At 46.5% G+C, this 117,484-nt stretch overlaps 3 protein-coding genes across 6 annotated transcripts; 1 reads left to right on the top strand and 2 right to left on the bottom strand.

Moving 5' to 3' along the window:
* Nucleotides 1-11,872: 11,872 nt before the first annotated feature.
* LOC137537755 (uncharacterized) lies at nt 11,873-46,470 on the bottom strand. The gene is made up of 3 exons (XM_068259707.1): nt 46,375-46,470; nt 24,096-24,780; nt 11,873-13,735 (listed from the first exon to the last, which is right to left on the bottom strand). The coding sequence occupies exons 2-3, from the start codon at nt 24,754-24,756 to the stop codon at nt 13,284-13,286; spliced, it is 1,113 nt and encodes a 370-aa protein (XP_068115808.1). The 5' UTR covers nt 24,757-24,780; nt 46,375-46,470; the 3' UTR covers nt 11,873-13,283.
* An 11,998-nt stretch (nt 46,471-58,468) lies between these two features.
* On the bottom strand, nt 58,469-75,350 carry LOC137537600 (uncharacterized). 2 transcript variants are annotated; one of them, XM_068259480.1, is made up of 4 exons: nt 75,129-75,350; nt 72,081-72,147; nt 63,303-63,903; nt 58,469-59,818 (listed from the first exon to the last, which is right to left on the bottom strand). In XM_068259480.1, exons 3-4 carry the CDS (start codon nt 63,898-63,900, stop codon nt 59,421-59,423), a joined length of 996 nt encoding a protein of 331 aa, XP_068115581.1. In that variant the 5' UTR covers nt 63,901-63,903; nt 72,081-72,147; nt 75,129-75,350; the 3' UTR covers nt 58,469-59,420. The 2 variants fall into 2 exon arrangements, with proteins under 2 accessions (XP_068115581.1, XP_068115582.1); XM_068259481.1 differs by having other exon boundaries at nt 75,134-75,350.
* LOC137537598 (uncharacterized) lies at nt 75,150-116,566 on the top strand. 3 transcript variants are annotated; one of them, XM_068259477.1, is made up of 4 exons: nt 75,150-75,354; nt 83,779-85,116; nt 109,563-110,537; nt 114,037-116,566. In XM_068259477.1, the coding sequence occupies exons 1-4, from the start codon at nt 75,153-75,155 to the stop codon at nt 114,465-114,467; spliced, it is 2,946 nt and encodes a 981-aa protein (XP_068115578.1). In that variant the 5' UTR covers nt 75,150-75,152; the 3' UTR covers nt 114,468-116,566. The 3 variants fall into 3 exon arrangements, with proteins under 3 accessions (XP_068115578.1, XP_068115579.1, XP_068115580.1); XM_068259478.1 differs by lacking the exon at nt 75,150-75,354 and adding an exon at nt 75,453-75,520; XM_068259479.1 differs by lacking the exon at nt 75,150-75,354 and adding an exon at nt 75,552-75,644.
* The last annotated feature ends 918 nt before the right edge of the window (nt 116,567-117,484 follow it).

Genomic DNA, 117,484 nt, shown 5'->3' with positions numbered 1-117,484 from the left:
ACTGGGCCTTAGGCTCAGTTCCAGTTGCAAAAACATACCCGGAAAGGAATATCACACACTATCCATGTCTGGTATAAATGTGATCCATATTCTTTGAAGTTGCAGATTTTGCTACTATTATGTGTGTGCAATGAATGTGGTTTGATTTATATAAACGTCACATATTTGGGATTCAAAGTTCCTTCCAAAATAAAGGGACGCCCCAGCCCGGGGGCTGACCCTGAGTTCTGCCCTCAAGAGCTGGGTCCTATATAAGCAAAAGACTGAAATCTGAAAGGAGTTCTCCATTTAACACCATGTATTGAAGCTAGGAAGACACTAGCTTCCCTGAGTTCTGAAACAAAGGAACTTTGAATTTCCTGGACTTCCACACAAAGGACAACTTTCTTTCAAAATCTCGTTTTTAGTATTCATTCTCTTTGTTTTGACTCTTTTATTTTATCTGTGGCTACTGTCTCTATAATTGTTACTTTTAATAATGTTCTGTATATATTATTTATATTGTATTTACAAAAAAAGACTTAAAGTGCACCTGAACTTAGAACATCCTCTCTACTCTAAAAGATACACAGCAGCATAATAACCTTTAAACAAAAAATATTTCTTTGTTACGGCTGATACAAATCCTAAAATAAATCTGCATAGTTTCTACTTCCTGATTCATGGGAGCAGAAATATTGTTTACAGTCAGTGCTTTCAAATGAGCTTATCTGCCGTAGGCAGTCATGTGACACAGCGGGGGGGGGGGGGGGGGGGGGGGGGGGGAGGTCATGTGACACAGCGGGGGGGGGGGAGGAGGTTGTAATTACATTACAAATGACACAAATGAGGGGGAATTAGACAGGCTAAACTCTTTAAATACATACAGGGTGCATTTCTGTTATGTTTTTCTTGTGTCCTGTGCAAGAGTTCAGGTCACCTTTAAGGTCATTCTTTTCGCCTACATACCTGCTTCAATTAACCCCCTTGCCGGTTATCCCGAGCTCAGCTCGGGGTAACCTGCGCAGGAGGATTTCTCAGGCCCCGCTGGGCCGATTTCTATCAAATAAAAAGCAGCACACGCAGCCGGCACTTTGCCAGCCGCGTGTGCTACCTGATCGAGGAAAGCGAAACAAGGAAGGCTGCTCATTGCGGCCTTCCTTGTTACTTCTGATCGCCGGAGGCGATCAGAAGTGCGCATACGGAGCGCCCTCTAGTGGGCTTTCATGCAGCCAACTTTCAGTTGGCTGCATGAAATAGTTGTTTTTTTTTTATTTAAAAAAAACCCTCCCGCAGCCGCCCTGGCGATCTTAATAGAACGCCAGGGAGGTTAAGCATCGCAGAATGAAAAAAAAGCCTTTCGCTTCCTGAAGTATTCTATTGTTAGAGCCAGACTAGAGTGTTTTAACAATTTTTATTCACATGTTTAGAATAGTCAAAAAGGTTTCCCATTTCCCAGATAAAAAGGATGGTGGCAGCCTTGTCATTAAAATATTGTGTAGTAAAGTGTTTGTGTTGCTCCCATGTTCCCTTCTGGCCTGTCTGTTTGCCCATTTTCTGTGGTTTCAGCACATCGATTGAATCCATGATATTGGATTGTCTGTGTGTTGAAATAGATGGGGAAGCATTCAGCAGTCCGGCCACTAGGGGGCGTGTGACATATGGGCCTTTACTCTTCTTCCTCATAGGTTTCCACCACGATCTGCTCACACTACAGGAACAAATAGTAAATGGCCATCTGGTTCAGGGGTAGGGAACCTATTGCTCAGGAGCCAGATGAGGCTCTTTTGATGGCTACATCTGGCTCACAGTTAGGGGTTGATTCACTACACTACTCTGCTCAAGCAGCGCAGCTTAGTGTGACAACGCAAGTAACATTTTTAAAGTAGGCACGCTACTGCTGTAGCATGCACTACTAACTTACTCACGCTCCCCCCAAACCTAACGGCTGCTCCAATTGTCCCACCCTGGACCCTGTTAGGTCCAGTGACTTTGTAGGACGAGATCCCCGCACTTTGTTTGGCCCAATATGCTGTCTGTCACTTGTCAGGCAGCCTACTGGGCCAAAGTGTGGGGATCTCATCCTACAAAGTGAATCAACCCCCAAGTCAGCTAGCTAATTGTACAAGCTGTTAGTCTGTATTTCTTCTGTCTGGCTTTCGGGGAAATTGCTGATGTTTCTGAAACCCAAGAGAAACTGAAGATGTGTCTGACACTTCCGCTGCTCAGCAGATCAACTGTCTACACATCACCATGGCAACAGGTACGTGAGCCCTCTGCTGCGCATGCGCACTGTCCCAGTTTGAAACATATTGTACGGCTCTCAGGGAAATACATTTTAAAATATGTGGCGTTTATCGCTCTCTCACCCAAAAAGGTTCCTGACCCCTGATCTGGCCGATACCTCCTTCAGACAGGCCTGGCAGTGTGAGACTGTGGTAGTAACGCTAGATTGTGAGCTCCTCTGGCGAGAGGGGCAGATGGGAATTGTGGTGATATATTGGAATGCTGATGATGTTAAGGATAATACAGGAACATATTCTTTCATTTTTCTGCCTAGGTCATGTGTACGTCTGAGCAAAGCCAGCTGGCTTCAGGGTAATTGGTGACCTGGCCAGAGGAAACTGAATGCTAATGTGATGGTCTGTATGACAATAGGAAGTACTTTAAATTTCTGTATGCAGTTCCTCTGAGAGTGGGTCACTGCTAATTGGATTGTCTGCATAGCTTTTGAACTCTGTGACATGTAGACACCCAATTGTCCCAAAGTACAATCGGACTAATTGAGTCTGCCAACTTCATAGGCTATCAGGAAACTCTGGAATTTACATATGACAGCCTGATGGAATGTTGAAAAGCTTTGCTCATAGTTGTCACCAATGTGTTTGTCACCTGTAACAGGGGGGCAGGAAAAGCCTTGACATTTGCATGTCACAGCTAGCCCAGATGTGACGGGGGCTCGGCAGACAGTGATGTCACACTTTGGGGAAATTGCATTAGATTGTGGGACTGAACATCCATTGCCCGGGGCAACACTTGGGACTATAAGAACCAGCCTGGGACAGTCACAGATCATCTTCTGCTGAGAGTAGCTCATCGCTAGAGATGATCCCGAGGGAATCTGAAAATTTGTGTCTCTCTACGGTTGGACATTTGCGCTGGTAAAAGTTAAATTAACGTTTATCCCATTTTATTTTTATGCAAACTTGTCTTGCTGTGTATCCTTGTAAACTTTTATTTTTGTAACTTTTTACTTTGTTTTTGTAAATCTTTTGTATATATTATTTTCTGCATTGTTCCACTTTTTTTCCTGGAATTTTAAATTGTTATTTAATAAGTTTGACTTCTGCTGTACTAAATTAACACTCATAGCCTAGTAGAGGAGACTGAAGTGTATGCCTGATTGTATGATTGAGCAACACTACCATATAAGATTGTAATTGCATTGTGTGTATGGGGCACTTCCGCGCTCAACAGCAGAGTGGGAAGTCTCGGCGTGGCTAACAGTATCGTTCGGAACGACTGTTAGTGGTTTTGCTTCACTACAGTGTAAGATTGCAACTCTGTGTGTGTGTGTGGCGTTCGCGTATTCGGCCTAAAGCGCAAAGCTGACCCGAATACGAAAACGCAGATTGCGTGCTGAGCACTCGACAGCAGAGTGGACGTGTCTAGCAACAGCTAGTGGTGGCAGTAAGAAGTGTTTGAGGAGTCACAGCCTTGTGGTAGCTCGACTAAGGCTGCTTCCCCTCTCGATCTGGTCAAAATCGCAGTCGGGAACCGTATACGCAGGCGTGCCGCGGGCCGGTTCCTGACAGGAATGTCTCTGTGTTCCCTCGAATACGCTGAATATATAGGCTCTATGTAAAATATATAAGCATCCGCTTTGTATCATACCAATATGTGACACAACATCATCTGATGGACATACATGTAAATAATCAGGACCACAAGAAAATACAGACAAGTCTCCTTTCTCCTACAAGAAGTTTAATTCTGGGAACAATAAACATACAGAGGTGACACACGAGTGTGAACGCCACACACTATAGTGCTACTCTGGCACTACTGCAGTCACAGCACACAAGCTGATATTATCAGTGAGGCACTTTTACACTGAGGGGATTTCTTGTAAGGCTGAGAGTGCAGAGACCTCACTAATGGATTTATAACCCGGACCCTGGATCTGCATGCAGTGCTGGATCCCGGCCTCTCTGTCATTGGGGGAACATAATTGTGGGTGGGCCCCATCCTGACCAATAGGATCCCGTAACGGAGGTCTGAGCCTGAACAGGAGGTATACATAATCACACAAATAACAGTAATGCTCCACATACATCAGGAACATAAACATCAGAATACACTTTGTTCTGGAGGAGGTCTCATTATACGGCTCCTATCTCACTACTGCTCCTTCCAAACAAGTGCTGAGCCCCATTCTGCATGGCGTACAGAGAGGGGTCACCCTGGCACCAATAATCCAGGTACTGAGCCCCATCCTGCCCGACGTACAGAGAGGGGTCACCCTGGCACCAATAATCCAGGTACTGAGCCCCATCCTGCCCGGCATACAGAGGGGTCACCCTGTAACCAATAATCCAGGTACTGAGCCCCATCCTGCCCGGCATACAGAAAGGAGTCACCCTGGCACCAATAATCCAGGTACTGAGCCCCATCCTGCCCGGCATACAGAAAGGAGTCACCCTGGAACCAATAATCCAGGTACTGAGCCCCATCCTGCCCGACGTACAGAGAGGGGTCACCCTGGAACCAATAATCCAGGTACTGAGCCCCATCCTGCCCGGCATACAGAGAGGGGTCACCCTGGCACCAATAATCCAGGTACTGAGCCCTATTCAGCTCGGCATACAGAGAGGGGTCACCCTGTAACCAATAATCCAGGTACTGAGCCCCATTCTGCCCGGCATACAGAGAGGGGTCACCCTGGCACCAATAAGCCAGGTACTGAGCCCCATCCTGCCCGGCATACAGAGAGGGGTCACCCTGGAACCAATAATCCAGGTACTGAGCCCCATTCTGTCCGGCGTACAGAGAGGGGTCACCCTGCAACCAATAATCCAGGTACTGAGCCCCATCCTGTCCGGCATAAAGAGAAGGGCCACCCTGGAACCAATAAGCCAGGTACTAAGCCCCATCCTGCCCGGCATACAGAGAGGAGTCACCCTGGCACCAATAATCCAGGTACTGAGCCCCATCCTGCCCGGCATACAGAGAGGGGTCACCCTGGAACCAATAATCCAGGTACTGAGCCCCATTCTGTCCGGCGTACAGAGAGGAGTCACCCTGTAACCAATAATCCAGGTACTGAGTCCCATCCTGCCCGGCATACAGAGAGGGGTCACCCTGGAACCAATAATCCAGGTACTGAGCCCCATCCTGTCCGGCATACAGAGAAGGGCCACCCTGGAACCAATAATCCAGGTAATGAGCCCCATCCTGCCCGGCATACAGAGAGGGGTCACCCTGTAACCAATAATCCAGGTACTGAGCCCCATCCTGTCCGGCGTACAGAGAGGGGTCACCCTGGCACCAATAATCCAGGTACTGAGCCCCATCCTGCCCGGCATACAGAGAGGGGTCACCCTGGAACCAATAATCCAGGTACTGAGCCCCATTCTGTCCGGCGTACAGAGAGGAGTCACCCTGTAACCAATAATCCAGGTACTGAGTCCCATCCTGCCCGGCATACAGAGAGGGGTCACCCTGGAACCAATAATCCAGGTACTGAGCCCCATCCTGTCCGGCATACAGAGAAGGGCCACCCTGGAACCAATAATCCAGGTAATGAGCCCCATCCTGCCCGGCATACAGAGAGGGGTCACCCTGTAACCAATAATCCAGGTACTGAGCCCCATTCTGTCCGGCGTACAGAGAGGGGTCACCCTGGCACTAGTAGCACCAATAATCCAGGTACTGAGCCCCATTCTACCCATCCTATGCAGAGAGGGTCACTAGTGAATCCCATCACCCGGGTACTAAGAATCTTGTATATGTTTACAGAAAGGCAGAGCTCATTTCAAGACTTCTCTGTATATAAAAGTGGGCATTTCAGGGTATCAAACCCAACCTATTCACACCCATTACTTCACAACATATTATTTCTACTTGAGACATTGCACTACTGGATGAAAGGGAAGGACAGATTCCAGGAAACAGCGGCCACTACAGATCAGATGAGGTAGTTCTGGTCAAATGTAAAATCTATCACTTTCAAATTGAATGTAAAAAATACAAAACAACCTATAAATATCCTTATTAATAAGTGCTGGGAGCAAATTGTATGCAGTTTGTAAACGGTCCAATCAGGCGAACTGCCTGTGGATTCTGAGTGGCCCAATTCCAAGTTGAAGTCACTTTTCATTAAAATAGCATGCAAGCTGGAATTATTTGCATCTTACTGACCAATCTGAGAGTTGATGCAAATATTATTGCAAATTGCATATAGCTTGGTACTGGGCCAATCAGGAGCAGATGCTGCAGATTAAAGTATACTTTTAAATCAATGTAATCAATGGTATCCTTATAGTACCTGAATGGAACTTTGGTGATTGAACAGGAATATAAATCACGTTCGCCAGGAAATGGACATTATTGGCCAAACACCTGAGGCCTGTCTGTTAAAGTCTGTAGCTCTGAGCCCCCTCCCCTCCTGTGTTGCCATGGCCCGCCCCCAGCTCAGCGGCCACCTATCAGGCCACAGCAGCTGAGCTTGGTTGGGGCAGACTATGGCAACAAAGGTGGGGGCCACAGAGTTCCAGACTTCTTAAAGATAACCTTTAGGCCCGGTTCACATTAGCGTTCGCTATCCGGATTTTCCGGATCTGATCCAGACCGCATACTGTACAAACGGAACGTACGTTCCGCATAGCAATGTAAAGTCTATGCGGACGTTCACACGCTTCCATTCCGTACGTACCGGAGCCGGATCGGATCCGGACTCTTTTCCAACATGCGCTATTTTTTGGGTCCGGATCTCCGGCCCACGCACCCGGACCGGAGCCGGACCTGAGCCTGACAGCACCATCCGGAACACAGAAACCAATGGGAAACGGAAGGCACAGAACACACTGCCTACAAAAACCTGACGTTCTACCCCACTTCCTATGCGTATCCAAGCGGCCATTTCGGATGGGGACACATGGGCCAAGCATGTCTGGAGTGGAGCAGCAGTGACAGACGTGCTGGAGCTGTTTGGCAGAATGTCGGAGGTGGAGGTGAGGCCTACAGTGGAGGAACCTGATTCTACAGATGCACCAGGTGCACCTTCTGCTGACCCCAATATTTTTTTCTTAAATTTCGCTATTTTTTGCCCACGGATCCGGATGGCAGCCTGATGCAAACGGACCGGATCCGGATCGGAACCGTACGTACAGGATCAGATCAGGATCTGGTCCGTTTACTTGCAAAAACGCAAGTGTGAATGGGGCCTAAGTCATAAAAAAAAATGAGATGAACTCACATGGGGCTTCCCTCAGCCCCCTACAGCCGATCGGTGCCCTCGCAGCTCCGCTCCGATGCCTCTGGACCCGCCGGCGACGACTTCCGGTTTCGCCGTCACCGGCCGACAGGCATGGGAACGCGAGTGATTGTTCGCGTTCCCAGCCTGTATATCGCCCCCTATGCTGCTATTGTGGCTCCAGGCCGCAATAGCAGCATAGGGGCGATATACAGGCTGCAGGGGGCTGAGGGAAGCCCCAGGTGAGTTCATCTCATTTTTTTTTTTATGACTTTAGGTTCACTTTAAGTGAGTCTCCAGACAAAAACTGCCATGGCAGTTTTGCCCACAGTGGTGCAGGGTTTAATAATAATGGCTATTTCCTGGCAAATGGGTGATTTACATTCCCGTTCAATTACTGAAGCTATATTCAGGTACTATAAGGATAACATTAATTACCTTTAAAGAGAGTCTGAAGCCAATTTAAAAACTTGTTTTTACCTGTTATTTAGGTTAAGGAATATGGCCAGTGCTAAAACGCCGCATTCCCACGGCAGAACGAGGGTTTTATACTCCCCAAATCCTGGGGCAAAAATCCACTACTTTCAAAGTCGTGGATTTTGCTGCCCGGGGAGGCAGAGCTTAGCACTGTAGCTCTGCCTCCATTAGCATCAATCCTCCGTTGATCGCCACATCCCCCCGCCCCCCCTCTCAGTGAAAGAAGACTGAGTGGGGCGGGGAGAGGCAGCGATCAGCGGGGATTGACGTGAGTAGGGGCAGAACTACAGCAGAAAGCTGTGCCTCTACTAGGAAGCGCTTCACGGTTTTTACCCGGGGATTTGGGGGGTATAAAACCCTTGTTCTGCCGCAGGAATGCGACGTTTTAGCACTGACCATATTCCTTAACCCAAATAACAGGTAAAAACAAGTTTTTAAATTGGCTTCAGACTCTCATTAAAAATACCTTGGAGGTGCTCTTAAAAGATACCTGTAACCACCCAGGGAAGCAAAAGTTACATACTCACCTAAGAAGAGGGATGGCTCTGGATCCACTAGAGCCTTCCCAATCCGCTCTCGGTCTCCTCATTCCTCCACCCGCACCCCCATTCCAATCTCCCATCAGATGGGTCTTCTAAGCTCCTCGGAAGTGCTCAGGTCTTCTGAAGCTTCCGTACGGCGCTCGCCTGTGTGCAGTAGGGAGCCGCTCGTTTGGGAGTACTTCTTCAACATTAAAGTCAGACATTGGAAAAGGTGGAAGCGGTGGTGGGACGAGGGGACACAGAGAGGACCTAGAAGGCTCCAAAAGATCAAAAGCCATCCCTCTGCTTAGGTGAGTATGTCACTTTTTCTTACCTCGGTGGTTACAGATATCCTTTAAGTCTGGCTCATTTCCAAGCTACATGCAGTTGGCAAAAGACGTAAAGAGAACCCGTGGTGGGTTTTAAGAATGCTATCAGCACAGAGGCTGGGTCTGCATATAATGCCCAGCCTCTGTTGCTATACCGATCCCCTCTAAGCCCCCCTGCACTTTGCTATGCCCCCATAAATCAAACACCGAGCTGTCGACACACAGCATGTCGCAGTGGGCTGTGTTTACCTCTGTAAGTGTCAGTCTCGGTTGCTCCCCCGCCTCCTCCATAGCTCCGGTCCCGGCCTGCGTTCCTTCCCTCCCCGCTGATTAGAGGGAAGAGACGCGGGCGGGGACCAGAGCTATAAACCCTAGAACCCACCTCGGGTTCTCTTTAACATAAACATGTAACATAAGCATCTCCCTGGGAACCTCTAGTAATGCAGCGCAATGATTGCATTGTACTGCTCCTCCTCTAAAGGTAGCCATACATCTAGCTATGTATGGGCATATTCGACCAAGAGACAAATCTATGTCATATCGAATCTGATAAGAGAGAGATCTGTCAGCTGCCCATACACCACAGGCCGATTCCAAATCAATTTTATGCTGAAATCGATCAGAATCGGCCCTGTGCGCCGCCTCGCCGCTGTGCCCCCCTAATGTCCGCTGTGCCAAAGTGTATACATTACCTGTCCGCTGCCTTCGCTTGTCCCCTCCTGCTCCGGGCGCATTCTCCTCCTCCACATACACGCATAACCTCCGTGTGATGTCACACATGCACCCTGACCAGGAAACCACGTGGGGCGTGCGTGTATGCGGAGGAGGAGACTGCGCCCGGAGCAGCGGGGGACAAGCGAAGGCCGCGGACAGGTAATGTATACACTTTGGCACGGCGGGCATTATGGGGGGACATAGCAGCAAATGGTTTCGTCAGTCGTCGGGAAATAGCACGCCGTTCCAGACGCACACCCGACCAATCAACTTTGGCCCGACATCTTGCAGCAAGCGCTATTGACAATACGACCCGAAATTTCCGTCCCGAAATTGGTCGCTTTGTCGGTCGGGCATACACTTGTTGGCACCGACTTTCATCCAATTCGATAATAATAATAATCGAATTGGATGGCCGATCGGATGTATGATGACCTTAAGTGTATGGGCCACACAATACACTCTGTCCAGCACATTCTGCAGATATGCTCAATTCCCCGATTCTCTTTCTGATACACAGATATCCACTGTAAGATAACCTCAATGAATTGCATTTGAATTACAATAATAAAAATGCCGCACAACAACCGTGTAACAAAGTGTGATTTACTTTGGCAACTTTGAACAAACTAAATTCAATCTGTAAAATACACATTACTTCCTGCAAAGCGACTGTCTGGAAAGAAATGCGGGAGATGCCATCACAGACTTGTTTTTAAAGTTGTAAGTTCCAGGCATCCTTTATTGTGAAGATAAGGAGAGAGCCCTTATGCTGGGAATACACAATGGCCTCAATTCACGGAGCATTATCAAACGTTTATCAAACACTTTATCAAACGTTTGATAATTTACCTCATGGGTAAAATCTCATTTTTAATTCACCAAGGTGTTATAGATTTGTTGAACGTTTTATCGGTAAAACATTCGATAAATATATAACACCTTGGTGAATTTAAAATGAGATTTTACCCATGAGGTAAATTATCAAACGTTTGATAAAGTGTTTGATAAACGTTTGATAATGCTCCGTGAATTGAGGCCAATGAGTTTTTCAGCAGATTTACTGTCCGATCGATTTCCCGATCATCTATCTGCCAAAAAGTCTCATGGTGTATTCAGGTCCGTACACACGCCGGACTGGAGGCAACGACGGGTCCGTCGTCACCTCCCGCTGGGTGGGCGTTCCAACGACAGTCCGGCGTGTGTACGCACTGTCGGTGGACTGATACGGCTGCTTCTGTCGTTGGAACGCCCACCCAGCAGGAGGTGACGACGGACCCGTCGTTGCCTCCAGTCCGGCGTGTGTACGGACCTTTCCCAGCACTAAGCCAAGTACACACAAGATAAAAGTCTTTGGATCACAGACCAATTTTACCACCTTCCATGTAGTAGGAGGGCAAACCTGCACAGTCTAGTCTATTAACCCTCCTGGCGGTTAGTTGTTTTTGCCAAAAAGGCAAAAATCCTTTTTTTTTAAATTTATTTTTTTTTGTTTCATGTAAAGCTACCAGAGTGGTAGCTACATGAAACACCACTAGAGGGCGCATGTGTCCCTCTAGTGCGATCGTCGCCGGCATCAATAGCAAACAGGGGAACGCGTATATAACGCGTTCCCCTGTTTGGCTTCTCCTGTCGCCATGGCGACGATCGGAATGACGTCATGGACGTCAGCCGACGTCCTGACGTCAGACGCCTCCGATCCAGCCCATAGCGCTGCCCGGAACTCATTGGTCCGGGCAGCGCAGGGCTCTGGCGCCGTTGGGCTCTGGGCCTGTTGCGCCGCTGCGTGCGGGCGATCGCCGCAGAGCGGCGGCGATCAAGCTGTACGCGCGGCTAGCAAAGTGCTAGCTGCGCGTACAGCATTTTAAATGAAGAAAATCGCCCCACCAGGGGCTGAGATATCTTCCTGCGCGGCATAGCCCGAGCTCAGCTCGGGCTTACCGCCAGGAAGGTTAAGCTGAGTATGAGAGCATACCTTTACAGTCTATTCTACTAAGCTAAGTACACCCATCAGATAAAACATCTTGGCAAACTGAGGAATTTATCTGTCACATAGGTTTGTCAGGGAGGTTTGAAAGACAGATCTTACTAAAGATACTGTACACATGCAAAAGGTCAGTTCCTGCAAAATGCATTCATAGTCTACGATATCTGGAGATCTCATACACACCTTGTTTAATGGACATTCATCTGCACAGTTGAAGATCCTGGTGGATCAGATATGTAGATGACTGATCCGAGATCTGAGATCTTCAGATATCATAGACTATGAAAGCATTTTGCAGGAACTGACCTTTTGGATGTGTACAGCATCTTTAGAAAGATCTGTCTTTCAAACCTCCCTGACAAACCTATGTGACAGATACATTTCTCAGTTTGCAAATATTTTTATCTGATGGGGGTATTCAGCTTAATAGCATAGAAACATATAAAGTGGCCAAATTGGTCTGTGATCTTTTTTTCAAAGACTTTTATCTCATGTGTATACTTAGTTTTACACCGGTAAAGACAAGTCAGCAGGGGTAGATCACTTATTTAAGTCCATGCAGGCTTCTTTTAAGGTGAAACTCCAGTCAAATATGATATACCTGTTTCAGACAGAGCAAGGATTAGAGCCCCTGTCTGACCCTTATTGCTGTCTTTGTCATTCCTGGAGAGTTTTTGTCCTAACTTCCTGTGATGTCACTAGAGACAGGAAGTAAGGTGAGTTCCTCCAACTAGGATACAGATAGCAATAAAATATTCTAGCCCTTCCTATATGATCCAATTCCTATACTACTCAAAACTGAAATTAAACAATTTGGATGACTTTGTAGATTTATCTCACAACAAATAAACTCCTTCGTCATAAGGAAAACAAAACGGTAAATTACAGGCAGTCATGGCTGCCGTACCATCTCTCCAACCTGCTCTATGGCCAACCTTCTAACACAAGACACGAGTGAGCGGAGCCTCATCCAGGCGCTTCCCAGGCGGCCGGCGTCAGGGGACAATGGATAGCTCACATCACACCATACTTCATCCTCCTAATTTGTATTCGGATGATAGTAAATTTGCACTAGTAAGTCTTGCATTACATGACTTCACTCTTTGCAAAAAGTATACTGGAAGTCCCTGCTTGGCTGGGTTCTGTAAATCCTCCTCCAAAGAAAAAAATAAAAAAGGGAGGAGCTCACTCCTATATATTGATGTAAAGGAAGAGCTCTATGTGCATAAGGTGTGCAATCTGTGATTGGATCAGCATCAGACTAGATTCTATGGAACAAAAAAAGAAGAATAGAGGCACTCCCTATACATCAAATATTTTGTAATAAAAAGGATAACCAGATGCTGAGCGCCTCAGCTGTGGGAGTGGCTGACAGTCATGTGACAGTGTACAGCTGCTAATACAGTTTGTGGAATCAATGTTCCATGTGTTGCAGCCTCTGATCTTGGTTCCAGGTCTCTATTATGCCAGGAATAGCTGATCAGTAAATGTGTAAACTGTCCAGTCAGTGTCACATGCATATACTGGATACATTACCCTCAGGGATCAGAATAAGTTTGGTTCAGTGCTTTCTGCCCTCTGAAAAGGGTGGTTAATGGACAGGAGCACGATATGACTGATAAGTTGTAGTGCTGAAAACAGAGAGGTGATCTCTCTCACTAAGGGGAGGAGAGAGGTGTCAATTTATCCTCTGTATACTAAGGAACCTCCCACTCTTCTGATAGCCAGCCAGAAAGGTACTTTCAGCATACTTATTGCACAAAGAACAGATGTGTGATGTATACTGCTTAGTGTATTGCTTATTAATGTGTCAAGCTCATATAGATGTTTTGCCGGTTGCTCTGATTTGCCAGTTGCCATTCTAATTCTCCAGCTTGTTTCTTCTCCAGCCTCCTCAACTCCTTCTGGAGGTGTTGGATGTAGCTAATAGCGCTATCCAGTATGAGACACTTTGGGGCCCTTTGCACCATGGCAAGAGTCGGTACAGTTTCTTTCAAGAGATCGTATCTTAGATTCAACTTCTGACGATAGACCCGAGCTCCTATTCTCCATTTCTCCCTTCTGACAAGCGTGGCAAGATATTCAATATTCACCAGCTGACTCTGCTCTGCTGATTGTGCTGCGTTACTGAGCTCCATAACAGAAGGATCTTCACCAACCGCACAGGCCGGCATAGTGGCTTCAGGGGCTGATGGGCTCATTGCTGGGCAGAGCTGTGAGCTGTTATCCCCACTACAAGAGTCAGCATTACTCCCTGAAATACACAAACAGATTCAACTGAGTCTATAAGTAAAGGAAAAACACAGGCTTATTCTACACACTGAAATGGTTCTATATAAGACTTGTGTCAGCTGTTGCTAGGGGTACCAGAGCAATCCATTTCCTACCCCCTGCTGCCATTTTTCAACATGAGGCAGATGTTAGTTCCAATATACAATTCACAGCCATTGTTCTGTCTGCGCCACTGCTCAATATACTGGAAACCCTTCACCCTCCCACTGTCAGCATTACCATTTACATTGCTCCTTCTCTGTTACCATCTTCCCTTCTCTCTAGCCAGAAATGATACCTATTTTTCAGCTCCCACATACCCTCCTCAGCTACCCATAAACAGAATCACATACAAAACCCATACTTACCTCTCTCACCTGTCTACTACTCCTAATTGTTGCTGGGGACATATCACCAAATCCAGGGCCCTCTCCCAGTCCTCTGTGCCCTCTGACAAACACCACACCCTGCACTCACCACCCTCACTCTCCAACCTGAGTAATAAGATCAATAGTTTGCTTCTTTCTAGCTGTCCCCCTCCTATATCTGGTGCTCTCTGGAATGCATGCTCAGTAGTTAACAAACTGTACCACATCTATTTTCTGTTCATCTCTAAGGACTTGTTGACACTATGGCCCGGTTCACACTTGCGGTTTTGCAAAAACCGCACCGGATGTCCGGACCGCACCGGAGCCGGATCGGACCTGAACCGTACGGTTCCTGTCCGGATCCGGTCCGGTTGCATACGGTTTCCGTGCGGTATGAACACGGTTGCGGTCCGGATCCGGATTCTTAAAGAGATAACAACCTGTATAAAAACAAAAAAAAATGTTGGGGTCTGGGAGGTCAGCAGAAGGGGGACCTGTGGAATCAGGCCCTCCGCTGTTTAGCACTCACCTCCACCTCCAACATGCTGCCAACATCTCCAGCTCGTGCTGCTCCACTCCAAAATGGTTGCCCATGTGTCCCCGATACAATATCGCCGCAACAATCCTCATAGGAAGTGGGGTAGAACATCCGGATTTTTTGCCAGTGTGTTGTGCGCTCTCCGGTTCTCATTGGTTTCCATTGGCCGGATGGTGCAGTCCGGCTCCGCCCCGGATACGGCTGCCGGAGGAGCGGGACCAAAAAATAGCGCATGTTGGAACGGACACCGGAGTCCGGATCCGGTCCGGCTCCGGTCCGGACGAAACGGACACATGTGAACCCTGGCATAGACTTACATTGCTATGCCGTGCGTCCGTTTCGTCCGGCCAGCATGCGGTGCGGCTCCGGCACGGCTATTCCGGATAGCCACCGCTAATGTGAACCGGGCCTATGGCCTTGCTTCACTAAACCGTGATAACTCAAATATTACACCTTATCAAAGATATCGCACCTTATCAAAGTTAACACGCCTTATCAGAGTAGCATAGCGAGCGATACAAACATATGCCTGCTAATTGGCAATGGCACTCGTCCTGCCCTGAGCCCCTGCTGGTTTGTAGCACTTGCTATGCTACTCTGATAAGGAGCTCGAATCACTGAAGCGTGCTAACACTTAGCACGACAGTGATAAGCTGCTTTGCACATGATATCATGTGCTAAGTATCATTATCCCGTGCTAAGTATCATTATCACGTGAAGTCACTGCAGATCACGCAAACGGAATGTAGATCATGAATTATTACTGTATACATGTGCTTACATTAGCATGTGAGTTAATGTAATACAGCGCATGCAAAGTTTAACGCGTGTCGCTTTATGTACTGTATACAGTAATAATTCATGATCTTTGTCTTATCACGGTTTAGTGAATAAAGCCACTTATCAAAGATATCACACCTTATCAAAGTTAACATGCCTTGGGCTTGATTCACAAAAGTGTGATAACTCAGTTATCACGTGTAAAAGCTTTGCATGTGCTAAGTATCATTATCACATGCTAAGTATCATTATCGCGTGAAGTCACTGCAGATCACGTGAACGCAATGTTATATCACACGTTATCAAAAGTTATCAAAGTTAACACACCTTATCAGAGTAGCATAGCGAGCGCTACAAACTTATGCCTGCTAACTGGCAATGGCATCCGTCCTGCCCTGAGCCTCTGCGGGTTCATGGCGTTCGCTATGCTACTCTCTGTGATATCTTTGATAAGGTGTGATATTTGTCTTATAACGGTTTAGTGAATCCAGCCCAAGGTGTGATATCTTTGATAAGGTGTGATATTTGAGTTATCAAGGTTTAGTGAATCAAGCCCTATGAGCGTTTTCATTTTTTTTTTTGAAGCACTGGCAAATTTAGAAATCGCTCTAAAAGCGCTTGTGCAATGATTTCCTATGACAGTGTTCACATGTGAGCGTTTCGATTTTATTAAAATCGCAAACGCGCTGCCTGTACCATTTTCTGAGCATTTTGGCTAAATGGAAGGTATAGGGAAATCGCAAAGCTCTTGAAAAAGCACTTTGTATTACGATTTCCACAGGGCTTTGATGAATAAATACATTGTATTTATTCATTTTCGGGTTATAGAGCTCATTTCCTGACTGACGCCAGGAAGTGAAAAAACAATCTCTCCGCAAAAGCGATTAAAAAACCCCACACTTTTCCAAGCTAAAATCGCTCTGAAAGCACTTGTAAAAGCGCTTTCAAAATCACCCCATAAATCGCCAGCGCTTGCGATGGGCCTTACTGAGACATGGATAACTCCATCTGCTACCATGTCTCTAGCTGTCCTCTCAAACGGTGGATTTAAAGTGGAACAGAAGGATTCCTAAAAACTAAGGGTTTCACTTACCTGGGACTTATGCCAGCCCCTTGCAGCCGTCCTGTCCTGCGCTGGTACTGCACGATCCTCCGTTCTCCGGCCGCGGTATAGTTTTGTTACCGCTGACCTGTAAGGCGACGCTGGAGAGATAAGCAAACAGCTTATCTCTTGCGCTAGCCTGGCTCCGACTGACGGAAGTGCAGGGACTCGGTTCTCATAGCTGCTGGCAGCGGAGGACAGCGGCGTGGGAGCGATTCAGGCGGATGTGGCTGGAGGAAGCTCCAGGTATGTATAAAATCTTTTACATTTTCAGCTCTGGTACACTTTAAGCGCTGGCCCCTCCGTTTGAATCCTCCATTGCAGGAGGCTTCGGCAATTTTCGGGAGCACTTGGGTTGCTCCATACTGCACATGCGTCAGTGCACGAGAGAGGGCACTTGCGCATGTACAGTATGGAGCCGCCCACCTTCAGGGGCATTCGGGCTCCCGAAGACTCCTACGGCAGCAGAGAGAGCAGTATTTGACTATTTGGTCGAATACTGCTACCGGGTGAGCCAGCGCTGCAACGGGGACCAGGAGAGGCGTGGGAAAGCCCTATAGGACCCAGAGCCTTCCCTCTCCTTAGGTAAGTATCTGAATTATTATTATTTTGTTTTTTGGGGGGGGGGGTGGGTGGTTCCCTTCACTTTAAGCAATACCAGTTGCCTGGCAGCCCTGCTGATCCTCTGTCTCTATGTACAGTAATACATTTAGCCATAGACCCTGCCTGAACAAGCATATGCAAATCAGGTGTCTCTGGTAAGTATTTATATAGCGCAAACATCTTCCGTAGCGCTGTACAGAGTGTATGGTCTTGTCACTTAACCTTCCTGGCGGTAAGCCCGAGCTGAGCTCGGGCTATGCCGCCGGAAGGCACCGCTCAGGCCCCGCTGGGCCGATTTGCATAATTTTTTTTTGCTGCACGCAGCTAGCACTTTGCTAGCTGCGTGCAGTGCCCGATTGCCGCCGCTACCCGCCGATCCGCCGCTATCCGTCGCGCCGCAGCCGCCCCCCCCCCAGACCCCGTGCGCTGCCTGGCCAATCAGTGCCAGGCAGCTCTATGGGGTGGATCGGAATCCCCTATGACGTCACGACGTCGGTGACGTCATCCCGCCCCGTCGCCATGGCGACGGGGGAAGCCCTCCAGGAGATCCCGTTCTTTGAACGGGATCTCCTGATCGCCGATCGCCGGCGGCGGTCGGAGGGGCTGGGGGATGCCGCTGAGCAAAAAAAAAAAAAAAAAAAATTAAAAAAAAAAGATTTGCTGCCCCCTGGCGATTTTTTAGCAAACCGCCAGGAGGGTTAACTGTCTCTCAGAGGGTCTGACATTATTGTCCGATCTGACAAGATTAGCTGCATGCTTGTTTCTAGTGATCTTCAGACACTGCTGCAGCCAAACTGACCAGCAGGGCTGCCAAGCAACTGGTATTGTTTTAAAAGAAAAATAAATATGGCAGCCTCCATAGTCTTCCCACTTCATGTGTCCTTTAGTATTGGCTTGCATGCTAATTATACGCAGCTTGTAAGCATTTCCAAGCAGCATACAGCTCGGAATTATTAGTATCTCACTGACCTTTGATGATGACTAGAGATGGAGCAAGATGTGGCCTTTACAAGGAATGAGTCTCACTGTTACAATAGACAGAGCAATGAATTGGGTTGTATTTATGATACAGAGGGGTCTGATGACCGCAGCTCTGGCTGAGGGCCTCTGCTGGAGCAGGAGGGGGACTGGATGTTCCCAGTGCACAACTTGCTTTAACAGTAGACTTAAAGTGAACCAGAGACGAAGCACCCTCATGTATTTTACCATATATATCAGTGGGAACATTAGAGAAAACACCTACCCTGCTCTCTGTTTCATTTTTCTCTGCTCAGCCTGCTTGTTATCAACCCTGATAAAATCCCCGACTGAGCATTCAGTCTGGCTTTGCTCAGGAGTCATTATAGCTGAGTCTGCCTTCTCTGATGTCTTTCAAGCCTAAGCTGGCCCCCTTCTGGCTCTGCTGTCTGCTATAATGACTCCGCTACAATGATGCCTGAGTAAAGCCAGACTGAATGCTCAGTCAGGGATTTTATCAGGGCTGCTAATAAACAGGCTCAGCAGTGAAGAATGCAACAGAGAGCAGGGTAGGTGTTCTCTGTAATGTTCACACTGATATATATGGTAAAATACATGAGGGTGTTTCTTCTCTGGTTCACTTAAAAGAGGATCTGTAGTGAAAATAACATAATGAATAAAATTGCTTATTTTTTGCAGTATTCATTTATAGATTACTAGCCAACCCGCGTCGTAGCATACGCCGCATCTATCTATCTAATACAGTACGTGCCTCAACCTTGAAGCAAGAAGAAGTAGGCTTTCCATGAGAAAATGTATGCGTGCTCAAACACCAAGTTTAACCCTAGCAAGTCTGGCTTTGCAAATCCGGCCTAATTGGCTATTCATGAGGCAATGCTCATGCAAATATGCATTTGCTTTCGCATGCCAAACTATGCAGGGTCAAAAAACCAATACTGCAAAGTGCTCTCTCGCTGCCTGGGAACCACAGCGGCACCCCGGAGTGGGAGGCTGGGTGGCGCAGCCGCCCCCCCCCCCCCCCAAGCGTGGCCAGCGCTGGGGAGAGCCGTCCGCACCCACCTCCTAATATTAAAAACAGCCACTTACCTTAACCTCTATTGGGTTCTGCTACATGCGCATTAATTTTCTCATGGAAAGCATTTTGTGCAGTTTGTATCCTTTGGAGGCAGGTGGTGGATGGCTTGCTCCGGTGGTGTGAACCCTGGAGTGAGTGCGCCTGTCCTCCCCCCCCTCTGGAGTGCTGTATGTGAGCCAGCTCGGGGTGACCCATGCTTCTCTCCTTTCTCATGTGGTGTCCCCAAATTAATGCGCATGTAGCAGAACGCAATGGACGTTAAGGTAAGTGCCTGTTTTTAATATTGGGAGGTGGGTGCAGACGGCTCTCCCCGTGGCTGGCCACACTTGGGGGGGGGGTCGTCTACGCCACCCAGCCTCCCCCTCCGGGGTGCCGCTGTGGTTTCCAGGCAGTGAGAGAGCCTGGGACCCTGCGGTCCCCATAGTTGTATAAAGAGGGGGCATTGGGAATCCTCCCCGTGGCGCTCCTGGAGGCCTGGAGCACACCAAAAACTGCTAGCAGATCCGCAAAATGCTAGCAGATTTTGAAACGCTTTTTCTTATTTTTCTGTAGCATTTCACCTAGCATTTTGCGGTTTTGTAAAGCATTTTTGGTGTAGTAGATTTTATATATAATGTTACAGTAAAGCTGTTACTGAACAGTTTCTGTAACAAAAACGCCTGCAAAACCGCTCTGAACTGCCGTTTTTCAGAGCGGTTTGTGTTTTTCCTATACTTTACATTGGAGGCAGAAACGCCTCCGCAATCCAAAAAATGCCTCACCTCGGGAGTATGCGTTTCAGCAAAACGCCTCCCGCTCTGGTGTGCACCAGCCCATTGAAATACATTACCCAAGCGTATCCGCAGCCGCAAGTGGATCGCAAAACGCTGCCGAACCGCTCTGGTGTGCACTAAGCCGGATAGTGCTAATGTAGCATGTAGCAGGGTGACTGCTTTGTGGTATTGGTTTGTGCATGCATTTGCATGAGCATTGCCTCATGAATAGCCAATTAGGCCAGATTTGCAATGTCAGACTTGCTAGGGTAAGGCCTCTTTTCCATGGACTGTGAATAGGCAGTGAAATGGCTCTCAAACTCTCACAACTGCTCACTGCTGCCTGGTAAATGCTCACTGCTGCCTGGTAACTGCTTGCTGCTGCCTGGTAACTGCTTGCTGCTGCCTGGTAACTGCTTGCTGCTGCCTGGTAACTGCTTGCTGCTGCCTGGTATCTGCTCGCTGATGCCTGGTAACTGCTTGTTGCTGCCTGGTAACTGCTTGTTGCTGCCTGGTAACTGCTTGTTGCTGCCTGGTATCTGCTCACTGCTGCCTGGTAACTGCTTGCTGCTGCCTGGTAACTGCTTGTTGCTGCCTGGTATCTGCTCACTGCTGCCTGGTAACTGCTCGCTGCTGCCTGGTAACTGCTCGCTGCTGCCTGGTAACTGCTTGTTGCTGCCTGGTATCTGCTCACTGCTGCCTGGTAACTGCTTGCTGAGCACACAGCTCAACAGTCCGTGGAAAAGAGACCTTAAACTTGGTGTTTGAGCATGCATAAATTTTCTCATGCAAAGTACTTCTTCTTCTTGTTTGAAGGTTGAGGCACTTAGTCTATTATATATATAGATTTAGTCAGAGTCTTTCCTCTCTATGATTTATATTCTGAAATGAATCATTGGTGGTGACATCTTTATTGATTTGTCATAGTGACATCTTTAGTCCTGTCAGGTGATCTGTACAGAATGTTTGTTACTGAGAGTTCTATGCACAGAGGGAGATATTGCTTGCTTGGCAGAAGCTGTTTGTGACGCCGGGCGACGCCCAGTCGGCCAAAACGCAATTGCGGTCGGTTAGCGACACAAATCGTTAAACCAAGATTTGATGTGTAGTATCCCTCTGCCTAGGAACAGCTGGGGGATTTGTCTTGGCTGAGTAAAAGCCTGGGGGGGAGGTGTTAATTAGCTTGGACATATTCCCTGTGGAAGGCAGAATAACATGGAGGCATTAATTCCCCTTTCTGTTCTGGGAACCAGGTGACACCTAGATGCTAATTAGCCAGAGGTGTAAAACACCAAAAGCTTGTTCAGCTAGAAGGAAGCTTCCCCCAGGAGCCAGCAAAGAGCTCACTCTGCCTTTTGGGAAAAGACAGGATGAGCTCACAGCAGGGGACCAGCCTACCCAGCCAAACCGTCTCCCTGGTTTAAAATGGTGATGCATGTGATGTATGGTTTCTGCTTATTAAAGAAAAAAACGAGTACCCCCCAGAGGTGGGAGGAATGTATTCGGATCCGTTAAAATTGGACCAACGTCTCGGTATACAAATCATAATCATACCTCGTTCGGTTAAGGAGTTATGGACCCCTCGGTAACCGTACGCCCTAACACCCGCATCCAAGGTATCATATTAATCGGTAGGTTCTGGGGATCGAGAATATGTAATTATTATTTGTGTGCCGGCCGTGTAGGTCGGCCTAGAGAACATGTCAGGTTTATGAGGCTGGTAAAAGCCCCTGCCCAGAGGTGATTACCATAATCCGGCCTGGGGGCCGACTCTGGAAGCCCGCCTCTGAACTCAGCTCCATTAAAAGTGAATGAGCTGCCCGGGCAAGGCTGTCCTCCACCCTGAAACATCGTGAACTCATCTGTGCCAGCTTGAGGATATGCTGGCATCCACCTGGTCTGAACTCTGAACTTTGATTGAAACCAAGAACTTTATGATGCTTCCCACAAAAAGGACATCTTTCCAGGAACTAAGTATTTTTTCTCCCTTCTTTTATTTTTCATACTGTCTATTACTGTTTTAATAATTGTTGATTTTAATAATTGTCTGTATATATTAATTATTTATATTGCCGTGAATAAACGACTTTATCAAAGTCATTCACTGTCCGCTACCCTGCTTATCAGCCGCACCACTGAACCAGACCTCTGGAGAGACGCTGTTTGTTGTTGGCTAGACAGAATAGAGTGTGTTTAACCGTTTTTATTCGCAGGACTAGTCAGTCAGCGGGCTCCTCGGGCCCATGGTAACCGAGGTGGTGGCAGTTATACCCTGAATCGTGTGTGAGTTGTAATTACCCGTATCTCACAGGCTCCCTTCTGGTTTGTCTGCGGCTAATTCCCAACGGTTCCTGCGCATTGACTGCGACCAGAGTTCGCACGATCCGTGCGCTGGCACCGTTTGGAAGGCCATTTGCAGTCAGCCACCAGGGCTCCTGTGACACTGTTATTTCCCACAAAGCAACGAGGTTCACAGACAGCAAACTGTCAAGACAATGGTCATGACATTACACTGTGGGAGGGGTTTCAACACAATATCAGCCATACAGACACCCCCCCCCCCCCCCCGATGATCTATTCGAGAAAAGGTATAGATTTCTCATGAGAAAGGGGGTATTAGCTACTGATTGGAATGAAGTTCAATTCTTGGTTAAAGGAAACATCCAGGTTTTGGTTTTGTAAAAAGCTCCACTCCCAGCCAGTGGCCCGGGGTCCCCTCCATCGCAGCAGCCGACCTGGAGAGGCACAGAGGCTGACGAGCTCGCTAGGTAGGCTGCTGCAATGGAGGGAACCCTGGGCCACCAGCTGGGAGCCGAGCTGAGGGGAGGGACACATAATATATATATACACAGTTTAACTTTAAAGTGTACCCGACCCAAAGCTTGGGTACAAAATCAGATACTTACCTTAAGAGAGGGAAGCCTGAGGATCCTATTGAGGTTTCCCTCACTACTCTGTTGTCCCCCATCGCTGAGCACGGCACCATGAAAAATAAGCGACAAGACATTGTCGCTAATCTCATCAGCAGGGCTGCTCAAGTCCGATCATGGAGACATCCGGATAGTTGCTATTCTGATATCTGGGGTGCGGTCAATCTTACCTGTCTGCCGTCTTCTTCGTCCGTCCCTCGGCGCCTCCCACGATGCGCTCCACGCACGTCACGTGATTACAAACACTTCCTCCTTCAACCCGGAAGGAGGAAGTGTTTGTAATCACGTAACCGCTGCTTGGACCGCATCGTGGGAGGCGCCGAGGGATGGACCGAAGAAGACGTCAGACAGGTAAGATTGACCCCCATGCACAGGTAACTGGGAGATATCCGGATAGAACTATCCGGATGTCTCCCGGATCGGATTTGAGCAGCCCTGCTCATCAGGCCCGCGCAGCTCCTCTTCCTGGATCATGGCTGACCGAGTCTGCCCAGTTTAGTTGCAAAGCTGTTCCCTCGAGTGGCTCACAATGTGATCCCCTCTTATAGGCTGATGCCTATGAGAGGTGATCACTGATTGGATCCCGGGGGAGGGGTGAAAATAATAAAAAAAATAGGGAAATTTATAAAAATAATAATAAAATTAATAAAAAAAATGTTACATCACAGCAGCAATCAGATGCCACCAACCAACAGAAAGCTCTGTTGGTGGCAAGAAAAGGAGGGCAGATTCATTTGTGTGCTAAGTTGTATGGCCATGCAGCACACTGTTAAAGCTGTAGAGTGCTGAATTGTAAACTATCGCCTGGCCACTAGGGGTGTGTAAGCCTGTGGTCCTGAACTGGTTAAGTGCTGGTTGGCCAGTCCCGGGGTAAATTGTTCTATACACAAGAGTGATGTAAAGTAAAAGGGGGCAGAGCCATGGTGCTCATGGCCATGTATTGCCCACTTCTATGCAGAATTATAATACAGGTAGGTCTATGGGGCCCCTGTAGAATAGCAGGATGAGCAAGAATGGAGCATTTTGGATTAGGGATGAATGGCCACTAATTCCGCAGCCCAATTGTGTTAGGGATCGTCATAGACATGGCCACTGATCATAATATTCAGCATTTGCAGTAATCACTGTGATTGCTTTCAGAATTGGCCTCGTTCACTTTTGGATTTAGTTGGGCAATGTCTGCCTTTCTGTAATAACTGAGTTCTGTAACCACCTACCTGACGGCATGGGTGACATAGCTGCTCGATGGTCGCTTTCAGTTGGGTGGCTTCTTGGCACAACGGCTGGAAAGATGGAAGGCTCAGTGGGTGCTTCCTGGAGACTCGTCACTCTTCTGCCACTCTGATTACTCCTGAAAAGACCTGGATCCTCTCCCCATGTGTTCACGAGAGGTCCACCCTGTGTGATCACGGGAGGTCTACCCTGTGTGTTCATGGGAGGTCCCCCCTGTGTGATCATGGGAAGTCCACCCTGCGTGACCATGGAAGGCCCACCCTGTGTGATTATGGGAGGTCCACCCTGTGTGATCATGGGAGGTCCACCCTGCATGTTCATGGGAGGCTCACCCTGCATGTTCGGCTCAATAAAGGTGGTGCGATTGGTGAGGTCAAGCAATGCACCATGCTGTACACGAGAGACAGTGTTCGACTGGATTCTGTAATCCTGATATCTGGATGGGCCGGCATTCGGATCAATCACAACACGGCTATGAGCGTGAAGGATGAAATGCTGATGGTAATCTCCTCTCTCTTCTTCTTTCTCTCTGGAAGGTCCACCCTGCATGTTGCTCCTATTTGGGAGGATTTTATTGGTGGGCTCAACCAACGCATTACACTCTTCTGGTGAGATTCCCTCCAGCAACTTCTGAAGGAGCATCATTGCTTATTTTACAGAAATAACCACCTGAAACAAATAAGAGAAAACTGATGGTTTAATTTACAGGACAAAAACTCCAGTTAATAGATCATTATGTATATACAGTTGTGCTCATAAGTTTACATACCCTGGCAGAATTTATGATTTTTCATAAATATGAATGATAACACAAAAACTTTTCTTTCCCTCATGGTTAGTGGTTGGCTGAAGCCAAGTATTGTCAAAAACTGTTTTTACTCATTTTAAACCATAATCACTACACAAACAATCCAAATGACCCTGATGAAACGTTGACATACCCAGGGCTGTGGAGCAATTTTGGGTGACTGGAGTTGGAGGTTTCAATAAACTGAGGCGTCAGAGTCGGATGATTTTTGTACCAAATCCATAGCCTTGGTAAAAATTAGAGTAAAGAATCGGAGTCGAGGAGTCGGAGCAATTTTGGATACCTGGAGTCGTAGGTTTCATAAACTGAGGAGTCGGAGTCGGATGATTTGTACCGACTCCACAGCCCTGGACATACCACAGTTCTTAATACCGTGCATTGGCCCCTTTAAAGGACAACTGTAGTGAAAGGTATATGGAGGCTGCCGTGTTTATTTCCTTTTAAGCAATACCAGTTGCCTGGCTGTCCTTCTGATCATGTGCCTCTAATACTTTTGGCCATAGACCCGGAACAAGCATGCAGCAGATTAGGTGTTTCTGACATTATTGTCAGATCTGACAAGATTAGCCGCATGCTTGTTTCTGGTGTGATTCAGATACTATTGCAGCCAAATATATCAGCAGGGCTGCCAGGGAACTGGTATTGCTTACAGGGAAATAAATATGGCAGCCTCCATATTCTCCTCACTACAGTTGTCATTTAACATCAATGACAGCTTGAATTATTTTGTGGGAATTGTGGATGAGACTCTTCATCTCCTCAGATGTTAAAGCTACCCATTCTTCCTGGCGAAAGCCTCTAGTTCCCGTAAATTATTGGGCTGTTTTTCATGAATGTGTGAGGTCTCCCCAGAGTGGCTCAATCATATTGAGATCAGGAGACTGAGATGGCCACACCAGAACCGTCACTTTTATGTTGCTGTAGCCAATGAGAGGTCAACTTGGCCTCGTGTTTTGCATCATTGTCATGTTGGAATGTTCAAACTGGAATTGGAGTCTCGGCCTTATCGCTACAAATGAATTTGTGCCAGGAAGTTTCAGGCTTGTCTCTGTGCTGTTTGGCATATTGTAAGCGGGATACTTTGTGGTATTTGCATATCAATGGCTTTCTTCTGGCAACTTGACCATGCAGCCCATCTTTCTTCAAGTGCCTCCTTATTGTTCATCTTGAAAACTGTGACACTACATTTTCTGTATTTTACCTGAAGTTATTTGTGGGATATTCCTTGAATCCTGAAATTTTTCTGGCATTTGAGGCAGAAATTTTAGTTGATCTTCCTGATTTACAAGCAAACGGCTATCAGGCAAAATGGTTACCTTTAAAAGCCATTAAGGGGAGGGGGGGGGGTGGAGTTAAGATGGTGCTATGAGCAGACACACCTAAAAGTGCTCTGCATCAGTATCTGCTTAAAATCCTAAAGTATTGCTCAAACCTTGCCTGAGTCTAAACAATATCGTGACACCACCTGCTATGGCCAGCTCGTGTCCCAAGATGTCTGAAGCAGACACACAGCAGGCTGACAACGATACCCTGCCGCTGGTTGAAAAGTTGCAAAAAAAATGGGAGTCAGAAGCACTCAGACGATGGACTCAACTCAACAGCTGACGTCCAAAGCCGACAAGATACAGGCGGACATTGGGCTGATCCGCCAGGATATGGACAAAATCTACTCATGAATCAATAACCTGGAGGAGCAGGGGAGTGGAGAGGAAGACACACTGCATCACCACAATGTCCAAACCTCAGAAGTGGCCGCATGGCTCTCCAAGCTTGAAGCCCGAAAATAATGCCGCCAAAATAATTTGAGAATAGTCGGTCTTCCTGAGGCAGCCAAGGGCTCTGACAAAGCTTTTTTCACAGAAGATACGATTAGCCAGCTGCTGCCAGAGGCGGCTCTCTCCCCACACTTAGTGGTAAAGAAGGCCCACCGCAGACCACCTCCTGCATGGTCACCACACATGGGCCTCAATTCACTAAGCTTTATCGAACGTTTGATAATTTACCTCATGAGTAAAATCTAATTTTGAATTCACTAAGGTGATATAGATTAATTGAACATTTTATTGATAAATGGAATGAAGAGATTGAACCATCCGGCACTGCATGTCCAGGTTTAGCATATTACCGTATATACTCGCAAGCAAGCTGAATTTTTGACCCCCCAAAAGTGGGCCAAAAGTTGGGGGGTCGGCTTGCTTGCGAGTCATGGGTGGGTGGATAGGTGCTGTCCCTCCCCGCTCCCCCCGCAGCCACCGCTGCTATTACCTTAGGCGGCGCCGCTGCCTCTATCCCCGTCCTCCTCCGGTAACTCATTCACAGCAGCGCGCCCCCCGCTGCTGTGATGACGCAGGAAACCATAGAGAGCGGTTCCCATAGTAACGGCATCGCGCTACAGGAAGCCGCTCTCTATGGTTTCCTCGTCATCACAGCAGCGAGGCGCGCTGCTGTGAATGAGTTACCGCCCGGAGGAGGACGGGGATAGAGGAAGCGGCGCCGCCTAAGGTAATAGCGGCGGCGGCCGCGGGGGGAGCGGGGAGGGACAGCACCTACCCGCCCATACTGGGGCACTATGCTAGCTATATGGGGCACTATGCTAGCTATATGGGGCACTATGCTAGCTATATGGGGCACTATGCTAGCTATATGGGGCACTATACTAGCTATAATGGGGCACTATACTAGCTATAATGGGGCACTATACTAGCTATAATGGGGCACTATACTAGCTATACTGGGGGCACTATACTAGCTATAATGGGGCACTATACTAGCTATACTGGGGGCACTATACTAGCTATAATGGGGCACTATACTAGCTATAATGGGGCACTATACTGAGCACTATACTAGCTATACTGGGGGCACTATACTAGCTATACTGGGGGCACTATACTAGCTATACTGGGGGCACTATACTAGCTATACTGGGGGCACTATACTAGCTATACTGGGGGCACTATACTAGCTATACTGGGGGCACTATACTGCACTATACTAGCTATACTGGGGGCACTATACTAGCTATAATGGGGCACTATACTGAGCACTATACTAGCTAAACTGGGGCACTTCACTAGCTATACTGAGCACTATACTAGCTATACTGAGCACTATACTAGCTATACTGAGCACTATACTAGCTATACTGGGGCATTTTACTTGCTATACTGAGCACTACCTACCTATACTGGGCACTATACTAGCTATACTGGGACATACTGGGGGGATCACGCGGCCAGCGTTTCCTACCCCCGGCTTACATGAGGGTCAATCATTTTTTCCTGTTTTTTGGGGTAAAAGTGGGGGGGTCGGCTTACATGCGGGTCGGCTTGCTTGCGAGTATATACGGTAATAATTTATTGTATCCATTAGTCCGATCACACAGACAAATCCATCAATAGTACATATGCATTGACATACCCTTCCTGTTCCTAGCTGTGGGGTAGTGTGGGAGCAGCGGTCCGCCTGACAGCTGTTTCGCTCTGAGCTGAGCTTCTTCTGAGGCTCCGCTAAACCTGGACATGCAGTGCCGGATGGTTCAATCTCTTCATTCCATGTATATTTGATGTTTGCTTCAGCATTCAGTGCACGCATAAGGTGAATACCCTGATTCCTCCTGGTTTAACTGTCACCTCCAAGTCAGTCCCATGACCGCAGTGCCAGTCTGCATTGTTTTTTCTTTGGTTTTTTGATTTTATTGATAAAACATTCGATAAATCTATAACACCTTAGTGAATTCAAAATTAGATTTTACTCAGGAGGTAAATTATCAAACGTTCGATAAAGTATTTGATAAAGCTTAGTGATTTTAAGGCCATGGTGTTTATTACTGGGGGCTTTAATATGGTAATCCATGATCATGACAGACTGATGCCCAACCTAAGGGAGCCTAAATCATTTAGAGACTGTGTAGACAGGCTCTGACGGATGTCTAGAAATGGAAACACCCAGATTCGCCAGGCTTTACTTGCCATTCAGCATCCCACAGGTCATTTTCTCGACTTGGTCCTGGCAAGTTAATGGGCACTGCCTGTCATCCTGAACATATAGAATGACTACCATGGGCTCTACCAGATCACGCTCCTCTTAAGACCACATTGGGTCGGAAAGAGAGACCTGGGCTGAGGCTAGGGAGACTATTAGGCTATTGGGTTAGTGATGAACAAGTTGAACCTAAAATTGCTGTAGCTACACTTGTTATGTGTGTGAAGATTACGATGCCCGCACTTGTTTTATGACCCTTGCAAGATGCCCACCCAGGCTGTGAGGGTCAGCAAAGGTAAGCAAGGGAGAGTGTGTAAACATGGGGGGGAGGGACCCCCAAAGTCTTGTTGGGGACCCCATGATTTATCTTTACACCACTGTACTGGGAGGTAAACTGAGGATCCACTAGTTTACAAATGGGGTGGATTTAAAGCATATCTGAGGGGCGAATATGTTACGGAAATTAAGTATTCCAAGCAGCTTAGTGAAAAAAAAGCGTAGAGAAGCTGAGCAGCTGGCTAACGACAGGGAGATCCTATATCTGTCCCAAGCCACAAGGGAAACTTATTCTGCATAGCAGCCAGCTTGCGGTGAATGATCTTAAGATACTATATGCATCCTACACTAAAAAATCTCTCCGTTCCCAGAAACAGTAGGTCCTTGAATACAGCGACAAATGTGGGAAGATGCTTGCATGGTTGTCTAAAGGGCGCACGATGCTGCCCAATATCTCCAGCATCATCTCCCCTACTGGAGAGATTCTGACATCCCCCTCTGAAATTAACTTCGCATTTGCAAATTATTATGAAGCATTATATACTACTCTAAAATGGACTGCTCTCCTGAGCAGCTTAATGATTATCTTTCTGACGTACACTTTCCATGCTTACTGCCTGAGCAGAATGAGCTTCTGGAGGCAGACTTTAAGGTCGAAAAGATTGCTGCTGCCATTGCCTTGTAATAGGTCTGGAGGGTTCCCGGGGTTTGATGTTATTCTGGGGGAATTCTATAAACAGTATTAGGACTTCCTATCACCTCAATTGTTGAGGGTTTTTAGGCTGAAAAGTCATGCACTTTACCTGCCTCAATGCAAGAGGTGCTCATTGTGGTCATACCCAAGAAGAAAAAGGATCTATTACTTTGCTCTTTCTACCACCCCATCTCTCTCATCAATATCGATGCATACATTTTAGCAAATCAGTTAAAACCAGTGTTGGAGTCCCTTATACACTCGGATCAAATTGGGATCATGCCAGGAAGGGGGACAGATGTCAATCTCAGGAGACTCTACACTACCTTATGTACTCGTCACCAGGCCTCATTAAAGAAGGCGTTTGATTCCATCAAGTGGGTATTTCTCTGTGCTGTGCTAGAACACTTTGGCTTTTGGCCTCACTTCATTCAATGGATCAAACTCCTATACACCTTTCCTAGTGCTAGAGCAGTATTCCTCAACCCTGTCCTCAAGGCCCACCAACAGTGCATGTTTTGTATAAAACCACAGAGGTAGTTATTCAGCTCTGCTGGGACACCAATTACCTCACCTGTGAACGTTTTTGGTTTCCTGCAAAACATGTACTGTTGGTGGGCCTTGAGGATAGGGTTGGGGAACTCTGTGCTAGAGTTTCTACAAACGGTGTCATCTCCCCCTCGTTTCCCCTCACCAGGGGGACTCGACAGGGATGTTGTCTGTCCCCCTTCTGTTTTGTTCCAGCAGTGGAGCCCTTGAGTTTCGCTTAGGTAATCTAATGAAAAAAAAATAGCTCTCTACTCGTATGATCTCCTTCTCGGGTGATGCAGATGGCTCTTTGAGGATGGCACTGTCCCTGGTGGATGTGTTTGGTCTTTGTGTCAACTGGGGGAAATCTCTCTTCCTGCTTGATGCTAAGGCTTCTCCATTACAGCTCCCTGTTAGTGCCAAATTTCAGACTCCACTTCTGGGTATTCACCCTTGTAACGATAGGCTGGTGGTTTGCCCAAGATGAACACAGCAGTGACTTAAAGAGAACCTGTACTGAGTAAAATTATTTAAAATAAACACATGAGGTAACTTCAAATGAACACTACATAGTTACCTTGCCATCAGTTCCTCTCAGGAGCTCACCATTTTCTTCTGACAATAATCCCTTCCAGTTCTGACAACATTTTGTCAGAACTGAAATATATCAGTTGCTGTCAGTTATATATCAGTTGCTGTCAGTTACATCTGAGAGGAGAACTGATGTGTCCATGTTTCCCTATGGCTCAAGTGGGTGATGTTACAGTTTAACAGTGTGCTGACCAGGAAGCTGTTATGGGGTAATAGCCATTTTCAAAATGGAGGACGGAGAATTCCATTGATCACAGTGGACAAACAGGACGCAGGAGAGGAAAAATAGATTGAGGAGTAGACTACATGGAAGGTAAGTATGACTTGTGTATGTTTATTTTGACTTTTAATTTACAGTTCAGGTTTTCTTTAAGAGTTACTACAGTCAGATACAGTATTATGAGGGCTTGACACTGATTCCCTTAGGACAGCCATTCCCAACCCATGTGCCGCGACACATTCATGTGTCACTGCAGCATCGGGTATGTGTCGCCGCTTGCTACCCGTTATGTTTCTCCCCTCTTCTCCCAGTCTCTGCTCTTTCTATAATTATAGTGGTGCTACAAGAAAATGGCCGGCCCCGTCTCCTTCGTCAAACACGCTCTTCACTCCCTGCTTCTCCTCGCCTCCTCTGTCCGTAGTTAGCTAGCTACAAGAAAATGGCTGCCGATGTCCGCATTTGTGGCCATCGGCTGCCATTTTCTTGTAGCTACCTAACTAAGAGGACAGAGGAGGCGGGGAGAAGCAGGGAGTGAAGAGCGTGTTTGACGGAGGAGACTGGGCCAGCCGGGTAAATGTATAGAGGAAGCGGCCGCCAGCTCAGGATACACGAGCGGCAGCCGCAGTGACGGAGGGGGAAGCCACCTACCTCCTAAACTATACTGGAGGCAACTATACTAGCTACCTATACTGGGGGCAACTATACTACCCATACTGGGGCAGCTATACTTCCTATACTGGGGCAGCTATACTACCTATACTGGGGCAGCTATACTACCTATACAGAGCAGCTATACTACCTATACGGGGCAGCTATACAACCTATACAGGGCAGCTATACTACCTATACTGGAGCAGCTATACTACCCGTACTGGGGTAGCTATACTACCCTTACTGGGGCAACTATATTATTTACCTATACTGGGGTAGCTATACTACCTATACTGGGGCAGCTATACTACCCATACTGGGGCAGCTATACTACCTATACAAATGTGATGTGTCACAGAGATCTGGGCATTTGGCGTGATGTGTCACAACTTGAAGAAAGGTTGGGAACCACTGCCTTAGGAGGTCTCCAAGTGTACTTTGACTTACCCTCTACCATGTGGATAACGGTTGAGATGTGGAACATTGCAAGGAAAAAGTTCTGCAAGCGTGATCATTATTCTCCCTTCAATCCCTTATGGGGAAACCCCAACCTACCTCATTTACTGGACATCCCTGACCAGGCCTTGTGGCAAGACAAGGTAGGCTGCATCTGATTGATTAACTGCATAAATGTGCAGAGCCGTAATATAAGCAGGTTACGCAATTTGCGTTGAAAACAGATGCAACAAATTGGTTTAGCTCCCCTCTCTCTCAACCCTGCGGGCCTCCGCTGATCTGGAGGTCTGACTGACTATACCGGCAGGCAGCGCAGCCGGAACTAGGGACAGCTATGCAAAGGTAGTCCCGCTCTGTGCAAGCGAGCGGACGGCAGTGCCTATCAGTGTGTGTGGGTGCCAGTGCAGCCATGTAAACTGTAAATGGGAAAGGCTGAACCAGGCTTCACTTCATACGAGTCCTACAGCCAGATGGTGTTTAAGCTGGCTAGTACACAACTATTTGCATTTGTGGTCATATCCATCTTTTCTTGAAGATCATTTCACCTGCCTCTTGCTGCTGGGGTCGTGGGGAATTGCAGATGGTGTACAGGGGCCAGCTCCATACTAATTTAGTATGATACTAACCCCTGTACACTATCTGCAATGCCCCTCAACCTCAGCAGCAAATAACATCCATACGAAATAGCATCTATGTAAAATTTATGAAATCCAACCCCACCTGACTGGAGAAAAAATCTTGGGAGACAACAGAAAACTTTTTGAAACTAAAAGGAACCTGAATTGAGAGGGATATGGGTGCTTTCCATATTTATTTCCTTTTAAACAATACCAGTTGCCTGGCAGTCTTGCTGATCTATTTGGCTGCATTGGTGTCTGAATCACACACCTGTGAAACAAGCATGTGGCTAATCTAGTCAGATTTCAGTCAGAGCAAAAGACAGAGAGGGAGGGAGCGCTCCAATGGTGCATTAACTTCTTTATTTTAAAAAATGCACCAGCTGGATCACCAGAAGAAGGCGTGGTTGAGCGCCAAAACGCGTAGTGACGTCAGCTGGCATCCGGTGACCAGCTCCCGCCCGCTGATCGTTCCTCCTGGCGTTCCATCGTACCCGTTAGCCCTGGCCAGGCTCAGGCACTGTGAGAGGACTCACTGGCGGCCTGTTTACACGCACATCGCTCCTGAAAGTTTGTAAGTGCAAATTTTACTGCGTTTTTTAAAATAAAGCAGTTAATGCACCATTGGAGTGCTCCGTCCCTCTTTGTCTTGCGCATGTAGAATACTGGCACTACCCAGCACTGGGAGCAGCTCCGGGAGAAGAGGACAATTTAAAGGGCCAGAGCAGTTTCAGCTAGCGCAAGTTTGTTTGCTGTTGCTTCAGTCAGCGCACCCGATCTGCATGCTTGCTCCGGGTCTATAGCTATAAGTACAAGTGCTCTATAAAAGTCGCCCCCATCAAACAACCAACGTCATGGTAACTACTTTTTTGATGACCAAACAGACATAGGTCTCAATTCACTAAGCTTATCTCCTGTCTTTAATAACGTTTCTAGAGTTATCACCATGGTGATAAGGCATGTAGTATTTAGGAAACATTTTACCCCAGGCAAACCTAAAGTTAACTCTTCTGTCTTTAAATTAACTCTTCAATCCATAAAATAACTCCTGAGTTAAAGACAGACTGTTAATTAACTGCATGTGAAAATAACTACAGAGGATGTAAATTAACTACAGAAGAGGTAAATTAACTACAGAAGAGGTAACTTAAGGAATGAAGAGATAAAATAACTCTCTCACTGTGTGGAGGTAAGTTTTCTCTTGCCTTATTATCTCCAGCATGATCTTAGTGAATTGAGGACATAGGCTTCAATTCATCAAAGGGTGTTCGATAACAAAACCCCAGTCCTTAAAATACCGCATTCGGTATTTTACACTTCACTGTGCTAATTCATCAATATTTTCCCATGTGTGGTAGAGGTTCGTTAAGTTACCGAAGTACTACGGCTTCAGTTCATCAAAGGCTGTTAGATAACAGCAGAGTGGTGCAGAGCAGCTTGGAATGTCTCTGTGTTGTTACAAGCTGATAACAATAGAAGGCATTCAGACATCCCTTTACATGTAAACGTGTTATATTTACTGTTACTTATACTGCCTCTGCTGCTCTGAATCTGTCCATCAGTGTTTCTTAACATTTTACTTATTTGCTACAACGTAGATAAACTTTGCATATTCAAACAGGGACTCAAAGGGTTACACCACCGTTCTCTCTGCTCACTGCCTGGGGGGTCTGGAAGCTTGTGTGGAGAAGCCTGTGACCTATCAGCACCTATCAGCGGCACTTGCAGGAGAACAGGGGCTGTTTCTATTGGCTGCCTGCTCCTGCTATCATGAAAACATTCACACAGAAGGCTTTGGAAGCCTGTAAGGACAGGGGAGAGCTGGAGATAAACACCGAATGTGCTAGCGAATGTGGTAACCTTGATGAATTAACATTTACTGACATTTGCTGACATGTGTTGAGCACAAGTCAGTAATTTATCTCATTGCTCTGTGATTTCAGCTTCTCATTCGGTAACAGCTTTGATGAATTAACATTTTCTTAAGTGCTCCGTTAACTCAGCTGTTTTCAGCATTACCGAATGCGGTAATGCTTGATGAATTGAAGCCATAGGCTTCAATTCATCAAAGGTTGTTCGATAACAAAATCCCAGTCCTTTAAATACCGCATTCGGTATTTTACACTTCACTGTGCTAATTCATCAATATTTTCCCATGTGTGGTAGAGGTTCGTTAAGTTACCGAAGTACTACTGCTTCAGTTCATCAAAGGCTGTTAAGGCCCGTACTCACGGGCTGCAAAACTCGCCTGTCGCCAGCACACGTGAGCGTGTGGGCGACAGGCCGGCGACAGCTTCTCGCCAGGTCCCTCCGCGTACACATGCGGAAGAGGGACCAGCGGCAAGGCGGAAGCTGTCGCTGACGTTCCTCCTCCCCCCGCCGGAAGCTCACCGGAAGGTCTGTGAACCTCAATGGAGGTTGCTGTCGCTAGTCCGCGTACTCACGCGGACTAGCGACAGTTGCGGCGGGGGGGCAGCGGCGACTGTCGCCATGCGATTGAAAGTTTCAATCGCATGGCGACATAGCGACGGGCGACAGTTCGGGGGCGCGCGCGCGTGCGACGGCCCATACTCACGGGCGACCTGTCGCCGCAACACGCGCGCGCCGCGTGTTGAGGCGACAAAAGTCCCTCGTGAGTATGGGCCATTAGATAACAGCAGAGTGGTGCAGAGCAGCTTGGAATGTCTCTGTGTTGTTACAAGCTGATAACAATAGAAGGCATCCAGACATCCCTTTACATGTAAAAATGTGTTATATTTACTGTTATTTATACTGCCTCTGCTGCTCTGAATCTGTCCATCAGTGTTTCTTAACATTTTACTTATTTGCCACAACGTAGATAAACTTCCTGGAGACATTACAAATGACATGCTTGGTGATTTCACCACTTGCATCTTTGCATATTCAAACAGGGACTCAAAGGGTTAAACGACCGAAGGACATCTGGGGATATCTTTTGTCCCGTTCTCTCTGCTCACTGCCTGGGGGGTTTGGAAGCTTGTGTGAAGAAGCCTGTGACCTATCAGCACCTATCAGCAGCACTTGCAGGAGAACAGGGGCTGTTTCTATTGGCTGCCTGCTCCTGTTAATCATGAAAACATTCACACAGAAGGCTTTGGAAGCCTGTAAGGAGAGGGGAGAGCTGGAGATAAACACCGAATGTGTTAGCGAATGTGGTAACCTTGATGAATTAACATTTACTGACATTTGCTGACATGTGTTGAGCACAAGTCGGTAATTTATCTCATTGCTCTGTCATTTCAGCTTCTCATTCGGTAACAGCTTTGATGAATTAACATTTTCTTAAGTCCTCCGTTAACTCAGCTGTTTTCAGCATTACCGAATGCGGTAATGCTTGATGAATTGAAGCCATAGTCTTTATGAAGACTTTTTTTGCACACAGGTAATCTTGGGGTATATGTTTAAGGACAACTGAAAGTAGAGGGGTATGAAGGCTGCCATATTTATACCAGTTGCCTGGCTGTCCTGTTGATCTTCTGCTTCTAATACTTTTAGCCATAGACCCTGAACAAGCATGCAGCAGATCAGGTGTTTCTGACTTCATTGTCAGATCTGACAAGATTAGCTGCATGCTTGTTTCTGGTGGTATTCAGACACTGCTGCAGCCAAATGGATCAGCAGGATAGCCAGGCAAATAAATATGGCATCCCTCTCCCTTCAGTTGTCCATTAAATATATTCCCCTACTGATTACCTAATTACTTCTTGTGGACGCGTAATATGGAGTATGGCTATTGCTGGCACCTGAATTACAGTAATTCTATCGCAATTCAGGCTGTGCAGCTATAGCCGTAACTAACATTATGGTCCATGGTGGCGCCTAAATCAGGCGCAGTGCAGGCAATGAAAAGACCTGATTCCCGACCCCTCATGTGTTCAGCTTCACCGTGAGCGCTTTTTCGACATGACAACAGCGTATGCTGAGATGTCACTATGCGCAATGTGTCACAAGGTACAGTTTCTCGCCATGACTCTGAACACTGGAGGAGGCGAGACTTTCACTGAGTACGGGCACAAGGGAGACCCATACACTTGGCGGGGGGGAGGGGACAGCGTGGCAGGCCGATTTCTAATAGCGTAATCTGTAGAGTAGATCAGAACCGGCACCAGATGTCTGAATGACAGTTTGAGGAGCAGTGGGTGCAAAAGGCTGTGCCTCCAGAAAACAGATCCAATCGTTACCAGAAGAGTAGAGAGATCAAGGCACCAGCCTGCTTTCCAAACGGCACCTTTAACCAACATTACTGGGCACAAGTAAAAGCCTAACAGCTGCAGCTGTTTCGCAGGGAGACCCTGCTTCCACAAAGGCAGTGAATTACATACAACTTGTCAAGTCACAAGGTATACACTTCAGTGTTCTCAGTGTTCTGTGCAAGAATTTTTTTCCAGCCAGGTGGCATGAAAAAGTAGCCAGGTGGGGTGAGATGAGAGAATGCAGGACCAGCGCTTCTCTGCACAACTCTGCTTACAGCATAAGAGGAGAAGATGACAGCCGGGTGCTCACCAAAAGTAGCCGGGTGGAGCACCCAGCTAAAAGAGCCTGGGGAGAACACTGCACTTATATAACCTAAAAGATATACAGAGAACCTCCCGTTAGTACTTACCGCTTCTGCAGACCACCTCCCCCTGCCAAACGTGCACCGAGACCAGGCGCCGCCCCAAGCCGCTCGTCCGCCTCAGGCGTAAGCACGCCCACCTTGGATGCGTGTAAAGGGGATCCCCACTTCCGCCTATGTCGCATGTGACATCAGGCTACTCTACCCGCCGGCCAAACAGCTGCAAAACAGCCATTAGGCTTTAACTTGTGCCTTGCAATGCCGGTTGATGTGAGGAACGAAAAAAGGCGACATTTGGAAAGCAGGCTGGTGCCCGGATCTCTTTACTCTTTTAGAACCGATTTCTAATGCTGGGCATACACGGCTCAATTTTGCAGCTCGATTCTGAAGGTGATTATCTTCTGCTTGTTTTTCTTATCGTTTTCCATTGTCCTCAATGCAGAATCGATTGGGCGGGAAATCGGACGTGTCAGAAAATTATCAGGCCATCGAAATGACCCAGAATCGAGCCGTATATTCCCACCATTACAGATTTGAAAAGGTTGGACAAAGGAGCGATGGCACTCAAATGATGTATTAAATATATATATATATATATATATATATACTGTATATATATATATATACAGTATGTATATATATATATATATATATATATATATTAATTATTGTGTAACGCTTCAATACACTTCATACATAGGGCTGGATTCACTAAAGGGTGATAACTGCTTGCACAGCAGTCATCACACGATTCCCCGCGCGAGTAAATCTTTACTCCACGTGATAAGCGGAGCTTTGCGCGCGATCGATTGCTTGCTTCACACGGCCGGTTGCGCGCAAAGCTCCGCTTATCACGCGGAGTAATGGTTTACGCGCGCAAAGCGCCGCGCGTGGGGAATCGCGTGATAACTGCTGTGCAAGCAGTCATCACCCTTTAGCGAATCAAACCCACAGTATGCATCGATTTGCAACAAAAGATCACTCACACTTCGATGTCAAACCTCCCAGGCGCATGATAATTGTCATATAGATTTGATCTAGGCTTTTAGCTGGGAAAGCGGCACTAATACTGGTCTGTGTAATATACTGTACACAGGGAGTGCAGAATTATTAGGCAAATGAGTATTTTGACCACATCATCCTCTTTATGCATGTTGTCTTACTCCAAGCTGTATAGGCTCGAAAAACCAATTAAGCATATTAGGTGATGTGCATCTCTAATGAGAAGGTGTGTGGTCTAATGACATCAACACCTTATATCAGGTGTGCATAATTATTAGGCAACTTCCTTTCCTTTGGCAAAATGGGTCAAAAGAAGGACTTGACAGGCTCAGAAGTCAAAAATAGTGAGATATCTTGCAGAGGGATGCAGCACTCTTAAAATTGCAAAGCTTCTGAAGCGTGATCATCGAACAATCAATCGTTTCATTCAAAATAGTCAACAGGGTCGCAAGAAGCATGTGGAAAAACAAAGGCGCAAAATAACTGCCCATGAACTGAGAAAAGTCAAGTGTGCAGCTGCCAAGATGCCACTTGCCACCAGTTTGGCCATATTTCAGAGCTGCAACATCACTGGAGTGCCCAAAAGCACAAGGTGTGCAATACTCAGAGACATGGCCAAGGTAAGAAAGGCTGAAAGACGACCACCACTGAACAAGACACACAAGCTGAAACGTCAACACTGGGCCAAGAAATATCTCAAGACTGATTTTTCTAAGGTTTTATGGACTGATGAAATGAGAGTGAGTCTTGATGGGCCAGTGGCTGGATTGGTAAAGGGCAGAGATCTCCAGTCCGACTCAGACGCCAGCAAGGTGGAGGTGAAGTACTATTTTGGGCTGGTATCATCAATGATTAGCTTGTGGGGCCTTTTCGGGTTTAGGATGGAGTCAAGCTCAACTCCCAGTCCTACTGCCAGTTTCTGGAAGACACCTTCTTCAAGCAGTGGTACAGAAAGAAGTCTGCATCTTTCAAGAAAAACATGATTTTCATGCAGGACAATGCTCCATCACACGCGTCCAAGTACTCCACAGCGTGGCTGGCAAGAAAGGGTATAAAAGAAGAAAAACGAATGACATGGCCTCCTTGTTTACCTGAGCTGAACCCCATTGAGAACCTGTGGTCCATCATAAAATATGAGATTTACAAGGAGGGAAAACAGTACACCTCTCTGAACAGTGTCTGGGAGGCTGTGGTTGCTGCTGCACGCAATGTTGATGGTGAACAGATCAAAACACTGACAGAATCCATGGATGGCAGGCTTTTGAGTGTGCTTGCAAAGAAAGGTGGCTATATTGGTCACTGATTTGTTTTTGTTTTCGAATGTCAGAAATGTTATATTAGTTTCACTGGTAAAAATAAATAATTGAAATGGGCATATATTTGTTTTTTGTTAAGTTGCCTAATAATTATGCACAGTAATAGTCACCTGCACACACAGATATCCCCCTAAAATAGCTAAAACTAAAAACAAACTAAAAACTACTTTCAAAAATATTCAGCTTTGATATGAATGAGTTTTTTGGGTTCATTGAGAACATGGTTGTTGTTCAATAATAAAATGATTCCTCAAACATACAACTTGCCTAATAATTCTGCACTCCCTGTATACCTAATGAGGCTCAGATTTGAAAGAAAGAAGAGAAAAATCGGACATTTAATCTGAACAAGGTGTGTTTTTTTTAACTCATTACCTCTTTGGGGGTATTCAGTATGGATGTTTTCATATCATTTATATCATGTTTTCAAGGGCCATATTTGTAGCCCCCCCCCCATGATGATGCTATAGCCCCCAGTTTGTAGCTTCAGTGGGAGTTGTAAGTGCATGCTTTGTCCACTCCGTGCCCCCCGCACACCTGTGAGCAAATGCTTCCATACTTGCCTAGGCGGTCTCTGCTATTCTGCACAGCAATATAAAAGTGTGATCCATGAGAGAACACGCGGTAGGCAGAGCAGTCAGAGCTGTGGTAAGGGCAACAGTGGCAGCACAGAGGGGGGGTGGGGGGTACTATGACAGGACAAGCAGTATCTGGTTAGATTATGCATACAGTGGTTTGCAAAAGTATTCGGCCCCCTGAAGTTTTCCACATTGGAATTCCACATGAAAGACCAATACAAAGTGGTGTATACGTGAGAAGTGGAACGAAAATCATACATGATTCCAAACATTTTTTACAAATAAATAACTGCAAAAAAGGGTGTGCGTAATTATTCAGCCCCCTTTGGTCTGAGTGCAGTCAGTTGCCCATAGACATTGCCTGATGAGTGCTAATGACTAAATAGAGTGCATCTGTGTTTAATCTAATGTCAGTACAAATACAGCTGCTCTGTGACGGCCTCAGAGGTTGTCTAAGAGAATATTGGGAGCAACAACACCATGAAGTCCAAAGAACACACCAGACAGGTCAGGGTTAAAGTTATTGAGAAATTTAATGCAGGCTTAGGCTACAAAAAGATTTCCAAAGCCTTGAACATCCCACGGAGCACTGTTCAAGCGATCATTCAGAAATGGAAGGAGTATGGCACAACTGTAAACCTACCAAGACAAGGCCATCCACCTAAACTCACAGGCCAACTAGGAGAGCGCTGATCAGAAATGCAGTCAAGAGGCCCATGGTGACTCTGGACGAGCTGCAGAGATCTACAGCTCAGGTGGGGGAATCTGTCCACAGGACAACTATTAGTCATGCACTGCACAAAGTTGGCCTTTATGGAAGAGTGGCAAGAAGAAAGCCATTATTAACAGAAAAGCATAAGAAGTCACGTTTGCAGTTTGCCACAAGCCATGTGGGGGACACAGCAAGCATGTGGAAGAAGGTGCTCTGGTCAGATGAGACCAAAATGGAACTTTTGTTGATGGGAAGATGGATGGAGCCAAATACAGGGCAATCTTGAAAGAAAACCTCTTGGAGTCTGCAAAAGACCAGAGACTGGGGTGGAGGTTCACATTCTAGCAGGAAAACGACCCTAAACATAAAGCCAGGGCAACAATGGAATGGTTTAACCTGCTGGGCGGTCTGGACGAGCTCAGCTCGTCCAGTACCGCCGGAGCCTGCCGCTCAGGCCCTGCTGGGCCGATTTGGCTCAAATAAAAAGCAGCACACGCAGCCGGCACTTTGCCAGCCGCGTGTGCTGCCTGATCGCCGCCGCTCTGCGGCGATCCGCCGCGAGCAGCGGCGAAAGAGGGCCCCCCTAGCCGCCTGAGCCCAGCGTAGCCGGAACAAAAAGTTCCGGCCAGCGCTAAGGGCTGGATCGGAGGCGGCTGACGTCAGGACGTCGGCTGACGTCGATGACGTCACTCCGCTCGTCGCTATGGCGACGATGTAAGCAAAACAAGGAAGGCCGCTCATTGCGGCCTTCCTTGTTTATTCTGGGCGCCGGAGGCGATCGGAAGATCGCCTCCGGAGCGCCCTCTAGTGGGCTTTCATGCAGCCAACTTTCAGTTGGCTGCATGAAATAGTTTTTTTTTTATTAAAAAAAAACCCTCCCGCAGCCTGCCTGGCGATCTTAATAGAACGCCAGGCAGGTTAAAACAAAACATATCCATGTGTTAGAATGGCCCAGTCAAAGTCCAGATCTAAATCCAATCGAGTATCTGTGGCAAGATCTGAAAACTGCAGTTCACAAACGCTGTCCATCTAATCTGACTGAGCTGGAGCTGTTTTGCAAAGAAGAATGGGCAAGGATTTCAGTCTCTAGGGGCCTGATTCACAAAGCGGTGCTAACAGTTAGCACGCCAGTGAAAAGCCCCTTATCACGCCTAAACTCACTTTAGGCGTGATAAGAAGAAACTCGCGCGAAGTTACCGCGCGTACGCGCGTAAGTGCGCGCGCAGCACCCGACGCTTCGCGCGAAGCTCCCATTAAACCCTATGGGACTTTGCGCGCGCGCAGAGCAGGAAAAAGCGGTGATAACTCAGTGGTGAAAAGGTCATCACGCCTAAAGTCTTTTAGGCGTGATAACTGGGTTATCACCGCTTTGTGAATCAAGCCCTAGATGTGCAAAGCTGGTAGAGACATACCCTTAAAGACTGGCAGCTGTAATTGCAGCAAAAGGTGGTTCTACAAAATATTGACTCAGGGGGCTGAATAATTACGCACTCCCCACTTTGCAGTTATTTTTTTTTTTAAATGTTTGGAATCATGTATGATTTTCGTTCCACTTCTCATGTGTACACCTCTTTGTATTGGTCTTTCATGTGGAATTCCAATAAAATTGATTCATGTTTGTGGCAGTAATATGACAAAATGTAGAAAAAACTTCAAGGGGGCCGAATACTTTTGCAAACCACTGTAACTATTAGAATGTTGAGGCTCTGACTCTTTGTGACTCCATCCATAGCCCGCTTAAAGGGAACCATAGGCCCCAGAAAGAAGATTTTATATATACCTGGTGCTTCCTCCAGCCCCATACGCACGGATCGCTCCCACGCCGCCCTCCTCCGCTTCCTGTATCCGGCGGTACCGGGTCCCGTAGTTTCGGCCAGTCGGCGGCAGCATGCGGACAATTGTCCGCATCACAGGGGCTCCCGGCATACGCGTGCAGCTGCATACTGCGCAGCTGCACGCGTAAGGATATGAAGGGAGCCCCTGCTCATGCGGACATTTGGCCGCATCCGTCGGAAGTGATGGGACCCGGTACCGGCGATCCAGGAAGCGGAGGATGGCGGCGTGGGATCGATGCTGGCTTATGGGGCTGAAAGAAGCCCCAGGTATGTATAAAATCTTTTTTTCTTTTTAAGATTCCGGCGTCTCTGGTTCCCTTTAAAGAGAACCAAAGGTGGGTTTCTGAAATCATATTAGGACACAGAGGCACATTCTGCATACAATCACTTGCCTCTGTGTCCTTTCAATGTGCCTCCAGCCCCCCCACGGGCTCTGCTGTCCCCCATTATAAAATCCGCCAGGTTAGCGCCATGCACATTGTCGCTAGTCTGCTGTTTACCTTCAGGCTGCCACTCACCTGCCTCCTGTATAGCACGGCTCCCCGCCTGTGTCCCTTCCTTCCCCTGTAAGCCGATTGGTGGAAGCTTACAGAGGCAGGAAGGGAAGTGACACAGGTGGGGAACCACGCTATACAGGAGGCGGGGAGCGGCTGTGAGTGGCAGCCTGAAGGTAAACAGCAGACTAGCGACAATGTGTGCGTCGCTAACCCGACAGATTTTATAATGGGAACAACAGAGCATGAGGGGAGCCTGGGGGCACACTGTAAGGACACAGAGGCTGGTGATTGTATGCAGAATGTGCCTCTGTGTCCTAATATTGATTTCCCAAACCCACCTTGGGTTCTCTTTAACCACTTGAGGACCCACCCTTTACCCCCCTTAAGGACCAGCGCTGTTTGTTGGGATCTGTCCTGGGTGGGCTCTGCAGCCCCCAGCACAGATCAGCGGGCACGCAGAGCGATCAGATCGCCCCCCTTTTTTCCCTCCTATGGGGATGATGTGCAGGGGGGGTCTGATCGCTCCTGCCTGCAGGCATGTTGCGGGGGGGGGGGGGGGGGGGGCACCTCAAAGCCCCCCTCCGCTGCGAAATTCCCCCCTCCCTCTCCTACCTGTCCCCTCCCCTCCTGTCCCCGCCATCGGCGGCCCGCAGGCTATACACGGAGCCCCCCGCCGTCAATTGACAGGAAGCAGCCGCTCGCGCGAGCGGCTGCTTCCTGATTAATTAGCCTGCAGCCGGCGACGCAGAACTGCGTCGCTGGTCCTGCAGCTGCCACTTTGCCGACGCACGGTATAAGCGTGCGGTCGGCAAGTGGTTAAAGTGTACCTGAGACCGGGGGAGGAAAAAAAATAGATACTTGGGGCTTCCTCCAGCCCCCTACAGGCTGATTGCTACCTCACCATTCTCCCGCCCTGCCTGGATCGTCTCAGTAATTCCTTCAGTCAGTGCCCGTCGGGACATGCGCAGTTCGGCTGCACGCTCCCCCCATCGCTGTTCTGTGCACTGGAACTGCGCAGGCGCTTAACACTCCCTGTGACGGGAAGAAATGGGGGCTCATGTGGCTAGGATGCGCATGCACAGTACGCTGCAATTAGAATTACCAGGCCAGATAGCGGAGGATCCAGGCAGCACAGAAGCAATGAACCTGAAAGAAGCTGGAGGAAGCCTCAGGTATGTATATTTGTTTTCTATCCCCCATCTCAGGGTTCCTTTAACCCTCCTGGCGGTCTATTAAAAACCGCCACGGGGCAGCGCTGCCGGTTTTTTGAGCCTAGGGCTCGCTACGTGATAGCCCAGCTCAGCTCAGCGGCATCACCCCAGGCGATCAGGAAATCCCGTTCAAAGAACGGGATTTCCTGGAGGGCTTCCCCCGTCGCCGTGACGTCTAAGGGAGACCCGATCCACCCCTTAGTGCTGCCTGGCGATGATAGGCCAGGCAGCGCAGGGGTCTAGGGGGGGGGGCTCTGCGGCGGCGCGGATAGCGGCGAATCGGCGCGGGGCTACGTTCAGCAAAAAAAAATTACGCAGATCGGCCCAGCAGGGCCTGAGAAAACCTCCTGCGCGGCTTACCCCGGGGTTACCGCCAGGAAGGTTAAGGGCCTCATCACAAGAACTCCCGTCTGTCTGATTTTCAGTAATACATCAATGTTAGGCCCTGTTCACACTGCCCGCGTTGCCGTCTGGATCTCGGCAACACGTGCAGGAGGCAGACACGCCTGACATAAAAAAGTGCATAGACTGCACTGTCTGATGTTCATACTGCATGCGTTCTGGACCAGTGTGGTCCGCAAACGCATGCTACGTGCATTTTCTAACAAAACGTGCAGCTGATCCCTTCACTTTCAGTGAATGGGATCAGCCACGCAATGCATACAAACGCAGATGGCGTGCGTTCATATGTGTTGCGTTCAGATCGCACGGCCATGCGCGATTGATGTGAACGAGGCTTAAGTGATGCAGAAAAGTAAACAGAAGTGGACACAAGCGTGTTTGTGTGCTCAAGCCCTAACGCTGGGTACACGTAATTCAATTTCCTGTCCTATCACGGGTAATCTAATGGGAAATTGTATCGAGTGCACTTAAAGAGAACCTGAGGCGGGTATTTGAAATCTTAATAAAGAGACCACAGAGGCATGTCCTGTGCATAATCACATGCCTCTGGGTCTTGCTATTGCCGCCTCTAGTCCCCCCCGGGGTCTCCTGTGCCCCACTGTAAATAGCGATTGGCTAGTGACAGTCTCGTCGCTAGCCATCTATTTACCTTCTGTATGTCATTCAATGCGAGCTCCTCCAATCAGAAGCGAAGCCAACTTTAAGGTCGTTATACCACTGTGCCTGAGCAACTGCGCCCTTGCTCCTGCTGACGTCACCAGAAGCGTACTACTGCGCAGGCCCAGTACGGTCCAGGCACAGTGGTTTGGCCGGAGCATCGGTGAGTGGCTGCGCGGCCGCAACATCTGCAGGGGACCGTTACAGTGAGTGGCTGCGCGGGCGCAGGACATCTGCAGGGGACCGTTAGAAGCCCTGGGTAAGTTTAACTCTTTTTCCCCCTTACCCCCCACAGTACTCCTTTAACTGCTCCTGATTGATAAAGATGATGCATTTTTCTACTTCCCAAAATCAATCCTTTTATCTAAAGGGATACATATCAGGCATGTTGGAAATAATAATTTGATTCCTGTCATTCCTTTGGGAAATTGAACTTTCTGTACCTAGCATAAGAGCTTCAGGCTCCCACCTACGAGCTGCCCAATGCCCATACAGGATACACTCAGATTCTAGTGTGTTGACAGAACAGTGATTGCACATGTGTGGGTATAACAGGAGGGAATGAGAGCTGCTGGGGGGGGGGGGGAGGGGGCAGCGGGATGCACACCCTGGAGCCGCTCCCCTGTCTCCCAACACTGAGGAAACTCATTACCTGCACGAGAAGCGCTCGCTCCGGGTCACGTGGTCAGAGTCACCCAGCTTCTTCTTCTGTCCCTGGTATGCAGTCAGTGCGGGAAGTGAGAGCACTGGGCACTGGGCAGCCAATCAGCGTCCTTCTACTCTTTATAAGTCAGGAAACAGGGAAACGCGCAGGAAGAATCGAAATGTGGCGTCTGATTGGCCAGAGGGTGCTTGCTTACGAGGGGCGGGGCTACTGATAGCACTCGGCGTGCCTTGTTGGCTATGGTGGGGGGCCGATGAACGATAATGTTCTTGTGAGAGAACCGTTGTGCTTTCAGAATAAACTAAAAATAAAGACATAGCCAGACAATGGGTAGCTAATATTTCACCTCAGCTGTAGTGTATTGGGAAATGTACATCATAATGCCAGATGCAAATAATGTATGATAATGACATGCAGCCAGGATGTGCCATGCCTGGAGAGCAGCTATTCCAGTCATAGGTGTAAAATGTGCATAACTTCCAACTGTCCTTCTTTTGGAGGGACAGTCCCTCTTTGGGAGCCCTGTCCCTCTTTCCTCCTCACGTGTCCCTCTTTCAGGACTTTGTCCCTCTTTCTATGTAAATGTATATATTTCTCTACTAAAAATGTGTTTGATTGACTCTAAACTTTATTCCCATCCTTTAATTAAATTGATATATTACTAATTTTAAAATGTTAATATGAAGGAAAAGGAAGGAGGATAGAAAGGACCAGTGTGGTTTAAATTATAAAACAACATATTTTTCTTATGAAATCTTTATGGTATGCGTGACTAGGGGTGTGATCAGGGGTGTGGCTTACGTGTCTCTCTTTCTCCAAAAGTTGGGAGGTATGAATGTGGGACTTGGCCAAGAAAAGAAAATTTATCTCAACGCAGACAGACCAAAGCCCTTGCAAAATGAAAGACGAAACGCCATCGACCCAATGATGAGGACAGTGGGCCTTTCCGCACCGCCATCCTCACATGAGAAAACTGGTTTATTTCTGGCGTGAGAGAATTTAGGCAGCCCAATTTTGGCGTGTACAATATCGGTATTATTTACTGATACTCTATGTTTTTAAAGAGACTCTGAAGCGAGATTAAATTAATGATTTTACATTGTATTAATGTTAAGCAGATTAGGGAATGCTAAACCGCTGCATCCCCGCGGCAAAACGAGTGGTTTATACCCCCCAAATCCCCTCTGCAAAATCCACGACTTTCTTGGTCGTGGATTTTGCTGCTCATGGAGGCAGAGCTAAGACCTGCAGCTCTGCCTCCATGCGCGTCAATCTGCCCGCAGATCTCCGCCTCTCCCCGCCCCTCTCTGTGAAGGAAGACTGAGAGGGGCGGGGAAAGGCGGCGATCAGCGGGGATTGAAGCGCGAAGAGGCAGAGCTACAGTCAAAAGCTCTGCCTCAAGCAGGAAGCGCTCCCCGCTGTTAGCCCAGGGGATTTGGGGGGTATAAACCCCTTGTTTTGCCATGGGAATGCGGCGTTTTAGCACTAACTATAGTGCTGAACATTAATACAAGGTAAAATCATTTATTTAATCTCGCTTCAGACTCTCTATGTGAAATTACGATAGTAAAATATTGATAAACAATACCAATATTTAACTACGACTAAATATAAACCTATTCTCACACAGAACCCTCCCTCTACCAATGCCTAATCTTAAAGAGGAACTTCAGCCTAAACAAACATACTGTCATTAAGTTACATTAGTTATGTTAATTAAAATAGATAGGTAATATAATCTCTTACCCACACTGTTTTAAAAGAACAGGCAAATGTTTGTGATTTCATGGGGGCAGCCATCTTTTTGGTTGAAAGGAGGTGATAGGGAGCATGAGACACAGTTCCAACTGTCCTGTGTCCTGAGCACCTCTCCCAGTTGCTAGGCAATGTGAATAACAACATAGGAAATCCCATCATGCTCTGCACAGCATCAGGGAAAACTGGCTTTTTTTCTTTGATGGGGTGGAGCTTAGCTAAAAATGCAGCTAAAAATGATGCTTTGGTAAGAAAAACAAAGTTCTGATGCTGTGAAAGAAACATCAAGCCTTTTCAGTTCTGCTGAGTAGATTTTTAGTCCGGAGGTTCACTTTAACCACCCCTCCCCCCTCCACACAGTCAGCGGTACTTTCGTATTACCGTGGATATCACGCACATAATGCTTGATTCACTAAACCGTAATAACTCGTATGACGGCCGCGCTAGTGTTTCTGCGTGCTTTTTCACTAGCGCGGCTGTGACGTGAGTTATCACGGTTTAGTGAACCAAGCCCCTAGTGCAAATGAGCTGTTATACTTTAAAAAATAATACTAGTGTTTTGCTGTGTTCTTAGTAGGGCTGCATGGGAACATTTACGTTTCATTTTTAAAGGCACTTCAATTTCTAAAAATCCCTCATAGCAATACATTAGCAAGAGCTTTTAAAATCTCTAGTGCTAAAAGGGACCCTGAGCTCTGAAAATAATTGAAATTGGTACTTACCTGGGGCTTTCTGCAGCCCACCGTAGGTCGGGAGATCCCATGGCGGCGTCCTGGCTCCTCTCCCAGTCTCTCCGCACAAATGGCTCCTGGTGACACCGGGTCTGAATGTCGGGCCCTCTGTTCCTGGAAGATGACGTTTAATCGCGCATGCGTAGTACAGTTACGCCGGCCGCCGTGATGTCAAAGCTTTGCCCGCGTTAACATTCGCGTGCGCGCGCTAAAGTACACATTTGCAAGCATAGCAGGGGCGTGATAAGCATTATTACGCTTTTGTGAATCAAGCCCTATGTGCGCTGAGTGCTTTTGTGGCCATCAGAGCTTTGTGAGCGTTTTTTTTTAATACGTTCCCATTGACTAGCATTAAAATAGTGGTAAAATTGCCAAAATGTTTCAAAAAATTGCGATTTCGGCAATTTTACTGCAATTTTACCATGATTTGAATGCAAGGCAATGGTAGTGTTTTTTTTAAAAAAAACACTCAAAAGCTCTGATGGTCAGAAAGCGCTCATAGTGTGTCTACAGCCTCACAGTGTTTCCCTGCATGCAATTCAGACAGGGAAACACAGCTTATTGAAACCGATTTGCATGTGTTGAAAAATCAGATGGTATGCTGCATTTTTTGCAGCACACATCCGTATACCTATAGCCGTGCATGGGGGAGAGGGGTTTGGATGTGTCTTGCATCACAGCTCTGCCAGCATACATAGCTGGCCTTTGACCCGAGCAACCAGAGCGGTCGCTCAGGGAGCCAGCTTCCAAGGGGGCACCTATAGCTGGTTAACTATACTGAGGGCACCTACACCTGATTTCCTATACTGGGGGCACATATAGCTGGCTGAGGGCACCAACACCTGGCTACCTATACTGGTGGCACCTACGACTGGCTACCTATGGGGGGGATGGAGACCTTCAACTGACTTACTATACTGGGGCACCTATGCTTGGCAACCTATATTGAGGGCACCTACACACATGAGATCCTATACTGATGGCAGCTATACCTGGCTACCTACCTATACTGAGTCTGAGGGCATTTTTTTTTTGGGGGGGGGGCGGCGCACTGCGGCTATAACGCGTGGTGCAAATTGTTGGTGCTGTGCTTTCATTCTAAATGGGGGGGGGGGGGGGGGGGGCTAACTGTCCCACTGATTGTTTTTATTAATATTCCTGAAAGGTTGTAGCCTTTATTTGTGGTTGCTAATAGTATTAGAGACAGGAGAAATACCGACTGAGGGTCAGTGCACACCAAAAACCTCTAGCAGATGGTTTTTGAAGCAGATTTCAGAGCAATTCTACGCATGTTTAGAGACGTTTTCTGACTAACGTTTTTAAGAGCATTTTTGTGTAGCAGATTTGAAATATTGTTACAGTACAGCTGTTACTGAACAGCTTCTGTAACAAAAACACCTGGAAAACCGATTTGATCTTTCGTTTTTCAGAGGTGTTTTCCACTTTCCTTCACTTTAACATTGAGGCAGAAACGCCTCAGAAATTTAAAAAATGCTACAGCCCCCGAGTTTGCGTTTGTGGAAGAAACAAACCTCTGGTGTGCACCAGCCCAGCAGCAACATAGGAGAAAAGTAATTTATGGCTCATTTTACTCTGGGAGAAATGTACTTCTTGTTTGTATGTGTTTTAAATTTTAAGATTTTCGCGACAGTTCCTCTTAGTGTAATAGCAATAGAAGTGTAAAGGTGGCCATACATGAGAACGAATATGGGCAGATTCGACCAAGAGACAAATTTATCTCTAATCGAATCTGCCCATACACTACAGGCTGATTCCCGTCCGATGTCAGCATGAAATCATCAGGGAATCGGCTGAGCCGCCACGTCCGCCCCGCTGCTGCCCCTAAAATGTATAAATGTATGTTGTGTAGTGCATTTATACATTACCTGTCCTGTAGCAGCTTCCGCACGGTGTCCGTCCATCTCGCCAGGTAAGCCGCATACATGCTAGCGGCGCAGAGCATCTGACGCAAGCCGCTATGTGCCTTCATGACGTCAGACATAGTGCTGCTGGCGTATATGCAGGACCCGGAGATGGACGGAAACCGCATGGAGGCTGACATCGGACAGGTAATGTATAAATGCACTACACTACATACATTTATACATTGCGGCGGCAGCGGCGGGGGTTTCGTAGTCCTCGTTCGCAATTCGGCCGCCGTACCGCCGCGCACCCGACTGACCAACCTCGGCCCGACATTTACCAACATGCGTGATCGACTGTGCGGCCAATTTCTGTCCCAAAATTGGTCGCTTTGTCGGTCGGGCATGCACTTGGCAGCACCAATTTTCATCCAATTCGATTATAATCATCGAATTGGATGGTCAATTGGTTGGTTTGTCGCCTTGTGTATGGCCCCCTTAAGTATAATAGTGATAGAACCGTGTTGTCGCATACACTGAGGTACAATGAAGCATACAATGATAAGTATACTTCCCTGTACCTGGTAACGTGTGCATTTAGCAGTAACTCACTGCAGCAGTGTGTTACCATAACGCAAAACATTACACCACAACGCTAACGATGCACTGTAAAAATCGCATAGACTTATTATTGCAGTGCGTCATTCCGTGCTGCAATGCCTCCATAACGTCCCACTGTGGATGTAGCCTGCAGAAATACCTCCAAGTTCCGATAAGCACCTGTAAAGTCCTGACAAATGCAAACCTTTTATTAGCACTTCCAGAGTGACTGCACCTTCTGTGTTATCATTTGCCTGATAATTATGCACAGGTGACTGGTGCACTTTACACCTGAGGATGTGATATTCAGTGTGGGGGATGGAAATATCTTATCACATAGGGACACCAGTATGACACTCAGGTGTAGCAGAGATCGCCTATTGTTTGGTAACTGACTATCAGGGAGAAATATGCGGCCTGTATCCCGTCTAAAGGCTGCCATACACTGGTTGATTGCCACCAGATCGACCAGCAGATAGATCCCTCTGTGATCTAATCTGATCACAGAGGGATCTATAGGCTGCCTACACAGCAAACAGATTTTGAATAGATTTTACTATGAAATCGATTCAAAATCTGTGGAGCTGCCGCCGCCCCCAGCATACATTACCTCATCCGGCCGGCGCGAGTCCCCCGGTCTCCGCTGTCCCTTCTCCGCTCCGGGCTCCAGCTTCACTTTACTTCCTGTCAGGGAGGTTTAAACAGTAGAGGGCGCTCTACTGTTTAAACTTCCCCCAACAGGAAGTAACTGAAGCCAGCCGGAGCCCAGCGCGGAGAAGGGTCCACGGGGATACGCACCGGCGGAACAGGTAATGTATTGACGCTAGCGTCGGTCGTCGGACATTCGAACGCCGCTATCGACGCACACCTGACCCGCCGGCGATCGAGCAAAATTTTCCACGTGGACAGATCGACGGGAGCGATCAATTTCGGACGGAAATCAGTAGATCGGTCAGTGTTTGTGTATCTATTTCACAGCAGATTCGATCACAGTGATCGAATCTGCTGTCTATCAGCGGGAAATCGAGTAAGTGTATAGGAACCTTAAAGGTGGCCAAACACTGATAGATTTGCAGCAGCTTCGACAATCAGATAGATTTCACTCAAATGCCTGTCAGGTCGAATCTGACAGGAATCTGATGTGTGCCACACACTAGGAACAGACTTCCAATAGATTTCAGAATGAAATCTATTGAAATTCGACCTCAATGCATTACTGCACCATTAGATCCAATGCAACTCTATAAGCCATCGATCCACTGCCAGCAGCCGACCTAGATTTTCCATCCTTTCAGATGGATCAAATTGATCGAAATCGGCCGCAATTTGATCCATCAGCGATTGTATAGAATCAATTTGCGATTGATCAATCGATTTTATAGAATCGATCAATCGATTAAATCGACCAATGTATGAGCCCCTTAATGATGGGAATACGCCATGAGTTTTTTCTGACAGATAGATAGCTCGATAGATAATTTCCGACAGATTCCGATATAATTTTAATCATTTTTCTGATCAATTTTGTCATAAAAGTGAATGGAAATCGTTCCGAAAAACGATCGGAAAATCGATCTGACAGTAAATCTGCCAAAAAAACTCATCATGTATTCCCAGCATAGTATCAGCTGTGTCTGTATGTGTGTGGAAGGCAGGCCAGACATCTAAAATTGCAGCACTTTTTTTGTGGAAAATCGGAAACAATTCCCTTCATAAGAGGAATACCCACTGCAGAGATTTCACCTCACCTCATTCTTTCCTCCCTCCCCCTTTCTTTTTCTCATGGCAGCTTCAGATGTACCGAGAATAATCCTGATTGGGTGTAGCAGCACACAGACTGTGAGCAGCCATTTGTCTTTTGAATAGGACTATATATGTGATTGCAGACTGCAGGCTAATCGCTGATAAACTGTGCAGTATATTTCTCACAGACTCATGTAGGTGCTGCATTATAATCTGGGTCTGTAAACCACAGTGATGTGTGAGAGACCCAGAGGAGTATATATCGCTCATCACTGTAGTGTCAGATCTGCAAGGGTGAACAAAACAGGGGAATCGTTCAGTGTCCTTGTCCTGCTGACTTTTAGCACCCTGGGATGGCTTTCAAAAACATACTTATGCCAAACTCATTTATAGCTGTTTTTCCCAAATTTTGGTACTCGGCCTACTTTTGGCTTTCCCAGAGATCAGATCTTAGGCCACGTTCACATCATGAAACGTGGATGGCCATCAGCGTTTGTATGCGTTGCGTGGCTGATCCCATTCACTGAAAGTGAGTGGGTCAGCAGCCCGTTTTGTTCAAAAATGCGTGTAGCATGCGTTCACGGACCGCACTGGTCCGGAACGTATGCAGTGTGAACATCAGACAGTGCACTCTATGTGCGTGTCTGCCTCCTGCACGCATTGCACGGACGGCAACGATTGCAGTGTGAACGGGGCCTTACTGACTAATCACAGAATGTTTCTGAATCTCTCCAATTCCTTTACATCTTGATTTCACTATCAGATTCCTTCCCCGGCTCCTGCGGCTGCCTGCACTAAATTCCTGGAGTTCAGGCAGGATCTGGCTGTGTCTGTACTGTGGAAGCCAGCTAATCTTATTTTGGCATCACAAACTAAAGGTGCCCATACACTTTTTGAATTTCCCAGTGATTAAATATGCCCCAAGATTGATGTCCCAATATGGCCCACCTGATCATAATTTCGATCAGTGTGCAGCCAAAATCAATCAGTTGGTCGGGTCGGAAAGACCTTGCTCGAAAAGGGGGCAGAGCACAGAGGTATGTCATTGCCCCAGATTCAGTGATGCCCCCTCAATTATTAATCTCCCCAGGTCAGGTTGGCACTCTCTCTCCAGTCTGTTTTTTTTGTCCACATTGCCCAAATGCGATTTGATCTGGATGCATGTTGCATGAATATGAACAGGTCCCAGGGTCAGAGAGAGGAGGCATCGGGGAGATGAAGGTGGAAGGACACAGGAGGAAACACGCCTGCCGAAGGCTGAATGCCATGCTGAAATCTATTAAACGTAAACATACGGTAACTTGTCTCAATGTACAATATATAATAGTCCACTTTGGCCTCGATTCATAAAAGTGAGTGCGGTAGTTCAGAGAGGGGCAGGAAATTACCGCTAGTGGTAAATGAGGGTTTTTGCAGTGACTTCATAAAAAAAAAATTCAGAGAACGAGGTGATTGTGATAGCAGTCGGTAGGTAAGTGTGTGTTGTGGTGCGGTAATTATGCTGAAAGCTGTCGGTATTATTTGCTGAGTGCGGTAGTTGCCGCTGACTTCCTAATGCTAAGGTGCATGCTGGGTAGGAGTGGGCAGGTTAAGACACACGTGACTTATTTTTTATAAATTATTTTTATATAGAATAAATGGTACTTATCCGTTAGCCGGGCGCATCCGGCAGGTGGCAACAAAATTCCACCAGAGTTACATCTTTCCCTACTATCCATGTCGGCCTGGAGGGGGAATAGTAATTAGCGCCACCTGGCGGATGCGCCCGGCTAACGGATAAGTACCGAATAAATATATATATATACAGTATATACATATATATATATTTATTTTTAATAAATCTTATAAATTATCTAGGTACTTATCCGTTAGCCGGGCGCATCCGGCAGGTGGCGCTAATTACTATTCTCCCTCCAGGCCGCCATGGATAGTAGGGAAAGATGTAACTCTGGTGGAGTTTTGTCGCCACTTACAGGATGCGCCCGGCTAACGGATAAGTACCATTATCTAAACACCTTTCTATGTTTCCTCCTCTTGAAAGGTTCCATTTGTCACCTAAAATGCTACTGAGTAGAACAAACTCGCCAGGTCTTTGTTGGCGATAACAACACGTTATTTATCACTTCCTTACTCCTCCCCCCCCTTTTTTCATGAATTCACTTCATTCAGTTTACCGTAACAAACAACGTTTTCATTACCGCACTATTACCGCATGTGGTAAAACATGCTTAAAAACAGGCGTAAAATTTTATGAATCCACTATCAACAACATACCATGCGGTAATCTACCGCTTTGTCGATAACGCATGCGGTAATCGTTTATGAATCAAGGCCCTTTATGTATTACAAATAAGTGGCACAACCAAGAGTGATGGCCATACATACTGTACATGTAAATAATCAGGACCACAAGAAAACGCAGACACATCATCTTTCTCCTACAAGAAGTTTAATTCTCGGAACAATAAACATACAGAGGTGATACAAGAGTGTGAACAAGTTGTGCGCCGCCACCAGCGTGTATGCGGCTGATAGGAGAGCCACGCGAAGGACAGACGGACAACACACAGGACAGGTAATGTATATTTGCACACGGGGGGGGGGGGCACATTTATACATCAGGGGGCAGCGGCGTGGCGGACGTGGCAGGCTTGGCCAATTCCCTGAAGATTTCAGGCTGAAATTGGACGGGAATCGGCCTGCAGTATATAAGCAAATCGACAAAGATGCAAATCTCTCTCTCATCAGATTCGATTAGAAATAGATTTGTCTCTTTGTCGAAACTGCCTATTATCTATTGATGTATGGCTACCTTTAACTAAAATGATCAGTGATGATTTTTGGGGCAACAGTAGCTGAAAGCGTGTACATTGCTTTACACATTTTACAAGTCATAAAGGCGGACCAGTTACCAGTTACATGTCAATGACATGCTAATAACTGCGGCTTGTATGTATACAGGTGAAACTTGAAACATTAGAATATCGTGCAAAAGTCCATTTATTTCAGTAATTCAACTTAAAAGGTGAAACTAAAATATGACATAGGAAGCCTTTGCAGGTGTTTTGGATGAATTAGCTGATTAGAGTCTGACACTTTGAGCCTAGACTATTCACAATATTCTAACGGTCTGAGATTTTGATTTTAGAGTTCTCATAAGCTGTAAGCCATAAGTATCACAATGATAACAAAATAAAGGTTTGAAATATCTCACTTTGCATGTATGGGGTCTAGTTTATATATTAGTTACACCTTTTAAGTTGAATAACTGAAATAAATGGAATTTTGCCCGATATTGCAGACATTAAACCAACAAACGTTGATTGCTGTAATACCTCTAAAAGGACCCTGAGTAGTAGCTAGAAAATGAAATCTGGACTTACCTGGGGCCTCCTACAACCCCCCGCAGCCCGCAAGGTCCCCCGGCATACTCTTCTTCCCTTCCATGGTCCCGCTGCCAGCTCTGGTAATCCGGATACTTCTGCTGAAGTTGCATGAGCGTGCCCCCTGTGCATGCGGGGTTCAGTCTTTAGAGAACCGAGCATGAGCAGGATTCATACGGCGACTGACGCGGTGCACAAGCGACTTCAGCTGAAGTCGCCCGATTGGATCACAGAAGGGACCCAGAGGATGCCGGTGGACCTTTCAGGCTCCGATGAGCTGGAGAAATGCCCCAAGTAAGTCCAGATTTCATTTTTTAGCCACTACTCAGGGTCCCTTTAATGACTAACTGGACATGGTTTTATTGCAAGCTTTTAAAAGGTTACGTTTCTTCTTTATACAGAACTGGATCAGAATCGTACAATAAGCTTTCTTCTCTTCTCAAACTGGTTTAAAGCACATTAAAGGGGTTCTTTTGCATGTTCTAAAAAACGAAAACTGTCACTTACCTGGGGCTTCTATTGGCCCCCTGGAGCTGGAATGTCCCGCGCCGTCCTCCTCCAATGCTCCGTTCCCCGCCGCCGGCACAGGCATAATTATTCGTCTACTGCGGCTGCGCAGCTGTTGCGTGTCATTGGGTGCTTACTGCACAGGCACAGTACAAGAAAACGTCATACTGTGTCTGCACAGTAAGCGCCTGATGACGCGCGAGGGAGCGAGCATGCGTGCGGCCACGCAGCTGCAGTTCTATTCGTCTATATACACAGTACACTAGTTCTATTTGTCTAGTCAGATGAATAATTACGTCGGTGCCGGCGGCGGAGAGCGGAGCATCAGAGAAGGACGGCGGGGGACATTCCAGCTGCAGGGGGCCGATAGAAGCCCCAGGTAAGTGTCAGTCTGTTTTTTAGAACATGCAAGATAACCCCTTAAGTTTGCTGGGTAGTTACAGCATGACTTCTGCCTGAACATGCAGACTTTGTCACTGGAATCCATAAACCGTGTGCCCGCTGGACTCTATTTAATGTATTATCCCTACAGGTTTCTTTTAAATTAGAACTCCAGCCAGAGAATGCAGGAAGGATTAGAGCCCCTATCCTGGTCTTATTGCTGTCTGTGTTCCTCTTGATGAAGTCTTCACCCTTTACTTCCTGTGATGTCACTATGGACAGGAAGTAAGGTGTATTCTTCCAGGTAGGATAACACAGTAAAGAAAAAAACAACCTGAGGGCTGGAACCCACTTGGAGCGCTTTTCTGAGCACTTTGCTATTTGAAAAGCGCTTGCTAATGTAGTGCTATAGGTGTGATCCCACTTGAGCGATGTGATTTTATAAAAATCCCCCATAGCATTGCATTACCAAGAGCTTTTTCAAATCACCAGCTCTTAGAAAAGGCTTCTAGTGGGTTTGAGACCTCACAGAGATTCAAACCCTTCCTACACCGTCCAAAACTAAAACGAAAAATTGTAAATGGCTTTCTAGATTTATCTCACAACAAAAATGTTTCTCCGTCATAAAGAAAACAAAACAGTAAATAACAGGCAGTCATGGCTGCCATACCAGCAGTAGAAATATAAGTGAATGGGAACCGCTTTTCTTTAAAAAATGAAGCAAATACTTACCTAAGGAGAGGGAAGGCTCTGGGTTGTATAGAGCCTTCCGTCTCCTCTCTCGGAGCCCTCTATCCTGTGCTGGCTCCCCCCCCCGTTTCAATCCCCCGCCGAAAGGGTATTTGGAAGTCTTCGGGAGACGTGCGGCTCCATACTGCACAGACGTGCGCGTGCAAGAGAGTGTGCTTGTGCAGGCGCAGTACAGGGCCGCCCTTCTTCAGGAGCACTCGGCTCCCTGAAGATTTCTGAAGCCTCCTTCGGCCGGATAAAGCAGTATTTGACTAATTTAGTCAAATACTGCTACCGGGCGAGCCAGCACCGGATCGAGGGGACCAGGAGAGGAGCCGGAAGGTTCTATAGGACCCAGAGCCTTCCCTCTCCTTGGGTAAGTATCTTTCTCATTTTTTAAATGCAGTTCCCATTCACTTTAAGCTTCATTTCCACACTTAATCACTGGGGTAAAACTAGCGATCGCCGATGTTTTGCGGTGAACGAGCGACATCGGCGCACGTTTGAATTGAATAGCAGTCTTCCTATCGGATCATTAGTGTAATCGGTAAACTGGAGACCCGGAAGTGAGTAATAAGCCACACGTGAGTTGTTTGGATGGAGGAATCGTTTGTTATCATTTGACATGAACAACTAACACAGATAATCGTCCAAACCGTTGCGTTAGGATGAATCGGTCTACATGGGCGATAATCCCTGTCTTTTACTGTCATCAGTACCCTTCTTTCAAATTATTCAAAGCCAACCCATTGTTACTTGCTCTTTTCGGGGCAATGGCAGTTGAGTGTATGTACAGAGCTTTAAACCTGATATATTGGTCAAATGTCTAACACAAGGCATGAGTCAGCAAAGCTACATCCAGGCATTTTCCAAATGGTACCATGACAATTCTACATAAGACACCGGAATTCTGACTGATCTGTAATTGGCTCCTCCAAATGTGTTACTAGGCAAAAGTCAGGGAAAAATGGCACTAGGAATTTGGGCGCTGCCGGCGCACCACAGGCCGTAATGTGAATTATGCCTAAAGCGGCATTAACTCAGTAATTTGAGGACCTACTGTAGACCACACCAAGAGGCGGACGAGTAGCAGCTCACAGAAGGCACTGCCAGTGGAAAAAAAGATGGTCTGGCCTCGCCTCAGCAGTACAGGGCATGTGAGCAGACTAATAATGTCACAATCCAGATATTTAGCTACCGTTTACAAAAGTAACACTTACACAAACTAGCTAGTTGGGAGGTGGGAGGAGCAGTCCCAGTAATACATATCTGCGTGGATGGATGGGCGGAGTTCTATGCATGAGCTGGACTCGGGTGGCTCATTCTCTCTAGGAAGATCTTGTCTACACCATCAGCTTACTCTTCTCCTTCTGCACCTCATCGCTGAGGTATCTGATATAAGTAATAGCACTTTGCAGTATACGAGCCTGGGAGGCGTCTGGCACCGACACAAGGTCCGGAATGCTGTTTCTCAAGAGGTCAAACTTTGCTTTCATTTTCCGATGCTGTATCTGCTGAGTAACTTGGCCCTTACACTTCTTATTCCTGGACCTCGTCTTGGCGGTATCGCTGGAGACAGTCAGCTGACCCTCTGCGGCGTTCGGTGCTGGCCCGCTGGGCTGAATGACGGGCCGCTTCTCCCCATATGGACTGGCCGGCATTGTGACTTCCGCAGCTGATGGGTCCACAGTGCTGAGCAGCCGGAAGATGTTATTCATGCTTACGTGTTGAGCAATATCACCTGGAAGACACAAGTGGAACAGGTTTATTATAGACACCGAATACATTTTAGCATCAGTGTAAGATCGTAAGGGCAATGTCCTCCCCCTAGTGTTTCCTGCTTCTGCAGTATTTTATCAAATGCACATGTACCAGTATTGCTGATATTTTAAAGTGGTATAAAACCCTGACATAATATTCAATAAAACCATGTTTTCCTACTTTTTATATGCCATACGGTTATCATATTTGCATTTGTGCATCGGCATTATTATTCATTTAGAAATTATAGGTTCCCAAAAGTACAGTTTTTTGCTTTGTGAGCTGACTTTGCATTTTATTCATAACTGATTTTATTCATTATGTATTAAAGGCAGAAATGCTTTGAGTGTCTCTCCGTGTCCAGCAGCTTCTCCACAGTCAGAGAATGTGTCACATTCCTCACTTGAAACAAGTAAACACAAGATAACATTATCTCCACTTCGGATGCGTCCAGCTTTCTCTGCACTGAACTTTCCAGCCCTGTGTGTAACCCTTTGAATGCTGGTCTAGTAAAAAAAATGCTGGTTGTATATAATATGCTGTAAATATTTTTTTAGAGCAAACAAGAAATGCTGGGTTTCATTTCGCTTTAAACTACTCAAGAACTATGTATATTTGTTATTTGTGTTGCTGAATGGTGGTGGTGGTGTGATGGTGTGGGGGATGTTTTCTTGGCACACTTAAGGCCCCTTAGTGCCAATTGGGCATCGTTTAAATGCCACAGGCTACCTGAGCATTGTTTCTGACCATGTCCATCCCTTCATGACCACCATGTACCCATCCTCTGATGGCTACTTCCAGCAGGATAATGCACCATGTCACAAAGCTCGAACCATTTCAAATTGGTTTCTTGAACATGACAATGGGTTCACTGTACTAAAATGGCCCCCACAGTCACCAGATCTCAACCCAATAGAGCATCTTTGGGATGTGATGGAACGGGAGCTTTGTGCCCTGGATGTGCATCCCACAAATCTCCATCAACTAACTGCAAGATGCTATCCTATCAATATGGGCCAACATTTCTAAAGAATGCTTTTAGCACCTTGTTGAATCAATGCCACATAGAATCAAGGCAGTTCTGAAGGCGGGAGGGGGGGGGGGGGTCAAACACCATATTAGTATGGCGTTCCAAATAATCCTTTAGGTGAGTGTATACTGGAAGTAACTGCAATATGTGAATATACTGGAAGCAACTGCAATATATGTCTATACTGGAAGTAACTGCAATAGGTGTACATACAGTAAAGTAACTGCAATATGTGTAAATACTGGAAGTAACTGCAATAGGTGTACATACTGGAAGTAACTGCAATATGTGTATATACTGGAAGTAAATGCAATAGGTGTACATACTGGAAGTAACTGCAATATGTGTATATACTGGAAGTAACTGCAATAGGTGTACATACTGGAAGTAACTGCAATATGTGTATATACTGGAAGTAACTGCAATAGGTGTACATACATATTTAATCGATTCACAGCATCAAAGAATCCAACTTATGATTGTATCTAAACCAGTTGTTATAGTTTCTATGAAGTAAAATGAAAAGACATCCCTTTAGTAATGAACGAACCATGAACCAGCATGAAAAAAGGGCCTCTTACCACTGGGATCTTGTCACTGCTATCGACTAAGCAGACCTTTATTCATGCTAGTTCATGGGTTCACTGGTTACCATACTTGTGAAATTTTGGTATTGCCCATGTGAGTTAACCCTTGGTGGCGTGTTTTTATATGATTTATTTACCATATTGGGGCTGCTGCTAAACTTACAGCGTTAGATTGAGACGTCACAAACTATGATTATGTGTATTGTCATCATTATTATATGATTGGCTGCTTTTTGTCACCCCTGCAGTGTTTGTAATTGTTTTTACACAGTGACACGTAATGGAGCAGTGTTCAGAACAGGCAGATAGCCACCCAGTATAACAAGTTAGAGCTCTTCAGTGCAGAAAAACATGAAGAGATACAATATATTATACACCACCATCAGGAAACATCAGGAAATGCAGCTTACTTAGAACAGATAGGAACACAGAGAGAGTACAGGAAATAACAATCCCATAAAGATCATCACAATTTACACACAGTGCAGTGTTCTCCCCAGAATTTTTTCCCAGCTAGGTGGCATGAAAAAGTAGCCGGGTGGGGTGCGACTGGTGAATGTAGCATTGCTTATAGCATAGGAAAAGAATGAGGAGGTGAGTCGATGACAGCCGGGTGGTCACCAAAATTAGCCGGGTGGAGCACCCTGCTAAAAGAGCCTGGGGAGAACACTGCAGTGACATCTTGAGGTTGTTTTACTATACTGCAGTTTAGGTAATAATCCTGTTTATATTTTCAACAATAAGTCCCTAATACATTTTGGAACATTGGAAAATTGTTTCTTTGACTTGTTCATTGCTATATGGATGTCTTTTGTTTCATTGGTTGCTTTGCCGCATCCATGGCAGTTTATTTGATTTGGCTCTACACAGGGCTGTGGAGTGGTACAAAAAAAATCATCCGTTTATGAAACCGCCAACTCCAAATACCCAAAATTTGCTCTGACCCCTCAACTCCGACTCCACCCCCCTGGCTCTACATATGTGTTTATAGATTCTATGGCAAAATCTTCCACTCTGATTGACCATATCTTTCAGGAAACATCGAAAAATGCAATCGTTTAGGATTGATTGGGGCCACCAGCTTTTCTGTTTTCATACAATAGGGTCTAAATAACCTAATTGAAAATATGGCGGTTTAATAAAGATTGTACCATTAATGGGTACCTTTAGTGACAGCAACATAAGAGCGAAGTAATTTACATTTACATTGTACTCTGGGACAAATGTACATCTTATGTGTATGTATTTTAAAGCGGACCTGAACTCCGAACTTCCTCTCTGCTCTAAAAGATGAGCAACAGCATTGAAACCTTTCAAGGAAAACATTTCTTTGTTACAGTGTACAGAAATCCTGCAATAAATCTGAAGTGTGTCTACTTCCTGCTTTCATTAAAAGCAGAAATAAGGTTAACCTCCCTGACGTTATGATTATTTCCAGATTTAGGGTCTAAAAGCCATGCAATTTTTTTCACAAGTGTTTAGACTCTAAAAACAAGAAATAAAAACATACCACAAAGGGATCTGCATGCATATAACTCACACAGGCACGGGATTACCGCATTGAGCTACGGATTTCCATCCCGAGCATGTCTAGGGATTACTGATAAGGAAGTTAACATCCTATGTTTACGTTTATGTTTACGATTTAGCTGCTCTACCGAGGCAGCCAGCTGACACAGCTGAGAGATCAAATTATAACTTGTGAATAGTCACAGGTGAGGGGGCTAAACTCTGTAAATACATACAGGGTGCATTTCTCTATGTTTTCCTTCTGTGCTGTGAAAGAGTTCAGGTCCACTTTCAATGTTAACATTTTTATTGTGATGATGGCACAGCTGAGACAATACCTAGGTTGCCATTTTCACTGCTGCTACTTGTTATATTCACTTGAGGCCAGGAGGGGTCAGCAGAGGGCTCCCGGGAACTCGCCACTCCACAACTCAGACTTGTATTCTTTTTGGGCTTTTTGCTCACTGGCTTTGTCTGTATAGAAGGTCCAGCCAGCATGCAATTATTTAAGATTTGATTGGTGTTCCAAACCAAAGAGACCCCATGTTGAACGCCTTGGGTCCCTCTGAATAATGACAGTCCACCCCCCACGCAGTCTTTATGTAAGGAGATTTGACTTTTGCATTTATTTGCTGAAAAGTTGATGTCTCGATCACTGCAGATAAGAACTTGGGTGAAGCTTTCACGGGACTCAAGGCGCACCCCGGATATTGTTTGTTTGTCGCCCACATCCTGGGTAACCACTTCCTGGATTTTCTCATTGGCAGCCGTCATGGGTTCCTTCTGCGTCTCTGCAAGTGTCCATATAGAACACTCTTCATCTTCATGCACAAGAATATAGTGACTGTCCTCTGAGGAGCTTGGACAATCGCTCGGCACATCCACTTCCTGCATCGTATTCCCAAGCACTGTCTCCGCCTGTCTGTCCGATGCCATCACCTAAATGACATAAAAACACATATCCATTTAAAGTTACACTGAAGCAAAAAAAAATTAATTATGATATCATGAATTGTATGTGTAGTACGGATAATTAATAGAACATTATTTTCAGTTATATAGTTTTTTATTTTATAACATTGCATTATTCTCTAATATTTGCAGTCTACTCACTACACTCAGCATTCTAAATGATTTCACAGAGCAGGCTAATAACCTTTTGAACTTTCATCTGCAGAAAAAACAAAATACAGTGACAGATGCTTGAGATAATAAGCTTCAGAAGACAGAGCTCTCTGCGTCTGCAGCTCGAGTATCGGGTCCCGTCACTTCAGCCAGTCAAGGCCAGTCTACGCAGGAGAAGTGTACCCTCTACGTATCTCTCCAGTGGCTGCTGGAGAGATACGCAAAGGAGCGCACTTCTCTTACGGCAGACTGGCCGCGACTGACAGCAGTGACGGGACCCGGTACTGGAGCTGCAGACAGCAGAGGACGGCGGCGTGGGAGCAGATGAGGCTGGAGGAAGCTCAAGGTATGTATAAAACTTTTTCTTTTATTTCGCTGTGGTTTCCTGTAACTCTTTCTGTACTGGAACTCATATCTCTGCTGCTAATGTTTTATTTCTTAGCAGTACTAAACGTGCAAATCATTATATCATAAGTTTTTTTTCCCTTCAGATTCCCTTTAAAGTAGTACTCAGTCCCCCTATTGCTGTGGCCTTGTGGATGGAGGTGTGGCCAGGAGGATAGGAAAGGTGACAGCAAGGCTCTCAATAAGTGCTAGGAGGAGTCTGGTGGTTCATTTGGAAGGATGAGTCATGTGACCTGACAATCCCTTATAGGTAAGTATCAGTGTTTTAAGTTGTTTTTTTTTAATAAACATCACAAAACAAATGTTTCCCTTGCAAAAATGAGGAGGGATTTAATACACCTAAGCACTGAGCAGCAGCTGCAGACTACTGATAATGTCCTGCTTGATTGGTGGTATGGAGAGGTGAAAGTTGCTTAGAGATGTCTATGTAACAACTACCGTAGTCCTTCTCTCTATGATCTGTTTATATGTAGTGAGGGCTGGTGCACACCAGAGCGGTTCTGAAGCATTTTCTTAAACGCTTGCAGGGGGAAGACCGCTTGGCTAATGAAAGTGAATGGGAAGGCGCACACCAGAGCGGCTTGTTTTTTCCACAAACGCAAACTCCCGGGCTGCAGCAGTTTTTAGATTTTGGAGGTGTTTCTGCCTCAATGTTAAAGTATTGGAAAGTGGAAAACAGCTCTGAAAGACGCTAGATCAGAGCGGTTTTCCAGGTGTTTTTGTTACAGAAGCTGTTGAGTAACAGTTTACTGTAACAATATATGACATCTGCTGCACAAAAACGCTCCAAAAAACGCTAGGCATGTTTAGAAAACCTCTCTAAACATGCCTAGAATCGCTCTGAAATCTGCTTCAAAAACCTCTAGCGTTTTGTGGGTCTGCTAGAGGTTTTTGGGGTGCACTGGGCCTTAGTTGGGGTTTTATTGATTCTTATTCTTTGTTAATATCTGCAGGGCCGAATTATTGAAAAGGCCACAAAGGTCTGGGCCTTGGGTGAATGCAGCCCAAGGGGGCACCCGGACATGGGTTGCTACATATGAAAGAGGAGGCTGCACATGAGGAGTTACACGTGAAAAATGAAAAAGAGAAACTGATGCCCAAGGAAGCTGTACATGAATGGGGGGGGTGCTGTACATGGATGATACACATGGAAGAGGGGGCTGCACATGGGAGGAAGCTGCTGTACATGGATGATACACATGGAAGAGGAGGCTGCACATGGAATGGGAGGGGCTGCTGTACATGGGTGATACACATGGAAGAGGGGGCTGCACATGGAATGCGAGAGGGCTGCTGTACATGGAAGATACACATGGAAGAGGGGGCTGCACATGGAATGGGATGGGTTGCAGTACATGGATGATACACATGCAAGAGGGGGCTGCACATGGAATGGGAGGGGCTGCTGTACATGGATGATACACATGGAAGAGGGGGCTGCACATGGAACGGGAGGGGCTGCTGTACATGGATGTTACACATGGAATGGGAGGGGCTGCTGTACATGGATGTTACACATGGAAGAGGGGGCTGCACATGGAATGGGAGGAAGCTGCTGTACATGGAAGATACACATGGAAGAGGGGGCTGCACATGGAATGGGAGGGGCTGCTGTACATGGATGATACACATGGAAGAGGGGGCTGCACATGGAATGGGAGGGGCTGCTGTACATGGATGATACACATGGAAGAGGGGGCTGCACATGGAATGGGAGGGGCTGCTGTACATGGATGATACACATGGAAGAGGGGGCTGCACATGGAATGGGAGGGGCTGCGGTACATGGATGTTACACATGGAAAAAGGGGGCTGCACATAGAATGCGAGAGGGCTGCTGTACATGGAAGATACACATGGAAGAGGGGGCTGCACATGGAATGGGAGGGGCCTACTGTACATGGATATTACACATGGAAGAGGAGGCTGCACATGGAATGGGAGGGGCTGCTGTATATGGATAATACACATGGAAGAGGGGGCTGCACATGGAATGGGAGGGGCTGCTGTACATGGATATTACACATGGAAGAGGGGGCTGCACATGGAATGGGAGGGGCTGCTGTACATGGCTTATACACTTGGAAGAGGGGGCTGCACATGTAATGGGAGGGGCTGCTGTACATGGCTGATACACATGGAAGAGGGGGCTGCACATGTAATGGAAGGGGCTGCTGTACATGGATGATACACATGGAAGAGGGGGCTGCACATGGAAGGGGAGGGGCTGCTGTACATGGATGATACACATGGAAGAGAGGGCTGCACATGGAAGGAGAGGGGCTGCTGTACATGGATAATACACATGGAAGAGGGGGCTACAAGTGGAATGAAAAGGGCGCTACTGTATATGGAAGAGGGGACTGCTGTACATGGATGATACACATGGAAGAGGGGGCTACAAGTGCAATGAGAGGGGCGCTGCTACCTATGGAGGGTAGCGCCAACATGTTTGGCCTGGGGCAGAAAAAGCATAAATCTGGCCTTGAAAAATTGTAATAAAGGCCCTTTCACATGCCTCCTCTGCCTCTATGATGGTAAAGCTGCCATCCTCTAGTGCTAGGCTCCAGCTAAGGTCCAGCTCCCCACTGCTCCCAGCTCAGTGAAGTCAGATTGGAGAAGCAGCTGCGGTCGGATTAGCTGTTAATTGGCTGACAGCCTAACACATCAGTGCCCTAAAATCATGTATTTCTTGAAAATTGGAGTCAAGAATGTCGATTTTTTATAAACAGTATATATAAATAGTTACAGATTTAGTGATCTGAAGAGGTGCGTAACGGAGGCAGTGATACTGCAGGAGGGAATGGATCCCTTGAGGCCGTCATATCAACATGAACTTTCTTGGACTTAAAAGCTGGAGACATTTGATGCCTGAGTCCAGGCAAGTTACAGCTCCTTTCATCTAAACACATTGCAAGTGTAATAAAACAGCCACATGCCTATTACTGACAGATCGGTCTGGTCACATGATCACAGTTGTCCTGCTGGTCACATGATCACAGTTCTCCTGATTTTCAACTGATGCCATCTAGAAGAAAGGGACTGTGTCTGTAGCCAACAGGTGACCCTACATCTGCTTCAGGCTGGAAATGGAGTCGAATTTTCAAGAAGCTCGAGCTCAAATGAAACCACTCCAGTGTTCTCCCCAGAATTTTTTTCCAGCTGGGTGGCATGAAAAGGTAGGCGGGTGGGGCGACATGAAAGAATGGAGGGCCGGTACTTCTCTGCACAATGCTGCTTACAGCATAGGAGGAGGTGAGCCGATGACAGCCGGGTGCTCACCAAAACTAGCCGGGTGGAGCACCCAGCTAAAAGAGCCTGGGGAGAACACTGCACTCTAAACACTCAGCTCCTGTTCTGCATTGTAACAGTAGCACCCCCCACAAAGCTGTAGTAAGTTCAGTAAATTCAGTAGTCTGCAATTACTGGACCAGTTGAGAAATTTGGGAACCCCTGTCCCCTGATAAATTATTACTAGAACATCATAAGCAAAACAAATGGACCCTGACAATGTTAATAGCAGCGAATGTACATTTCATATTTTGTTCTGTTTGTGCTTGGATTTTTGCTAGGACAACTAAAGAGAGAGGGATATGGAGTCTGCCATATTTATTTTCTTTTAAACAATGCACATTGCCAGGCTGTCCTGCTGATCCTCTGCCTCTAATACCTTGCCAGGCAACTGGTACTGTTTAGATCACCAGGGCTGCCAGGCAACGCTTTTTTTTTAAATTTATATGCGTTGGACGTTTTTGTTAAGCGCTTTTCTAAGTGCTTTTGCAGAGCGATTCGTTTTTGATACAATGCATTTATTCTTAAAAACGCTCATGCAATCGCTGCACAAAGCGATTTTGTGAGCGTTTTCCTATACCTTCCATTGAGGCGGAATCGCCTCGAAAATGGCCCATGCACCGCTTTTCTGAGCGGATCGGAAACAAACCGCTCAGATGTGAACTTTCTCATAGAGAATCATTGCACAAGTGCTTTCAGGGCGATTTTGAAAATCGCCAGCACTTTACATAATCTGACATATCGGATAAGGGCTTGTTGGTTATGTCCTCGTGGCTGCGCTCCATACAGTGCACTAGCGCGGCCGTGTTGCCCCTGGGCGAGTATGGCTGTCTGCGCACTAAGCAGAAGCTGCTTGTCTATGAGCAGCTCCGTGCTGCCGTGTTTCCCCGAATATAAGACGGGCTAATAAAAATGTTCTCCGAAAGACACGCTTAATTTCAGGGAATGTCTTATTCTTCCATGAACAACAAACTACATTTATGCTTCAACAAAAATATATATAACAACATTTATTCAAACATCGTCATGTCATCACATTCTGGAACATCACATCATTATAACTCTCCAAACTCTGAATTCCATCAGGAATTTCTTTTCCATGTTAAAAAATCTACATTTAGGCCATGTTCACATTATGTATTGCCAGCGCTTTTTCAAGTGCTGAGCAATTTTTTGCGATTTTTAAAATCTCCTTTCCTTGCGCTTTCTAAGCGCTTTTGCAGTGCAATTTTTTTTGCACTTCCTGACATTAGTGAAGTGAACTCTTTCACCCCGAAATGAATTAATACAATGTATTTATTCATAGAATCGCTCAGGAAATCGCTATACAAAACGCTTTTTGATTTCCCTATACCTTCTATTATAGGCAAAACGCCCCAAAAATGGTACAGGCCACGCTTTTTGGTGCGGATCGGAATCGAACCGCTCTGATGTGAACACTCTCATAGGGAATCAATGCACAAGCGCTTTTAGGGCGATTTTCAAAATCGCTGGCGGTTAAAAAATGAACAAGCCCTTACCGAGACCCTCCTGCACACCGTGACCATGCTCCTCGTCACGCCTGCACAGTAGCACAGAGCCGCTCGTGCATGCAGTACAGCCGTACTTGTGTTTGAAGGGTAGCGCTGTCACAAGGTTTGTCGGATGCCTTTGGGAGGTCCGCGCTCAACAACACTAGTCTGGAGGACGGCGTGGGAGGCCTCAGGATCCAGAGGCTTTCCTCTTCTTAGGTAAGTATTGACTTTTGACCCAAGGTTCACCTGGGTACACTTTAAAGAGACTCAGAGATGAGTCAAGTGGCCGTTTTTTTACTTATCTTAGGCTTCCTACAGCCCCATAAGCATGGATGCATCCCTCGCCGTCCTCACGGAATCCTCCATTCAGCTGCAATGAACCCCCAGTACTCGGCTCAGTCTGACTGAGTGACATCAGCCGAGGTCTTCTGCGATTGCGCATGCACAGAAGGCCCCCCGCTGATGTCACTGAGACGAATACTGGAGAAGATTGCGGAGGCGCTCAGGACGGTGGGGGACACATCCGTGCTTATGGGGCTGGAGGTAGCGCCGGGTAAGTAAAAATAATGGCCACTTGACCCATCTCTGAGTCTCCTTAAGGGTCATTCACATGATAACTTTTCCTTTCCAGACAATTTCAGGCTCGGGTCACATCATGCCGGAGCAGACACTAGAGTGTCCACTCCAATACTGCCTTGTAGTCCGGTTGGAGTCTGAAGCAGATGTGTTTCCACCCCAGGCATCTGTGATAAATGAATCTGCTGTCAGGAATTATCATGCAGGTTGGATATTTGCATTGCGGTTGGATTTGTTGAACGCCGACAAGTGTGAACAGATCCTATAACAGTGATGTCCCGGAAGTCTTGGCTAACTGGAGGCTAGTGGGTAGAGCTACGTGGGCGTTTTGCAGAGCAGCACGCAGCTGAAGCCACTTACAAATTCTCCAGACGCTGAACCTCTTGACTTCTACAGCTGCCTGCTGCTTTGCTGGCTCCTCATACGGCCCTGATGTGTCACCTGACCTGCATCGGGTAACATGCACTCATCAGGAGACGTAGAGAGTAGATGCAGCACAGCAGCTGCAGGCAGTGTAGTGGACCATTGCCAGTAGCTCTTGTAAGTGGTTTCCGCTGTACGCTGCTGTACATTTGCTCGGGAAGGGGGGGGGGGGGGGGGGCTGGGATTTGCTCGGGGGTGGGGTAGTGTTACAATTAAGCTCCAGTTGCTTAATTATAATTAAGCTCCAGTTGCTTGCACTCTCAAACAACCTAACTCTCAAGTACATATCCAGAGTCAGGCAATCCCAACCTGTACAAGGTATCCAGCACTTTAGGCCCCGTTCACTCTTGCGTTTCTCTGCCAAACGGACCGGATGACCTGACCGGATCCGGATCGGAACTGTACGGTTCTGATCCGGATCCGATCAGGTTGCATCAGGTGTACATCAGGATGCGATCCGGATCCGTTTGGCAAAAGAGAGTAGAAATAAATAAAAATTTGGGGGTCTGAAAGGTCAGCAGAAGGTGCACCTGTGGAATCAGGTCCTCCGCTGTATAGGCCTCACCTCCACCTCCGACATACTGCCAACAGCTCCAGCACGTTAAAAGTCACTGCTGCTCCACTCCAAAATGCTTGGCCCATGTGTCCCCATCCAAAATCGCCGCTAGAATACGCATAGGAAGTGGGGTAGAACGTCAGGTGTTTGTAGCCAGTGTGTTCTGTGCTTCCGTTTCCCATTGGTTTTCTGTTTCCGGATGGTGCAGTCAGGCTCCGGTCCGGGTGCGTGGGCCGGATGAGCCGGACCAAAAAATAGCGCATGTTGGAAAAGTGTCCGGAGTCCGGCTCCGTACTGTACGGAACGGACGCGTGTGAACGTCCGCATAGCCTTTGCATAGCTATGCAGTACGTACGTTCCGTTTGTACAGTATACGGTCCGGATCCGATCAGGCGGATCCGGACAGGGAACGCTAATGTGAACCGGGCCTTACTGTGGTCACATAGGATCCGGTGACTGCCAGTTTTCGCGATCCGTTGCAGTCTGGCAAAACGGACAAAAAATTGCATTGTCATTACTTACATAAATGTTCCAAGGCTTGAATCACACATAAAAAGATGACCAGTCCTGTCTTCTCAGTTTTTGGCAGTTGGCATCAGTATTGTTATGTGTTTCCATGGTTGTGGTCACACATAAATCTGTACATTTTCAGTCTGGTCCCGTCAGTTTTGTGTTCACACATAAAAGGTGTACATTTCCGGTCCACTCAGGTAAACCGTATAGAAAACGAATGCATAATCGACAGGACGGGTCAGTACTGGACCGCAAATGTGCAGATTTATGTGTGAACCAGGCCTGGCTGAGAGAAAGTGAAATCATCTTTTCGGGCTCAGACACACTACAAGCGCTTTTCTGAGGGCTTGCGATTGATTATGCATACACGATCGTGGCAATTTTTACTGCGATTTTAATGATAGTGAATGGGACCGATTTTTAAAAAGCGCTCGGAAAGCGCTAATCAATCGCAAGCGCTTAGAAAAGTGCTTATAGTGTGTCTGAGCCTACCTGTAAACAAATGCTTCATTTCCTGCACAGACAGTTGTGAAATCACTGGAATAATGTCATTATAGCAAATGGCAGAGATCATAGCTATAGCATACATAACAGACTAATGAATACACCAAGGAAATGTCACATGACATGAGTGACACAAGCGCTTCCACTGGATCGTTATCTCTGCTATGAACAAACTTGATCACTTGGTTTATGCAGTAAAATATTCTCACCTCTCAGCGCTGGGGTCCTGGCCACAATTCTCACCAGGAGTTCTACTCAGCTTTGTGCTCCCAGATCCTAAAAATAAAATACTGGTATAATAATTGCTTTGCTTTAAAATGAGGCCTACAGTGTTTGGAGCCAGTGTATGTTGTCTAAGAATAGTCCATATGCCCTGTAATGTGCAGTATAATTCACTGCAGCTGTATAGTACGGGGGCCCACACACATCCAATTTTTGATTTGCCAATTTTACCATTTCCATGTAGTATGAAGGCCAACAGATTTTGAATACTTTGAAGAAATTGTGTAGGTAAGCTCTCCTACTCCATGGAGATAGCAAAATCCAATCAAGTCAATTGGGTGCCGCAACAGGCTAATAGACGCCTATGTAACTTTCGGTAATGGGGTGCCCAGGCAGTCATTTGGGCGCTCGATGCTGTTAGTAGCCGATCGGTTACTACATAAAATACAATGGTTGTAGCCAATTATCGCAACCATTGGTCATTTGGGTGCCTGGTTTTAGGTTAGTGTTGGGCACTTACAGGGGGGTTAAGATTAGACACTTACATTAGGTATTTGGTGGGGGTCATCTTTTTAGGCACTTACAGTGGAGGTTAAAGTTGGGTGGGGGATTAGCAGGGCCGGATTTACCATAAGGCACTGTAGGCATGTGCCTACAGGCGACTGATTATGGATAGGAGGCCCACTCCCCTCCCCAAGTGCCCCCTCCCTCCTTCCCTATGCAGAGTCTTGATGAGATAGATAAAAGACTACTCACCCAGCTCTCAGCATTCAACTGACGAGATCTCCCTTCAGTCAGGTGCACCTCTAGCTACCTAATACTTGGGGACACCTCTAGCTACTTAATATTGAGGTTCCTTTAACTACTTAATACTTGGGGACACCTCTAGCTACTTAATATTGAGGTTCCTTTAACTACTTAATACTTGGGGACACCTCTAGCTACTTAATATTGAGGTTCCTTTAACTACTTAATACTTGAGGGCAACTCTAGCTACTTAATGTTGAGGGTACGTCTGGCTACCTAATACTAAGGGGTACCTGTAGCTACCTATGATGGGTAAGGAAAGTAAGGAAGAAGTGACAGCTGGGAAAGCCAGCACACTTGTGGCGCGGTTCAGCTGGGGTTTGTAGATTCCTAGATGGCTAAGTCTAAGGTTCCAGGACATCTGTGCCTTGCGGTCTTCCGATAAGGACCCAGCCAATATAGGTGGTTGGAATACATTGGAATTAAAAGTCGGCACAACTACGGTCTGCCGATTGGATCGTTAGCGCAAAATTAGGAGGTGCAAAATTTGCCATATGTGAGTACTTTGAATGTAGCGAATGTTTGTCATCATTTGTTACAAATTGATTACCACCCAAGCCAATTCACCAGGACAGACTGGTCTATAAGAACCGTAATCGCTCTTTTACCGTCCTGGGAAACATTTTTTTAAAGATTCTCGGCTGACTGGTCGCTGGTTTCGGGCTACAGCAGTCATGGGTGTGCGGTGTGCACAGGGCCGGTTCAAGTAACAATTGGGCCCTAGGGCAAAATTAGCCTGGGGGCCCCCCAACAGACACCCCCCAATCAAAAAGCGTCATTAGAGGCCCTTTGTTGCAGCTAAATTTCCCTCCTGGGCCCCTGAGCTGGCTGCTGACCCTCCCCTAATCACCTCCCAACTTAACAGACTCTGCAGAGTCCCTGGGGAGCAACAGCTAAGATGGGGGAGGGACACCTTGGGGGTCCCTACAGGCTCTCCGGCCCTGGGTGTGCAGACCTTTACCTATCTGAAATGTTCCATGCAGTCTGCTGAAGACTGCTGTTTAATTGTTTAACAAAAGTAATGATGGGGCAATAAGATCTGACCAGACATCAAACGAGTGTACAGATTAATGTTCAGACCCTTAAAGGACTACTGTAGAGGGGTACGGGGAAAAAGAGTTGAACTTAACTGGGGTTTCTAATGGTCCCCCGCAGACATCCTGCGCCCGTGCAGCCACTCACTGATGCTCTGGTGCCCGCCTCAGGTTCACTTCTGGAATTTCCAACTTTAAAGTCAGAACACCAATGCGCCTGCACGGCTGCGCCCTCGCTCCCGCTCATGTCACCAGGAGTGTATTGCACAGGCCCAGTACGGTCACCTGCGCAGTACGCTCCTGGTGACATTAGCGGGAGCGAGGACACGGCTGGGGCAGTGGTTTTCCGACTTTAAAGTCGGAAGTTCCAGAAGTGAACCGGAGCATCGGTGAGTTGCTGCGTGCACACAGGACATCTGCGGGGGACCATTAGAAGCTCCGGGTAAGTTAATATCTTTTCCCCCCTACAATAGTCCTTTAAAACTTGTCCAAAAACTGTTATATGTATACACTGATGGTACAGGAGGGTGTGTGTGGAATAGGGGTACATGGGCGGGAGGGGGTACACAGAGGGTGTACATGGAATGGGGGTACAAGGAGGTACTTGACATTGGGGTACATGGGGGAGTACATTGCCAGGGGGGTCACATGGGGAGTACATGATATGGGGGAGTAAATGGGGGTTACGTGGGCGTACACAGGGGAGTACATATAGGGTGTACCAGTCATGGGGTACATGGAATATACACACATAGCTCCCAACTGTCCCTCTTTCGGAGAGACAGTCCCTCTTTAGGAGCCCTGTCCCTCTTTCCTCCTCATTTGTCCCTTTTCCTATATATATATATATATATATATATATATATATATATATATATATATACTTCTGTATTAAAAATGTGTTTGACTCTAAACTTTATACCCATCCTTTAAATTGATATATTACTAATTTTAAAATGTTAATATGAAGGAAAAATGAACAAGGATAGAAAGGACCAGTGTGGTTTAAATTAAAAAATAACATATTTTTCTTATGAAATCTTTATGGTAATCTTTATGATTTCTTATGAAATCTTTATGGTGTGACGGGGCGTGGCTTAAGTGTCCCTCTTTCTTAGTTGGGAAGTATGTGTACCAGTCATGGGGTACATGGCATTGGAATATACACAGCATGAGAGCACTAGGGGACTATACTTTACGAGACTTGGCGGGAGGCTGATGAGGACCCGTATGGGAGTTGGTATCGGGTACCGGCTGGCGCAGCGATCCACAAGCTGCAGAGCGGAAGCACGAGGCACGCGGCGCACCTCTTGCGCAAGAAGCCCCGCCCTCTCCCGGGAGATCTCAGCAGTACGTCACATGATAGCGGAGCGGTTCCTGCAGCTCGGAGGAGAGACAGCCGTACTTATGTTGGCGTCAGGTGTGTAAGCTCCTCCCCTCCCTATTTAACTGCCATGCTCAGCGTTTATGTGCTGCGTTTATTCTGTGTATACCCCTATATACATCCACTCAGGGGCGTAGCAATAGGGGGTGCAGAGGCTGCGACCGCATGGGGCCCATGGGCCAAGAGGCCCTCCCTCAACACAGTATTAGCTCTATAGTGGTCCTGTGCTCATAATAATCACTCCTACAGATGCTTTGAATAGTGGTGATCATTAACAAACTGCTCCCCATCCCCTTCTTGCACATCTGACACTGTGGTTGCAATTGGCAAGTTTTGATGCACCATATCAATTGTTATATATAGAGTGCATGGGGGCCCCAATGTTAAACTTGTATCGGGGCCCACAGCTCCTTAGCTATGCCACTGCATCCACTATGTACCCCTATTCTTTGTACACCCCCTTGTACCCTGCATTCTGTGTACATCCTTGTGTGTGTATACCCCCATATACATCCACTATGTACCCCTATTCTATGTACACCCCCTTGTACCCTGCATTCTGTGTACATCCTTGTGTGTGTATACCCCCATATACATCCACTATGTACCCCTATTCTATGTACACCCCCTTGTACCCTGCATTCTGTGTACATCCTTGTGTGTGTATACCCCCATATACTTCCACTATGTACCCCTATTCTATGTACACCCCCTTGTACCGTGCATTCTGTGTACATCCTTGTGTGTATACCCCCATATACACCCACTATGTACCCCTTTTCTATGTACACCCCCATACACCCTGCATTCTGTGTACATCCTTGTGTGTATACCCCCATATACATCCACTATGTACCCCTATTCTTTGTACACCCCCTTGTGCCCTGCATTCTGTGTACATCCTTGTGTGCATACCACCAAATACATGAACTATGCACCCCTATTCTATGTACACCCCCTTGTACCCTGCATTCTGTGTACATCATAAATAGTTAATACCTCTACTTACCAAGTCCTATACTCCAGAATTTTTAAATGTATGCCTGGATTTCCAGAGACATAGAGGAATGATTTGCATGATTTAGGATTACCTGGATGTCATTATGGGAGGAACTATGCAGACAGTATAGACAATTTACCAGTTATAGGAGACTAGCAAATATGCACTGGTTCGGCACGTCACTGGTTACACCAAGCCATTGAGTTTGCAAAGGAACAGTAATGGTACCCATACACGGTACAATAAAAAGATTAGCTTTTCCATTTTTTTCTACCAAAACTATTGAAGCGAATACCCCAGTATGGGTAGTGTAGTTGCCCCAGTATAGGGATTATAGTAGCCCCAGTATAGTTAACACAGTATAGCTAGAAAAGTTGCCCCAGTATAGGGAGTATAGTAACCGCAGTATGGGTACTGTTTTTGGCGTTTCAGTGTGATACGACCCTTGCATCACACCGCAAAGGAACCGCCGGTTAGTTGTGTGAGACTGGCCTAAGATGCTGTTAGTCTGGATTTGGAGCAAGGCCACAAAGGCCAGGGAGTTGAGCAGAAGAAGGGTAGGGGCGGTGTTGCAGAGCTGGTAGCGAAGTGGCTGTACTATAGTTATGTGTCCCTGCTGGTGCAGTGCTCCATCTGTCTCCTTCAGTCCCCTTGTGCCTCCTTTTGTCCCCTTGTGCTACCTTTTCCTGTTTCATTCAGCTTCTGCCTCTTTCTGTCCTCCTGTGCCTTTTTTTGTGCCTCCTTCTGTCTTCGTGGTCCTCTCTCTGTCTCCCTGTGCCTCCTTCTGTGCCCCTTCTGTCTCCCTGTGCATCCTTCTGTCCCTTTATGCCTCCTTCTGTCTCCCTGTTCCTCCTTCAGTCCCCCTCTGCCTCCTTCTGTCCCCCTGTGTGCCTCCTTTTGTCCCCCTGTGTGCCTCCTTTAGTCCCCCTGTGCCTTTTTATTTTCCCTTTTGTGACTCCTTCTGACCTTTAGGCCTCCCCTGTGCATCTCTCTGTTCCCATGCCTCTTTCTGTCCCCTTCTGCTACCTCTGCCACCTTTTGCATCACTCTGTCCCACTATGCCTAGGCTCCTTCTGCTCCCCTTTGGGCCTCTCTCTGTCCCCCTGTGCCTCCTTATATCGCCTTGTGCCACTATCTATCCCTGTCCCCCTCCGGCAATCTCCCAGCCCAGTGTGAAAATGCAGAGTATAGCGCAGCAGAAGCTGTGCTCTCACCTCCCGCCTGGAGTCCAGCACTGTGCCTGTGCGACCATCCTGTCTGTCTCTTGCTTCTAGTGTTGACACCTCACTCTCCTCATGTCACGTGAAAACACGGTACATGTGGTAGGAGATGTTGGACACTAGGCCAAGCGGACAGGCAGAAGCACAACTGGACTCCAGCGGAGAGGTGAGAGCACAGCTTCTGCTGGGCTATACTTTGCATTTACACACTAAGAACGGGGAGTGCAGAAAGGTGGTGTGCAACGGAATGCAACAGGATTTTGGGGACTCCCTGTATTACACATCCAATTTATATGGTTCATGGTTCATATTCTTTAGTATTTGCGTGTTGTTGTTGTTGTTGGTTTTTTTTGGGGGGGGGAGGGGGGGGGTTGACACAGGACTTCTTGCCCAGAGTGACAAAAAGGCTAGAAACGGCCCTGCTGAGAGGAGTGGCGCAGAGCAGGAAGCTGCAATAGGAGGAGGGCAATTTGGGTGAGGACACATGCAGTGGGTTGCAAAAGCATTCGGCCCCCTTGATGTTTTCCACATTTTGTCATATTACTGCCACAAACATGAATCGATTTTATTGGAATTCCACGTGAAAGACCAATACAAAGTGGTGTACATGTGAGAAGTGGAATGAAAATCATACATGATTCCAAACATTTTTTACAAATAAATAACTGCAAAGTGGTTTGTGCGTAATTATTCGCCCCCCTTTGATCTGAGTGCAGTCAGTTGCCTATAGACATTGCCTGATGAGTGCTAATGACTAAAAAGAGTGCACCTGTGTGTAATCTAATGTCAGTACAAATACAGCTGCTCTGTGACGGCCTCAGAGGTTGTCTAAGAGAATATTGGGAGCAACAACACCGTGAAGTCCAAAGAACACACAAGACAGGTCAGGGATCAAGCTATTGAGAAATTTAAAGCAGGCTTAGGCTACAAAAAGATTTCCAAAGCCTTGAACATCCCACGGAGCACTGTTCAAGCGATCATTCAGAAATGGAAGGAGTATGGTACAGCTTTAAACCTACCAAGACAAGGCCATCCACCTAAACTCACAGGCCGAACAAGGAGAGCGCTAATCAGAAATGCAGTCAAGAGGCCCATGGTGACTCTGGACGAGCTGCAGAGATCTACAGCTCAGGTGGGAGACTCTGTCTATAGGAAAACTATTAGTCGTGCACAGGGCTGTGGAGTCGGAGTCGGGGCAATTGTGGGTGCCTGGAGTCGGAATCGGGAAAAAAGGCACCGACTCCGACTCATAATGAATTTAAACTGTAATTAAAATAGAAAATGTGATAAAATGTTCTATTTCTCAGATAATAGTCATCATAAATAATTTCTACATACAATAATAGCTGTGCTTAGTCCACAAAAATGAAATAAACAAATCAAAATTAGTTACTTGTGCTGCTTCAATAAAGCAGTCCCCGTATTTTCAAAGTCAGATATTCACATCTGATTGTGACTGTATATATGATGTGTACACAGGAATCTCTTATATATGTTACGGCCAGAACCCGAAGTCTGGCCACTTCGGGTTCTGGCCGGTCAAATCTAGAAGTGGCCGGCTGATGCGGCCAATATTAGAAATAAACGTTTCTTCCGGACTTTGGCCGGCCAGAACGCGTTCTGGCTAAGTGTGGCCGGCCAAGTCCCGATCTGCCGCTCACCTCTCCCTCCCCTGATGCCGCTAGTCACTGCCAGACCTCACATCAGGACGACCCGGACCGGAGAGGTAAAGAGAGGCAGAGCAGCGCCGCACACGCGACCCGCAAAGACGCTTACACTTCCATGCAGAGGTGACGTCATTGCTCACTTCCGCATGTGAAGTGTATGGGTCAGGGCGGGTAGTGTGCGCGCTGCTCAGCTCCTCTCCGCCGCTCTGATCTGGGGTCTGGAAATAGCGCAGGCTGCCCCCCCCCCCCAGTCATGCAAAGCAGCCAGAAAAGCCCCCACAGCCATGCAAAACTACCCCAGCAAGGCACAGTGCCCAGCAAAGCGCCCAGCATTTACCCCCCAGCCATGCAAAACGGCCAGCAAATCCCCCCCCCCAGCCATGCAAAACGGCCAGCAAATCCCCCCCCCCAGCCATGCAAAACGGCCAGCAAATCCCCCCCCCCAGCCATGCAAAACGGCCAGCAAATCCCCCCCCCCAGCCATGCAAAACGGCCAGCAAATCCAAAGTGTCATGCAAAAACCCAGCAAATTCCCCCCCCCCCCTCAGCCATACAGAAAAGCCCCCACAGCCATGCAAAACTACCCCAGCAAGGCACAGTGCCCAGCAAAGCGCCCAGCATTTACCCCCCAGCAAATCCCCCCCCCCCCCAGCCATGCAAAACGGCCAGCAAATCCAAAGTGTCATGCAAAAATCCAGCAAATCCCCCCCCCCCCCCCTCAGCCATACAAAGCGCCCAGCAAATCCCTCCCCCCAGCCATGCAAAGCAGCCAGAAAGGCCCCCACCCCCCACAGCCATGCAAAACTACCCCAGCAATGCACAGTGCCCAGAAAAGCCCCCCCCCCTGGCTATGCAAAGGGCCCAGCATATCAAACCCCAGCCATGCAAAAACCCAGCAAGTCCCCTCCCCCCCCCACAGCCATGCAAAGCGCCCAGCAAATCCCTCCCCCCAGCCATGCAAAGCGCCCAGCAAAGGCCCCCCCTCCCCTCAGCAAAGCTTCCCCCCCCCCCTCCAGCCACGTATAGCACCCACCTGACTGCCACAACAAAGCAGCTAATTTAAAAGCACATGATGTTAACAATATGCCTGCTCCCAAGAAAGCAGGATGTAGACACACTGCAGATTTATTGCAGGATTTGTATCAGTTGTAACTAACAAATAGTTCCAAGTGCCATTCATGTTTCTGGACTTTGGCCGACTGACTTTGGCCGGTTCTAGAACTGGCCGGCCAATGTCAGAAATTCCCAGCATTTTGGACTTTGGCCGACGTCAAATCGGCCAGTTCTAGAAACGGCCGGCCAATTCTAGAATTGGCCGATTTCTGGTTTTGGCCGTAACATATATACTAAATAACATCTATGCTGTAAGTATAAAGCCTGATGTGTAGCCGTGTCACTAATAGAGATGGTCAATGAGATGGAAATAATTCTGCGTTGATTCTAATTTATGCAAATTTTTGCTCATGAAATCACATAATTTAATATGGTTTGGTGACTACAAATTAAATGGTACCTGAGGAGGATGAAAAGAAAAGTTTTATACATACCTGGGGCTTCTTCCAGCCCCCTTCTGGCTAATTAGTCCCTCGCTGTCCACCTCCACCACCTGGATCTTCTGCTATGAGTCCTGGTAATTCAGCCAGTCAGCGCAGTCCGGCTGCATGTCGCTTCCACACCCAGGAGCGTTCTGCACCTGCGCAACAGTGCTGCGCAGGTGTAGTACGCTCCCGGCGGCGGAGTGTGTGCATGCACACCACGCCAGACTGACTCAAGTGCCTGGACTAATAGCAGAAGATCCGGGTGGCAGAGGAGGACAGCGAGGGACTGATTAGCCTGCAGGGGGCTGGAGGAAGCCCCAGGTTTGTATAAAACTTTAATTTGATCTGTCTCAGGTTTACTTTGTTACACATACATATGCACGTCCCACAGAGTTGCAGGGAATCCACTGAGAACGTTGTGCACATTGAACACAGGTGTTGTCTGTCACCCATAAACCTGGTTCAGATTGTGCATGAAGAATGTGTAATAGAGGAAGAATCTCCTTATTCCCCTGCAGATCACTCTTACATGCACCCACACTTACATTGCCTAGGGCCTGATAGATGTTCTTTGTTCTGGTCTTTACCTTTTACATGTACTCTTACCAAGGACTAGTTTTAGTCTATGACTAAAGGGAATAAATATAGCAGTCTCCATATCCTTCTCACTTCAGTTGTCTTTTAAAATTCCTAAGCGTTGGCAGTTAAGAGACGATTTTCATGTTACATACTTTCAATCAACAAGATTGTAATATGCAAATTAGAGGAGTCGGAGTCGGTGGAATCCTAAACTGAGGAGTCGGAGTCGGTGGATTTTTGGACCGACTCCACAGCCCTGGTCGTGCACTGTACAAAGTTGGCCTTTATGGAAGAGTGGCAAGAAGAAAGGCATTGTTAACAGAAAGCATAAGAAGTCCCGTTTGCAGTTTGCCACAAGCCATGTGGGGGACACAGCAACCATGTGGAAGAAGGTGCTCAGGTAGATGAGACCAAAATTGAACTTTTTGGCCAAAATGCAAAACGCTATGTGTGGCGGAAAACTAACACTGCACATCACTCTGAACACACCATCCCCATTGTCAAATGTGGTGGCAGCATCATGCCTGGGGGTGCATCTCTTCAGCAGGGACACGGAAGCTGGTCAGAGTTGATGGGAAGATGGATGGAGCCAAATACAGGGCACACTTGGAAGAAAACCTCTTGGAGACAGCAAAACACATAAGACTGGGGCGGAGGTGCACCTTCCAGCAGGACAACGACCCTAAACATAAAGCCAGGGCAACAATGGAATGGTTTAAAACAAAACATATCTATGTGTTAGAATGGCCCAGTCAAAGTCCAGATCTAAATCCAATCGAGAATCTGTGGCAAGATCTGAAAACTGCTGTTCACAAACGCTGTCCATCTAATCTGACTGAGCTGGAGCTGTTTTGCAAAGAAGAATGGGCAAGGATTTCAGTCTCTAGATGTGCAAAGCTGGTAGAGACATACCCTAAAAGACTGACAGCTGTAATTGCAGCAAAAGGTGGTTCTATAAAGTATTGACTCAGGGGGCCGAATAATTACGCACACCCCACTTTGCAGTTACTGATTTGTAAAAAATGTTTGGAATCATGTATGATTTTCGATCCACTTCTCACGTGTACACCACTTTGTGTTGGTCTTTCACATGGAATTCCAATAAAATGGATGCATGTTTGTGGCAGTAATGTGACAAAATGTGGAAAACTTCAAGGGAGCCGAATACTTTTGCAACCCACTGTATGTATAATATATCCTGCAGTGTTCTCCCCAGAATTTTTTCCAGCCGGGTAGCATGAAAAAGTGGCCGGGTGGGGTAAGATGGGGGAATGCAGGGCCAGCGCAACTCTGCTTACAGCAGAGGAGGAGGAGCTGAGCCGATGAAAGCCGGGTGCTCCCCAAAATTAGACTGGTGGAGCACGAGTCTGGGGAGAACACTGCACTCCACTTCCCAGTGCTAGTTTCCAGACCACCCAGTATGTAATCAGAGGGCCACAGTGCCACCTCCATATTCCTCCACATCTAGTATGCTTATCTGATGGAGAGATATCCCTGTGTATTTTCTATGTTCTTTATTTTGCAGTTAGTCAATTGATGGGTCTATGTGAACTGTTCTAGTCTCCTGTTTATCCTGAACTGAACTGAAAATCTGAACTGAAATTAAAAGTCAGCATAAACATAAGCCACGCCCCAAGGACCTTACGCCGATCGGCGTTAGGCGGTTCTGGGGCTGCCGCCACGTCCACGCCCGTCTGCATGACGTGGTTGGCAGGAGGTTAAGGTGTGCTGTGTTAAATAGCGAGAGTAACAGTAAGTTACTCCCGCTGTTTATGTTAGTGAATCAAGCCCTTGGTACTTTTTCCAGTGACAGTTATGAAAGTTGAGAGTTCCTCTCCCAGCCCCTCTCAGTCTGCTATCGTGTCTTTTTGGGAACAGGATGTGAGGGCAAATCCCATCAATGAGGACAGAGAGCAGTAACAATTTCTTAAGCTACATACACACTTCCAACTAACTGCCTGATTATCATCTGACTTTAGTGTGTTGGGCGATAATCAGGCGTATTTAGGCGTGCAAATGACTTGACGAGCGACTGATAACAGGCGTTGTGCTCAATCCATTTGTCGGATCTATGTTGGCCTACGGTCGTCTGATATTGTGCAGTTGGTCCGTGTGTACAAGTCGTTTGAACGACTTGTACTAGTTTTGAATGTGAAGTCCGTCGTGCGCATTATGTAAATGAGTTGGTCATTTGTACATCCAGACGTGTGGACATAAAGGTCGCGGAGGTCATCAGGTCGTGCGTTCGTCAGGTCGTGCGTGCGGTCGTGTGCATAGTGTGCACTCATTTGGCATGTGTATGAGCCTTTACCCTTCCCGCTCTATTCAGAGCAAGAAAATACAATGGCACTTTGGCAGCCTTGTGTGCCTAGCACTAGGATTGTACATATATGATGGGAAGGTTAATACTGTGTGTAAATCATTATTGAATGGTTTTGTGTTGTTATGTCTCTTAGATGTAGACATCTACAACACTGGCCAGGACACGATTTCTGGGAAGATGGATCATGAGGCCGAAGTTCAGAAAATTCTGACCACTTGCCCAAACTCATCTGAGAAGCAACAGGAAGTGGTTGTGCCAGGTGTTTGCTCAAGCTCCTCTGAGAAGCAGCAGGATATAGTTGTGCCAGGTGGTTGCCCAAACCCCTCTGAGAAGCAGCAGGAGATGGTTGTGCCAGGTGCTTGCCCAAGCCCCTCTGAGAAGCAGCAGGAGGTGGTTGTGCCAGGTGCTTGCCCAAGCCCCTCTGAGAAGCAGCAGGAGGTGGTTGAGCCAGATGGTTGCCCAAGCTCCACTGAGAACCAACAGGAGGTGGTTGTGCCAGGTCGTTGCCCAAGCTCCTCTGAGAAGCAACAGAAGTTGGCTGTGCCAGGTGGTTGTCCAAACTTCACTGAGAATCAACAGGAGGTGGTTGTACTAGGTTATTGGCCAAGCTCCTCTGACATGAAACAGGAGGTGGAAGTGCTTGGTTATTTGCCAAGCTCTGAGATGAACCAAGAGATGGAAGTACAAGGTTATTGGCCGAGCTCCTTTGAGGTGCATAGTGACTGCGCAAAGTCCTCTGAGATGCTGCACGAAGTGGATGCTTCTAGTGGCAATGCGAGGTCCTCGGAGATGCAGCAGGAGGTGGAAGTACTGGGTAATTGGCTTAGCTCCTCTGGGGACAGTTACTGTGTTATTTTGAATGAAAATGAAGAACTTTCTTTACTGAAACTTGTAGAGACAGAGGATGAACCCATGACAGATGTCAGCGAGGGCACTCAGGAAATGGTTCCCCTCAATGTGAGTGACATACAGGAAATATCTGGGATGCACGTTGAGTCTAATGGTAACCCCATATCAGTTCATCCTTGCAGCGCTAGAAATGGTACACCTGTAGCATCTGATTTCAACAATCAAATCCTCTTATATGAAGACTACATGGAAAGTGGATGCTCCACATTTAGAAAGACTCTTCAAGAGCTTGCCTCAAGCCGGGAGCTAGCTCCAAACTTCCAGAGTCAACCCGCTGACCCCTTTGGCAAGCAGAGTATTACTGTTCGGTCACAGATTGTCTCTCCTGGTAGATTGGTTGAGCCAACCAATCAAATATTCTTAAATGGCTCCTGCATGCAGGCTGGACCTTCCATAAAGACAGAACCAATGAATGAAAAGCTACGAAATAATAGAAATTTGAGTTGCGGAGCAGTTGTGAGTTCCTGGGACTCCTCTACTGACCCCTCCTGGAATCAAGTGAATATGACAAGTGGCAACAATAAACATGACCACCCAGCAGTTATCTCAGCTGTGCCATCAGGTAGGTGAATTAATAACATTAAGGGTATTTTCACACTACACCGGCAAAATCCTGAAAAATAGGATTGTAACTCAGTGGTGATAATAAGTGCGCTGTGACGGATACGGTGCAGCATACAGTCCATAGACTGTCTGCACCGCAGACATGTCGGTAACCCACTGCTTGCTGCAGGTTATTGCAACCAAAATTGTCCCACCACAAAAGCACCAGTGTGGAAGCACCACTGGAATATAATTGAATCGCATTGCAATGCGATTATATTGTTCATTGCACCACAACGGAATGGGCACAATGTGGAAAGATGCTAATGATTCAGAAATAATGGAGAGAGGGAAATAAATTAGCAAAATACAACAAGCCACCGCAACCAATCAGAAATAGTCTCTAAAAAAAAGAAAAAAGAAATAGTCTCTAAAATTGTAATTCTGCCAAAACATTTTTATGTTTTTTTTTTTTTAAGGGTTAGAGCCACAGTTGCGTTTTTTTCCCCTGCAAATTAAAGAACGAAAACGTAGATGGCAAATGTTTTCATAGTGGTTCCAACAGCAATGTTCTCACCAGGCTCTTTTAGCCGGGTGCTCCACCTGGCTAATTTTGGTGAGCTCCTGGCTGTCATCAGCTCATCCTCCTCCTATGCTGTAAGCAGAGTTGCGCCGGCCCTTCATTTCCCTGTCGCGCCCCACCCCGCTACTTTTTCATGCCACCCAGCTGGAAAAAAAATTCTGGGGAGAACTCTGAGCTGCGGGTAAAAAAAAAAAAAAAAGCATATGAAATAAAAGTCATATTAATACTTCAGGGGCATTATAGTAGATGATTAGGTGGGTAGTAAGAGGCCATCACCAGAGAAAATAAAGCGTTTTTTAGATATGTGGGTGTTTTATTGCTGAGTGTCCTTTGAGGAGGTCTCTCCTCACTTCCTGTTCCCCGGACCTCATTGGTTGTCAGTGGCATTAGGATGAATACTGTTAGTCCTGGGGATATTAAAGAAGGGTACGACAATAAAATCTTAGTTTTACAAGGAAAGGTTTGTTTTGTCACCCTATCTGTTCCTGTTCAGGAGCCTCAGGTGCTACCTTTCTGGTCCTTTTCCACTGAGAATGAGGCGATTGTGTTTCTTTCATTTTTCACTTCCACAATTCTGCCGCAATTTTCACATGATCCAACAGGTAAAAGGCGAGATTGCAATTTGGGATGGTAGAAAAAATGTAAATGCTATGCACTTTTCCTGCACTCCTATACTTTAACCCTCATGGCGGTATGCCCAAGTGTAGCTCGGGGTTACTTATAGCAGAAATGAGCTGTAACCCAGAACTAGACTAGTGGATACCGCCTGGAGGGCCGGGTGCAAAGTGTGCAGTGGAGCTCTAGCATCACTCACCTCCACACGATCCAGCCACAGCAGCCCATCTTTTCTGTGTGCTCGGAGGGTCCCTATCTCCATGCTGAGATCACCACTTGTCACAGAGGGCGATCTGCGCATAAAGATGGAGCGCCCCCAGAGTACAGGAGGAAGACTTGCAGCATGTGGCCGGATCCTGGGGAGGTGAGTAATGTTTGCTCCGCTCTCTGCATAGGGAATGGAGGGAGCCACATGGGATATACTGAATGGGGGAGGGGGGAACCATCTGGCTATATATTCTGAAGGGTAGGAAGGAGCACTCTCTGGCTACCAGCACTAGTGGGGGCTCTCTGGCTAACTGTAATGGGGGGGAGCACTTTCTGTCTACCTAAACTGGGGGCATTGCCTGGCTGGCTATAAAAGGGGGAAACTCTCTGCCCACCTATACTTTGAGGACCTCTCTGGCCATCTATACTGGGGAGTGGGGAGGGGGGGGCGCTGCCTGGCTACCTATACTGGGTTCACTCTCTGGATACCTAAACTAAGGGGGTACACTCTGGCTACTTAAATTAGGGGGGGGTACTCTCTGACTTCCTGCACTTGGGGGTCACTCTCTGGCTGCCTTTACTTAGCGGTATGATTCTTTCCAGAGACAGCACTCAAAACTAAAATTTGGAAAGAATCGTAACGCTGAGGAGGTTAAAGTAATTAGCATTTTGCAATCTGCAAATGATCGGAATGGGATTGAAAAAATGCAGCTAGGGGAATAGGGCCCTTCAGGACAGAAGGTGAGAAATGAGGACCCAAGTCCCAGACGGCAATATAAACTGAAAAGAAGTTGGTCTGGAGGAATGGGAAGCATTGCAGGAAGTTAAGCTATCCAGATGTTGGAACTTCTGGTAAGGGTGTATCGAGGAATTGGGACCATATGCAATTCACTTTTTCACCTAAGTTTTCTCCTAGGAGATAAATTCTCATCTTCTATTTAAAGTAACTTTTTAGCACTTTGCCATTGAAAAAGTACCAAAAAGTAGGTGAAACAACACTGTAAAAATTATTTTGAGTATTTGTTTGCTTGCTGGCAGTTCAAAAAGCATTTTATTTACAAATTGTGAAAATATCACCAGGGAGAAAACTCAGGTGAAAAAGTGAATTGCATATGGACCCTGGTGTGTGTGTGTGTGTGGGGGGGATAGATTATTGGAAAATAGATGCAGTTGTGTTTTGTTTCATTGGAGTATTTTTTGTCATAGTGTTGGTGCTCTGATCTACTATTTAACGTCTTGCGGACCACGTTGGTTGAAAGCTACGTCCTGCGCAGCTCTAACAGGGCATAGATGTCTACTTGTTTGCTGCGCGCTCTAGAGGATCGAGCCGCTCTGCTCCCGCTGCAGGCCCCTTTCTCTGCCGTCTCTATGAGGGCAGAGTTCTGTGAGTTGGTCAGGAGCCGTTTTGATTGGCAACTGACCGCGTTATCACTGTGAGCCAATCACATCGGCTCACATTGATGGACAGAGTCAGGAGCCAATAAAAGCGGCTCCTGACTGGTGCATATAGCTCTGCCGTCATAGAGAGAAGCCTGCGGCTATGGTAGAGTGTCGTGACCGGCGAGAGCGGTGGGTACGTGTGACGATTCGTCAGGTAATGCCTTTTTGTTGTACCAGCCGTCTTGGGTCCTTAAAGAGAATCTGTATTGTTAAAATCGCACAAAAGTAAACATACCAGTGCGTTAGGGGACATCTCCTATTACCCTCTGTCACAATTTCGCCGCTCTTCGCTGCATTAAAAGTGGTTAAAAACAGTTTTAAAAAGTTTGTTTATAAACAAACAAAATGGCCACCAAAACAGGAAGTAGGTTGGTGTACAATATGTCCACACATAGAAAATACATCCATACACAAGCAGGCTGTATACAGCCTTCCTTTTGAATCTCAAGAGATCATTTGTGTGTTTCTTTCCCCCTTCTGCTCTCATGCACTGAAGTTTCAGGCTGCTCGTTTCTTCCTGCAAACAGCTTTGCCCTTGTCTGTAATTCTTCAGTATGTGAAAGCCCAGCCAGCTCAGAGGACGATTTATCCAGCTTGTAAAAGAGAAGAGAGAAGAGAGAAGCTGCCCTAATCTAAATAACACACAGGCAGTGTGCATAGAGGTACCTGGAAGGGGGAGTTCATATCAGAACCACAACACCGAAGAACTTGGCAGCCTTCCAGACACAGGCTGACAAGTCTGACAGGGGAAAGATACATTGATTTATTACAGAGACTGTTATAGTAGAAAGTGCTGCAGTAAGCCAGAACACATTAGAATAGCTTTTGGAACTTGTAGGATGATAAAAAACAGGATGCAATTTTTGTTACGGAGTCTCTTTAAGGGGCCAGAGACTGCTGGTGCGCAAGGGGTTAACCTCTTGTAAATGGCCACCTTTAGTCACAGCCATACACAAGTCCTGTATCCTCTTGTCGGATATTAGGGAGAATAGTGCTGCAGAGAGACTGTGATTTATAGCTCTGGATTACCATGAACATAGGAAACAGGGAACATAGGCAGGTTCTAGGTAGGATTATTATTATATAATATTCATACTCTTTAAATCCATAGTTCGGGTTTGTTCCTGATGGTGGGACATCGCTGCCTAGTGTGCATTAACAAATTAGGCCTTTTGAATGCAAAAGAGTGGAGAAGTCACAATAATCTAAATTCTTATGGGTAAATAGCAAACTGTAGTTAACATGGGTCGGTATAGTCTGAAGCCTACTAAGAATTTTCCTGTGTTCACTTTTTTTTTTTACAAGGAATAATAAACCCAGTGCTTCATGTATGCAGATTAGGCAGTTGATTACTACCACATACAGTGGAGGAAATAATTATTTGACCCCTCACTGATTTTGTAAGTTTGTCCAATGACAAAGAAATGAAAAGTCTCAGAACAGTATCATTTCAATGGTAGGTTTATTTTAACAGTGGCAGATAGCACATCAAAAGGAAAATCGAAAAAATAACCTTAAATAAAAGATAGCAACTGATTTGCATTTCATTGAGTGAAATAAGTTTTTGAACCCTCTAACAATAAAAGACTTAATACTTAGTGGAAAAACCCTTGTTTGCAAGCACAGAGGTCAAACGTTTCTAGTAATTGATGACCAAATTTGCACACATTTTAGGAGGAATGTTGGTCCACTCTTCTTTGCAGATCATCTCTAAATCCCTAAGGTTTCCAGGCTGTCTCTGTGCAACTCTGAGCTTGAGCTCCCTCCATAGGTTTTCTATTGGATTAAGGTCCGGAGACTGACTAGGCCACTCCATGACCTTAATGTGCTTCTTCTTGAGCCACTCCTTTGTTGCCTTTGCTGTATGTTTTGGGTCATTGTCGTGCTGGAACACCCATCCACGACCCATTTTCAGTTTCCTGGCAGAGGGAAGGAGGTTGTCGTTCAGGATTTCACGATACATGGCTCCGTCCATTTTCCCGTTAATGCGATTAAGTTGTCCTGTGCCCTTAGCAGAAAAACACCCCCAAAGCAAAATGTTTCCACCCCCATGCTTGACGGTGGGGACGGTGTTTTGGGGGTCATAGGCAGCATTTTTCTTCCTCCAAACACAGCGAGTTGAGTTAATGCCAAAAAGCTCTATTTTGGTCTCATCAGACCACAGCACCTTCTCCCAGTCACTCACAGAATCATTCAGGTGTTCATTGGCAAACTTCAGACGGGCCTGCACATGTGCCTTCTTGAGCAGGGGGACCTTGCGAGCCCTGCAGGATTTTAATCCATTGCGGTGTAATGTGTTTCCAATGGTTTTCTTGGTGACTGTGGTCCCTGCTAATTTGAGGTCATTCACTAACTCCTCCCGTGTAGTTCTAGGATGCTTTTTCACCTTTCTCAGAACCATTGACACCCCACGAGGTGAGATCTTGCGTGGAGCCCCAGAGCGAGGTCGATTGATGGTAATTTTGTGTTCCTTCCATTTTCGAACAATCGCACCAACAGTTGTCATTGTCACCTTCTCTCCCAGCTTCTTGCTAATGGTTTTGTAGCCCATTCCAGCCTTGTGCAGGTCTACAATTTTGTCTCTGACATCCTTGGACAGCTCTTTGGTCTTTCCCATGTTGGAGAGTTTGGAGTCTGCTTGATTGATTCTGTGGACAGGTGTCTTTTATACAGGTGACTAGTTAAGACAGGTGTCCTTAATGAGGGTGACTAATTGAGTAAAAGTGTCTAACCACTCTATGGGAGCCAGAACTCTTAATGGTTGGTAGGGGTTCAAAAACTTATTTCACTCAATGAAATGCAAATCAGCTGCTATCTTTTATTTAAGGTTATTTTTTTTCGATTTTCCTTTTGATGTGCTATCTGCCACTGTTACAAATAAACCTACCATTGAAATGATACTGTTCTGAGACTTTTCATTTCTTTGTCATTGGACAAAGTTACAAAATCAGTGAGGGGTCAAATAATTATTTCCTCCACTGTATACTCGAATACAAGTCGACTTCGTGTATAAGTCGACCCAATTATTTGACCCCCTTACTCTGGAATTTTATGATTACTCAAGTATAAGTCTCAAGTATAAGTGCCCTCTCTGTAGCGACACTGCCAAATGCTGACATTTTTGTTTATTGTATTTATGAGGCAAAATGTATGGAGCAATTAACTCTTGATGATCTCCATGCATCTTCCCAACACTGTGCTGCTGTTAATGTGTTAAAGAGGAACTCCAGTGAAAATAATGTAATAAAAAAGTGCTTCATTTTTACAATAATTATGTATAAATGATTTAGTCAGTGTTTGCCCATTGTAAAATATTTTAAATCCCTGATTTACATTCTGACATTTATTACATGGTGACATTTTTACTGTTGGCAGGTGATGTAGCTGCTGCATGCTTTTTTGGCAGTTGAAAACAGCTGTAAATAGCTATTTCCCAGAATGCAACAAGGTTCACAGATAGGAAACTGCCAGGAGTACCACGGTCCTCAGAGTTTCTTGTGGGAGGGGTTTCACCACAATATCAGCCATACAGCGTCCCCTGATGGTCTGTTTGTGAAAAGGAATAGATTTCTCATGTAAAAGGGGGTATCAGCTACTGATTGGGATAAAGTTCAATTCTTGGTCAGAGTTTCTCTTTAATACATAACATTTACAGCAGCACAGTAATGGGAAGATGCTTGCAGACCATGAGGGGTTAATTGCTGGGGTTCTGATACCTGTCATGCTGCACAGCAGAAGAATCAGAGGCTCATTTGCAGCATCGTGGGCGGCCGGGTCCACGGTGACGGCGGTAGCAGGGTCCGAAAGTGCAGCCTCCTGTGTGGCTGTTGGGAGCTGCAGAAGGAGTGCTGAGGTGACCCGGATACCCATGGCTGGGCTCTTGCAGGACGGGAAGGCCCTCTGGCTGCAGCGGCAGAAGACAGCCAGCATGATAGTGGTGGAGACTCCTGGTATGGCAGCAGATGAGCAGGCTTGGTGGCGGTAGGCTTCACCAAGTGATACAGCACTGTATCTCGCAGTTCCGGTAGCAGCTAAAGACGTGCCAAAGGCTGGGCACCAATCGCGGACACCGCAGCTGAGCAGCAAATCAGCAATCAGTAAATCCAGAGGGGCAATTAATCAGAAGGCGGGGGAGCAGCATTACCGGCTGCCAGAATGCAGGCAAATACATAGGGGCACTTGATCCAGCAAAAGGGGCAGCATTTCAGTCGGCAAGATTGAGGGAGGAACAGCAGAGGGGCACTTAATACTCGACTATGAGTCAGAAATGTAGGTCTGACTCAAGTATAAGTCGCCACCCCTACTTCACTGCAGTAGATCAGTCCTAAAGGACTCGCTTTATAGTCGAGTATATATGGTACCTGGGCACTACTGAAGATTAAATAAAAGCCAAAACACTTTTAACTGGCTGAGCAAACTATCCTCAAAACAAAAGAGTGCTGAAAAGCTAAACAGAACAGACAAGCTTCCTGTGCATTACCCACTGTCCTACCCCTAGTGTCCTTAAAGTAAACCTGTAGGTAAAAAAAGGGCCCCTGGAAGGTACTTACCTTAGGAGGGAGAATCTTCTGGATCCTAATGAGGCTTTCCCCAGCTCGTTCCAGCACTGGCTCCCCCGCAGCGACACTGACCATAATATTTACTTTCGGCGGTGTGTGCAGCTTTCAGCTTGGGCTCTGTCGGAAATAGGAAATAGATCCATTCTACTGCACAGGCCTGAACCATCTGCACCTGCGCAATAGAGTGGACCTATTGGGTTTGGCTATTTCTGCTGGTGCTTATCAGAAAGCCGCTGGTGCACCAGCATGCACTGCTGACAAGCCCTTGTTGGTGGGAATCTTTGGGAATCGGCTGGATCCCCTCTGGTGAGAATCCAGAGGCTTCCCCGTCCCAAGATATGTACCCCCTAGGGGCAATTCTTTTCACTTCAGGTACACTTTAATAGCAGGACATGCACTGCAGATAAGCATTTCAGAAAATAGCCAGCACTGCCAGACGGGCTAGGCCAAGACAAAAGCTCAGTAGGCCTCGGCCTCCTGAGGGAGCACCAAGGGAAGGACTTCTCTTGCTGTGAGGACAGACACAACTGGCACAAGTTCATTCGTTGTTTCCCTGCTTATAGTCTCAGCTGACCTCGGTTTTGTCTTGCAGATGATATCACTCTGCATGGACCTCTCAATAACATCTTCCATCTGCCCAGCGCTATGGACTTGTCAGATCTGGAGGTCACCATACCGGCCAGTACAGAGGGGGAGGAGTGTACCATTATTGAGACCAGCGGCTCAGCACTGACCACCGCACAGAGTCAGCCGACTGACGCTATGGATCCCGCTCAGCGCAAGCTCATTACCAATAAACAAATTAGACAAATGAACCAGCGAATGTACCGCCAGGAAATCAGCTCTAAGTTTACCGTGCTGAAACAAATGTTGCCAGCGCTTGTGGGGCTTCAAGGGGCCACAAAGCCCATTATTCTAGATGCTGCGACTGACCACATCAGAGCCCTCCGGGAAGAGCTGAGGAGGCTGAGGAAGTAGAACCGTTGTCAGAAGGCTCTCAGCTAGACAATGAGATGATGAGAATTCTACCTGACATGCAAATTTCTTGCAAATTGTGTGCGGCACTTCCTGCCAACTGTGACTGGTCCAATTCCAAACTGCATACGATTTCCATTAAATTTGCATGCATGCCGATTTACTGCACTACACATGGATACTAAAAATATGCATACACGTGCTGATCTAAACTCGGCACAGACCAGCCACCTCCACTGAGACTCTAGCATGTGTACAGCTGTTCTTAACTATTTCAGCCTAGTGCATTGTTCCCCTTTGCACCAGAACATGTCCTGTCATACCTCCTCCCCCTCTACAGTATAGGGACATGTATGTACGGCGCTCAGCCCCGAACTGTCCCTGAGAGTCCCCAACCTCGACGAATGACAGAAATTTTGTGTGTGTGCAGGCATCAGGACTCGATCTGTCAGACAACAGTTTGGGGCGGAGTTCTCTACAGCCTAGCGCCATGGTGTGTTGCTTTGGAGGGGGGCGGAGGGTTGACACACGGGGCAGCACGGAGGGGAAAGGAGGAAGAGCAGTGAACATGGCCAGCACTCAGCATGATCTAGCAGGCTGGATAACGTATAGGGTGATCAGCCAAGTACCATCTACTGCGTGTACAAGGCTTATAGGGCACCTCTCTGGTGAATGAGAAAAACTGCTGGATCCTCTAGTGAGGGCAAGTTATAATAGGCCGGCAAACTGTATTAGATGTATCATAGGAACCCTATTTCAGCTGTACTCGGCCACCTAGCCCCGCCCCCAGGAGGAAATGGTGTCAGCTCTTCTGTATCTCTAGTGCTGGACATACAGAAAAGGTGGCAGCCGTGTTCTTCAAGGGGCGTGGCTACATGTCCAGCTGACATGGGGCTTCTGTGACACACACCTTACAGTGTTATAACTCGTCTTCACTAGAGGATCGAGTAATTTTTCCCAGTCACCAGAGGTTCCCTTGAAAGGGAAGGTTCGAACACAATAAGAATAAAAAATCCACTTACCTGGGGCTTCCTCCAGCCCCTTGCAGCCGTCCTGTGCCCTCGCCGCAGCTCCGGTGGCTCCAGGTCCTCTGCAGTGCATCTGCTTGCACTTCATCATGCGGCTCATTGAGTCACACTGACGTCATCCAGGCTGTACCACGCAGGAGCAGAACTACTGCGCCTGCGCAGTACAGTTCGGATGACATCAGCGCGACTCTGAGAGCCGCAGGCGCAGTGAGCATCTTGCTCCGGAGGGGACCCCGGGCCACCAGCAGGGAGCGGAGCTGCGGCGAGGGCACAAGACGGCTGGCAGGGGCTGGAGGAAGCCCCAGGTAAGTGGATTTTTATTTTTAAGGTGCTTGGATGTGTCCTTTAAGACTCTGTGTGTACTGATAAGGAAATGTATTGATTAGGGCGTTTATTGATTAGGACATTTATTTACATTTATTGATAAGGATATTTATGCAAATGGGCAATTATTTAAGTTTTTTGATAAACACATTTATAGGGCATGTTTATTTTTTTAGAATTGATAATACCTTGTCCACATTTCAGAAGTTTACAATCTTTTTAAGGACCACTATCGCGAAAATCATAAAATGTTATGGACATGTGAACATATACAAATAAAAAGTACATTTCTCCCACAGTATAATGTGCTATACATTAATGTTCTCATATGTTGCTGCGATTTACAGTAGGTTGTAGAAATCTGACAGAACCGACAGGTTTTGGATCAGCTCATCTCCTCGTGTGGGATTCTCGGTGTTTTATTTATTTTCAAAAGCACTTAGTGAATGGCAGTTGCTCCGTCCAACTGCCCAAAAAAGTGTGCAGCAGGGAGGCTGGCTGGCATATTTGTATAAATCTTTTCCAGGGAGTGTCTATACAAAGAATAAATGCTATGCTGAGAATCCCTTGTGAGATGGGCTGGGCCAAAACTTGTCAGATTGTCAGATTTCTACTACCTACTGTAAGTGACAGCAACATAGGAGAAAAGTAATTTATGGCTCATTTTACTCAGGAAGAAACATACTTCTTATTGGTGTATGTTTACATGTATTTTAAATTTTACACTTTTTCGCAATAGTGGCACTTTAAGAAATTACAAAAAGGGGGGGGGGGGGGGGTGTTTCAAGTTTGATTAGATCTACATCATCTGATCATCTGATATTAGCTGGAACATTAGCTGGAATCTGTCCTACCAGTTCCCACCTTCAGCGCCACCTGCTGCTGAGATCTGGTAATGCAGGTCATCAAGTGAAAATTGTTTTTGTTCTGCAAGGTAATCGATGGGAATAGTGAAGAATTTATATCCTGACATCCCTCTGGTGTGTTCAGAGGGTGTCCGGAGGTGGGAGTGTATTATTATAAGTATTTAGAAGGTTGTTACTAGTGTCAGTGTCACCTCTCTCCCCCTCCCCACTCTGTATGACCTGCTGGGCACCATCAGTGCCTGAGTGATGGGTGCCACTAGTGCAGGGTGACCCCCCCCTCCCTCTGAATTGGGAATAGAATGGGGCTCAGCACTTGTTTGGAAGGAGCAGTAGTGGGCAGTGATGGTCATGTCTAGGAGAAGTCATGGAGAAGCATGTGATGAGTTTGGTCAGGTGATAGATGTGTACGTCTCTGATGTGCTTGTCACGATCATCTGCTACAGCATCATGTGATCACAACAGATAATGCTAGGTACACACAATGAGATTTTCTGGCAGATTTCCTGCCAAATCGATTCTTTCCAACATGTCTGATCTGCTTTCCGATCGATTTTCCGTTCACTTCTATGGAAAATGAGATTGGACATGTTGGAAATAATCGATCTGGCAGGAAATCTGCCTGAAAATGTCATTGTGTGTACTAGGCGTTAGAGCATTGCAAACTATCAGCTGATCAAACAAATCACATGCTTCTTCGTGAGTTCTCCTACACATGACCATCACTAGTAGTGAGTTAGGAGCCGTATAATGTGTCCTCCTCCAGAAGAAAGTGTATTTCTATGTCAGGGCTGGTTTAAGGGGGGGGGGGGGGCGGGCAAAGGTAACTTGGGGGCCTGCTTCCCCCCAGCAAAAGTCAGCCCCCGGAGGCCACTGAGCTCACTGCTGCCGCCCCCCCTCGCTTGCGTGGTCTCGCCCTGACTGCTCCCTGGGGCCTTTGCACGATGTGTAGCTGCATTGTATTAATATGCCTGTCCAGTGGTTGCCCTATATCTGCTCTGTTATCGAATCTTCAGCCTTGCTGCCTGCCTCTTCATGCGATAGGCAGCAAGGATGAAGACAGAGCAGAGCGCCAGGACAGGTGAGTCATTACAATGCAAGCACACATTGTGCAGGGGACTCGGAAGCAGTCGGGGGAGACCACGTGCAGGGGGCCCGGTAGCAGTTGGAGCCCTGGAGCTATTGTCCCCTTTGCCTCAATGGCACCCCTTGCCCTGTTGATGTTTATGTTACTGATGTATGTGGTATGTTCCTGTTATTTGTGTGATTATTTATACCTCCTGCCCAGGCTCAGACCTCAGTGACGGAAGCCTATTGGTCAGGATGGGGCCCACCCACAATAATATTCACCCAATGACAGAGAGGCAGGCTGGGATCCAGGGCTATAGAGGTCCTCCATGTTGTCAGGGTTATAAATCCATTAGGGAGGTCTCTGCACTCTCAGCCTTACAAGAAATCCCCTCAGTGTAAAAGTGCCTCACTGATAATATCAGCTTGTGTGCTGTGACTGCAGTAGTGCCAGAGTAGCACTATAGTGTGTGGCGTTCACACTCGTGTGTCACCTCTGTATGTTTATTGTTCCCAGAATTAAACTTCTTGTAGGAGAAAGATTGATGTGTCTGTATTTTCTTGTGGTCCTGATTATTTACATGTACTGTATGTCCGTCACTTTTGATTGTATGACTTATTTGTATAATGCTAGTACTCAGGGCTGGATTTGTACTCTTTACCGCCCAAGGCCGCTGTCACCAGCTGCCCCCCTTCAGTATAGGTAGCCAGATGACTCCTCCCCCTTCCCTCTAGTATAGGTAACCTGATGACTCCCCTAGTCCCTTCTTTTCTCACTTCCCCCCTTTCAGTACAGGTAGCCAGCTCACCTTCACACCGCTGCAGCCATCAGTGTCACTCATTTCTCTGCTCATCTCCAGTGCAGAAGCTTCCTTTTCCCCTCTGTCTCTAATGCTGCCCAAGTCCATATCCGCCGGACACAATGCAAATGTGTACAGAGAGCAAGGTGGCTGCTGCACAGGCAGCTGGCAGCAGAGTACTGTGGTCAGGCGCTCGCATGATCTCCCTGCATTGCTGCATTTGCAAGTTTGCAAATGCTGCATCAGTTTATCCTGCTGCTTTGGTGCCCTTGCTCCTGTTGCACCCTAGGCCATGGCCTAGGGGGCCTTGTCCTAAATCCGGCCCTGCTAGTACTAGTACCTATACAAATATGCATTGTCTGAGGGTGCTAGTACAAATGTATTTGTGCCGTGGCAAATGAATTCCATTATGTATCAAAAGTTGGTCTTTAAACCATACACAAACACATTAAAAGAAAATCTGTAACAAAAAAACAGCCCCTGGGGGGAGAGGAAAGCCTCTGGATCCTAATGAGTCTTCCCCTGTCCTCCTTATCCTTTGGGATCCAGAGCTAGCAGCCCGCGGGAGAGGTAAAAATTTACCTACCGTGATCCTGCGCAAGCGCAGTAGCTGTTTTCGCTCGGGTCTGCTCTACTGCGCAGGCACAGGCGACTCGCACCTGCGCAGTAGAGTGGACCTGATCGGGCTCAGCTATTTCAGCCTGAACCCGATCAGAAAGCTGCGCCTGCGCTGGATTGCAGTAGGTAAATACTGCAGGTGGTACTACGCCACAGCAGACGACCGTTGGCGGCCTGTATTTTCAGTGTAGACCGCGCTGGATCCCTGAGGCTAGGTGGCCATACACCATACAATTTTTTAAATATCCGTTTAATTCAAGGATAGCAATCAATTTTCTGACTGATTGTAACGATTAAAAAATCTGACCAATGTACCACACACCTGTGTTACATTTTCCCCCAATCATGAACAAAATAATTGAATGCTCAAAAAAATTGATTGGAACTGTACTTGACAATCCATCACACACCATACAATTCTTGATAACGTTGGTCTGAATTTTCCAACATGTCCAATCTCAAAAAATAAAAAAAGGAGGGGGGGGGGGGGGGGGAGTTCAGTTGGATCTTTTAATTGTGTGGTGTGTGGCTACTTTTAGGAGTATGGGGGAAGCCTTATTAGGATCCAGAGGCTTCCCCCTCCCAAGGTAAGTACCCCCTCCAGGCTGTTTTTGTTTTTTTCATAGATTGCCTTTAAAAACAATGATCTTATTCAGTGAGTACTCACTGTATATATACAGGTCCTGCAGCAGTTAATGCACGTGACTGTCAACCAGCTCCGCCTACGCAATCAGTCCCAGGGTAGGGCCTCCCTTTATTAGGAACAATATATTAATACTGGGTAGGGCCTCCCTTTATTAGGAACACTATACTAATACTGGGTAGGGCCTCCCTTTATTAGGAACACTATACTAATACTGGGTAGGGCCTCCCTATACTAGGAACACTATACTAATACTGGGTAGGGCCTCCCTTTATTAGGAACATTATACTAATACTGTATAGGGCCTCCCTTTATTAGGAACACTATACTAATACTGGGCAGGGCCTCCCTTTATTAGGAACACTATACTAATACTGGGTAGGACCTCCCTTTATTGGGAACACTATACTAATACTGGGCAGGGCCTCCCTTTATTAGGAACACTATACTAATACTGGGTAGGACCTCCCTTTATTAGGAACACTATACTAATACTGGGCAGGGCCTCCCTTTATATTAGGAACACTATACTAATACTGGGTAGGACCTCCCTTTATTAGGAACACTATACTAATACTGGGCAGGGCCTCCCTTTATTAGGAACACTATACTAATACTGGGTAGGATATCCCTTTATTAGGAACATTATACTAATACTGTATATGGCCTCCCTTTATTAGGAACACTATACTAATACTGGGCAGGGCCTCCCTTTATTAGGAACACTATACTAATACTGGGTAGGGCCTCCCTTTATTAGGAACACTATACTTATACTGGACATGGCCTCCCTTTATTAGGAACACTATACTAATACTGGGTAGGGCCTCCCTTTATTAGGAACACTATACTAATACTGGGTAGGGTCTCCCTTTATTAGGAACACTATACTAATACTGTATAGGGCCTCCCTTTATTAGGAACACTATACTTATACTGGACATGGCCTCCCTTTATTAGGAACACTATACTAATACTGGGTAGAGCCTTCCTTTATTAGGAACACTATACTAATACTGGGTAGAGCCTCCCTTTATTAGGAACACTATACTAATACTGTATAGGGCCTCCCTTTATTAGGAACACTATACTAATACTGGGTAATCCTCCCTTTATTAGGAACACTATACTAATACTGGGTAGGATCTCCCTTTATTAGGAACACTATACTAATACTGGGTAGGGCCTCTCTTTATTAGGAACACTATACTAATACTGTATAGGGCCTCCCTTTATTAGGAACACTATACTAATACTGGGTAGAGCCTCCCTTTATTAGGAACACTAAACTAATACTGGGTAGAGCCTCCCTTTATTAGGAACACTATACTAATACTGTATAGGGCCTCCCTTTATTAGGAACACTATACTAATACTGGGTAATCCTCCCTTTATTAGGAACACTATACTAATTCAGGGTAGGGCCTCCCTTTATTAGGAACACTATACTAATACTGTATAGGGCCTCCCTTTATTAGAAACACTATACTTATACTGGACATGGCCTCCCTTTATTAGGAACACTATACTAATACTGGGTAAAATCTCCCTTTATTAGGAACACTATACTAATACTGGGTAGGGCCTCCCTTTATTAGGAACACTATACTAATACTGGGTAGGATCTCCCTTTATTAGGAACACTATACTAATACTGGGTAGGGCCTCTCTTTATTAGGAACACTATACTAATACTGGGTAGGGTCTCCCTTTATTAGGAACACTATACTAATACTGTATAGGGCCTCCCTTTATTAGGAACACTATACTAATACTGGGTAGGGTCTCCCTTTATTAGGAACACTATACTAATACTGGGTAGGGTCTCCCTTTATTAGGAACACTATACTAATACTGTATAGGGCCTCCCTTTATTAGGAACACTATACTAATACTGGGTAGGGTCTCCCTTTATTAGGATCACTAAACACCTATTAGGAACACTAAAGTAGTACTTGACCTTGAAATGAATAGCAGATCCTGCAGAGTATTGGCAATGGAGCAGAGTCACCTGTCCAACTGCCATGGTCCTCCTTCAGTCTGTGTCCATCCGTCTTTACCCTTGCAGGCTCCTCTTCTCCATGAGTCTGCAGGATGTACATGCTTGTGTGACAAGCTGCCGGGAGATGAGGTGCCATTCAGCCAGCCCTTGGGAATTGCCCAGTTGGCCCCGTCGGAAACAATGGAGAGGTGTCCGGCAATGTCAGGAGACACGTGTGCACACTCGGAGCGTGAGAATGTTGTGTTGCGTGCCATAAAATTACATTGCAATGTGATGCAATTATATTGCAATGGTTTCTTGCCATCTGCGCATTAGTGGAGTGGTGCAGCAGAATAACATGCATTATGTTTTGCATTTACTGGATGACATGCATGTTTATAGTTGCAGTGAATCATGCTTCTGTGTATAGGACGCACCACTGTATGCGTCGTACACGTAACGACTTTTCATCACTGTTATATTGTGAACCTATTGATTTGTATTGCGAACCTATTGATTTGGATACAGAACAACATTTGTGTATAGTGTGAAAGCAGCCTTAATAAAACCTTATAGGCCTGATAATGCTGACCATACACTCAGGGGTCCCCAACCTCCGGTCCGCAGCTCACTGCCGGGCCGTGCCGTCTGATTTCACAGAGTAAAGGTGGCCACACACGATACAATAAAATGATCCGATTTTACGGCAATTCTTTAAAAACGATCGGATCTTCTGAAAAAATCGAAAGCTTTTTTTAATTTGACTGAAAAATCCGATCAGATTTCCCATTTTCTTCAATTTTTATCGATCGGGAATGCCAGATATTTTTCTTCAATCTTTCTAAAGATTGTATGGTGTGTGTTAGATTGTCAAATTATTAATATACACACCCTAGCAATGTTGTCAGAGTTTCCAATCATTTTTATAATAATTGGGGGAAAAATGAACATACATGTGTGATACATTGGTCATATTTTTGGAATATTTCAATCAGTCAGAAACAGAGCTGTCTGCAGCCTTTCCTGCTGCTGCCACCTGGTGTCAGTAATTTGTAAAGCAACATGTTTTCTGTCTGTACGGACACCGGGTGGCAGCAGTGAGAATGACTGAGACGCTCTGGTTTCTTGCCAGCCACAGAGCCTGCACGGAGCCTGAGGTGAGATGAGCAGTTGATGCAAAAAGTTAATGCATAGCTCCCAACTGTACCTCTTTTCGAGGGACAGTCCCTCTTTGGGAGCCTTGTCCCTCTGTCCCCCTCTCCTCATTTGTCCCTCTTTGGGAGCCTTGTCCCTCTGTCCCCCTCTCCTCATTTGTCCCTCTTTGGGAGCCTTGTCCCTCTGTCCCCCTCTCCTCATTTGTCCCTCTTTGGGAGCCTTGTCCCTCTGTCCCCCTCTCCTCATTTGTCCCTCTTTGGGAGCCTTGTCCCTCTCCTCATTTGTCCCTCTTTGGGAGCCTTGTCCCTCTGTCCCCCTCTCCTCATTTGTGCCTCTTTGGGAGCCTTGTCCCTCTGTCCCCCTCTCCTCATTTGTCCCTCTTTCCTCCTCATTTGTCCCTCTTTCTATGTAAATATATATATTTCTCTACTAAAAAATGTGTTTGATTGACTCTAAACTTTATTCCCATCCTTTAATGTATATAATACTAATTTTAAAATATTAATATGAAGGAAAATGAACCAGGATAGAAAGGACCAGTTTGGTTTGAATTATAAAACAACATATTTTCCTTATGAAATCTTTATGGTATGTGTGACAGGGGCGTGATCAGGGGTGTGGCTTAAGTGTCCCTCTTTCTCATCTCAAACAGTTGGGAGGTATGGTTAATGTAGTTACAATGGAAGGCTTAAAGTGTAGGGAAGGGTAGAAGTGAGTGAGGGGAGGAGGTAAGGGTAAAAGCAAATGTGAGGAGGAGGGAAGTGTTAAAGTGAGTGTGCGGAGGCAGATGAGGACAGGAAAGGCTGGGGGTGACTGCACCAGTAGATAGGGAAGCCCAGGCAGTACCTCCCTAATTTCTCCACCTGCACACCAAATGCATCTTGTGCACTGCTCCATACTCCACCAGTGAGCACTGCCCCAGTCAGCAAAAAAATAAAAGTCCAAAGTGCTGAGGGTGATTAGGTTGGTGGCTAGGGGCTGTGGCTTCCAGGACTTCCTTATGTACTGACACTGTCCATAGAACAGGAGCCCCCCCCCCCCCCCCCCCCTTTACCACACCCGCGTACGCACACAACGGTCCTTGGAAAAACTGCCTGATGTGGAAGTGGTCCTTGGGTCAAAAAAGGTTGTGGACCACTGCTTTATACTACATCCAATCAGGCTACATAGCTTGGTGGTAAGAGTGTACAGATATTGTACAATCAGATTGTATCATGTATGGACATGCTTTATCACATTTTTTCTTTATCTTGCTGTGTTTGGCACAGATTTACTTCATAGTTCCCAAATGTCCCTCGTTTGGAGGGTCAGTTACACTTTGGCAACCCAATCCCCCTGTCCCTATTTCTTCCTCTTTCAGGACAGATGTAAAGATCTATGTAAATACACATATTTTATTTATTTTTTTACTGAAAAATGTGTTTCATTGACTGTAAACTTTATCCCATCCTTTAAATGTATGCATTTCTTAAAGTGTATGAAGGAAAATGAACCTTTACAGAAAGGACCAGTGCGGTTTGAATTATATAACAATGTATTTTTCTAAATCTTATGGTATGCGGGGCTAGGGGTGTGACAGGGCGTGGTTATGGGCGTGACTTAAAGAGAAACCGTAACAAAGAATTGAACTTCATCCCAATCAGTAGCTGATGTCCCCTTTCCCATGAGAAATCTTTTCCTTTCCTCAAACGGATCATCAGGGGGCTCTGTATGGCTGATATTGTGGTGATACCTCTCCCACAGTGTGATGTCAGGATCATGGTCCTGACAGTTTCCTGTTTGTGAACCTCATTGCATTGTGGAAAATAGCTGTTTACAGCTGTTTTCAACTGCCAAAAAAATCAGCATCTCCTTCCAGTGACATCACCTGCCAGCAGTAAAAATGTCACCATGTGATAAATGTCAGAATGTAAATCAGGGATTTGAAAGATTTTACAATGGGCAAACACTGACTAAATCATTTGTACATAATTATTGTAAAAATGCAGCAATTTTGTATTACATTATTTGGTTCTTTTCCGTTAGCCGGGAGCAACCACTAGGTGGCGCTAAAACACCAGCGATCGCTGGCAGCAGAGTTACATCTTTCCCTACTATCCATGGCGGCCTGCAGGGGCAATAGTAATTAAAGCCACCTAGTGGTTGTGCCCGGCTAACGGAATAGTACCCATTATTTTTACTTGAGTTCCTATTTAAGTAACCCTCATTCTTATTTCAAAAGTTGGGAAGTATGTTATTTATATGTATAAAAAAATGGGACATTCTGCCTGGGAATCTACTTTGTAGAGGAAAACTCCTCCCACAACCCAATTACAGAACATAGAGGGGCCACCAAGTGCCGTCCTCTTCCTACCACACAGCCTGAGAGGGCAATCTCAGGATACCGCCCTCAGCCTGAAAGGAACACGCTCATTGGCTGTGTCCCTGCATGCGTCACACCGCAGTGTCAGGAACCGCCCTCATCCTGAGAAGAGCGCGCTGATTGGCTGGATCACTTCAAGCGTCGCACCGCAGTGTCAGGAACCGCCCTCAGCTTGAAAGGAACGCGCTGATTGGCTGTGTCCCTTTAAGCGTTGCACCGCAGTGTCAGGAATCGCGCTGATTGCCTGAGCCTGACAGGAGCGCCGCCGATTGGCTGTACTTCTTCCCGCGCTGCGCAACAGGTACAGGTTACTTTCCTGCGCAGCACAAGTAACGGGCGAGCTTGTCGCGTATGTATGCAGGTAGTGCCCACTGTAGTGGCTGCAGAGAGAGGAGAGCTCTGAGCCGCCTCACACAGGTTCATATCATGTCTGCTGCCTGCAGTGCCTGGAGGGGACTTCTCAGAGGTCTCTGCATGAGGCAGCAGCTCTGAGCTTGTATGGTAAATGTACCTCTATTGTGGGGTGCTAGTCAAATTGAGGGGGCCCTGTAGGCTGTTTCCTGCTTGTGGGAATTTGGTGAAGTTAACTCATGTGTAAGAAAAAGGGGACCCAGCAGGAAAAGCTCCAAGATTGCACACCAGGACCCTGTAGTCGATGGGCTCCGATTATGCAGCTTTACTAAACCTATTCGGTCATTGTCATATTACTTACAAATTAGCGGTCACAACCAAAATGCCGCAAAGCGGCTGTTGGCCCCTTCAGTGGCGTAGCTGAGAAGCTGCAAGTTTTACATTGGGGCCCCCTCAAGCCCACTGTGCATAACAATCGATACTGCGCACCAAAACCTAACAAGGAACACCACTGTGTCAAGAAGTGGATGGAAACAGTTTGTTCATGATATATACTAATCAAAGCATCTACAGAAGTGAATATCATCAGCAAAGGACTAATAAAGAGTGAATACTGTGGTTGAGGGTGGGCCTCTTTGGCCCAAGTGCCCCGATGCGGTCGCAACCTCTGCACCCCCTCTGCTACGCCACTGCCCCCCCCTCCCCCATAATGCTATTTCCCATTATCAATCTCCACCTAGGCTATCGTGCCCCTATCATACTTTCTGGCCCTGGGGGTGTGCAGTGGCTATTAGAACGGCTCATCACAAAAAGGGATGAGAGTACATGATGACAGGCAGTAACATGAAAGGACTTGATATTATTGAATAAAATGCATGCAAAACTGAGTTAAGATTTTCGTTCAATCAATGGATCTTATTAAGCTTCTTGTTTGTAAATTCCACATGGATGATGGTTAGAGCTCTGTACAGAGTACGGACTAGTGAGCTGTCATTTTTGTAATGTAAAGTAGTGACAGGATTGGAGTTTAAGACAGAGCTAAAATCAGTGACACATGCTCATCATACCGTATTATCATCCACAAACCCATTTTAAAGAGACACTGAAGCGGAAAAAAAATGATGATATTATGATTTGTATGTGTAGCACAGCTAAGAAATAAAACATTAAGATCAGATACATCAGTCTAATTGTTTCCAGTACAGGAAGAGTTGAGAAACTCCAGTTGTTATCTCTATGCAAACAAGCCATTAAGCTCTCCGACTAAGTTAAGGTAGCCATACACTGGTCGATTTGCCATCAGATTCGACCAACAGACAGATCCCTATCTGATCGAATCTGATCAGAGAGGGATCGTATGGCTACCTTTACTGCAAACAGATTGTGAACCGATTTCAGCCTGAAACCGATCACAATCTGTTGTGGTGGTGCTGCCCCCCGCCCGCATACATTACCTGCTCCGCTGGTGCGACTGCCCCCGGTCACCGCTCTTCTTCTCCGTCTCCGCTCTGGTCTGCTCTGGTCTCTGGCATGCTTCCCTTCTTCCTGTCTGGGGGAAGTATAAACAGTAGAGCGCCCTCTACTGTTGAAACTTCCTGCCGGGACAGGAAGAAGGGAAGCATGCCGGAGACCAGACCAGAGCCGATACGGAGAACAGCGGAGACCCTGGAGTCGCGCCGGCGGAGCAGGTAATGTATGCGGCTCTATTGCGTCGGTCGTCGGGCACTCAAACGCCGCTAGCGATGCGCTCTTTACCCGCGGGCGATCGACGGTTATTTTCCGCACGCCGCGATCGACGGAATCGGACGGAATGGATCGAAATTCGGCGTGTAGCGTGAACGATTGGCAGCAGATTCGATCCCAGTTATCAAATCTGCTGTCGAAACGGGCGCAAATCGGGCCAGTGTATGGCCACCTTTAGTCGTGGAGAGGGCTGTTATCTGACTTTTATTATCTCAACTGTTCCTGGACTATTTACTTTTTCTCTGCCAGAGGAGATGTCATTACTTCACAGACTGCTCTGAAAGACTCATTTTGAATGCTGAATGTTGTGTAATCTGCACATATTATAGAATAATGCAATGTTTGAAAAAACACTATATACCTGAAAATAAAAGTATGAGAATATTTTCTTTGCTGCTAATCTTCTAGTAATTATTCATAGTACGCAACCAATTCATTATATCATTTTTTTTTTCGCTTTAGTGTCTCTTTAAGTAGTGTAAATTTGCTTTTCCTGCAGAAAAATTATATTTGTGGCAGAAACTGCAGCAGTCATTGTTAGGGCTGGTTCACACGGGCGTTTTCGTGGCATTAAACGCGGCATTTTGGACGTGTCTTTTGGGATCCACCGCTGTCCCATTCGCGTTTAGAGCTGGCTATTGCATGCTTTCATGAAAGCCTGGCGGTAGATCCCGGCATTGCGTCTCGTCGAGAAAGCAACATGCTACTTTCAGAGGCGGTAAATGCCGGGAAACAAGTGCAGAGACCTGACCCACTAGCCTTGAAAGCTTCCCAAAAGCCTTCAAAAGCTAGCGTCTAAACGTTTGGAAGTGGCGCCGAGCGAACGCTCAGCAGAAGCCGTGGGAACCAGCCCTAACTTGCTACCCGCCTTTTCCTTGCTATCTGTTGGGCAATTGTCTGTTGTCTGCTTATAGCCTGAGTGTAGCTGCACACAGGCTATAAGCAGACATTGGGCCTAGTAAATTCCCTGCAGACCTGACTACCTCCCTGCAAGTGAGATGGGAATGCAATAGTGAACATTTGTAGAGGATATGTGTGCAGGAGTGTGGACTGTTGTCCTTGGATTTATAGCTCAGAAATGAGCAGGAAAAGTAATTTCACTGGCAATATATTACAGAATGCTTTGTGTATCTATGGCATATGCAGTATTATATTTTAAGAAAGTTAAAACAGCAGTTTTGTTTATTAAGGAGTAACATTATAAACCTTGAATTTTTTAGCTAGTTATGTGTTCCCTGTGCAGATTACTCTGCCGCAGGAATTCACTTGTGATGAGTTTGCCTACACAAAGCAGCTAACAAAAGCGCAACAAAAATGGGTGCTCACTATGAGAACTGTGGCTACCAATAGCAGACGACCATATTTTTTTTTGGGTGGGGGGGGGGGGGAGGATGGAGGTATTGTCCAGGAGGAAGGGTTATCAGCTGCCTGCCAGTGGGAGGTTATTAGTGTGTGTGTGTGTGGGGGGGGGGGGGGTTATCAGCCACCTGCCAGGGGAGGTTATTAGTTGGGAGGGGTTATCAGCTGCCTGCCAGGGGGAGGTTATTAGTTGGGGGGGTTATCGGCCACCTGCCAGGGGAAGTTATTAGTTGGGAGGGGTTATCAGCTGCCTGCCAGGGGAGGTTATTAGTTGGGGGGAGATCAGCTGCCTGCCAGGGGAGGTTATTAGTTGGGGGGAGATCAGCTGCCTGCCAGGGGAGGTTATTAGTTGGGAGGGGTTATCAGCTGCCTGCCAGGGGAGGTTATTAGTTGAGGGGGAGGGGGTTATCAGCTGCCTGCCGGGGGGGGGGGTGATTGTTGGGGGGGAGGGGTATTATTGCCCACCAGGGGAGGGTTCTGTGTGAGAGTAGGGAGCAGTTAGGTCATAGTGATCTTCAAATATCACTGATATTTCACTATATCAATTAAGTAGTAGAATATCGGTAAATTTACTACTACTATAATGCTCCCTTGACCAATTTTTTTTACAGATTTACGCCGCACCCAAAATAGCGAAGCAGCATTTTTAAATGTATGCCACCTACAGCCCCACTGCACAGAAACTCTGATATACAGCGCTGGGTTCTAACCCTTATAGTACAGAATACCCATATAACTCATGGTGACCCAGAACCACGAGGAAAATATACAAGGCTAAAGGTGGCCACACACCATACAATTTTTTAAATATCTGTTCAATTTAAGAATTGCAATCAATTTTTCTGACTGATTGTAACAGTTCAAAAATATGACCAATGTACCACACACTTATGTTCAATTTTCCCCCCAATTATGATAAAAATGATTGGAAACTAACAAAATTGCTAGGGTGTGTATATTACTAAATTGACAATCCAACACACACCATACAATCTTTATAAGGATTGAATAAAAATATCTGGCAGTCCGGATCGATTAAAATCGAAGAAAACGGGAAATCCGATCTGATTTTTCAGTCGAATGAAAAAAAAGCTTTCGATTTTTTCGGGAGATACGATCATTTTTATCGAATTACTGTAAAATCGGATCATTTTATTGTATCGTGTGTGGCCACCTTAAAAGAGACCAAAATGCCTCCTCCTAAAAAACAATGCTGAGTGTAATTTGCCTTCTTTAAAACAGAAGGCCTCCTTTGTGAAATGTGAAAGGGAGTCGTTCCAGCCCTTTAGTGCCCCGACACTCGCCTCCTCTCCCATGTCCATGTCTTTCAATATTGCAAGCCTCAGTGTGTTGCTGTACGTTGGTCTGTGTATGCACAATAAAGCAGCCACTGAATTAGGCTGGTGTATGCCTCTCTGTCTCTTTTGTTACACCGGTTAAAACAGAAGGTATTTGTGATTATTCAGCTTTAAAGGGAACCTGAAGTGAGGGCTATATGGAGGCTGCTATATTTATTTCCTTTTCAACAATACCAGTTTCCTGGCAGCCCTGCTGATCTATTTGGCTGCAGTAGTGTCTGAGAGACAGCCCTGACTGGCCACCTTATCAAAGAGCCCCCAATTTTATTTATGTGGCACCCAGTGAGAAAAAAGAATGAAACTCAGGCTAGTTCTACATAGTGTTGGGACTGTACATACACATGTTTATTCCATCATGTTACATTTCACTTCACGTCCCCTTTAATCATATGTACATTAATGATGAAAATCTGTGGGGTTTTGTGTGTTTTAGGTGGGGATATCATTGCTCAGAAGATGCTGGATGACGCAGAATGGCAATCTTTTTCAGGTGGAAGTCTAAGCTGTGGACTAGTCCCGAACTACCAGGGTCTGTCTACAGACCTGCCTGAGCATCCAAATACTGGCACCTGTTCTATGACTGTCTCGCCTCAACAGTCTGGTGCATTGCTTGGGCCCATCAATCAAATCTTATTGAGAGGAGAATGCATGCAGAGTGGACTTTCCATAAACACAGAGATAGAAAACAAATATCATCCTCAACAAGGCACCGGCCAAAGCCATGGAGTAGTCATACATTCCCAGGGGGCAACTGCTGAGCCTTACACAAGTCAACATCTTCCACCACAAGGCACCAGCCAAAGTTTTGGAAAAGTCATACATTTCCAGGGGCCATCTACTGAACCTCACACAAATAAACATCTTCCACCACAAGGCACTACCCAAAGTTATGGAGAAGTCATACATTTCCAGAGGGCATCTACTGAGCCTCACACAAATGAACATCTTCCACCACAAGGCACCAGCCAAAGTTATGGAGAAGTCATACATTTCCAGGGGGCATCTGCTGAGCCTTACACAAGTCACACAGTTGAATACCTTCCACCACAAAGCACCAGCCAAAGTTACAGAGAAGTTGTATGTGTCCAAGGGGTGACTGCTGAGGCTTACACTGGTCACACAAGCAAATATCTTCCACCACGAGGTACCAGCCAGAGATATGGAGAAGTCATACATTCCCAGGAGGCAACTGCTGAGCCTTACACAAGTCACACAAGTGAATATATTGCACCACAAGGCACCAGCCAAAGTTATGGAGAAGTCATACGTGTCCAGGGGACGACTGCTGAGCCTTACACAAGTCGCACTACCGAAAATCTTCCGCTACAAAGCACCAGCCAGAACTGTGGAGGGGTTTTGAGTCTCCATGGGGCATCCACTGAGCCTTCAATCTCTGTTATGCCATCAGGTATGTGTATCAAATGTTCTTGTCAGTTCATGAAGGGCAAAATACAAAAATCAAATAATAACCTCTAAAGTAGAACTTCAGACAAAACACTTTTTTGGAAGGTTTAGAACTTTTATTTTTTTACTTACGGTGATTAAATAAAAGTAATGCTCGACCAGATCTTTTATGTCCTTTTTGAATAACGTGAAAATGGTTAGAATATATTGGGGGTTATTATTGCCGTTTGTGTCCTCACTGGAGAGATTTTCCCTCGGCTTCTGTCTCGGATCTATCTATACCAAACTTTGTGAGTTTATATTTAAAAAAATAGGTTGTTCTGCGAACAGGAAAAGGCGGACTACGATACATATTTGCTAAAGGAAGCGTCAGGCAATCTATGCTACCCCCAGATCTACTTACCCGGGGCTTTCTTCAGCCCCTTGCAGCCAGCATGTCCCTTGTCGCAGCTCCGCTCCCAGCCGCCGACCCGGGGGTCCACACCGGTGCAGAGGGCGCCCTCGCAGGGTCGTCCTCTACTGTGCAAACGCTGCTGTCAATCCCACATATGTGGGTTGAGTGTTGTGGGTTGAGCGCAGTAGAGGACGACCTCGGAGGTTGGCCTCTGAACCGGCAGGAACCCCGGGCCGGAGGCTGGGAGCCGAGCTGCGACGAGGGTCATGCCGGCTGCAAGGGGCTGGAGGAAGACCCGGGTGAGTAGATCTGGGTGTAGCATAGATTGCCTGACGCTTGCTTTAAAATTTCGAACTCTTTCTCACTGTACAAAAATTTGTTATAATTTGTTGTCTCTGACATGTCTATGCAGGAAGTCAGGAACATTTTCACAAATAGGGAAATAAGACAGCAAAGAAAAAAAATTGGAAGAGAAGGGGGTGCCGCTTCAATATAAAACACTTAAAAACATTATACAAGGCAAGAAGAACTTACCTCAAGAGATGAAGCAGTAGGGGTAAAATTGAAAAATAGTTTTTTCAATAGATTAACTTTTTTTACCCCCACTGTTTCATCTCTTTAAGTAAGTTCCTCTTAACTTTTACAGTTTTAATGTTTTATATTTTTGGGGTGCTGCCTTCTCTCACAATCGTTATCATGAACCCCTGACAGGGGCTGCAATTAGTTCAGGCCATTTGCGGTTTTCAGCCTTTCATTGACCCCATTATACGCCTTTCTGTAGAGCCACCAAACCTATTAGGGTGGTCGGAGCCACCACACCCAAGCAAGCCTTTAACTGTGGTTGCAGTTACCCATCCTGAGTTTGTGAGTACCATTTTGTATTGTCTTTCGGCAGATTGACGGGTCGTACCGATAATTTCCGTCATTTCCAATCCATTCCTGATCAAAAACTGTGGAGTCGGTACAAAGATCATACGACTCAGACTCCTCAGTTTATGAAACCACTGACTCCAACTCCAGATACCCACAATTGCTCTGACTCCTCGACTCTAATAGTCTAATTTTACAAAGTTTACAAAATTTTTACAAAGTCTATGGATTTGGTTCAAAAATCATCCGACTCCTCAGTTTATTGAAACCACCGACTCCAGGTACCCAAAATTGCTCCAACTCCACAGCCCTGTAAATAACGGTTGATTTTCAGATCACTACTGCACAAAATCTATCCCATTGTTTATCAGGATCTTATTGGTCATGTCGGAAATAATCGTTTGGACTTTTCGATCTGATGGCAAATTGAATATTGTGTACCTAACAATAACATACTACACTATTAGGAGCTACTGTTTTTTCCTGCACTTTTCTCTCTCACTCTGGAAGATCTGCAGGTTTTCCAGACCTCCAGCAATAAAAACAGGTTGGGCATGTGGCTCGCAGGTATAGTGAGTAACCCAGGCTTTCTCAACCTTTATGCCCTGGAAGGACCCTTCAATTAATTTTCGGATCTCACAAAACCCCTGCATTTTTTTTTACATTCACAGGGTATACTTATGTATACTTAGGCCCATGTTTTTGGTCAAAATTCTGACAACAGTTGTATTCCTTCACCACTGACACTTCTTCACAAAATACATGCTATGATGGCATTTACCATTGCACAGCATGCAGTATGCTTATGCTTGCAGTATGGTGAGTAGCTGTAAAGCAGAGTACCTGATACTAGAGTAGGTATGTGTGCTCAGCTGCCCTACTCTGCATGGGGGGAAGGGGGAGGTCAGTGAGGCTATTATTACACTGAGGAATGGTTTTCTGTGCTTTTGTGTTTTACACTGAGGACATTACTTTGGGGCTATAGGATAGGAGAATTACTTTGGTTCATACACGGGTAGGATAATTTTGGGAACTGTAAGAAGTTTGGAGAGAGGTTTTTATTCAGCATTACGCCAGACTGTGGTTCTGCTTTCAAACAATTAAATATTTTAAGCTTGGGTCCCACTAATGTGCAGAGCGTCACTCCACGTGAAAAAAAAGTGCCTGGAAAAAAGAGTGCAGGGGATAGCGGCTAGTAGAATCTCGCTAAAGGTAGTGATATTCTACTGCTGGATTCTGATAAGTAAAATATCGCTAATGTTTACCGATATTTTATTATGGCTAAACATAACCATACCCTCACACAGGCCTCTCCCTCTACCGATACCTCCCCGGGGGTTCCTAACCCTAACACCTCTCCCCCTGGTGGTGCCTAACCCTAAGACCCCCCCCCCCCAGAGTGGTGCCTAACCCTAAGACCCCCCCCCCCCCAGAGTGGTGCCTAACCCTAAGACCCCCCCCGGTGGTGCATCACCCTAAGACCTCCACACACCATGGTGCCTAACCCTAAAGGCCCATACACGTCAGATTTTTCCGAATGACGGGTCGTTTAAACGTCCCATCGTTCAGTTGTCCGCACGCTAAATCGGGCGTGTGTACAGACTGTCGTTCGGGTGATAAGACTGGTCTTGCTCAAAATCAGTCTTATCACCCGAACGACAGTCTGTACACACGCTCGATTTGGCGTGCGGACGACTGAACGACGGGAACGTTCAAACGACCCGTCGTTCGGAAAAATCTGACGTGTGTATGGGCCTTAAGACCCCCTGGATTTGCCTAACCCTAAGACACCCCCCTCCCGGTGGTGCCTAACCCTAAGACACCCCCTAGTGATCTCTACCCCCTTGGTGGCCCCTAAACCACCCCTAAACCTTTACTTCCCCCTCCAATACAAGGCAGCGATGTGCTGCAACAGTAGGTACATTGTGGAAGGAAAAAAAACCTTTTTTCCGGCAATCATTTTAAATATCTGCGCCTGATAGAATCCTGGGCTTGCGGAAGTGCAAATAGCGGCATGCATTTCCGCAAAATGATTGCCGGTAATCGGGCAGCAAAATGTACCTACTTTTGATGACTAAGACATGTAGCATTGCAGTGTAGATAACATCACTGTCCTTGCAGAAAGTATTGAAGCTTTGAAGTATGTGAGTAGTTTCTGGTAGTGGTAGAGTGAATACAAATGGCACAAGGTTTATAAAACATATTGTAATAAACCTGTTTCTTTGTTTTATCCTGCCAGGTGGTGACACTCCCAGACAAATGCTGAAGAATATCTTCTATTCGCAAAACAAGTTGCACCAATCAGGTGCGGGCGTTGTAGAGCAGGCCAGTGCAGGTGGCGCAGAGCATCCTATCATTCAGCCCGGGGTGGTGCCGCAGACTCCTCCCACTGCCGAGGTTACCAGGGAATACAGAGAGTGGATCTCCAAGCAGGAGCTCAAAGCAAGGTTTGCTCTGCTGAAGGAAAGTATCCCAGCGATTGCAGGTCTGCAGCGGGCCCCCCGCACCCTCATTCTACAGTACGCCATCGCCTACATCCGAATGCTCCAGGAAACACGCAGGCAGCTGCAGGAGGAGATTAACCGGCTGGAGGTGATGAATCAGATCTTACAGGACAGAATGTGGGACTTCCTGATTGATTTTCTGCCACACCAAAGGGCGCAGTTCTAGGGCCCAAGTTCAAGCACCGTTCTTAGATGCATCTGATGGAATTCTATTTTAAATGAATTATGCATAAAGAATAATAGTTCATAAACGAATATGCCAATCTCATAGACTGCCAGTTGCCAGCTCACACCCAGCCAGTCTGAACTCCTCCCCCTTTATTCCTAAAGCAAGAGTGCTGTAATCTGAAGCCACGCCCCTCTGCTGATGGGTAGCCTATCATGGCTTGACACTGACTAGGAGAGGGAGTGGGCAGGCAGTAGGAGATTGCTGAGCAGATGAGATTTTTTTTACATTGGCACAGCAGTTGTTTCCCTACTTTATTTAGCAAAAAACTGCATTTTACAAAATGTATTACTGTATATGCATAATTCATATAAAAAATCTGCTAAATGTATCTACCGGTATATAAACTGTGCTTGAAGTTGGGCTTTGAATTAATAATGCACTAAAAGTTGTGTAAGTATTGTAATATATGCAAATAAAATAGGATAATACCAGTTCACCGGTCCTTATGTTCTCCTCACCAACATCTTACTTCCTGCTTACTCCCTCCCAAGTCTCTTCCAGCCACCCTGAAACCACACCTCTCTTTGATAGATTGACAGCCAGAATAGTCTGGCCAGTAGGGAGGCGTGGCTTCAGCTTTACTCTCCTGCATGTCCATGTGACTGGAAGGGGTGTGGTTTAGACTGATTGGAAATGATCATACAGCTGTAAGTCACTGAGGAGGAGATGAGTACATTTGAATTGGTTCAGCAGATATATTACTAAAGTTTATTTTGTCAAAACTGTGTTCCTTCCAAAACCCCTTTAATGCATAATTGATTTTAAATAATATTCTGTTCAGTGCATTTAAAGGGTACCTGAACTATGCAAAAATATAAATGAGTTTCTTAGATCTGCAGCTTATTTGGTGCCCCATAAGCTCTGTGGCCTTTCAGCTTTGTCAGCCTCCCCTCCGTTTTGCATGTATACCCCCCATTCAGAGCTCCAGCTAAACCCAGTTGGAGTGGGATGTGTGCTTTTTTCTATCTGTGTGCCTTCTACTTGCCTGAATGGCCGTGCACAGTTCTGGGCATGCATATATAGGAAGCCTTTGTAACCACACATGCCCAGGACGCTCCCGGCTGAGGATCCCGCCACCACCACCACAGCCGTGGGGGAGTACTTTAAGAAAACTAAACCTGGATTAGTGATGGTCATGTCTAGGAGAACTCATGGAGAAGCATGTGATTTGTTTGATCAGCTGATAGATTTGCAAAGCTCTGATTTGCTGTGATCACATCCTGCTTTAACACATGATCATGACCAGCTAATCAGAGACTTGCATATCCATCACCTGACCAAACTCATCACATGCTTCTCCATGAGTTCTCCTAGCTTGGATTGCACTTGGAAAGCATACCTGGACCACTTTGTGTTTATTTAGTATGTTTGTATCATTCAGTTATTTCTTTATCATTTAGGATTAGAAGGTAAAAACAAAGACAACATTTTCTGCATAAAATGTTACCTATGAATGTTTTAGTTTACCAATTGGTAATATCTTGTTGGCTGAAGAGAGCCGTTATGCTGTTACTGCCTGTTATGGAAAACAATATTTGCCCCATCTGGTCCCCACTGGGAAGGCAGTTATAGGGGATTGGCCATGATGGTGCCGTGCCCTCCCCATGTGTCTGTGCTCTGGCCTCTGCACTGTTGCAGGGATCAGGGGATGACATCACGGGAACAGAGTGTCTGCACATCTTTATCCACTAAGGCTGGTTTCCACTATCCGGCATGCGTCTTGCAGGACTTGAAGAGATGCAAGCACGGATCTAAATTGCTTAGCCTTGTCATGGCTGAGCGATTCAGGTACGTGCTGCAAATCTGCAGCATGCCATCCAAAATCACACCACAGTGCGATTCGGGCGGCAAACAATTGAAAGTATAGGCAGCATTTCCCCGCTCAACTCACCTCTGGGGAAACACTGCCGATTCGATGCAGATTAAGGCCTCATTTGGCCCTAGTGGAAACAGGCCCTTACAGTGGGGGACAACTTAATGTATGTCTGCTGTAAAAAAGTCTTGAGCTGTTATATGTTTAAAGGAATACTGTAAAGGGGGGGGGGGGGGGACGTCGGGGGAAAATGAGTTGAACTCACCCAGGGCTTCTAATGGTCCCCCGCAGGCATCCTGTGCCCGCGCAGCCACTCACCTATGCTCCGGCCCCGCCTCCGGTTCACTTATGGAATTTCAGATTTTAAAGTCTGAAAACCACTGCGCCTGCGTTGCCGTGTCCTCGCTCCTGCTGATGTCACCAGGAGCGTACTGTGCAGGCCCGGTATGGTCTGTGCCTGCACAGTACGCTCTTGGTGACATCAGCGGGAGCGAGGACACGGCAACGCAGGCTCAGTGGTTTTCAGACTTTAAAGTCTGAAATTCCAGAAGTGAATCGGAGAAGCATCGGTGAGTGGCTGCGCAAGCACAGGACGTCTGCGGGGGACCATTAGAAGCCCCGGGTAAGTTCAACTCATTTTCCCCCGACCCCACTACAGTATTCCGTTAAAGGACAACTGAAGAAAGAGGGATACGGAGGCTGCCATATTTATTTTCTTTTAAACAATACCAGTTGCCTGACAGCCCTTCTGATCTTTCTGGCATCGGTAGTTTCTGAATCACACTTGAAACAAGCATGCAGCAAATCCAGTCAAACTTAAGTCAGAAATCTGATCTGCATGCTTGTTCAGGGTCTATGGGTTAATATCAGCAGGACTTCCAGGCAATATGCATTGTTTTAAAGGAAATAAATATGGAGGCCTTGATATCCCTCTCATCTCAAATGTACTTTAAAGTGGGATAAAACTGCAAATTCAAAATTCTAGAATATTAGTGTAACAGTTCTCCCCAATAACTATTTTTATAAATAGATACATTTATACGATTACCTGTGTCATTGCCTGTGTTCTCAAGGAAGTTGGCAAGTGACAGGAAGCTCTCTCGTCATAGCTCTTGCCCCCTCCCTCGCAGAGACACATCGC

The sequence above is a fragment of the Hyperolius riggenbachi genome, chromosome 11 (genome assembly GCF_040937935.1).
Source record: "Hyperolius riggenbachi isolate aHypRig1 chromosome 11, aHypRig1.pri, whole genome shotgun sequence".
Taxonomy (NCBI): Eukaryota; Metazoa; Chordata; class Amphibia; order Anura; family Hyperoliidae; genus Hyperolius; species Hyperolius riggenbachi.
Note: the sequence above shows the minus strand (reverse complement) of the source record. Positions and strands in the feature narration are given on the sequence as shown.

Bases quoted from the DNA above. Each gene is read 5' to 3' on its own strand.
- LOC137537755 (XM_068259707.1), bottom strand. From the start codon at position 24,756: ATGATGCTCCTTCAGAAGTTGCTGGAGGGAATCTCACCAGAAGAGTGT. The intron at 13,736-24,095 runs GTAGGTGGTTAC...TGTGTATTTCAG, and splicing joins TATGTCACCCATGCCGTCAG to GGAGTAATGCTGACTCTTGT.
- LOC137537600 (XM_068259480.1), bottom strand. From the start codon at position 63,900: ATGGCATCGGACAGACAGGCGGAGACAGTGCTTGGGAATACGATGCAG. The intron at 59,819-63,302 runs GTATTGTCTCAG...TGTGTCTTCCAG, and splicing joins CAGTGAAAATGGCAACCTAG to GTGATATTGCTCAACACGTA.
- LOC137537598 (XM_068259477.1), top strand. From the start codon at position 75,153: ATGAGGACCCGTATGGGAGTTGGTATCGGGTACCGGCTGGCGCAGCGA. The intron at 75,355-83,778 runs GTGTGTAAGCTC...TATGTCTCTTAG, and splicing joins CGTACTTATGTTGGCGTCAG to ATGTAGACATCTACAACACT. The intron at 110,538-114,036 runs GTATGTGTATCA...TTATCCTGCCAG, and splicing joins AATCTCTGTTATGCCATCAG to GTGGTGACACTCCCAGACAA.